This window comes from Amblyomma mixtum, chromosome 6 (assembly GCF_055824585.1).
Source record: "Amblyomma mixtum isolate Tamu chromosome 6, ASM5582458v1, whole genome shotgun sequence".
NCBI classification, from domain to species: domain Eukaryota; kingdom Metazoa; phylum Arthropoda; class Arachnida; order Ixodida; family Ixodidae; genus Amblyomma; species Amblyomma mixtum.
Genome location: NC_143017.1, coordinates 19,756,595 through 19,900,773, shown reverse-complemented (window position 1 = coordinate 19,900,773; position 144,179 = coordinate 19,756,595). Strand labels below are relative to the sequence as shown.

Here is a 144,179-nt window from a genome sequence, read left to right as displayed (position 1 = left end):
CCTAGTGGTCTCGCTGAGCGGCCATCAAAGGGGATATGTTCGCGCAGACACGGGCTCGACACCCAGTCATGGATACTGACTCAATTCCTTTTCTCTTTTTCATGGCTTGACCTCGAACTCAGCTGAATGTCAAGTTTACACGATCCGCGATTGAAGCCCGAGGTCCCGTAGTGAAGCTTTCGCTTGAAAAATGCGCTGAAGGACTGAATACATACTGTGACGAAGGGAATGGGTTTATTTACAGAATGAACGGGGATTTGGGAGCAAACGGTGAAACAGTGAACGGCCAGCGTCGAGCCACTTCTAGTCTCTAGTACGAGCCCCTTCATCGACCTCTTCTCCTCCGCTGCGCTCTTCGTCTTCTTTCTTCACTTGCTCCGCAGCGCGGCCCGGCGTAAGTTGCGTAGCGACCCGGAATAAGTTTCATAACACTTCTCCCCGGGCAGACGAAGCTCGGCCCCGAGCGAGTAAAGACCTAGGATGGCAGCGCTTCAGTCGAGCTACGTGAGCGATCTCTGTCTTTCGTAAGCGGCGATTCGCGGAGGTCACTTTCGCGATAACATAGGTGACTTCACGCAGCCCGCTGATAACGACCAACAGCCCGGCGTACTTCCAAAGGAATTTCTGGTACAGGCCTCGACGATGTATTGGTGTCCAAAGCCAAACGAGGCCTCCGGGTGCGTAGGTCGCTGCCATATGCGCATCGTCATACCGAGTCTTGGCGCGGCCTTGAGCTGTGATGGTTCGCAGACGAGCAAGTCGACGGGCTTCCTCAGCGCGGCAGAGGTGCTGCGAGAGGGTGATATCCTCATGTCCGGAGAATGGCAGAATAGTGTCCAAGAAGGTCCGCGGGAGGCGTGCGTAGAGCATGAAGAAAGGGGAGAATCCGGTGACCTCGTGTTTCGCTGTGTTGTAGGCATACGTAACAAATAGTAAGTGTTACGAAACTTATGCCGGGTCTTGCTGCGGAGGAAGTGAGGAAGAAAGACGAAAGGCGCAGCGGAGGGGGAGAGGACGATGAAGGGGCGCGTACTCGAGACTAGAACTGGCTCGACGAGGAATACCAGCACCAGGGTTTGTGGCATTCCGAAGTGACACTTTTTAGAATTTAAAATTAGTCCAGCTTGTTGAATGCAGTCTAGCGCGAGTCCAAGACGTTCGTTATGCTCACGAAATGTCGTCCCATAAATGACGACGTCGTCCAGGTAACACATGCATACCTTCCACTTTAGGCCTCGCAAGATTGTGTCCATAAATCTTTCGAACCTCACTGGGGCATCGCGCAATCCAAAGGGCATCAGATTGAATTCGTAGAGTCCGTCAGGAGTCACAAATGCTGTCTTTTCCCAGTTCCTCGGATGCATCGGTATCTGCCAATAGCCAGATCGCAAATCCACCGACGAGAAATAGGATGCGGATTGTAGGCAGTCCACGGCGTCATCGATGCGTGGCAGAGGGTAGACGTCCTTCTTTGTGATAGCATTTAGACGACGATAATCAACACAAAACCTCCATGAATTCTCCTTTTTCTGCACCAAGATGACAGGGGCAGGCCAAGGGCTTGCTGACTCCTGGATAACACCTTTCTCCAGCATGTCTCGGACTTGCTCGTTGATTATCCGCCGCTCCGCTGGGGACAGACGATATGGCTTCTGCCTGATAGGGGCTGCGTCACCGGTGTTTATCTGAAGGTGCATACACGATGCCGGCGGAGCAGGCAAATCGGCTTCAAAAGGATGGAGAATTGGGCGAGTTGGTACGAATTCATACTGCTGTGGCACCACAAGGAGAGGAACGTAGACAGAGTGACGACAACACAAGTGGTCACTAACATCTGACAAAATTTATTAAAATCACAAAATATATAGACAAGATTAACGGTTACGTGCACAGTCAGAACACGGTTACAAAGGTTACAGGCAATAACACGTTACATCACGACGAATCTACCTGTTATCATAGTTCAGTGCTCTTTGAAGATAATCAACCTCGGCGTAAAGCAGCAGCAAGGATGGCGAACTCACGCATACATCTGCCGACTTCCTTATACGGAAGGCCTGCATAGTCTCCCGGGAAGTCTTATCTTTATGTTTCCAGAGAACGCGCGTTTCTTTGAACAACGGGGCACACTTGTGTCTTTTGACATGCTTGGACAGGTGCGTACCCGAACCCCCGTCAAGTGACCTGTCATGCTCCTGGAGGCGTACATTCAGACAGCGTCCCGTCTGCCCAGTGTAGTGTCGACCGCATGTCAGGGGAATGGAATACACTACACCGCATGCACAGTCCACAAACGGATTGGAGTGCTTCACACCACAAGCGTTTCTTCTCTCACGCGGTGCGCCACACCTCTCAATGGCGGCACATATCCGCCCTACCTTATTCTTGGCGGAAAATACCAAGTCCACCTCATAACGGCGAGCCACCTTTTTAAGGCTGTGAGACACTCCATGTATGTAAGGGATGCACGCGAGCTTTTTCCTTCCCTGTGCGCTCTCTTTATGTGACTTAGTCCACATTACAGTTTGTTTCTGTACCATAACGATCCGTTGCGACACCGAAGCCAGCACAGAGGCCGGGAACCCCGCATTTTTCGGTCTGGCCACCTGATCGGCGAACGCTTTGTCCATCCGATGAAAACAGGACTTAGTGAAAGCCGAATTTAACGGCTTCAACAGAATGCCATTCTTAATCAACTTTGAATGGCCGGAAGAAAAATTTATTAAGGGTTTCTTTGAACTTGGTGAAAACGACCAGCACACATGGTTGCCCTCGAAAATGGACGCATTCAGTTTCTGGACCTTCCCTTATTTTTCGAGGGCAACCATGTGTGCTGGTCGTTTTCACCAAGGTCAAAGAAACCCTTGTTGAATTTTTCTTCCGGCCATTCGAAGTTGATTAAGAATGAATGGCATTCCGTTGAATGCGTTAAATTCGGCTTTCACAGAGCCCTGTTTCCATCGGATGGACAAAGTGTTCGCCGATCAGGTGGCCAGACCGAAAAACGCGGGGTTCCCGGCCTCTGCGCTGGCTTCGGTGTCGCAATGGATCCTTACAGTACAGAAACAAACTGTAATGGGGACTAAATCACGTAAAGAGAGCGCACAGGGAAGGAAAAAGCTCGCCTGCATCTCTTACACACATGGAGTGTCTCACAGGCTTTAAAAGGTGGGTCGCCGTTATGAGGTGGACTTGGTATTTTCCGCCAAGAATAAGGTAGGGCGGATTTGTGCCGCCATTGAGAGGTGTGACGCACCGCGGGAGAGAAGAAACGCTTTTGGTGTGAAGCACTCCAATCCGTTTGTGGACTGTGCTTGCGGTGTAGTGTATTCCATTCCCCTGACATGCGGTCGACACTACACTGGGCAGACGGGACGCTGTCTGAATGTACGCTGCCAGGAGCATGCCAGGTCTGTTGACGGAGGTTCGGGGACGCACCTGACCAAGCATGTCAAAAGCCACAAGTGTGCCTCGTTGTTCAAAGAAACGCGCGTTCTCTCGAAACATAAAGATAAGACTTCCCGGGAGATTATGCTGGCCTTCCGTATAAGGAAGTCGGCAGATGCATGCGTGAGTTCGCCATCCTTGCTGCTGCTTGACGCCGATGTTGACTATCTTCAAAGAGCACTAAACTATGATAACAGGTAGATTCGTCGTGATGTAACGTGTGTTATTGCCTGTAACCTTTGTAACCGTGTTCTCACTGTGCATTTAACCGTTGGTTTTGTCTATATATTTTGTGCTTTTAATAAATTTTGTCAGTTGTTAGTGAGAACTTGTGTTGCCGTCACTCTGTCTCCGTCCCTGTCCTCTTGGTGCCACAGCAGTACGAAATCGGCTTTTTGAGGAAAATCGAACACGGATGCGTAGGGCATCACGACTTCATGTAAGGCACACTGCTCGGATGTAGAGAGAGATTTGTTGATCATGCGGTTAATATCGGCGTGATAGTCGGGTTCTGCCCTCTGATGCGGGAGACACGGACCGAATATCCATAGTTTCATAGTCGCCAAACGTCGCCAACTTGAGGCCGGAAGGCATTCAAAAGAGCTCCGACGAAATATTCACCGTCCACACGTGGGCGCAACCATCGACGCCTCAACAATCGCACGGGGCACTAGGAGATGTTTCTTGACGGCGTTGTTAAGGTTGGGTTCAACATGCACATGACGGATGCCTAATCGGTCGGCAGAGCAGCGTACGGGCACAAACATTGCTGCCTGAGCTAGTAACAGTGCAACTTTAGCGACACACAATACGCCGTTAACATGGGCAGCTGAATCTTCAACTAAAGCAGACAGAATATTCCGCCGAAGGATAATTTCGCCAGCGGCGCAGTCGAGCGTCGCTCCACAGTCGCGCAGAAAGTCAGTACCGAGAATAAAATCATGCGTGGCTCGTTCAAAAACCGTGAACCCGACCTTAAACGTTTCCCCAGCTATGGCGACCGGCACACAGGAGAGTCAAACGGGTCGCAGATATTCGTCCCCATCTAAGCGAAAACTGGCGCTGCGCTCCAAAGCAAACATAACCGTTGGCCCCAACCGATTTTTAAAACACAAACTCATTACAGACAATGCGGCACCGGTGTCCTCCAAAGCGAGAGTATTTACGCCATTCACACTAACTGGCACTTTGTTTTTCAACATCACAGCAAAAGGAGGAATTGGCGAAGCTGAACGTTCTGCGACCTCACCCCCATCGGCCGCTCCCGCTAGTTTCCCTGCGGGGCGAAGAAGAGCGCTGGCGTGGAGATGGAGACCGGCCCCGTAGCTGCGGTGGTGGAGTGAAGCTACGGTCAGAAGCGGGAGAGTCACTCCGGAAGGCGCCAGGGCGAAGTGGCGGGGAGGAGGTTGAACCCATGGAGGTTGAACCCATCCCCGATCACCGGGTCGACTGATTCCACTCTGTGTGGTCCCGGAAACTGGCTGGTTGATTCGATGCAGTGTTGTCCCGGAAACTGGTCGAAGATCGGGTCCAGGAGCGTGAAGTCTGTGGTCGCCGGCGTTGGCAAAACCTCGCTATGTGTCCGCGGCGGCCGCAATGATAGCAAGTCGGCGACTCACGAAAACCGTAGGTATCGACGGAAGCGGGCGGTGCTCGGGAGACGGAGGTAGCTGCAGGAGGCACGTTGAGGCAAGTTGAGATCCGGGTGTACGGAGGCTCGGAGACACGATCGTAACTGTGGGAGTACCGCTGGTGATCAGAAGGCCAGGTACACAAGGCTTGCGGATCGGAAGGTGGTGGTTGGACTGCGGATTCGTGGTAGACAGGTGGTGCTGGTGCGCCGATGCCTTGTAACTGCTTGCTCAACTCGTCGGCGACAACCCTGCGGACGAGCGTGGCAAGATCGTCATGGGTAGAATAGTCGACGCTAGCAACAGTGGGAATATTAGCAAGGCGCCAAAACTTCGGTGCAATTCGCCGCATTTTCAACGCCTCGAACGTGCGGTAATGCCGAATAACGTCAGACGTGCTGGTGAGGGTGTCCTTGGTGATCAGAAAATTAAACACGTCTTCTGCAATTCCTTTCAAAATGTGACCAACCTTGTCCTCCTCAGTCATGCATCTGTTCACAATTCGGCAGAGCCGCAAGACTTCCTCTATGTATGTGGTGCAGGTTTCTCCAGGCAACTGTGCTCGTTGAGATAGCGTGTGCTCTACCTTGCGTTTCTTTCCAAGGGAGTCGCCGAAGCACTTTGTGACCTCCTCCACGAACTTAGCCAAGGTGGCGAAGGATTCTTTGTGGTTCTCGAACCACAGTAGTGCGGTACCGGTGAGATAAAAAACCACGTTGACGAGCTGCATGGTTGGGTCCCAGTGGTTGTACTTGCTGACCCGTTGGTAGTGTTTGAGCCAGTCTTGAACGTCCTCGTCCAAGCCACCGGAAAACATTCTAGGATCACGCTGAGGAGGGCAGGAATTGGTCGGTGCTTGGTGTTCACGGCCTGCGTTCGAAGCAGTACAAGCCGTGTACGAAGAAGGACCGTGTCAGTCTTGGCTCGCCATGTCGGGTTGGTCAGGGGGTAGCCCAGCCAAGTGTTTGCTTCGTTGAGGTTCTGCAGGGTCCAGAACGACTTACCCAGCACCTCCATCAAGTTGTGACGAAGGGAATGGGTTTATTTACAGAATGAACGGGGATATGGGGACAAAAAGGTGAAACAGTGAACGGCCAGCGTCGAGCCAGTTCTAGTCTTGACTACGCGCCCCTTCGTCGTCCTGTTGATGATGATGATGATGATAATGTCCTCGGGCTCTCCTCCGCTGCGCCCTTCGTCTTTCTTCCTCACTTGCTTCGCAGCACGGCCCGGCATAAGTTGCGTAACAATACCAAAGCTTGCATGTGCTGCTCATAAGTAAGCATCAAACAAAGAAGCGCTTAAGAGCAGTTTGGTTCGATCGGCTCCACTGTTCTTCGCGCAGGTCATTAGCTGTAAACAAGAGATCTGTGAGCTTGTGCAGTAATTCTTTTTCAAATCCTGGAAAGTGTAAACGACAGATGCGCTTTAGCATTTCTCTATTTAATATCAACTGTGAGAGATATCTGTGAAAAATGCTAATTTTCCGAAACTTCGCATCTCCAGCATCTTCATTGCTGCATTTCCTACTTACTACCTGAACATCACTCAATCTACTAGCAAACTGCTAAAACGCCTGGCTACTCATCATCGTCGTCATCATCATCCCCATCGGCCTCACAACCCGACGCTCCCTGCAAGACAGATGACTCTCACATACGACTGCAATTAACCCTGTCCTAATCTAGGTGCCCTCAGCTTGTCTCCGCAAACTTCTTGATCTCATTCGCCCATTTAATTCTCTTGTTCCCTGCTACGATCCCCTTCCTATGAATTCGAGTCTGTTAACCTCAGGGGTTAAAAACAAAGAGGGTTCAGCTTAAGTTAAGGACAACGCAGCGAGCTATGGAAAGAAAACTTATAGGTGTAACGTTAAGAGATCGGAAGAGCGCGGAGTGGGTGAGGGTACTTACGCGGGTTAATGATATCCTAGTTGAAATCAAGAGGGAAAAAATGGGCTTGGGCAGGGCATGTAATGCGAAGGCAAGATAACCGCAGGTCCTTAAGGGTAACGGAGTGGATTCCAAGAGAAGGCAAACGTAGCAGGGGACGGCAGAAAATTAGGCGGGCGGATAAGATTAAGAAGTTTGCGGGGATACAGTGGCCGCAACTGGCAAAGGACATGGTTAATTCGAGAGACATGGGAGAGGCCTTTGCCCAGCAGTGGGTGTAGTCAGGCTGCTGATGATGATGATGACCCTCAAGGACCATCGGTTATCTTGCGTTCGCTTTACATGCCGTGCACGAGTACATTTCTTCCACTCGATTTCGGCTAGGATATCATTAACCCGTGCTTGATCCCTCACCTACTCTGACCTCTGCCTGTCTCTTGGTGTTACACATATTTTTCTTTCCGTTGCTCGCTGCGTTGTCCTTAACTTAAGCTGAACCCCATTTCGTTGTCCTACCCGTTTCTTCACCATAGGTAGGTATCGGTAGGGTAAACTGTTATGTACTTTTCTTTTGAAGAATATTAAAAAACTGCTTTTTATGACCTGAGAGAAGCTGTCAAAAGCGCTTCACCTGATTCTTATTATTCTAGTTATTTCTCTCTCGAGACACAAATCTCCGGTCACTCCCTGCCCAAATTATATCGGTTCCCATACCACTTTTAGCATCACTTACGCACTCGACAACGCGAAACTTGTGAAAACGGACCATGGAAGCGAAGTTGGCATGTTCGTAGTGCCAAATTCGATGAGGAAAGCAGTTGTGAGGTGTCACGACCTACAGGGGCATTTTTCAACAGTGTGTGTGTTTTTCATGGTATTTTCGTTTCTTATTGCCTCTTTTCCTTTCAATTATAAATACGGCTTCTTTTTGTTTTCATTAATCTGTTTGTTGTCTTGTTCGAACCTGCACGCGATCGCCTTTCCCTTCGGCAGTCTGTCACGCGTCAGCAATTCGCGACACGAGTGACATAACTGCCCCGGTGTTCCTGCAAGGTGTAGACGTGCGATTTACTCCTGCGTACAGCGCTCTCACTGCTTCAGATAAGTGTAGTTGCTGTCGATGTCCTGTCGTAGCTGTCGTCCGGTGTGTCACAGGGTCCGGCTTTTCACGTGGTCCGGCTAAAGATGCTGGATACGGCGATGAGACCAAGTATGCGGTGATGGCGCGCTGATGACAATGATTCCCGCACTTGATTGCAATGCTCAGCCGACCGCCCAGTGACTTAATTGCCCCGATGTTCCTGTAAGGTGCAGACGTGCGATTAGCTCCTGCGTACAAGTGCTGTCACTACTGCGGTGTGTTTATTGTTAAATTATGTATTGTGAAGTTTTGGAATGTAATACTTCCTTTGGCCGTTTGTCGTTGCAGTCGCTAGCGGCTGCTAATATACTTTACGTGTGCGAAGTGAACGCTGCGAAGGTTCCTCTGTGCTCTTTGTTTCACACTAGTTGGCGTTTCAAGCTCCTGTTTACAGTTTCTCCGCGATGTCTTTTACTGCCAGCTGTGCGCTGAGATGCGAAACTCATTTTCCGCAAAATTAAGTCACGTTACATCTATCTTGCGTGCCTAGGCCGCTAATGCGCTTGACTGAACCGTCGACCAGAGTGTTGCTCCTTTGGTTTGCAGATAAGCCAGTTTTGCATACCAGAGTGTAGCGTTGAATGTAGTAAAACATGACGTTTCCATGTGGTTGAGTTTTTTTATGTGGGTGGAGCTAGGGTGCTCTCGCATACGAGCTGCGTTTTTTTTACGAAGCCGATGAAAAAATATTGTAGCAAATGCTATCATTATGTGTGCTGGAAACGTGACAAAGGTTCAAAGCAGCCAGCTTTGTTTAAACATAGGTAGTAAAGGCGCACATATTTCCTACGCATTGGTTGAAGTGCGTGCTAAATTTCGTTGCTAGGATATCCTTCTTTGAAAAGACTCTCGTCTAGCCACCTGAGTGCTTCAGTTCACCTTGCTGAGATTACCGTCATTGACACTTGTGTTAAAAAGGCTTTGGTAATCTTAGAATTGCGGAATAAAATCAGCAGTATTGATTATCATGAAGCAAACAAGCAACGTGTCGCGAAGGCTGCGTGGCATTGGCGTTCGGCTGCTGACTCCAAGGCCACGGTTATTCCGGCATCGGCCATGACGGCCGTATGTCGACAGAGCCTAAATAGAAATAATCGCGTGTGCAGTACGCAGTCAGTACATTTTAAAGAACCACAGGCAATAAAAATTATCCCGCAGGTCTCCATTACGGAGTTTCTCAAAGTAAATGTGTCGCTTTGGCACGTTAAACCCAAAAATTTCAAAGTTATCTTGGAGCGGGAGTTTTATTGGCTTCATGCAGTTCAATGACAGCATGCGTAAACCAACGAAACCACTCAAGAATATACAGTTACTGTCTTGTTTTGTTGCAGGTTATGATGAAAATGTAGAATACGTTGTAGAATAACTGTTATTGCGTAAATTTAGTTCATTTGTGCCGGGCTGCCCAGACCTATTTCTTCTGCTGTGTGGTCTTTTATATGCCTAGATGCAAATACTTGTGCAAGCTTTGTGATTTGCCTGAGGTCTGTGGTTTGTTATTCACCGATAGGATAAAAAAGGAGCTGAAATAACGTTAACAATTCGCGTGTGTTGCTGCATTGACTTGTTGAGCTTTTGATCAATTACGATTGAGAGCCCCGGCGCTAAGATACTCAGTGGTTGTGCTCTCTATGTGCGCAGGCTGTTTCACAGTGTAATGAAGGGGGCTCTTCAAAGGCATGGCAGCTTGTTTTCTGGCAAACCACTGCAATATGCACAGCTGGCGTTGTTCCTGCTTCACTCTGCACATTTATTATTGGGCACAGGATGTTCAGCAGTGGTTTTCAGGGGACCGCCTTGCCTGCCCAATCAACTATCGGTCAGCGCGCTTTAGAGCTGATACTATTTTTCTTTATCCTCACGATTTCTTCTATAGGTTTAGGCTAGTTTCATGCAAATTAATCCCAATACCTTGTACTGTGTTGTTACGACGACTTGTCTTGGAGATCCAGTTCTGAGGTGAGCATCTGGGCTAATGCTTCGTGTGCAGTGGCGTAAGTAATCTGTTGCCTAAAGTGCCATTGTGTGAGCTTCATCGTACAGATTAGAAAGGATGATGCAGTGTCAGGAACCTTACACACACGGAATTGTATGTTATCTTTCAGACGGGCTCCTGTGTGGCATCAAAGTGACGTGCAAGATTTCCACTCTCCCGGGTGTATATTAAAGTGACGTGAGTATTACCAAGACAGGAACATATCTTGTATGTTTTCGTGCAACAGCGCAAGATGCCGACCAAAAGCCACTTTTGATTCAGCCACATCTTGCAGGTAAGAGGAAGGCTGTTTACCTGATGCAGTTCAGGAGGTTCAATGAGTGCAGTCTGTGTCACAGTAAGGTAGTGCGCCTGCTATTGACTGCTTGGCTTTCTGTGTCTATGCAAGGTGTTTGAATATTGCTTCCTTTAACGACTTCCACAGCGAGTGACTTCTTGAATTTGCTACGAGCCATAGCACTGCTCAAATGGGACTGCCAAGGATATTATGCGCATCTGTGCCTTGGGCTCGCTTATTTTCTTCCCTGTGTTGTCACTCCTTACCATCGCCTCCTCTTACTTGCTTCTGACTCCTCGTTGACCTTCCAGGTGCACCTAACTGTGCTTTTGGTTCACCTAATATTCGTCCCTTCTGCAGGATGCTGAACTGAGCTGGATTTGACTTGTTGCCGTCTAGTGGTCACCCTCGTTGCAAGAAAAGTTATCTTGAGATCACTTAGCGAGCTCTTCAGTGCCATCTACATCTGGGCAACTGGAGAATCAAGACATCCATCGTAAAAAAAGCCCGAGGCGGAAACAATTTTTGTTTCAACAGCTGATTGCTGCTCAATACTTTTCCGCCATCGAGCTGCTTAATGTTTTATTGTCAGTCAAGCCAGTGAACTACGTTTCCCATTTCTACTAACATTAGTTTCCTGGTCGTTTTCTTTTTTGAGTGGGTATGTGAAACGGATTCAATAAAGTGTAAGGCAATGACTGAAAAGTGTGTTCCGTTTTCACAGAAACTGCTTTTCAGAAGAAACTGCTTTGGTGAAACTTATTTTATATGTCAAGCTTTTTACACATCTATTCGCTCTACTGTATTTCGTGCTAAGAAAGATCAGAGCTCACGATGAATTCCTATTCCAGGATGCCAAAACTAGCAAAAAGTACGCAGTGCATTTAAATTCGGCCAATTTTATACCCCTGCCAAGCGCACAAGTTAAGTGCATTTACGGGAAGTGCGCTTCGGCATCCCAAGTGACACCTCAGGCTACGCTGTGCTAAACGGGAAAGCAAAGTGCACTCATACTGAAAAAAAATGGTGACACGAAATAAACGAAATTTTTGAAGAGCTGGACGAAAACGAAAGAAACTTAACAGTTTACTGCAAAAAATTTGATGAAAATTTGGTGGAAAAAACTTAGTTTCTAACAATAAAATAAGAATAGAAATACAGTAAAGACAGCAAAAGTCAGGACTAGCCAACAATATCTAGAATTTGACAGCAAACAAGATGGTTGCTTGTAGCGGAGTTCCATCTGATCGCGTTTCTTTGTTGTGTTTTTTTGCTTGTAGCTATAACAAAAAATATTCTTTAAAAACAGTGTTATAGAAACTAAAATCAACTTGTTAGTACTTTTCGCGCACCATACATAGTGTACCTTAGAAATCGCTGCTGTCGAGGTTACGCACTCTGCCCTCAAAGTGTGTTCCGTGAACGCACTCCAACCGGAGTGCACTCTTCTTCGAGTGACACTCCACTTGCTACGTTTGGATTTGACAAAGTGTACTTATAGCGAGTGACATTCTCCGTAAGTGCACTTAACTTGCCTTGCTTGAAAGGGGTGTTATATTATACAGAACTAAGTAGCTTGTGCCGATTTCATTAAATTAAAGAAAAGACTAAAGCATAGGTAAAACAAAACGTAGCAGTGGTTTTACACGGTTATACCCTAAAGTCGAGCGATAGCGTTTTGAAAATGACGCGAGCTAAATTTGGGGTCACCATCATGTTGGCCATAGTCAAATTAGCCTGGACATTGATTTTGGTCCAAATACAAAATCCTAATCCGAATTGGGGCTGCAGTGTGCCACATTTGGAAAGGACCCAGGAAATTTCCGGGTCACAATCGTACTGGTGATAGTCAAATTATCCTGTATGTACGTTTTGGTCCAAATCCGAGGTGACATTTTGGGACTTAGGGTTTCTGTTTGCAAAGCAGCGTATGCATAAATGGGCACCTGAAAGAAACAAACCCCCCCCCCCCCCCCCCCCCAAGAAATGCAGAAAACACTCAGGCTACACAAATACAGCGACCGAAAGAAGAAGTGACCTCAAAATGTTACCCTCTCCGGTAGCGTTCTCTGAGTTTTGAAGCAATGTCGGCTCGGTTATCAAGACATAAAAGCATGGAGCAGTCACGAAATGTTATGGTTTGGTTGGCAGAAAATCTTGGTTAAAGAACTAGTTTTACAGCTAGCTACAACCATGCTCTTAAATTGTGTCAAATTATTGTAAGTCAAGGACTTCAATTCTGCTTGCTCTGGTGTCTGTACACACAACACGTTGGAATACATATGTATACTTGGTGGTGTCAAAGGTCAAAGAGCCTGTTATACGCAGCCATTAATACTAGAGAGAAGTAGACATTTCTTGAATTTGAGCGCATTTACTGCATTGGCCAACTCGTGCCACCCCGAACTCCAGATATTCACCCTTGCCACTTCCAGAGTAGTTAGAACTGCCCTATACCCACGCGGCTAAAAAAATTGACAAGGGCATTGCAGTGCATGAAACTGACAAGGGCATCAGATTACAAAATAGCGACAAGGACATCGGAGCACTTCATCACAGACAGCACTGGCTTCCTCCAAGGAGGTATTTATAGAGAAAACTGTGATAAAACACTAGCTCTGTGGATTCTTAAGCATTTGGAAAGCGTTTACAAATCATAAGGCAGCTACAGACTTAGGAATGTTAGAAAAATCGTTCAATCTTCTCTGCAAAGGATACAAAAAGAAACTTTAATTTTAACTATGGTTTAGATTACGTGGCATACCTAGAATCCTCTAGCCATTCAGTCATGCACTGTATGTAGCTCTTGGGCCTAAAATTTAGGAGAAAAAACCCGACTGCTCTTCGGCTGCCGTGTTGATTGCTCCCAGTGACATTACTTATGGCATTTCAGCCGCATTAGAAAAGTCGTGGGGATGTAAACTGCTGGCAGTGTCATTAGCTAGGCATCCTGGGTAGTTGGAGGTGAGCGCACAGCCTTGCATGGCTGAGCAGCAGTATACTGATCAGTGTGATGATGTAATCCTCACCGCTAGCCACAGTGAATGCAAAAAATACAAATAACTTTACTAAGACCACTTTTATCTTTAAAGTCATCCACCTTAATGTGCGTAAAGAGGGAAAAACGCTTGCCGAGAACACGTTCTGGGCGTGTTTCAGGCTGAGCACGCGATATTTAGCGATAACATTTGGTTAAAAATTTCTCTGGATGTAAGCCTGTGCAGTTAAACTCATAGGATTTCATCGTCATATTTGGCCTTCCTGGTCGCAGCGGCTTTAGGAGCTGCAAAACACAAAGTTCGGTCGTTATAGATATGTGTTTTGCCCTCGGTACATAGTGATAAGCTGCCTATAGACCCACGACTCCACTTTCTGCGCTTAAATGAAAGTCCTTAGTGTACCTCACGTTGCAAACAGTGTCAAACAAAGCAACGATGCTGGAAAAAAAAGACAACACGCATCTACTGCATCCACATAACTGCAGCGTAAAAAAAGACGAGCACAAAGGAAGAAAACACCTACGACACGGACAAACGCTGCTGGAGCAGCATTTGTCCGTGTCGTAGGTGTTTTTTTCCTTTGTGCTCGTCTTTTTTTACGCTGCAGTTATGTGGAAGCAAAGCAACCAACTTGCCCAGAAGCTCGTTTTACTAAAAGCATCTACTGCAGAAGTACGCTTTCAGATGGTAGTTAGCACCCTGCTTAGCATTGGTTATATTCATTTCTTTTATGATGAGTGTAACTTCGCTACAGCTGCAGTGTTTTGTTTTTTGTACTTCTATTCCTGTGCATGTTGTGTTTATATTTGACGCAAGAACAGCGAAGCCGTGGGCAGGGGCTACGATGGAGACCTCCAAGGCTGCTTTTATTTTTTTTCCCTTGGATGGGTACGTCTAATGAACTCCACGTGCAAAGCTGTATACTGCACTTCCTGCTGAATGGTGCTAACGGCAGTGTCTTTGCCCTTATTTTTCTAACAGAGAGAGATCATGCACACGCAAGACGCTTTCAACAGGTTTCTAGCCTACAAATCCCTTGTAGTCCTGCCTTCATTTTTCTTTCGGAAGGTTGCCTTCAAAAAGCCGGTCAAACTTCTGGAGTATAATGAACCTTTCATTAATTTTTTCTGGCAGACCATTTGCTACTGACACAAGTCGCACAAGGCTGTTGTTGTCATCCTTAAATACAAAGGCTGAATGATCCTTATGCGGGCCAGCTGAACGGACAGAAATCTGTAGCGAGACGCGTTCACATTGAACGCCATGAATGATGCGTTCCAGAGACTGTGGCAAGCGAGAAACAACGCTGTTCAGAACGTTGGAGGTTGGTTTATGGGGTTAAACGTCTGAAAGTGACTCAGGCTATGAGAAGCCGTAGTGAAGGGCTCCGGAAAAGAAGAGTCTCTGAAATGAAGAATAAATTATAAATCCCTGCAAGCTACTCTAAAAACTAAGATTAAGTGAACTCACAAAATCAATTTTGATCTGTTAAATAGGGGTGCTTAACGTTTTTGTTCCCACCCAAATTGATCACCCAGAGTGATGCAATGTGCAGTCTTTAATATTGGAGGAAGCCGTGTATTTATATGGGTCAGAGTCGAAGATGCACCTGTATAAAAAACTCGTGACATGTGAAGTGTTTAACCCCTTGTTGTGAATTACCCTCAGAAACTTTTAAAAGGGTGTGTCGGGTTGAATTACCGACTGACAGATGTGGAGTCACTCACTGCGCAAGGCCATCCAGCGATCGTGTGGTCGCCAACGCCGTCACATCTGAAGCTCTTGTGCGCAAGCTGCATCTGCAGAGCGTGCGCGCGTTGGCAGCGAGCGAGAGCGGCGGTTGTGATACTACCATTTCCACGCTTACTTCTAGGCCGTCTCTGCTTGCGACTGCCGCAGAAAAATTTGGAAGTGACGCCACCTCTTCTTAACGTACGCACTCCGGCTAAGACGCTGTCGAACGCATTAAACATCCCCATAGATATGTCGCAGACCCTCCTGTCCCCAGAGAAATGAGGTGGAGAAAGTCGAGGGAAAACAATATGGTGGAGAGAATTCTTACAATGCGATTGCGTCATGATGATCTATCAAAACACTATTTCCTCAAGCATTATTTGTTCCGCTATTCATGCATAAGAAAATCGCTACATCGTTAGCGTTTCTGTTCACTATTCTTAGCTGCCGTGACTTTTGCGTTCTCAGATGAGGTAGAATGCCAGCTAAAGTGTATGTGTTGTGACAGTGCGCTCCGCGCCCCCGGAGGGTCGCCATCTCTGGCGACATCTTCCCTTTGTGGCATCTTTATTCCCGCGGCCAACAAGCATTAAGCTGGTCAAGCACACCCCCGCAATAGTGACAGTGGCTCCTCCCGGGGGAGAAAGGTTCAATCAGGTGGGAAAATGACGAGGAATGCCGCATTCGCCGTCGCTGAGATGAGGGCGAGGAAGACGCGCCAGCATGGAAAGAAGTATTGCCCGAATGGAAGGGATAAGTAAGGAGAAAAAGCGAGTAAGGAGGGGGGGGGGGGGGGGGGGGGGGGGGGGTCCACTCTGCAGCCAATCCGTTCCTTCTGAAGAAGACTCCGGCGATAACGCAGCAGCATGAAGCTTGGGAACCCCAGCTTCTGCATTCATGTACTCGATAAAATTTAATTATTGTATGTATTTGTTTTAAAATAAGGGCAGCAAGCTGGGCAAGTTGGTTGGGATTCATACTTATGCTGTGCGAAAAAACAAGGACAAAGAGAGCGAGAACACACGACACGGATGGAGACTATCATGTGAATTTTTATTGTGCAAAAGGGTGCCTATAAATACTTTAGAACGCGCAGCATAAAAATCAACAAACAAACCAACAGAATCACATTCCTAGCACGTGCATCAAAATCCGCGCACCAAAAAATCTGAAACACAATCAGGGTAACACTCTCATCTAGCCAACGCTACATTTCTTGTTCAGTGGGCTCTTTACCATGTGTGCCCTTTACTCTTAATAACCCAATGTTTTTGACAGCTCTAGTAGTTGTGCGCGTGTTCCAAGCATGGACGGCATCTCGGCATGCAGAACACGAGGTCTGCCCTTCGGACATTCAAGCGTTGTGCGGATGGCTTCAGCCCTCCCCCGGACAATCCAGACGGGTCTGCCGCATTTTAAGGTCGGAATGGTGGAGGTTTTGCAAGCTATGTCTTCGTGTCGGCAGTGCCCTTAGGAGAGGTGAGCGGCCTCAGCACCAGATTTATGAGGATTGGTACAGGACAGCGGGCCCGCTTACTGAGTTCTTGTGGAATACCACCCTCCTAAGGCTGCCTACTAGGAACAAAGCTTCAGCGACCGCAGGGAGGCATAGTGTCCTACACAAAAGAGTGATTGAAGATCAACAACGACGCCCTCCTGAACTGAGGACAACGTTCTTCTTTGAACCTGCATTGACGCTGGTAGAGCTGCTAGTTCTGTCGCACTCGGCGTTCAGGGTAATCCGCGAGGAAGAAAAAGCAAGATGCATAAAGGAATGCTCAGCTGCTGCGACGATAACAGGGGGAAGGCACCAACGCGAATGAAAGGATCGGGGAACTATTTTGCGGCTGAGGGTCTGCGGCCTCACCTTTCGGACACGGAAGGATTCTTTGTTCTTGCATCAGAAGGAGTATTTGGCCAAAGAGCGGAAGCAGCACTGGAATGAACTTCAAGAAAAGAGCTATGAGGCCCGCTGTAATCAGGAAACAAGCAGTGCTTCTGCTGCAAAGAAAGGATCTTGACAGACTAGGTGCTGCTGTCAACAACAGCAAAGGTACCTTTCTGGACCTGTTCTTCACGGCGAAACCCATGAGCCGAGCGTTCCCTTTATAGCAATTGTGTCTGAGCGGAATACTTGCAGCATGTCGTTTCGGAATTTCTACAGTGATGCTTGGGATCGCTTCAGTTTTCGGACCCCTTTTTGGTTAAAATTCCGCAAGTGTCGTCAAGTACCAGCCGGAGCTGAACAACAAGAAGTTCTTTGCCTTCAGCATAGGCGCAGAGGACTTATTTTATCTTCTACCCCACGCACAGCTCATGAAAAACGTGAACGACTGCATTGTCAGTGAAAACGACGAGATGGCGTTTATTGCACGGTGCGGCATATGGCTAGAAAATTTCCTTGAGCTGCTTTCTTTTTACCTGGATTCTACCTTCTTTCCTTGGGGTGGGAAGCTGTACGTCCAGAGGTCAGGTGGTGTAAAGGCTCCCGAGTACTGCTTGTTCTGAGTGATATCTTCTCAAGCAGAATGGATCAAGAACTTCCACCGAACAATAACATCTACAGCAATAGATTGGTGCAGTTTTCAGGAGCCAAGGTTTGGTCCCCCCCCCCCCCCCCAGAAATAAAACAGTCCCACGAAACAAATAGAGCATTACGAACATACTTTATGAGCCTAATTTGACATATGTGACAGTCGTTTTCGGTTTGCGTCTGTGGTACCGTGTTGTTCATGACAGATTTTCATTCATTGTGATGTAAAATGCACATACTTTTATTTTTTCCTCGTTGTAGCATGTATTTTGGACTTTCGGCGTGATTTTGTGCTTTTCATTTTACACAAGTGCTGTTTCATTGCCATCATGTTTTTTTTTTGTTTCTGAACCCCACACTAGCCTCTGGCTATGGGTTCAGTCAGTGTTTTGATAATTTGTATGTTAAGAGTAGAGATAAAATGAATGACTGAATGAATGAATGAATGAATGAATGAATGAATGAATGAATGAATGAATGAATGAATGAATGAATGAACTGGTGGAGGATCTGTTTGGTCTTGTGACGGAAGTGTGCAGGTACGTCGATGACTTCTTGATTTTCCTAAAATAAAACTCTCCCAGGGTGGTTCCGATGTCGTCAGATTATTCAAAGAAAGAGGCTATGGCTAGAGTTTAACCTTTGAATTACCAGGCTTGCCCACCCTCCAGTTTTTACACCTAATGATCGTATGCCTTGAGCGCGGATTGTGTTCGGAGTATCACCCTAGGACAAAAAAAAAACACTCCTGAACTACAGTACACGGCATTCTAAACTATTAAAGGCTGGTATAGCGACTGGCTGCCTAAAAGCGTTCATTTCAAAATCCTGCACACACAAGGTTGAGGCCAACTTCCCAGGACTAATTAAGGTACTGAAAGAAGCCGTGTATCCTGAGCAGGTTTTGGCTGAGACCACTGAAAGGATCCAGGCTGAGTCGGAGTGTGAGGATTGTGTTCAAAAATAGGGCGGGCGAGGAAAAATTGTAGGAATTCTATACGTCCGTGGCGTCTCACCGGGGTTAAAAAAAAGTGGAGGCGAGATAGGGAGCGCCCGTCATTTTCACGACAAAGAACAAGCTGACCAGGGTTTGTTGTGCTATACTCATAAGCTGCAGGCGTACAGGATAGCGCAATAAGGGTGCAGGATAGCGCACAGAAGAGAAAACAGGTTCACCGAATATGGCACCGAGGTAGTTTACGAAAATCCCCTCCGGGGCTGAAAAGAAATACATCCGCAGACTGGTCGGTGCATCAACGAGCGGATGGCTGAGCACCACTGGTCACTGAAGAGCTCGGCTTCCTTTAATCACCCTTTGCACTGGAGGGTATGCAAAGAGTGCTTCCCACGTCTGAATAAGAGCAGTCGTATTGAGAAACTGAAATCAGACATGCAGGGAGTCAGTGGAAGCCTGCCTAATCAAGAAAGAAGCAGATGCATGAGTCGCATCGCCCTCTCTCAGCCTGCTCGATAGGGAGACACCTTTTTTGAGAAATTTCCAGCGCCAGCCGGCAGTACGGAGCGTTGGCTTGATGGGAGTGTTACCCTGATTGTGTTTCTATTTTTTCGGTGCACGATTTTTACTCGGCAGTAAAGAATTTTCAAGCACATGCAAGGGGTGTGATTGTATTGGCTTGTTTGTCTGTTTTACGCCGCGAGTTGTAGAGTATTTACAGGCACCTTTTCCGCAGCATAACTTCAACTGATAGCATGCGCACGTGTCGTGTCTTCTCGCTAGCTTTGTCCATGTCTTTTCCGCAACCTAAGCAGGATATCGGTTTTGTTCTGAGTCTAGCGTTGTCTCTTGGCCTCTCAGTCCATTCTCTATCCGCGCAGTATGTAGGGTCGCCACAGATGGTGTCAGAAGAGAGGTCACAAAACCAAAGGTGCTCTCAATGCTGCGAGATTAATGACCAGGTTTTTTGAATCCAAGGAAAAATCACGGGACTGATTGTGGAACTTTGACACCCATTTCTCAGGCTTCAGACACCGAAGGGTTTGAGGGGACAAATTGTCCATACCTGAGGGGGCTCCCACTTCCCAGCTAGCGTTCGGAGTAAGCATGCCGTTATTTGGACGCGTTCTTCCGGCATTTACGGGTGATAAAACGTGGGTTCCCATCAGCGTTTCTTTTTCCACGCTAGTATAAATTGGAAAATTGGTCGAATCGTACGATGCGCAACTGCGGGGAATCGCAGGGTACAAGATGGCACGAGCTGCTCATGATTTCGCATGGCGAGACGAAAAGGTTAAGTCCACAAAATCGTTTTCGGAATTTAAGAAGCTCGCTCTTGTGTTCTTCGATACTGAACCACGTCATGTCACGTGTACAGAAGGTGTGCGATGCCGGACAGATGGTAGGGAAGATGTGCGAACGTTTGCGTCACGACTTTGGCGCACAGCACGCGATACGGTAAGGATGGATTTGGAAGGAGACCTGATAAAGAAGAATAACTGGAGGACCTACTGGAAGAGGAAATGACCGCGTTGTCAGTGGTCGGTTTGCGAGGCGCCGTGTCCAGGTTCGTGCTCTCGCGCAAACCAAGCGATTTTTACCGAGCTGTGGAGGCCGCATTGGATGAAGAGCGAAATGAGGCGCGAATGGTGAAAACAGAAAGAGTGCGCGTCATCGGGAGAACAGAGCCAAAACCCTAGGTTGCGCTTTTGACAGTGCGGCTAGGCCACTGAGAACAGCTGCTTGCGCAACAGCTCGAACGCAGCGATGTAGCGCGGACTAAGCAGCGCCAATTCGTTGGAAACCGGAGACCGCCACAAAGCTTCACGCGCGGTTTGAGAGATTTTGAAGGAATCTCGTGCTTCGCTTGGCAGAGTCTCGGACACATTGCAAGGCTCTGCCCAAATGTGCGCCGAGAGGAGCCACAAACTGAAGCAGGTGAGACCCGTCCAAAGCAAGAGTATGGAGAGGCTCCACGTGCTGTGACACAAAAACTAGGAATCCCTCGCCAGCGTCTGAGGAGCGTGAGGAGGGAACAGGGGATGATGAAGTGGTAGTGGTTTGCGCTGCCGACAAAGCTTGTCGCGTTGCGAACTTCAACATACGTGGTTGCTGCCTGGAACTGTTGATAGACACAGGGTCAAAAGTGACCTCGCTTAAAGAAAGCGGTTTGAACACGCTTGGAAAGGAAGGAGATCGCGAGGCGTTGGGATCGTCTGGCACTCTTGCAACCAAACTTGTAGGCATAGCGGGGGTTTTTCTTGCATAAGTGGACTCTACCGGTTACACTTCAGTCTCTGCAGAATGGCATTAGATAATCCCTGCTACATATGCCGAAACACAGCGTCTGTACCAAAATGAGTGTCGGGCATCTCAAGAAAGGATTTTTGTAGAAGGGGAAAGGTAGATGTCTCATTCTTGGACGAAGCAGTCCGTGCAGGGTGCACAAAAATTACGTTTGAGAAAAGAAAAATGGCTGAGACTTCCGTTACCGATACTGACACCCAATAACCACGAGATCGGTGGAAACAGTTCCTCGCGAGTTGCTTTAAAGCTGTTCGATGAGGCGATCGTCCTTCCAAGGTCGGAGCACACCTTGTGCGCTTATGCGCTTTCAAGTGTAGAGAGCGCCACCGTGGAAGTGCTTGAGCCGCTGGATTTTCTTAGCAATGGCCTGAAGGAAGCCGCGTGCCGCGCGACTCTTGGTGGTGACCACAGGGTGTCTGCAGGTGGCTAGTTGCAGCCACCATCCACTGAGCCCCTCGAGGACAAAATATTAGCTTTCTTTAAAACTGCGATTGAGAGACCTGAGCCGATCGAAACGGTACTCACAGCTATAGGGCGTGCTGGCCGCACGCTTTTTCTGTCTTTCTTCTTTAAAGTCCGAGGAGAGGGAGGCGCTGACTGCCCTGCTGAACGAATATTTGGAGGTGCTCGCCGCGACCAACTTGGATCTGAGCCGCTGTGGCGTTCTACAACACAGGATAGAAAGCGGCACTTCGGCGCCCGGTTACCAGCGCGCGTACCGCAACCGCTACCTCCGATGTCAGAAGACGGAGCGGCAGGTGGAGGATCTGATTGGTCGCGGCATAGTGACGCCCTGGGGGGTACCGGCCATACTGGTGGAGAAGCCAGATGGTTCTGGGCGACTGGTAGTGGACAATCGCAGACTCAACGCCGTAACTCAGATCGACACTTACCCCATCCACAACATACAGGTGACGCTTTCTCATCTAGGCTGTGCAAGGTAATTAACTGTGGTGCCTCCAGGGGCGGGATTTTGACTTATAGCATTGAACTTGGCAGCTACCGAGAAAACAGCATTCAATACGCCCGCAGGGCACAATGCATGGAGAAGGATGCCGACGGGCCGGGTCAATATGCTTGCTGTCTGGCAGAGGGCCGCTGATGTTATCCTGGCAGGCCTTCTAGGAGGGTTGTGCTTCGTGTATATGGATGGTATAATCGTGTACAGTGACAACTTTGAGCGGCATCTGCGCGACATCGAAAACGTTTTGGCGCGACTGCGAAGAGAGAGCCTCAAGCTGATGCCTTCGAACAGCTGATTCCTGAGAAAAGAAGGTTAAATACCTCGGGCACATTGTTTAGCTAACGGCGTCCGGCCTTACCCGCAGAAACCAAAATATATCTCGGATTTTCGATCCCCGTGTAATGCCCGCCAGGTCCAGCAGTTTCTAGGCCTGATTGACTGCTACGGAACGCACATAGAGTAATCCGCCAAGCTAGCTATACCACAGACGCCTTGGCCACTGATGTGCTCGGGGATCGGGACCAGGGTCTTCACCGCATTAGGGCGAAGCAGGAAGACTACGGAGAGAAGCCTTCGGGAGGAATAGAAAGCTTGAAGGTTTATTTTACATTATGTACATTAGCAAGGAGACCAAAGTCAGAAAATGGGGGAGGATCTGGCACACCGCAGATTGCTGCTTAAATGCAGTTCACATTCCCCAGGAAACCAGCTAGGGAATCTGATCTCTGGTTGAGCGTCCAATGGGCCGCTAGCGTCTTCTTAGGCTCCGCCCTCCCCACGTGGCCGCGCACACCGCACAGACACACACACACACGGGCAAGGAGGAACTTGGCGCCTCTGTCGCGAACTATTTCATCATCATCATCATCATTAGCCTGACTACACCCACTGCAGGGCAAAGGCCTCTCCCATGTCTCTCCAATTAACCCTGTCCTTTGCTAGTTGCCGCCACTGTATCCCCGCAAACTTCTTAATCTCATCCGCCCACCTAACTTTCTGCCGTCCCCTGCTACGTTTGCTTTCTCTTGGAATCCACTCCGTTACCCTTAAGGACCAGCGGTTATCTTGCCTTCGCATTACATGCCCTGCCCAAGCCCACTTCTTCCTCTTGATTTCAACTAGGATGTCATTAACCCGCGTTTTTTCCTTCACCCACTCCGCCCTCTTCCGATCTCTTAACGTTACACCTATCATTTTCATTTCCATAGCTCGCGGCGTTGTTCTTAACTTAAGCTGAACCCTCTTTGTTAGCCTCCACGTTTCTGCCCCATAGGTGAGTACCGGTAGGATACAGCTGTCATGTACTTTTCTCTTCATGGATATTGGTAAGCTACCATTCATGACCTGAGAGAACCTGCCATACGTGCTCCACCCCATTCTTATTCTTCTAGTTATTTCCCTCTCATGATCCGGATCTGCGGTCACTACCTGCCCTAAGTAGACATATTCTCTTACTACTTCTAGCACCTCGCTACCAATTGCGAACTGCTGTTCCCTTGCAAGGCTATTGAACATTACTTTGGTTTTCTGCATGTTAATTCTTAGCCCCACCGTTCTACTCTGCCTGTTTAGCTGATTGTTCATGCTTTGCAGTTTTGTCCTGAATGGCTTAGCAAGGCAATGTCATCAGCGAATCGCAAATTACTCAGGTATTCTCCATTAACTCTTATCCCCAACTCTTCCCATTCCAGTCCCCGGAATACCTCCTGTAAGCAGGCAGTGAAGAGCATTGGCGAGATCGTGTCTCCCTGCCTGACACCTTTCAGTATTGGAATTTTATTGCTGACTTCATGGAGAACTATAGTAGCTGTGCAATCGTTATAACTATCTTCCAATATTTTCACATAGCACTCTTCCACACCCTGATTCCGCAATGCCTGCATGACAGCTGAGGTGTCCACTGAGTCGAATGCTTTCTCGTAATCAATGAAGGCTATATATAGGGGTTGGTTATATTCTGCGCATTTCTCTATCACCTGATTGATAGTGTGAATGTGGTCTATTGTCGAGTATCCTTTACGAAAGCCTGCCTGATCATTTGGTTGACTAAAGTCCAAGGTTGTCCTGATTCTATTAACGATTACCTTAGTAAATACCTTGTAGGCAACGGACAATAAGCTGATCGGTCTGTAATTCTTCAAGTCCTTGACGTCTCCTTTCTTATGAATTAAGATAATGTTAGCGTTCTTCCAAGCTTCTGGTACTCTCGAGGTCACAAGGCATTGCGTATACAGGGTGGCTAGTTTTTGTAGCACAATCTCTCCTCCGTCCTTCAGCAAATCTGCTGTTACCTGATCCCCACCAACTGCTTTCCCTCTTTGCATTGCTCCTAAGGCTTTCTTTACTTCCTCCTTCGTTACTGGCGGGATGTCCCATTGCTGTGCTCGACTGCCTCCGTCAGTAACTTGATGATTACATTCGCTACTGTATATATTTGTGTAGAACTTTTCGGCTAATTCAACTATCTTATCCACATTGCTGATGACATTGCCCTGTTTGTCTTTTAGCGCATACATCTGGTTTTTACCTATGCCCAGTTTTCTCCTCACTGATTTTAGGCTACCTCCGTTCCTTAGAGCATGCTCGATTTTCTCCATGTTAAACTTTCTTATGTCGGCTACCTTGCGCTTATTTATTAACTTAGATAGCTCTGCTAGTTCTATCCTGTCTGTGGAGTTAGACGTCCTCATGCTTTGACGTTTCTTAATCAGATCTTTAGACTCCTGAGATAGCTTGTTGGTATCCTGTCGAACCATCCTACCACCTACTTCTGCGGCGCACTCTGTAACGATAGCTGTAAGATTATCATTCATTGTTTCAACACTACTGTCGTCTTCTTCAGTTAAAGCGGAAAATCTGTTTTGCAGCGACATTCTGAATTCCTCTACCTTCCCTCTTAATGCTAACTCGTTAATAGCCTTTCGATTCACCAGTTTCCTCCGTTCCCTCTTCAAATCTAAGCTAATACGAGACCTTACCATTCTGTGGTCGCTGCAACGGACCTTACCGAGGACATCCACATCCTCTACGATGCCAGGGTGTGCACACAGTATGAAGTCTATTTAATTTTTAGTCTCACCATTGGGGCTCTTCCACGTCCACTTCCTGTTTGCTCGTTTGCGGAAGAAGGTATTCATAATCCGTAAATTATTTCTATCTGCGAACTCTACTAATAACTCTCCCCTAGTGTTCCTAGAACCTATGCCATAGTCACCTACTGCCTTGTCTCCAGCCTGCTTTTTACCTACCTTTGCATTAAAGTCGCCCATCAGTACAGTGTACTGTGATTTTACTTTGGTCATTGCCGATTCTACATCCTCATAGAAGCTTTCAACTATCTGGTCATCATGGCTTGATGTAGGCGCGTAGGCCTGCACCACCTTCAGCTTGTACCTCTTATTAAGCCTAATTACGATAGCTGCCACTCTCTCGTTAATACTGTAAAACTCCTCGACGTTGCCAGCTATATCCTGATTTATGAGAAATCCCACACCTAGTTCTCGCCTATCTGCTAACCCACGATAGCACAGTACATGCCCGCCCTTTAGTACTGTATACGCCTCATCTGTCCTCCTAACCTCACTAAGCCCTATGACATCCCATTTAATACTGGCTAACTCCTCCAGCAGCACTGCTAAGCTAGCCTCACTTGATAAGGTTCTTGCGTTAAACGTTGCCAGGTTCAGTTTCCAATGGCGGCCTGTCCGGAGCCAGAGATTCTTAGCACCCTCCGCTGCGTCACAGATCTGACCGCCGCCTTGGTCAGTTGCTCCGCAGCCGCTGGGGACTGAGGGCCGAGGGTTAATTGGTTTGTTCATAGAAGGTTGTGGCCAAGTACTACACCAGGGTGGCCAAATTCTGTTCTGATGAGGAAGTGCGTTGTCGGCTCTGGTCACCGAAATCAGGCCGCACTCCAAGCCTGGTTATGTAATTCCATCGACACGCGGAGTTTTTTTTTCTTTAATCCGGTGGAGAATTGCGTGGCACCGGGATTCGAACCCCGGTCCTCTTGCACGCGAGGCGGATGCTCTGCCTCTACGCCATCGCTGCGCCCGCTGCGAACTATTTGACCAGGCCCAAATGTCGTTCGCTGCTGAGTGACGATCCTGATCGATGGGGACGCGAACGCTGACCGCTCACACCGGTGACCTCTTCAGTTCGGTGGAAGGGACAAATCAGCCGTGTCGCCCCTCCGCCTTGTCGACTCCTCGGGGCGCACGCGGGCACTGAGTTGGCGGCGCCGTCGCCCCGCTGTCGTCGCCACTGGGTCTCGTCCGTCGGTCCACGGCAGTCCGAGAGAAGCGCCGCACTCAGCCTCCCCGGCGAAGGGGATTAGACGCCTTTGTGTACGCCGACGCCGTCGCCAGTAGCTGCCCCACGCAGTGTCTCTTTTGTCTTCTCCGAGCAGCAGCGCTTCGGCCAAAGTGGCCTGATGGCGCCCGACTGGCTCGCCTGTTTCCGCTGCCAGTCCCCAGGAGCGCAGTCCGGCACCAGAGCCGCATTCAGCATCGCCGGCGAAGGGGATTAGAGCTTTTGTCCACGCCAACGCCGTCGCCAGAAGCCGCCCCCAGGCCAGCTTTTCCTTGCGTCTTCTCCGAGAAACAGCAGCGCTTTCGGCCGCATACCTGACGGCGCCTGACTGGCTCGCCGTTCCCCGCTGGCTGGGCCTCCGATCATTACACCACCAAGAGGGCAGGCTTCTGTCAGGCGCTACTAGGCGCCTTTAGCTTGCTCTCCATTGTTTGCAGTCTCTGTACTGGCCAAACGAAACCAATAAATGAAATGAAATTAATGTCGCTTTTCGCTGGTCAAAGGATGTCGAGGATACTGTTGGGACTCTGAAGAGAAAGTTAATCAGTGCACCGCTTTTGCGCCACCCAGATTTCCATTTGCCCTTCGTTATGGCCAAAGATGCGTCAAAGTTTGCGGTTGGTGCCCTGCTTTCGCAGGTTATCGATGGTAGGGAACATCGTGCAGCTTCTCCTAGCCGAAAGCTGAGTCCCACATTGAGCAGAAGTACGGAGCCACGGAGAGGGAGTGCCTAGCTGTTGTCTGGGCGATAAAGAACTTCAGGGGCTACATTTATGGCCGCCGGTTCGAGCTAGTCAAAGACTGCGAGTGTCAGAGACCCCTGCTAGCGGCTGGCTAGATGGAATTTACAGCTGCAAGAATATTCCTTTGAGGTTGTACATCAGTCAAGCAGAGCACGCATGAACGCTGATGTGCTGAGCCGCGACATCACCGTCTCAGCTGTACGCGATTTTTTCTATGTAGTGACCCAGCGGGGTCGCGCGAGTGGGAGCGCAAAGATCCCGACCTCAAGCGACTCAGAAGCCTAGAGGTGCTGCAGTAGTGGCTCAGTGGTTATGACATTCGGCTGCTGACCCGAAAGACGCAGGTTCGATCTCGGCCACGGCAGCCGAATTTCGGTGGAGGCGAAACTCTAGAGGCCCGTGTACAACCGTTGAATGTCAGTGCACGTTAAAGAACACCAGGCGGTCGAAATTCCCAGAGCCCTTCACTACGACGCCTCTCATAACCCGAGTTGCTTTTGGACGTTAAACAGTCATACACCAAACTAAACCACAAGCCTAGAGGGAAGACGATGTGACTCTGAAGAGTTAGGCTACTTCGTAGGCAAAAACGGAAGCCTGTGCCAGAGGACGTGGTCAACAAGGAAAGGAAGACCAGAGCCAACCACTTGTTGTGAGAGGGTCGTCATATCTAGGTCGTGGACAGAGAGAGGCTTCACGATGCGCCCTGCACCAGCCATTTAGACGTAGCGAAGACGCGTAAGCAGGTGGAACAGTTCTACTTCTGGAGTGGCACTCGACAGGACCTTAGGGAATGCTGCGCAAAGTGTCAACACTGTCTATAGAGAAAAACACACAAGGGTCGCCGGCCAGCGCAAATTCAGACGTTCCCAGATGTTTGGGCCCCTTCGAAAGAACAAGGGTGGACATAGTCCGCCCGTTGCTCACGACCACTTCCGGAAACAAGTGCGTACTTGAATTTGTAGACCAACTTTCGAGATACGCGGAAGCGGCAGCAATCCTAGATCAAAAGGCAGACCCGGTTCAGCGAGCATTTGTCGAACAGATCGTGCTCCGGCACGGACCTCCCCAAGCAGGACAACAGCACTGGACGAACGCCGGGCGATCATTGGCAAAAACTGGCGGTCCTGCACTAGCATTTAGGCAGAGCGCTACCATTTTGACACATTGGCGGACTTTCAGGCCAGGTTTCGGCCAATTTTTGGCCGATCGAGAGGCCAAGCGAGGCCTGGTATTGGTTCCTTCGTTCCGCGGTGTGGGCCAGTAAAAGCCTTGGACTGGCATTCCAGCTTTCGAGCACCGGCATTTAGCTTTCAAACAATTGTATATTCGGATTTCAAACATTGATATCCAGCTTTGAAACATTGGTATCCTGCTTTCGAAAATTGGCACATGCCAGATAACTCACTGGCTAGTGACCCCCACTCTGGATGTACCATTCTACATAGCAAATACTCATTAATGAGGGCGCGAAGGAATTCAGAAAAAAGACCGTTTATTTCATCGAGTAAGAAGGATAAAGCTTCTAGCTCACGCAGGATTGCCTGCGCTACCAGGAGACATCCTGGGGAGTAAGGGAAAGAGGGCCGAAGAGCTTGGTGACAAAGGGTGTGAGATAAATCATTTACTTTCCAGTTTGCTGCGTGTCGATGATTCAGGTTGGACAACGCAGCTCGGAAAGCTGCTGCTGCTGCTTGGCTAAGGCATCCAGAAAGTGCTGACGCAGCTGTCCTCCAGTGAACTAATCTGTGATATCGGAGATAATCGTTTCACTCCTCTGGCAAGAGGACTGTTGCACTACACTCAAATTCCTCGTACAGCTCTTGTACGACGACCTCACGATGCGTCTAGCCTGCAAAGAGATGCATGATGAGCCTAATTAAGGCCATCAGAAGAAAAAAAAAGAACAACAAACCTTAAAGAACACTGAATTTTGTGAACCACAGACTGCGTGAAGACACTCCAAACACATTTTACATGACAACTTGTAATTTATGCTTATCAACGAACACAACATTCATTGCACAAAGTGGAATTTAATTTACACAGTTTACCTTGTACCAGATGGTTGAAGTTTAGTTTAATGCACCGGATCACACCCCTAATAAAAATATAATGATATAAGCAAATTAATGCGATATTGAAAGCAAAGTAATGTTTATTTTGTTGTAATGTCATAAATACGTATGTCTATGTCGCGACCTTACTTTTTATTCAAGTTAATACCCCTGTCAATCGCGCAAAATAAAGTGCACTTACGAAGAGTGTCGCTTGCCAACAGTGCACTCTAGCGCAGCTAAACGGCTTAACATTAGTGCACTTGCCAAAGTGCGCACTCATGACGGAGTGCGTTCACATAACACACTTTGGCGGCTGAGTGCGTAGCCTCGCTAGCAGTGACTTCAAAGGCACAATATGTATAGTGTCTTTAGAAAAAATTCGTTCGTTATAGCTGCAAGCAAAGCAACAAAACAAAGGAACGAGATCAGATCCAACATCGCTGCCCGCCGCCATCTTGTTTAACTAAAGTGGCTGTTTGGGCTTGTTGGTCAGTGATCATGGTTAAAGCATGCAGCGCGAAAAGACACGGACAAACGAAGAAGTGGACAGGACTGGCCCTGAAGTCCAGCGCCAGTCATGTCCACTTCTTCGTTTGTCCGTGTCTTTTCGCGCTGCATTCTTTAGCCATCTTGTTTGTTGCCGCAATTCTGGATAGTCTTAGCTTGTCTCGGCGTTTCTTCAATTTATATATATTTTTATTGTTTAATACTGTGGAACCTCGTTTTATTGCGCTATCACGTTAAGCAATAAATTATTATGAGTCTTTTTTCTTTGTATGGTTCATTTTCTGTCACCATTTTTTTTACTACGACTGCACTTTGCTTTCCCGTATAGCACCACGTAGCCCAGAGTGTCACTCGTGAGGCCGAAGCGCACTCCCCTTAAGCACACGTAACCTCTGCGCTTGACAGGGGTATAAAGAAGCACAAGTTGTAGCATCTCATCCACATGAACATCAAAACATCATTTTTGAACAAAGCTTTTATTTTGGATGGGCTTAACAGCACGGCTTAGGCTTTTTTGCGGAATACGCTGAACACAAGAAATTCAGTGCACCTTTATATTGATTTAATTACAGAGTTTATCGAAGTCCCTTGGAATGCCTGTAATACGGAATTCGAAGCTGTGACTTGAAACCATACAAATAACCGTCTGACATTTCAGAGTAATGTGTTTTTTTTTTACTTAGAGATAGCTTGGAAAAGGCTTTATCCAGAAATTGCGGATTTTCTATTTAGCCTGCAAGTGTGGAAGCCCAAGAGAAACAGTACGGACGTGTTACACATATCCTTACCGAATGGTCACCAGTGTGGAATACTAAGCGCTTACGATTCCTTTCGTGCATAAGCTGTGTATGACAAACGTATTTCCGAATGCATCAGATGTCAGGTAACATGAATTCAAACCCGCTGTTAGAAAAAGTCACCAATGTTTGGTAAATGTATCTTACCACATACCAAAAAAAAAATTTTCCCATTCAAGTAGATCTGCACTGCGCACAACGTCAAGCGAGACATTTCGCAGAGAGTAGGTACACAGAGGTCGTCGTCGTGCTTTGTCTCGCTCTCTTTTCCTGCTGAAAAAAATAAAGCGGCAAGCAGACAAACAGACACGTACAAGCACAAAAAATCACGGACAGAGAAAGAGACTTGGACAACACGAGCGCTTAAAACAGATGTTGTCCAAGTTTCTTTCTCTGTCCGTGTTTTTTTGCGCTTTTACGTGTCTGCTATGAACCAACTAGCCCAAAGGTCTGTGCTCTTAAGTAGACAAAGCCGCATTTACTCCCAAAACCACATTCATTTCCGAAGGTATCTCAGGATGAAAGAATTGTAGTATTTACAAATAAGATCTTGCAGGCCATGGTACTGAGCTGCGTCGGAGCTCTAGTAACGTATCAGATGTGGCTGTTCGCTTGCACAGACAACGAACAGTGCCAGCTCGAATGTGCATGCTTTTTCATCGCGCTGGTTGTGGCGTCGGAAGCCGCTGTGGCAGCCAAGGCCAGACCCTTCCAGTCAAGGATGTGTCATGGTTATGCATCGCGCTGCTCCGAGGCAAGTGGCAGGGGAGGAGACGGCGAGGTGGGGGGGTGGTGCAGAGTCATTATGTTTTACACAGCTTTTGTGGTCGCGAAAAAAAGTTTCTAGCTGAAAGGTGGAGAAACAGAGATCGTGGTAGGGTGCACGATCGGCTAAGCGCGTAGCTGCGTGCAAGGGGGAAACAGCTCGCAGAAATAAGTAAAACCACAAAGAGAAAATAGGGCTTCGGGCTGTGGGGGATTAGCGCGCTAATTGGAAAAGGCGCTGCCGGGAGCTGAGGCGGGGAGATATGGGAGTTGAAAGAGAGAGGGGATGGAGGCCTAAAGATGTGAAAGTGGAGAATATTCTTGGGGAATGAGCCACGGGCAATTCAGAAGGCAATAACTATAAGAAACAAGGCGATGGGAAACGCAGAAGCTTTAAAGTACTGTTGAAAAGCACCAGGAGAACCATCATGCTCGCCGCACGAAAACTTTGACCCGGGAAACACGAAGCTTCACGATGGATTTCACCAAAATGCCATTTGACACACGCATATTTCGTGGGGCCGTGTAATGTAGCTTCTGTTAAATATAAATGGGTTCAGATGTTGCCATAAAACAATAAATAAACATTATGCGAAGAGAATGCGCGCCGTTTCATAGTTTCTTAAACGGTACATGTGGCAAACAAGCTAGGTTAACGTGCGGCTAACTAGCACCACTTGCCAGATTTATTGGCAGATCGTCGAAGAATTCTGCAATTTTTTGTTGGTGTGGAAATTTTACACAAAAAAGTATGAACGAGCAAAAAAGTTTTCAGTTGTGATTCGCAACTCGAAAGCAAATAGAAAAAAAATTGCGAGTAAATGAGGAAAGACGTGAGCAAGAGCTATAGCTCTAAATGCAAATTACGCAACAGCAATAAAATGCGCAATAAACAATCATTTGCAATCATACGATTTGCAGAAAATTAAAGAAAGTGTTAATGAAGTGGCGTAGTATGCCTTACACTGTAACTGTGACAGTGATTAATGATTGGTAATCGATAATTGTGATTGTAATCAACGATCGTGATCGGTTATATGATTGTGGATTTGTAATCGCTAAGAAATAAAAAGGAAAAGGGAAAAAAAGAGGAAAAGGATGAGGAGGCGCTACCGAGAATCTCACGGAGCGGAAGTTGTTGTGAGAAGATAGACTGTAGGTCAAATTTACGGATTGAAATTCATGAGTTAAAGGAAAGAAATAAACGAGGCGGCATTTGCAGGAAAGGAAATTCTAATTGAAGTATTGGAATGAAGCGGAAAAAACACAAGATACAAGAGAACAAAGAGGAAAAAGAAAAGGAAAACAAAACACTCGCGAGAAGACAGTCAAAACGAGTTACACTTAAATTAATTTGTGTCCCAGTGATGAGCCTGGTGCGTCGATCGAGGAGGCGTGGCTGGGCGTCGGGGCAGTCTTTAAGCACGTGTCAGGTTCCCTTCGTTGACACCCGGTTGGCGGCGTTCTCCACGGCGGCCTAAACGCTGCCGTAGAAAATAGTCAGCGTCTGTGTGCTCCGGGCACGGCGCCTAGGTCAGGTAGCACAGGTACGCCACGGAGATGTCAGAGGCGGCCCGTGTTGAGAAGCTGTCGGCTGGACGGGGAGAGAGGCACCTGGACCTGGTGGCTGGGGCTCTCGACGACGGCTGTCCGGGTCTGGTCAACCGGACGTCTGCGGCTGAGGCCCAAGTCTGGGAACTCGGGGAGCCAGCAGAACACGTCCACGTCCGTCGCCGACCGCCCCCTTCGTCCTCTTCTCCGCACGTTGTTGTCGTTGTTGTTGTTCAACTCATGAGATGGCGCATACCCACAGAGGGGGATCGGCCAAGAAGAGAGGTGCATAGAGAGTTTTTGAGATTTTTGCTTTTTTGTTTGGTTTTGTTTTCTGGGGAGAAATAAATAGATAAATTAAGTAATAAATAGAAATAGCATAAATGCTGGGGAAGAGAATCTTTATGAGAAAGCAGAAAGACCAAAAAGAAACAGGACAAGCATAACGCACGCAGAAGCTGGACTCAGCAAGATCTCTAGCGGAGGGAGTTGATTACCAAATAAATGAATGAAAATAATAATAATAATAATAATAATAATAATAATAATAATAATAGTAACGGGGGATAGAAAAAAATGTAATAATGTGTGAAAAATTAAATAAATAAATGAAGAATAAAAGATTAGCAAGGTAACCGTTTAGATTCCAGTAAAAAATTTTGAATGGCGGTAAAAACAGACCTGTGGCTGTAACCGAGGATGGTGGCCCCAAATGACAATATGATCGGGCTGCTCAAACTAAGGCCAAGCTGGTGCAGTGGTTGCTCTAAATATCGACGTCTCATCACGGTGAAGCGTCGACAAAACAACAAAAAATGGTCTATTGATTCTTGTTCACCACAGAATGCGCAGACGGGAGAAAGCGCCAAACCAGACCTGTGCAAATAAAAATTTAAGGGGGGGGGATCCGGCAGCGCAGCCTAGTTAGAGAGACTTCAAGCTGTCGCGAATGGCATGATTTCCTGCTCCACGGATACTGAAGATGCAGGAAATCATCAGATCTTAAAATTGATCCAGATGTCATGCCTAACAAAATGGTTCTCCGAAACCTCGCGGCTGTGACGTACGCTGTAGCCGGGAGAATAGGTAGCACGGGGCCATTGAGGGACGCTTTTGCCAGGCTATCAGCCACTTCATTGACTGTCACACGTCTATGACACGGTACCCATATCATATGTAAAAGGCTCAAATGGGGAGGAAGTAATGATAAGAAGGTGTTGAGGATTGGAGAATCCGTAGCTGAGGCAAAGGACAAGCACAAAGAAAAGGAGTCAGTAATGACAGCCACTGCGGAGAAAGAAGGGTCTAGTTTCCGAAGAGCAAGCACCACCGCCAGAAACTCCGCTTGGAAAATTGGGGTGAAATCCGGAAGACGCACAGATAAAGACCAATCCAGAAGCGGGCAATATATTCCCACCCCTGCCTTTTCATCACATTGGGAGGCGTCAGGAGCAATCATGATGGAAACAGGTAGGCTTTGTAAATGGTCTTCTAATGATCCATTTAAAATGCTTGATGGTAAATGCTTTGCATTTTTCGGGAAAATGTCATCATAGACAATTTCCACGGAAGGCCCACTTTTCTGTGTCGGAAGTATGTCAGACAGGAGTACATTTAACGGGTGAAGTAAAGTATGTACCAGTACTACCTGCGGTGTATGAAATCGAGGCCAGTGGAGTCCAAAAAAGAAGGCCGGCTGGAAACAAAACACAGACGAGGAACGGTGCAAACTTGTGTCATATATCGTGAGGTACGTCTGAAGAGTGAGAAACTTAAATCTAGATACTAAAGGGGGAATTCGAGCTTCAAGGTAAAGCACGTCGTTAGCTACAAATTTAGGGAGGTCAAGGCACAACCGTAGAGCTTCCCGCTCTAAAAGAACAAGCGGGCGAATTTTGTAAGCAGCTGAAACAGAAAACGGCACGTTCTCTCTGCCACGTATTCCTTTCCTTTTCTTCTTCGTCCGCCTCCCGTGCGTCTTCTGTAGCCGCAGTGTGGCGCTGGCTCCTTACAAAAGCCCCCCTTTCAGAGTTTTTTCCATTGGAAAAAATTACAACATGGGGCAGCGGCAACACAAGACTGAAGCCGAAGACGCGACGAGGTGGCGCTGGACACCGTTTTGCACGCACCACATCACCACACACATGCATTATGAACGGAACCACCGGTTCGCACTGGCTCAATTTGCACCAGAAAACACTGAACACACGGCAGTCACTCATACAGAAGGGGACACAATAGAACACAACAAGGGAAACACAGGAACACAATAAAAGAGCATATATACATTGACCACTATGTACAATATTTGCACCCTGAGTAAACTTCAGTAATTCTAGAAATTCAGCCCGGTGCAGCAATGAGCGGTAGACGACCCAGCGGGGCTCTCGCTACCTTCCCTTAGGGTAGAGTCTGCTGGCATACATCGCAAGACTTTACGAATATCCTGATATCCGCCTGAATTCCTGGCCAATAAAACTCGCTGCGGGCCCTCTCAGTGGTCTTGCGGATGCCCTGATGGCCGGAGAAAGCGCTTTCATGTGCAGGTGTAAGCAATCGATGGCGCAGGGTTTTCGGTACCACGGCCTGCTGGACCGTTTGTCCTGGACTGCACTTGAACGAACGGAATAGAACTTCGTCTTCGGAGTGAAACGAATGGGCGGTGTTGTTCGTTCCAGGATAAGTCTCGCCGACTTTGTTCCGGCATACATCCAATGTTGCGTCCTCCTTTTGTTTCCTTCGGAACGTGAGTTTCGACACCTCCAATGCTTTTATGGACACGTCCCTGGACGCCATAGGAACCTTCGCCGTCCCCAGCACGGCAGAGCCTTCAGCCTCTTCTATCCCTTTCTGGACAGTCAGATCTCGTGGTGGTACCGTCCGGTTGATGGAAAAGTGGTCCTGGGCGCCTGGTACATTCTCAATGATGACATCGTACAGTGGAGTTTACAAGCACCGAGCGATGGACTTTCCCGAAAAATATGGCGACGAGAACAGCACCTCCGCCTCTGGGACCTCCAAACTTCTGCCATCCGCCAGGAGCAGAGTAGCTCTAGCACCGGTCAAAGCCGCTTCGGGAACCAGGTCCCTACGCACCAGGATACTGTTGGTACCAGTGCCCCGCAAAACAAACCGGCTGCCCGAACAGCTCGCCTTGCTGCACAGGCATGCTGGCACTGAAAACCGTTGACCGGTAACTTGCATCCACACTGGTGAGATCAGGCCGCACTTCAACCGGACGACTGGCAGGATGTATACAACAGGCTGACGCCTCGCGGTCTCCTGAGTTCTCGCGCCTGCAGGACTGTACCTCATGGCCTTCCTTGCGAGAGAACGCGCAGTACGGTTGTTTCGGCTGCGTACGGCAGTCGGACGCTTTGTGTCCCGCCTTATAGCACAGAAAGCACCGCACTTGAGATTTCGATCCCGCAGTACTGTCCTTCGCATTGGGGATATTTGGTTCCAACTTATCCTTGAAAGTTGAGAAGTTAGATTGCTGCTGGGCCTCCAAAAAATGAGCCGCGGCAACCGCGACCTCGTCGACTGTCTTGCAGTCACGCTCGCGAATGAATATCGCAAGCCGGGCGTGGCAATTGTTCAAACATTCTTCGGCAACAATCATGTCGGGAACCTCTTCGAACGTTTTGCCTCGTCCTCTCATTGCAACCCAACGATCGAAACAACTAAACAGCCTCGTAGCGTACTCCTTACCGGTCTCGCCATCGTGGGGCTTACTATGGCGAAACTTTTCACGGTATCCCTCCGCTGTGAAACGGAATCGCTGCAAAAGCGCTAGCTTAGCCTTGGTGTAATCCAGAGTCTTCCGACGATAACCTTCCGAAAACACGAAGAGCTTCTCCTCCCAAGCTTAGGCTCAACGCCGTGGCCCACTTGTGTTTCGGCCAACCCTGACCAGTGGCCACGTGCTCAAATCGCTTGAGGTATGCATCAAGATCATCACGATCTTCGTCGAAAACGGGAATGAGCCCATGAGGGTTGATGAGCACAGACGATTCGGCCCTGGGAACATTTGGTTCAAGAGCGGCAAGTCGCTCCCCGCCCTCCATAAGCTTCACTCGTAACTAAGTTTTGTGCCTCTTTCTCCAAACGTTCTTTGGAAGCTTCACGCTCAGCGGCTCTCTCATCCCGCGATCTCTTAAGCTCCTCTTCTACCCACGCGCGCAACTCTGCATCTTGGAGCCCCATGCGCTCTCCTATTGCTACAAGCTCGGACGCGCTCACTGTGCCTAAAAAAAAAAACAAGTACCAAAGCGATAACAGCCGACCTCGTCCTGTCGTAACGGACGCCAAAATTTGTGAGGGTAAAGACTGCAGGTCAAATTCACACATTGAAATTCATGAGGCAAAGGAAGGAAATAAACGAGGCGGCATTTGCAGGGAAGGAAAATCTAATTGAAGCATTGGAATGCAACCGAAAAAACAAGAGACAACAAAAAAAAAAGAGGAAAAAGAAAACAAAACACTCGCGAGAAGACAGTCAAAAAACAAAGTCACACTTAAATTTCTTTGTTTACTGGTGCGTCGATCGAGGAGGTGTGGCTGGGTGTCGGGGCAGTCTTTAGGCACGTGTCAGGTTCCCTTCGTTGACACCCGGTTGGCGGCGTTCTCCACGGCGGCCTCAACGCTGCCGTAGAAAATAGTCAGCGTCTGTGCGCTCCGGGCACGGCCCCCAGGTCAGGGAGCCCAGGTACGCCATGGAGATGTCAGAGGCGGCCCGTGTTGAGAAGCTGTGGGGTTGGCCGGGGAGAGAGGCGCCTGGACCTGGTGGCTGGGGCTCTCGACGACGGCTGTCCGGGTCTGGTCAACCGGACGTCTGGGGCTGAGGGCCAAGCCTGGGAACTCGGGGAGCCAGCAGAACACGTCCACGTCCGTCGCCGACCGCCCCCTTCCTTCTTTTCTCCGCACGTTCTCTCTGCCACGTATTCCTTTCCTTTTCTTCTTCGTCCGCCTCCCGTGCGTCTTCTGTAGCCGCAGTGTGGCGCTGGCTCCTTACAGTTGTACGCCATAAGACGAAACAGGATGTCCAGGCATTCACGCAAACATTAGACGCCACCCCCGAGACTCCCGTTGCACACAGTCGCTTAGCGCACCTACTCCAAGCTCAAAACAGTATCCTCACGCGCTGGAAAACCCAGAAGCAAAATCGGAAACTTAAGCTAAAATTAGCGCAACTACAGAAACAAATAGAAGAACACAGTGCCGCACTCAGTAAATCTAACTGGCACCAATTATGTGACGGATTACGAGGTAATCTCTCCTCCACCAGGGCCTGGCATCTTTTGCGACATATGATAGACCCCACTCAAGCTAAAAAGCAAACTCGGCTCACACTGAAAAGACTTACCCATAAAAATCGTCAAAATCATAAGCACTGTTACGCCAACTCCAATCAACTTATACCACTGTGGGCCAAGGTGTATCACATCCCGACTATGTAGGCCCCGATCAACCCTCCCTCGACGCCCCCATTATGGAGGTTGAAGTCAGAGCAGCCCTTATCAAGCTCCGAAACTCAACCCCTGGGGAGGACCAAATCACAAATGTCATGCTCAGAAATCATGATGACCGTTCAATTTCCCTTCTCACCGACTACTTCAATGAGTGCTGGGAAATGGGGGCGCTACCTGCTGAATGGAAGCACGGGAAAATAATTTTCATTCCTAAACCAAACAAGCCCATTAACGCCCAAAACCTCCGTCCCATTTCGCTGACTTCGTGCTTGGGCAAACTGTTTGAGCATGTCATCCTCACCCGTCTCACGCAACACACGGAATCCCATGGACTATATCCACATACTATGGTAGGATTTCGATCCCACCTCTCGGCACAGGACGCCCTACTGCAGATTTCACACGCTATCCTCAATGACATGTTACATCACACCAGAGCAATCCTGGCAGTCGACCTCACCAAAGCATTCGACAAAGTTACGCACAGCGCCATCCTGCAGGGCATCCAAGAGCTGCAGTTGGGGCCTAAGACCTACAACTATATCCGGGCCTTCTTAAACGGTCGCACAGCCTCACTGCATATAGATGATATACAGACCCCCCCCCCCCCCCCTTCACGCTTGGTAACATTGGTACCCCGCAAGGGGCGGTGTTATCTCCCTTCCTCTTCAACCTCACCCTCATCCCCCTGGCCAAGGCTCTCAGCCGCATCCCGCACTTAGGACACACACTTTACGCGGATGATATAACGGTTTGGACCACATACGGCTCGGATGGCGACATAGAATCGACCCTTCAGGAAGCCGCTACAACTATCGCTACTCACGCGGCAAACATTGGGCTTGAATGCTCCCCCACAAAGTCAGCACTCCTCATAATCCGCCCGCGGCGCGTCCCTACCTCCCCCATCACTATCTACCTGCATGACACTCCCATACCGCAAACACCTACCCTCCGCATTCTTGGCCTGCATTTACAGGACACGGGGAAAAACAACCTTACACTGAAAGCACTAAAACAGTCCACCTACTCCGTCATCCATCTTCTTAGAAGGGTTTCACATTCACGAGCCGGTCTAGATGAAGCAGATAATCTCAAGGTGCTGCATGCGTTTGTGCTTAGCCGCATTCTTTACGCCACTCCTTACCTAAACATCTCCTGTTCGGATAAAGACAAGATAAATGCTCTTATCCGCATGGCTACCAAAGCAGCGCTAAACCTACCAAAGAGCACTAGCACGGACAGACTCTTAAAATTAAGAATGCACATCACTATACAAGAACTTATAGATGCACATCGCTACACACAGTACCTTCGTCTGGCTGGCACGGAAACTGGACGATATATACTGGATTCTCTGGGAATTCGCATACCAGCACACACGACAGACTTCATCTCTCTCCCTCGCGCCATACACTCCGCGCTTATCCTGAAACCCCTTCCTAAGAATGTCCACCCTGAATACCATCAATCACGCCGAGTCGCGCAAGCCAAAGCTCTCCATAAAGAATATGGCACTTTAGAGGATGTGCGCTGGGTGGACGCCGCGTGTGGTACAGACCGTTCAGTAGCTGTGGCTTATCATCCAGCAGCCCCCCCATTTACCCATTTCATAGACCCACCTTGTACCCCGGAAGAAGCAGAGGAAGCAGCTATAGCAATAGCCATTGCCCAAACCAATGCGGCTTATATACTAAGCGATTCCAAAACAGCCATTCTTAACTTCGCCCGCGGACGCGTCCATCCCCCTGCGTGGCAGATATTGAGAATGTGCACCCTAAATCCCGATAGGCGTATTGTGCTCGTGTGGGTGCCGGCTCACTCTGGCAATCCCGGAAATGAGGCCGCCGATAACATAGCCCGAGGACTTATTTGCCGGGCAAATGGCGACCCCAGCCGGGATTTCTCGAGGGAGCGGGCACACACGTTCTCAGAACTAACTCAACAAGCACGCCTTGCCCGTCGACTCTATCCCCCTCCCCACCCCGCCTATCCCACTCCCAACAAATCCTCTAGAGGCGGCTCCAGACCCGAACTCTTCCTACCCCTCAGCTTCTATCCCACTTCCGCCATGTTTCCCCCGAGTGCACTTTCTGCGGAGAACCGCACGCCACCCTAGACCACATCCTCTTCGGCTGCCCTGCCGATCCTCCCCCGCAGGGACAGCCCGCCATCGGTACATGCGAGGAATGGGAGGCCCTCCTTGCGTCGCAGGACCCGGACGCGCAACTTCGCTGTGTGAACCGGGGTGCCAGTGCCATGGCCCTACGTGGCCTGGACACATGCGCGTAATGTGAGGGCTGTGCGGTGGCCCTGAGACCTTGTACGGTCCAAACTCACTTGCTCAATAAAGTTTTCCATCTATTAAAAATAGATAATGAGCACAAAAGAAGACAGGAAGAAGGAGAAGACACGGACAAATCAGGCGTCATATTACGCCTGGCCCTGTGCATGGGCAATGCTCCGTAATGTGAAAGTACAGTCTTTGCCAAAAGTAAAAAGTATTTATGCTCTATGGTTTGCTTCTCATTCGTATAACAGAGCCCTCACGGCTTCCCTAAAGATAAAAAAGTTCTTTGAAGGTGACAACAGGGGCTCTTCTTACCATACAGGGATACCATTGATACCATACCATTGAGGGCTGGTATAACAGCTATAATATACGACTGAGAAGAAAGACGTGCAGCCTGGTTACTTTTGACAAAGACTGCCCCTCACACCTTTGGTATTTGAATCAATAATGTTTTGCAAACCTGCATTGTAACGTTGGTCTACCACTGGTGTGTAAAGAGGCTGCTGTTGTAAACTTGAGCGCGGACCGATTGCAATGCTTGCGCGGTCGTCCTCCTTTAATTACGGCACATTCTGCACCATCTTTGCGAGATGTTTTTTTCAGGGCGTTGAGCCGCTCCCCCTCATGACGCTTTTCGCTGATTGCTCTCGCACTATGCACCATATGGTTGGTTGGTTGGCCTCAAGTAGAATGGCACATACCCACTACGGGGGAGTGGCCAAGACACAGGCGGTGAACTGTTGGAATGATTAGGAGTTTTAGAGGAAAAGGAGTATTAATATGGTATAGGCTGACAGATTGGACGACGCAACGAAAGGGGTCCTGTTAGCAGGGAGATCAAAGATGGGACGACGGCTTTATGTGCAAAATTGAATGCAACATATGGAATGGTTCAATGTTGTATTGACTGAAAGAGAGACAGGAAAAAAAAAATAAAAAATAATAATTAATGAACTGTTTGATAATCAGAAAAATGAAAACAAATAGAAAAATAAATAAATAAAATTAATATTAACATGGGAGTCGCTGTGTTTCTAGAAGAAATTTTTGAACTGCGCAGCGCGCACTCCTGTTGCTTCGTCCAAGCGAAATAGAGCCAAAGGAAAGAACAACCTCAGCGGACACAGGCAGACCCAGCTGGTGAAACGGAATTTCTAATAGGCGCCTACTCAAAGAAGAGAATCGGCGGCAGAACAGCAGGTAGTGATCCACTGTCTCAGGCTCGGTACAAAATGGGCACAGTGGAGAAACCGCCAGGCAAAATCTATGAAGGTATAAATTTAGCAGAGGAACTCGGCATCCCAAACGCGTGAAAGAGACCTCCAGTCTGCGCGAACTCCAGTCTTTGCTACTCCAAGGGTGCAGAAGGTGCTGATATTCGGGAGATGAAATAAGCGCCGAGGCTGAAAATTTTTGAAATAATGTGTAACTGCGAAACCTCACCGCAGCTGTATATGCGCAGGTTGGCAGGACAGCAATTATTGGGCCACAGAGAGAGGCCCTTGCTAATGAATCAGCAACCTCACATAACTGAATGCCCACGTGACCCGGCACCCAAAGCAACCTCCCCGAATTTAGATCGAGCGGGATCAGCTGCTTAAACAGGCGTAATGCCCGAGACTCAGAGGGTGATGATAATGAAAAGCAAATAGAGAGTCCGTCATAACCATGACTTGGGAAACGGCAGGATCTAATTTACGTAAGGCTAGAATGGCAGCTAATAATTCGGCCAGATAAATTTAAATGAAGTCAGGGAGACGGAGAGAAAAGGACCATCCCAATGCAGGTGAAAAAATGCCCACACCTGCCTTTTCACGATCCTGCAAGGCATCGGTAGCAATGAGAATATGAAAAGGAAAGGACCTTAGGTGGTCCTGTAACAAACCGTGAAGGAGAGGAAAGGGCTGAAGCTTGGCATTCGATGGGAAAATGTTATCAAATGCAATCTCGACTGGAGATGAGATGTTATGCAGTAGATGGATATCTGTGAGCTTAATGTTTAAGGGATCGAGGAGAGAGTGCACGAAACATATCTGCGAAGTGTGCAAACGAGGCCAGGCGGCATTTAAAAAGACTGCGGGTTGACTAAGCAATATTACATTGGATGTGTGGAGAGGAGAGTCGCACAAATTTGAAAAGGTTTGGACTGTTAAAAGGCGAAATCTGGCTAATAAAGATGAAATTCGCACCTCAAGGTGCAGGACAACATTAGCTACATACTTTGGAAGTCCCAAACAGAGGCGCAACGCCTCACGCTCCAAGAGCACAAGCGGGCGAAGTTTATAGGCAGGAGCTCCTGAGATTAAAACATATCCGAACTCCAAAATTGGGCGGCCATACATTTTATAGATCAGCAGAAGTGTATGCCTTCTCATCCCTGGCCTAGCGCTGCAAAGCCGACGCAGTATGCCAATGGCCCGAACTCCTTTTACAGAAACTTGCTCAGTGTGAGCCCACCAGGAAAGAGAAGAGTCATATATCACTCCAAGATACTTCACTGTTTGAACCTGAGGAATTATATGATTTCTATAAGCAACGCAGATATTTACAGGATGAGAAACCGCGAAGACCAACAAGGCGCATTTGTTCACATTGAGGGACAGGTGAATACTTCCTAACCAGTTGTTAAGAATATTGAGGTAATCCTGCAAAATCTGATACAGAGAGTGAATATCTTTTGCAGAAGCAAAAAATGCGATGTCGTCAGCGTACACGTAAGTTGTCACATTATGGATGCATGGAATGGAGCTTAGAAAGATGTTAAAAAGAACAGGGGAAAGAACTGAGCCTTGCGGTACACCTCTTGTCTGTCGAAATTTCCTTGAAGAAACACCATTTTGGCAGCAATAAAATTCTCTGTTTTCCAGGAAAGCAAAGATCCAGGCTACGAAATAGTTTGGGAAATTAAGGACCTGTAATCTGTGTAACAGCACCGAGTACTCGACGCTGTCGTAGGCTTTACTGCTATCCAGAGTGACAAGCGCAGCAAACTGTTTAGTGCTGCGAGCTAATTTAATACGGCTCTCAAGGTCAGTATGAGCACACCAAATCGAACAGCCCGGCCTGAAACCAATTTGACAAGGATTCAAGATATCATTTGCAGAAATGAAATACATGATACGACGAAGCAGGACCCGTTCCACCAATTTTACTAAATTCGATGTTAATGAAATCGGGCGTATGTTGTCAGAAGTGAAACCCTCCCCTTGTGTTTTAAGTAGTGGAACTATTTCCGCAAGACGCCACTCATGGGGTATCCATGGACCTTTAAGGGAATGGTTAACCACATCCAATAGATCTTCAGGAGATTCGGTAAATAAAATTTTAATCATAGATGTAGTGACCTTATCGGAGCCAGGAGCCGCTGGTGATAGGCGCAGAACAATTTGCGAAAGCTCAGGCATAGTGACCTCAATGAAATCACTTGAGATGCATGAGAATGGAGGTGGAGAATGAAGTGCAGATGTGAATCGACGTTCTAGGCCACCCGCAATTCCCTCTAAGGCCTTAGAGATGTCAGCAGGGGATTGAACGAGGGATTCAATATTGATAGCCGGTGGAATCACTTTCCTTCTCCTCATAAAATTAAACAAGGCCCGTTTATTTCCTGACTGAGAAAGAAAATCATAATGACTTGTAATATACTCCTCCTTCGCGCGGGAGATAGTGCGCTTAAATATTGCTGCGACATACTTATAATCCAACTAATTTTTTGGGCATTGATTTAGGAGGAGTTTCTTCCAGGCTGCTTTCCGCCGTCTATAGGCACGCGTGCACTCTGCATTCCACCAATTATTGGTGACTGCATCCTTGGATCCTGTGATAATGAATTGAGACTTTTGCCTGGCGCGTTCCAACATTGTGCATATATGTCTAGCTTTACATTCGGACCTTGTAGTGGTGTTTCGGTCCGAATCGATTGTGAGAGCTGATTTGAGAGTGTCTTTAAAGCGACCGTAATTTATGAAGGTGCGCTGTTGTCGTTCGGGAAGAGTTAAGTTACACGCAACCCTGAAACAAATCGGTAGATGATCACTGTTTGTCGCGTAGTCAACAGGCGCCCAAGACCTGACAGAGACTCCTGGGGAGGAAAAAGTTAAGTCTAACACAGAGCGGCATAGACCATGTACAAATGTAGGCATTCCTGAATTGTTGCAGACTATGTTGTTGTCGCAAACCTAATCATATAGTGTAGAGCCGAAACAATCTGTTTTAAACCCCCACGTCACGTGGTGCGAATTAAAATCCCCAACTAATAAAACCTGAGATCTGCTGCTAGACATCAACGAGTCAAGGGGCCGAGTGTCATGCACATCTGAAGGGAAATATGCGTTAGCTACAGTAAAGGGCTGTTGACCTGGGATATTGAGATCAACCGCCAGTATTTCGCACTGATTGTCCGCATACTGAAAAGAAATGAAGGCCCTGTGACAAAACTTTAAGGAAATCAGCAACAACAACCCTCCCCCTCATGAAGACCTGTCTAGCCGGAACGAGCGGCATTGTTTGAGATGATAATTAATATCTGTAGTAAGCCATGTTTCCTGTAACGCAATTACATCCGGTTGAAGTTGATTGCATAGACATATTAAATCTGTTGAAGCTGAGAATATAGATCGGCAATTCCACTGGAGAACACTTAATGACTCTATCTTGGCGGGAGTGCTGCAGCGGCAACTGCCGCTTCGGGAACCCTGGTCTTAGGATTTTGATTTGCATGACTTTTCTTGGACTTGGACTGGTGACAAGATGGACCCGGAATACTCAAAGGAGACCCACTTCGTTTTTGGGGCGGGTATCAAATTCCATCTCAACACATTCATCAGAATATGCGTCCTTAACGCTGTTCGGGAGAGATTTTTCAGGAGTCGTTTGTCGCTCATCCTCACTTTGGCTCTGTGGAGAGCTATTGATGTCCACAGATGGTGGAGGAGCAGGCGAAACCATAGAGGACAAGAGCGGAGCGGCGTGCGCTTGCAGCAGATTAGTCATCTTGGTAGCTACTACCAGCGAAATGCACGTGGATACAGTTTCCATAATACGTTCCATTGCATTCGCCACTGCTTTTTCAACCGCAGCGGTAATTGCTTGTGTCCAGGAGGCGTCCATTGCAGGTGGACATTTGGCAGCCGCACTAGAATAACATGAGGCTCTTTCTTTGATTGCGGCAAAGGCCTCTCGTCGCGTGCATCGATGTTTATCTATTATCTCTAGAACTTGCACTTCTTGAGCTCGTGCAGGACAATCAGCACAGTTGGCAGAGTGGGCACCCCCACACAGGCAACATTTTTCTTGCTGTTCAGGGCATTCTTCTCTAGCATGGCTTTCGCCGCATGGACAGCACCGTGAGCCCGATTTGCAGGCTTTGGCGCTGTGGCCAAATCTCCAACAGTTCTGACACTGAAGGGGACGAGAGTTAAATGCGTCAACTCGAAACACTAGTGGCCACACTTTGATCTCTGAAGGGCACACTACTCCTGCGAATGTGGCTATGACGGACTCTGTAGGTATTTTCACCCCCTCTACCATTCTGCTGCAACGATGGACCGCAATGACGCCCGCAGACGATAGGTTCTCCAGCGTTTCCCAAGGGCTCAATCGAGAGTCAACACCTCGGACTAAGCCCTTGGAACGTGCTAGATGAGGCGGAATAAATGCGCTCACCGGGTGGTTGGCGAAGGAGGTACACTTGAAAAGGTCGGCGACACAATCCTTGTCCGGTGACCTGCACAATATCCCACCCCTGCCGAACTGCCGGACATCTGTGATTCGCATGTAGTGAGGCGATGTAGTCTCAAGGGCCACGTGCACTGATTCCGGGTTGTTCAAACGAATCGCGCCTCCATCAGCAGGAACTAAAGCCACAGGAATGCTGGTTACTCCACTGCGAAAAAAGACATCGATTGGGAGCTGGTCCTGTGGAAGAGAGGCCGACCAAGGGGAAAACCCTTGGCCGGGAGAAGAGGTAGACATTAAGCCGTCGTCCCGCGCCCAATCACCCTATAACAGGAGCAGGCACAGAAAACAAGAAGGAGAAATTGGGCGAGCTAGCACAACACAGCCAGGTACTCAGCCGCTACCCTGCAGCGGCCTTGCAAGCTGAACGGAGCTGAAGCAGCCAATCAAGCCAACAAAACCATAAAACTAATTCCAGTCATTTCACTATGAAGGAGAAGAAATTTCGGAATGCAAACTGAATGAAATTTTGCGGTATTTCGTCCCTCTACGCTGTACAATATACAAGTGGTTGGTTAAAGAAAGACATTGAACAGTTCGAAAGTTTCTAATGACGCCGGGTGTATAACCGAGGCAGAGATAGTAGTTAGGCAACAGAGTGAATTCAAGTGCGTACTTGCGTGCCAGCACCCCGACGTCGCCTCATAAAATCCTTCTTCACCATCGTGGCCTTGACCACTCAAACGTCAGTAAATGTTGTTGTTCGCCACTCACGTCTTTCCGAGCGAAGTCCTTCATCACTGAGAAAGGGATGATAGGATTCCACCATCCTTTCACTTGACATACGCATAGGAAGGCGTTGTCATCTTTTATCGTAGATTGATTAAGGAAACACGGGGAAATGCGCAAAACACTGTATGACACGACGTGAACGAGGACGAGCGAGTGTCAGCTCGTGTTTTCGCGGCTCCCTTCGTCGCCTCGCCTCACACTCAGCCGAACCGCACGAAAGAAGAAAAACCTGTCCCAAAGCAATGCGGGAAAGCCGGATATTCTTCTGCAGCAAGTTAACACGCAGTGACCCGACACAATGAACAAGCAGTAAAATCAAAGCATCCTCGCCACTTCATGGTAGCTTCCCCACCTCCGGAGGTGGGCGCGCACCTTCATGGTGCGCGCCCACCTCCGTGCCACGACGGGCGTCGAAAGGGACATGCCTCTCCACGCTCCTCGTGGTGGCACTCTCCCCCTCGTGAGTCGACCGAAAAAATGTCAAGCCGTGAGCAAAAGAGCTGCAAGGATTCCAAGAAAACTGAGGGAACCTGAAAGAGCTTCCAGCCACGAACAAAAGTGTCCCCGAGAGCTCCGGGCTCCTCTAATTGCAAACCGAACACCGCTTCCTACGCGCGCTTGAGCGCCCGTGCGCACGCGCCGGTACCTGACATGCACAGATATCTGTTTTGACGTACCCTGACATGTTTAACGGGCATTCATTAACGTGCACTGACATCGCACAGTACACGAGCCAATAGAATTTAGCCTCCATTGAAATTCGACCGCCGCTGCCGGGATCGAACCTGCGTCTTTCGGGATAGCCGACGAGAGGAATAACCACTGAGCCACCGCGGCGCCTACTTGTGAAGTAAATGCGCCACATGTTGTGTGGAGGCGACGAAAGCGCCTGTAGTGCTGTCGTAAGTGAAGTGCATTGAAACAACCAAGAAACGTTATGCTTGCAGCTTTCTACGCGGCGACCGTTGTGCACCAGAAAAAACGCAATGCAATATGTGCAATACAGCCGCGAAAAAATCCCAGGTAAAGAGGCGAGTTGTTATTATGACGTTCAAACTGCAGCTCTTCATCAGAGTGAAGTATGCAACGTCTTGCTATTTGGGCGCGCTTCACCCTTTTACCTCTGGTGTAGGATATACAGGCAGGCTAAATGTGAGAATGTCAACTCTTCCTGTGTACAACTAATGTACCGTCTTTGTCAAAAGTAACCAGGCTGCATGGTTTGCTTCTAGCTTGTGTAGTGGAGGCCTTGTTGCTTTCCTAAAGAACAAAAGGTGTTGGAAGGTAAGAAGACCCCCAGTCCTTACCTTTAACAACACTTTCAGCTTCTGGGAAGCTTTAAGGACTCCACTGTACGAGCTAGAAGTAAACCATGCAGCCTGGTTGCTTTTGACAAAGACTGTACATGGGACTGTCGATAGGTGTTGCCCGGCAACTCGCTAATGGCGCATGACGTTTCTGCCCTGTGAAGCCCAGAGTAGTCTGCGCAGGACTTACGAAGGCTGCAGACGGATATATACTAGTCGTTTGCCCGCACACAGCCGCCTTGGTTTTGTCTGGGTGCTGCACGGGAAGCCCCGATTGCTGCTGCCCGCACTTCACCGTCGTGTAGCCCGCGTCTTCCTTGCGCACACTGAATGTTTCGCCACTGAGCAGCCCATTCTTAGCCTCTTTCTACCATATATGCAGGATACAGGCAGGGAGAATGTTGCAATGGCAAATGTGCCCATGTCGAGTCCATGTTTTTTCTATGCACGCCCCGTGTAGGCTACAGGCGGGAATACTGGCGTTAGCCCACACACAGCCTAATTTCCTCCATTTGGGTGCTGCACGGTCAGCCTCTATGGGGGTGTTCGCACTTCACCATCATGTAGCTCCATCTTGTATGCACATGAACTGCACAAAGCCCATGGTTACCCCTTTCATACCCGATTTAGGATACAAACGCTGAAGACGTCGGGATGGTAAATGGGCCCATGCTCAGACAATGCGGGACTATGGAAGGGGTTGCACAGGCAGACCAAACTGCATGCCTGCAACATTTCGCCACTGTGAAGCCCGAAGTCTAGCACCTGTATATTCTACGTGGGACCCATGCAGGCTGAAGGCGGGACTAGTAGCACTTTCCCCATACAAAACCACTGCCGCTCCTCAGGGTCATGTGCGGGCGGGCAGCCTGTTTTGGTGTTACCCGCTCTTCACCATAATAGTGCCCCCATTTGTACCTGCAAATATCTACAGTGGGACCTATGTGGGCTGCCCAGTCTGCTTCAGCCCATGCCTAGCCGACGAGGGTCCACTCAGGCATGAAGTGGGCAGCCCAGGCGTTTTGTGCCAGCACTGCACCCACGGGGCACCTATGTAGGTTTACTGCAGGCAGCCACTAGCCCTCACTGCCCTTGTCGGACCCGCATGGACCCGCAACCTTGCGCTACTGAAGCTTGGACTAAACCTTGTTGGGAGAGGACAGCTGTGAAGGCCCTTTTCAAGTTCTTGAAGGACTGAGGCCTGAACGCAAGGTTGTGAACTTTCAGTGTGTGCCTTGTGTACCCTGTAAGTGCCAACGGACACGTGTAAAAGTGAACTCTCCTTCTTCTGTGCCCTAGCTATCGCTGCCTCCGTTCCATTTCCCATGTTTAGTGTAGAATACTGCGCGTCGCCTAGTTAACCTCCCTGCCTTTCCGGTTACCTTTCTCTCTCTCTCTCTCTTTTGCTCAAGGTGGGGTCAAAGGCCCATTTCCCAAGCATTTTATCCTAAGGAACCTGGGCGCCAGGCAGGGGAAAACTTCTACCCATTGTACCACGGGCGGGTACCCGGGGGCACTGGAGCTCAAACCCCATACTTCCCGCATGCGGGGCGGATGCTCGAATGACTGGGTCACTGCTGCTTTTTTTTTTCTTTATTGGCTAGGCCACCGCTGCACTCGAGAAAAAAAATAAAAAAAAGTGCAAAGCTTGGATTCTTTACCCGTTCACTTATTTGAGCACAAGATCTTTCGTGGTCAGCGAAAATAACTATCGATACTGACCGCACCCTCGGCACCCTCTCCTTCCGAAAGAACTCTACTTACAAATCTCTTGTGAGACCAAGGCTAGAATATGCATGCTCAGTCTAGGGCCCTCATCAGACTAACCTAACTCCCATGAATCTATCCAAAACCGCTCAGGCCGATTTATCGTCCATGACTATTTTTCCTATACTACTGTCTGTCACCCAACCTCGCGCACTTTTAAGCGCGAAGTTCCCAGACACCCTAGAGCGTGTGGGGGTAGCGGTCTCGGACTCAAATAGATGCCCTCGACTCAGCGTGGCAAGCTCAGCGGAGACCACCTAACAAGTGACGAGAGGTTTTTGGTCATTTGGTGCCCAGCTTTCGCCGGTCGCAAGCGAGAGAATGGGTCGGAGCCAAAGGTTCACAAACAAAGCATGGTTTATACAGCAATGAGACGATGCAGAGGAATTCACAATCAACAGTACAAACACACACAAACTGATTAACAAAATAATGCAGCTCTTGCAAAGTTGAACTCGAGAGAGAATACAATACAAAGACAATATTGCACTTCAAGAGCACTAAAACAAGAGAGAGAGAGAGGTACACAAACAAAACTCAATTTTTTCACCGAGCACTGCGACAGTGCGACGTCCTGAGGTCCACGAAGAAGCCGGCCCGCAGACTTGCGAACGTTGGCTCGTTGGTCCGGTGCTGGTCGAGTGGTGTGGTCCCGGGAGTCAAGCGGGCGCGCTTCTCCGAAGCATAACGGCGGCATGGACTAATCTGACAGCGGTCAACGCCCTTCTTATATAGGCTTGGTCCGCGTCTGTTTGTTCTACGCGCCAAAGTAGGCCGCACACACACGTAGTGTTGGCCGTGCCGACTCCCTTCCTTGCTCGCGTCTACGGCGCGTCCTAATTGGTCAAAAGCCGGGAGACGCTCTCAAAGGTTCTAGCGTGGCGCCGTCGCCGACGTCCGAGTGCAGAGGAGGGGGACATGTATCAGTGCACGCAAGGCTGCGCCCTTTTCTCCCGGTTAGCAGTAGAAGCGATTCGGACGTTCAAGAAAAATCGGCGGCATGGATAACTCATTCCCTCCCCGCACGCCGTGTCGGTGAGCGGTGGTGGAAGCGGCAGCAACGCAAAGGAGGTTAGTCGCTCGGCGGGGGTTCCCTTCTCCCCCGTTTTACGACTCCGCCGGCGAGATGCGTCCGCGCGGCGCTGTTTTTCTTTCCTTGTTTCAAAAATGCGCCGAATTTTGGGACACTCTAACAGCGCTACAAACAAATGATAATCTTCGCTATCAAGAAACAAGACGCAAAATAGCCAGGCTTATTCTCTAACATAAGTTTAACAATGTTCCCATTCATAACAGCGTTATATTACCCGCTTACCTCCATTGCTCTCTGACCAGAGTCATTCCAAGTAAGTATACCCTCCGCACGCCAGCACATCGTCGCATGTTCACTCGTTTCTTCCGCATACAGCGAGAAATTGGAAAGATCTGCCTGAAAAACCGCAGCATAACTCAAATGCGACGAATTTCATTTGTGGCAGTGAAAACTTTCTTCTCTAAGTCGCACACACCTCAACCCTGCTAGGTGCACTTGAGGGATAAATGTATTGACAAGAGTGGTGTTGTCCCTTTCCAAAATTCGGCTGGCATGTCTGTTGAGAATTTTTTGACTCTTTTAGAATTTTACCTTAAAGGTACATTTATCGCTTTTAGCAATCACCTCTATTTACAGACGAAAGGCATTTGCATTGGATCTTGCGTTGCACCAATTTTAAGCGCCATTTTTTTAGCCAGCATGACCAGGTTTTAAGCATTGTTTTTACCTCGGACGAGGTCATCAAAGTGTACGGATATGTTGATGATTTTTTAATTTTTTTGGACAAGCAGAGCCCTTTACACTACTGCGCTATTGTTAACAAGATTTTAGATGCTTTTAGAAAGCATGTAAAGGGTCTAACATCCACTGTTGAGACACCGAATAACGACGAACTTCAGTTTCTAGATATTCGTGTTAAGTTGGGCAGAGATCATACTTGTTGGATGTACGCCCCTCGTGTTCAGAAGGAACTCCTGCCTTACGACTCTACTCATTCGAAGGTGATAAAAAGAGGCATAGTTAGTTTGTGCCTGGATTCGGCGTTTGAGAAATCGTGCGTCCATGAGATGCAGTCTAGCTTTGAGAACCAATTGGCTAGAATTTTGTCAGCGGGCTACCCCTTGTCGGTCGTGACATCTGTTGGAGAAGCTTGCCTGAAAAAAGTGAAGGCACGCACAGCGGACTCCAAGGCGAAAGAGAGGAACAGGAACCTGCGACCGGAAGTTGTCCCCTACCTACACAAGGTGTCGCATAACATGAAGAAGGTTGCGAACAGGTATGGGGTGCCGCTCGTTTTTTCGGCTCCGGTGAAGCTGTCAAAGCTGTGCCCTCGTATTTCCGGAAGCGAAACAAGGAGAATCAGGTGTGGTAAAAAGCACACCATGCCTTATGTGCAATGAGCTTCTGAGGTGGTATACGAGCTGCCACTTTTATGTGGAAAAGTGTACATCGGTCAAACGGGGCGATGTATTAACGACCGGCTAGGGGAGCACCAAAGAAATTTAAAGAACAAAGAGAATGTGCACTTGGTTAAGCACTGCCAGTCATGCGTGACATGTTCGCCACGTTTCGATAGTGTTCAAATCCTAGGCAGAAGCAAGTATAATAACTGCACGTGAACTTCTGGAGGCCTTCCACATAAAGAAAAGAGCAGATTGCTGCATTAGTGATGCATCCGTTTTTTTTGTACGCTTCGGAATTAAACCTTTTTGCGGCAATATGATGAGATGTCTCTGATGTTCCTTGGCACGTGGTTGTGATGTTTTTTTCTTTCTGTAGTGCGCAGATGCGTGAGCCTTTTTAAGTTCGAAATCTTTTCGCAGTAAACCAGTTGTGAGTGCAGCGTTCGTCCGTGTTTTTTTGCGTGTTCCTTCTCTGTGTGTGCTTCTTCGCTGGAATATGAATCAGGAGGGATAAATAAATAAATGACGTCACACACATATGAAATTAATATTAAAGATTTATATTTAGAAAACACGGCCCCACATGCACAGACTGTATTATTGTTACAAGAGCTATATCTGAATGGAATAGGCAATCCCAGAAGCATATTGTCATACTCTAATGAAACATTTGATTCTTCTTTGCGAGCCTACCGAAGAGTGGGCGAAAATGCCAGATGGAGAAAAATTCATGTATCTGTTTCGTGTATCCAAATTAATTTGATATGAGAATTAAATTACCTCCCGAGTGGAGGATTGGTCTGTTTCAAACGGAGAAATCAGTAAGAGAGGAGCAAATTTATGCAGGGAATTTATTTCAGCACAGTTCAGCACAACCGAAAAAGCGTTTTGGGGAACCTTAAGCACTTGTTTAATTATAATTGACTGTTGATATTTATTTATGAAACGTATGTGAGGGTCTGGCCCAAGCGGTCTTACGGAAAAATTATTTTAGCAGGAGTGTGCTGGCGGACCAAAACGTGACAAGTTGGTGCTTCCTGTGGTCAACAGTAAATTATTCGATGCATCTTAATGCACTAACGATTTTGTTGCTTCCTGAGAAGCTGTTAATTTTCTAGCTGTAGGATATGGTCCCAGCGTACAAGAGAAAACTAGGGGCCGTCCTTTTTTCGAAGAGGAAAGTGCAAAAGTGTACAGTCGACATTTATGTTCTCCACTGATAATCTCCCAGCATAAAGCGCCAGAAAAAATTACCTCATGGCCTCCTCTACCATCATCGCAGTTCATCTGAGTGTTTTCTCGACGGGTCACTGAGACGCCTGCTCGGGAACGCATGCTTCGAAGGAACCGAAGGGAGCCGTTATTGATCGAAGTCATCAAGATATGAATGGGGTTCCTCGGCCCCGTTGCTCCGGCCCCTGCATTCGGGCCAATCATACGACGTAGTACGGCGCTTGTGTGCACAACGTCGATGAGGTATACAACGCCGGCGGCGAAACACGAGCAGTGCACTAGAGAGTCGGGAGTGGAATAAGGGTGCCATGAAAAGGAGAAAAGGCATATGCCTCCGGGTGGCGCTCCGGTGCCCCTCCTGCCCAAAGCTCTCTAAGCGGACAAAAGGCGCGTACGTCCATATGGGGAATTGGATTGACGAGGCGGACAGGGAAGTTGTCGGTGCCGTTGCACGCGGAACCGTCTCTCGGACGCGCGTCTAATGAGACGAGGCCGGGGGAAAAAGCTCATGGATTTTCTCGAGACGGCCTGTTCTTCTCGGGCAAGGAAAAGGAGGACGAAAAAGAGCAAGTAACGAGAAAGTCGACGAAGAATCGCAGAAACGTTGTTAATTTTAGTGGCGGCAGCAGAGCATTCGAGGCACAAAGAACATATACCGACCTCAATAGGGCGTCAAGGAAAGGAAGCAGACACACTCCACGCCAGGATTAGCAAAAAGGTGGTTACAGCTGCTGTTTATAGACAAAGTGGGCTGCTCCACATTTTAGCCCTTTTGTGGACTAACTGCGCGGCTTGGTCCACTCTTGTACAAGACAAACACCTGGTCTGTACCCATGTAACTAGCTTTTTTTGGACAGATGTTTATTCCGTTAACGTACACTTTAAGTTCTGTAACATTTTAAATTTCAGACAGCTATAGTGACAGAATTTATTCTAATAAAATTTGTGTCTGATGACTTCGTAAAAGTGGAAGTCACAAAGCTAAATTGGCACGATGATTCCCCCTTGATAAATGCATATGAAAGTGTGCCAAATTGTTTGGCTAACTATATTTAATTAGCATGCAACAAAATTCCTTGGCGGCGCATCGTACGCAACTTGACGCCTTATCTCTCAGGGTTTGCAGGTTGGTTTACGAAATTTTTCTGCTCTGTTAGTCCAGGGTCCTTGCATGTTCTGTCTGCTGCCAAGATTGCGTTACATTATCTGTGCTTGTGGCTATTGGCTGTGCTAAAGTGGCCATGTCGAAAACGATGAACGGCTTGCGTGATGACCACCGCTTTGAAATTAAAGCTGCGCTAGAAGCAGTGGATAGTGACTTGCGTACAGAAATTAGAACACTTCGAAACAAACTTTCCGACCATGCTTGGAGTTTGGAGTATATGAACGACGTCTGTGAGGAAATATGGAAAAACTATAACTGCCCAGGCTGAGAATTCCGATCTGAGGGAAGATGACAGTGCATTGCGTGCTGCACTACAAGCCACCTAAACCTGCTTTGCTGATGCTGAGTCCCGCCTATTGTGCTCAGAGCGGTACTCGCGCAGCAAAAACATTGAATTCAAAGGAATAGAAGAAAACTCCGATGAAGGCATCACTGACATTGTTTATAAACTTGGAGTGCTCACTGGTGTAGACACTAATGCCGATGCCGTAGATGCGTGTCATCGTGTTCCCTCGAAATCTAAGCCAAACAACGTAATTGTACAGTCCATTAGGCGTCAGAAAAGGGACACACGGGTTGAAAAGGCAAGGAAACTACGACTGTGGAACAAAGAATTTGGAAACACATCACCGGTCTTCGTTAATGATCACCCTTGACCCTTTCTTCGGCGCCGTCTCAGCTTGGGTATATCTAAGAAAAAAGCTACTGGATAGAAATATGTGTGGAGCAGAGGTGGAAAGATATATGCTAGGCAGTCGGACGGCTCGGAATTGATCACCATCAAAAACGACAACGATCTTAACAGGATTCATTTGCGACACACCGATGGCTTGCGTGTCCATCGCGCAGATTAGTCGGTAAAAAACGAAAACTGTCGGTCACCGCTCGTGTTCTGAACTAGGAAACAGCTACAGAAATACGAAAAGCGCTGCTCAGCGCGCATCCTTCAGGTCGAGGCTACTAAACAACGAATACCTTCAAAACGTTCCTTGGCCGATTATCAACGCAACGCAAGTGATAGCGAAAACAGGCGCCCTGTTCCTATGATTCTACAAAAACCGATAAATGTTAACACAGGTGCGGGCTTCCGGGTAGCTCTAAGTGACTGTCTGGATTAACAAACGCCTTACTTCAACACATGATTTAACACCCAAATGCATTCCTTTACTTCTTATTCTCTTCATGATGGCTTCCTCGGGTGGCAGTTATCTAGATATATTGGAACTTTGCAAGTATGCCACCACCAACACGCAGTGACGGTTGAACTGTGTTCTTTTCAGTTTGCTGTCTGGCAGAAATAGATACAGGAATCTAGAATGCTTTTTTCGCGAAGTTGGAGTACTGTTTGATGTACTCATGTTGTCTGAGACTTGGTTCAACAATGAGCGTGATATGTTTGGTATGCCTGAAGACCTATCATATTTTATGAATCACACTCACCAACGAGGTGGTGATGTTTGTGCCCTGACTTCGGTCAATATGAATTGCGAACTGCAGCCAGAATTCTGTGCTGTAACGCCAGACTGCGAAACAATGATGCTGAGGTCCGAGTCAATCATTTTCTTTGTTTGCTATACTCAACCACCTGAAGATACCCGCCAGTTCTTTTTTATTTCTGAATTCTGTTTTGGCGTACGTCAACGAGCCCAAATAGAACTTAATTCTTGTCGGGGACTTTAATGCCGACTGATTTGCTGAAAACAGTGCACAAGAAAACTTCAAATTCCTGTTAAAAAGTCACACGCGCAAGAATATAATAGCGTCACACACAAGAATAAAAGAAACTTCCCAGTCTGTATTAGACCTCTTCATCACAAGTATTGATATATCCGTGTGATATCTGAGATCTTCAGTTACACGCTCAGGGATCATTTTCCAATTTTTATATCTAGTGAGCATATTGTTAACAGCAACAGACACTCAAGACAATCTTTTCAGCACTGTGTAATCTACCCAGAAAACCTGTCATTCTTCGGCGATCACTCAACTGGCTTGAATTGGGTCGATGTACTTCAGTTGGGAAACGCTAAAGAAGCGTACGATAAATGAATGGAAAAAATTACTGATGCCTACTGCGATTCCTTTCCACTTGTTACGTTAAAACGGCCAAAAAGGACTCGCAAGCTATGGGTTACCACCGACATGCTAAAGCTTATCAGAGAACGAGATCAATTGTAGCTAAGATTTTGCAAACCAGGAACCTTGACACTTTAAAAGTATATAAAGAGTACCGAAATTTTGTCAACAAAGAATTATGTGTACCGAAAAGGACTTGTCATGCAAGTCTTTTCAATTCCTCAACAGGCCGAAGAGAGGACCTGAGGAGGATATTGAGTTTTTCTGGCCAGACAGCCACCCGAAACAGCCTAGAAAGTAACGGTAGATATTGTAGAATTACCTGGAGCTATCCTAGCTAATGCTTTTAATGATTATGTCCTTACCGTTGCAGAGGAACGTAATAACATTACTAATTATAGTTACATTGAGCGGAACACCGGCCACAGTATGTTTTTGATGACGTTATTGCAGCGTTTGTATCGCTCAGAAATAGTAATTCAGAAGATGCTCTCGGTCTTAAAATTATACCAGTTAAATATGTTTTCGACGCAGAGTACCCTATCTGATGCACATATTTAACGCCTCGCCCCTTGTCTGATCTGTTTCCGTGTAATATTCAGTCTGCAAGGGTTACCATGATCTATAAAAAGGAAACTGCGCTGAACTATCAAATTACAAACGAATTTGTTTTTCCCGTTATTTCCAAAGGATTCGAAAAATTAATTTTAAAATGCTTGATGGCTCTTTCTCACAAACACTAAATCTTAACTACAGCTCAGTACGGCTTCCAAAAAAAATAAATCAACCGAGTTACCTTTGCTTGTTAAAAAGGAGCTGATACTACAGGATTTAGAAAGTAAAGATATCGTGTGAGGCATCTTTATAGATTTTACGAAAGCTTTCGACCTCATCAGTCCCCACATCCAACTTGAGAAGATAGAATACGGTGGCTTTCGCGCCAAAGTTCTTTCTTTATTATCTTCTTACTTACGCCATCGTACACAGTTTGTCGACATTCAAAGACAACGCTTAGCTATTAAACGACTAGTTTAGGATGTCCCTTGAATAACACCATCTGCCGGGCTAGTTGGTTGCAATCCATAAGTATCAGCAGCGCGAACACAACACAGGAACAAGAAGGAAAAGATAGTGCAGAGCGCTGAACTTCCAACTTTTATTTGAACAAAAACGGAACCCGCACTTATATACCCATACCACGTAAAATCCCACCAGGAGGAGTAATCAAGGCGCGCGATAGAAATGGGACTCACACGATGTCCAGGGCATCATAGTTATCTTTTTGATCCCCTAGACATCGTGTGGGTACCAGTTCGATCGCGCGCCTTGATTAATCCCCCTGGTGAGATTTTACCGGGTATGTGTATATAAGTGCGGGTTCAGTTTTTGTTCAAATAAAAGTTTGAAGTTCAGCGCTATGTACTATCTTCTCCTTCTTCTTCCTGTGTTGTGTTCGCGCTGCTGATACTTATGGTTTAGGATGTCCTTCAGGAAAGTTATTAGGGCCATTCCTGCTTTTAATTTATGTAAATGATATTGTTAATATTGATAAAATCTTCTGACTATATTAAATACGCCGGCGACACCAGTGTGCTTTTTTCCTGGACAATCGAGCAACAGTTTAGCCGATGTAGCCATCAAGACATTTGAACAAACAGGTGCTTGGGCAATGAAGAAAGATTTAAGGATAAACGTTGCGAAGACAAAAGCAGTGACCTTTCATTCACGCCTTTGCGATAAAGCGTACTGCAATTGAAGTGGTTCGCCATTTTAATACATTATGGATCATTTTCTCAGACAATATGTCGTGACGACCATATCACCTACCTCTTCCGTAAGCTCTTGCCTACGACTGGCTATTTGCATCGCTACTGTGCATCGTCTCCCATCCGAGTTAATGTATTATTATACAATTACCTTTTTTCCTCGGTGATGTATTATGCCGCGCTTGTTTGGGGAACGACCACGCTGGAAAGTGTTAATATACTATCGCGTTTACAGAAACCTGTTATCCACATTAGTGCAAAAGTCCTTCATTATTCACACGCAGTCCAATTCTTCAAAAAAATTTTGCATAATTGTTATACAGCATTTCCTTTGTTATAGACTAATCCTTTATTACATGACCGGAACAATTAAACACGACAATATTTTAGCAGCACTACACCCAGACTCGCTACGAGCCATCTTGTGTATTGCAAACGAAATCCGGAAAAGTGGAAGTTTGATATATGCCGCACAAATTGCGGTAAACAAATGTAGAAATATAGTCTGCCATCTATCTTGAATGAACTGTCAGGTGAAGATAACCGAGATGTCTTCAACGAATCGTTCAGAGGTCAACGCAGGATGTTTCTTTAACCTAAAAAAAATGCACATGACAATATAGGGTTTCTTAATTTTATTTGTGAAATAATCCCTTTACAGCAGCCTGTATTATTCTGTTCTTGTTTTTTCTTCACTTCAGTTTTTTGCCGTGCAATTTTTATATTTAGCCATTCATATCTAGTTCTTTACCGACCACCAAATGGGAATGTGCATGTGTTTTTTGCATTCCCTGACCGTTTCTTGCTATTCATTTATGAAATAGGTACGCTGTGGTTTGATGTGGGGATATTTTATATTGATATGTTTTCTGATTCATCCTTAAAGGTACATTTTGAAATTATGCTCTCACCTAATGGCTGTATAAACGTTATTACTGAGCCTACTCGCATTGATAAAAACTCCTCTACTCTCTTAGACTAGTTCATAACAAATATTGAGATATCGCTTGTCAAATCTGATGTCGTTGCCTGTGATTTGAGCGACCAATGGGAATATATATGTGCTTCAAGAAATATGTCCCAAAGCGTGGTTTGCAGCGTCATTACAGTTATCAAATAATTACGGAACATAGACTCGATCGTTTTCGCATGACCTTACTTCAGGAGGACTGGTGTAGTACATACAGCTTAAATGATGCCGATACTGCTTATGGCACTTTTTTGACTAGGTTTTACGGTCTGTATAAACACCATTTGCCGCTTAAGAAAGCCACGCGCAGAAAGAGGATCAGAAAACCGTGAATAAGCAGTTCACTACATTATCGTACACAAGAAAAATATAAATCCTACGGACTGTTTCTGAAAACCCGAGATCCTGAGGTCCTAGCAGAGTACAGAAAACACCGGAATAGACTAAACTGTGATTTTACAGTTGCTAAGACCAGTTATTATTCTAACCTATTTGAGCGTAGAAGCGGCCAAAGTGACTTACTTTGGAAACATTTAACGAGTATAATAAATCCCAAAGAGGCAGTAAGAGATCCTGAGAGCATAAATATCGGTGGTGTTGAAACTCAAGGCTCGGTACTGGCTGACGCGTTTAATAAGTCTTTTCTTGCACTTCCTGATACAGGTTACAGCAGTGAAGATTGTGATTTTATAGATTTCAACAATAGCTCTACTTTCTACTTGGAGCCTTAACCTCTGAATAAACAGTTTGTCTTTCGCACCCTCAAGCATACAACTTCTTGTGATGTTAGTTGCTTTCAAGTAGGACCTATTCAATTTGTCATTGACATGATCATGCCACTTCTAGCCTATATCTTTGACCGCTGTTTGACGTAGGCAACTTTCCCTATTTCAAAGGAAAAAGCAAGAGTTACCCCGGTTTTTAAAAGAGGCGATAAAAATGATATCGGCAACTACAGGCCCATATCTTTGCTACCAATTTTTTCTAAAGGATTTGAAAAAAAATAATTTTAGCGTGACTATCACATTTTGCTGAAAAGCATAACATTATCATACATGTGCAGCATGGTTTCAGGAAACACTTCCACTGAAACGGCTTTGCTTGCCCAAAATAAATTTATTTTAAGTAATTTGGAGGCCAGAAAGTTAGTAATTGCTTTATTTATTGACTTCAAGAAGGCATTTGACTGCATGCATCACGATATTCTGCTTGAAAAAATTTCTAGGTATGATATTAGAGGTTATGCGCAAAAGCTCATAGCATCCTACCTTTATAATCGAACCCAATACGAGGTATTAAATGGCTTGCTTTCAGGTACCCCTTTTGCCAAAACAGGTTTTTTTTTGCTTCTCAAACGTATAACGGAGCATTTACAGCAGCCCTACAGACCGAACGGGACCATAATGTAAGGACAAGGTCTCACCTTTCTTTACACAGAATCAGAGCTAAAGGACTGCGAAGAGTGCTTCGCTATGCGGCTAAGAAACAGACCACCTGTGCCGGGTTACTTTTGGCAAAGACTGTATATCACGTATTTCTCGGGGCGTGCGGCAAGGTAGCATTCTCGACCGTTTTTTTTAATTTATACATTAATGATGTCATCAATGTTAATAAGAACACATTTTTTGTCATGTATGCAGATGACACCAGTTTATTTTTTTTCTGGCAGTGACCCCCACTGAACTTATTAAAGAAGCTAACCGTACACTTTTGAATTTCCTGCACTGATGCAATCATAATGCGTTGTTAATTTCTAAAAAACAAAACCAATGTTTTTCCGTCCTAAAAGTAAAATTGTGAGCCTTGATACCATCATTAGCTGTGCTTCTCACGAAATTGAAGTAGTGCCAGCTTTCAAGACCCTCGGTGTTTACAGAAAAAATTCTCTGGGACAAACATACAAGAACATGCAGTAATTTCTGAAGTTTAAAGGTCGCCCGTATTGTAGCTATTCTCCGGGGCCACAGTCATCTGCTTCCAAGCGGTGTAAAACTCCTACTGTTTAAAACATTATTTATGTCCCAATTATATTACTGTTACTTAGTGTGGGGAAATACTACTGAAAGAAATATTCAAAAGCTGTTTCTATTGCAAAAGAAAGCCTTTAGAATAATTTACAATATGTCCTGGGATCATCCCACTCCCGAGCTCTTTGATGTTGCTAACACTGTAAAGGCGTTCCGTCTGTATAATTTACGACTGGCCCTTCGTTTCAAGCATGAAATAAAAAAGAACTTGATGATTCTATCCAACATGGCTGAGCTTGCGAATCATGAAAGCACGTACCCTTTACGTCACACACAGCGGTTTCTCATTAGAACGCCTACGACTAACTATGGTATACAAATGTTAAGGCATAGTCTTCCCTCCCTTCTCAGTGACATTACAGATGCTGGTCTGAACATTTCCTTTTCCAGTCATTTAAATTTGTGTCATTATTTGTGTTCATAAGTGTGTGGTCGTCTCTGTATGTTAGACATTCAAAGTGATGAATGAATTGCTTAGCTTGGCGATTCCATTTTTTTACCGTGTAATGTATACTGCAAATAGTCATTCATACTTTGCTTTTTAATATTTTTGATACTCTGTTTTGTATTGTCACAATACATTACATTTGTGACTTCATTTCAACTTAGTTTTGGATAAATAGGAAATCGTATGCTCCCACATTTTGTGTATCACCATTTTACTTAAGCGATGTCTTTGTTGTCTTTGGAGTGCTTCCGTCTAGTTTTTTGGGGAGGTCGAGAGCCTGTCAATCTCATTGGAGCTTTTTTCTCTCGATGTTCACTCTCAATGTTGAGTAAATAAAATTAACTTCAACTGTACACTACATTTTTTATGTTCTCAATCCACAAGATTGTTTGCCTTTTCTTATCGGCATCTTTTTTTTGTATGTCTTTCTGCTTTGTGAGCCGCTGCATTTTCCGCTAATTCACTGGCTGTATTTAAAACATTTCACCTTTTCCACTGTATACCTTGTCGGGGGGACGGACCGCGTCAAACCTCTTAACGACTTTTTGTTCATAGCCCTAAGCATATCAGGATGTTTGAATTAGCTGATTTGATACGATTTGATAATTCACTACATTTACGCACTGTTATTACGCCTGCAGTCGAAGAAAGCCAACATAATAGAACCGGAAGAGTCAGTATTCACCAAAATTCTGAAACGAAAAGGTCTCCACGCGATTTGCAGAAAAGTATACGTGATTCAACTCTTTTTCTGAACTTAGATAATGACTTGCGCAATGATATTGTTCGGGGAAAAGCGGTCTGTCTGCTAAATTTAGTTTTGGCGAGTTGTGTTTGCTGTGCGACATTAGGTTATATGTGGTGCATCGTCCTAAGCTCAAAATCGACGGTGAGAGACGCCGTAGTACAGGAGTCACATTAATTTCGACCACCTGGTGTTCTGTGAACTCAAATCGCATTAGCCTAACGGGTATACTCTCGTAATAACTTTATCTGAGAGTGTTGGTATGGGCACGTTTGGAAATTAGTAATCAAGGGACAGTTAGGCGATCGGGTCGCGCAGAATTGGTCACCGGTTTCTATGTGGCTGACATCGAGAGTAACAGGCAGAGGGAGAGAAAGATTGGATAGAAAAAAGGGATGTAGGGGGGTGAGTGCGAAAAGACGAGGTTGTGTCATTATATGCATCTAATATGGTGCAAAATGCCCGGATAAAAAACAGAAGCCGGAAGTGATTGCATAGTTGCACAAGGGCTCCCACAACTTGAAGAATGCGGCTAATGGATTTTTACGTTCCGATTTTTTTTGCAGCCCCCAAGAAGCTTGCTCAGCTGAGTAGGCACATCACTTGCGATGGTGGCAAGAAATGCTTTAAGAGCAAGCATGAAAAGTGTTTTGTCGGCTTTCCCATCAACGTCGCGTACGAGATCCCCCTGGCCTACGGTAAATCGTACATCGCCTAGATGGGACGATGTGAGAATGACTAACTCAACCACAACACTGACGCAATCGAAAATCAAGCCGCTCTAGACAACTACCTAATGGCTATTACTGACTGGTGCCACGTGTGGGAGATGACTTTCAACATCTCTAAATGCGCTCAAATGGCAGTAACACGTTAACAAAAGTCATTTCGTTGCGCGTACAAGGTCAGTGGTGGCCAGATTGCCCGCGTTGACCAGTTCAAATACTCGGATGTAATTATCCACTCCAAATTAAGCTAGATCTAGCATATTAAAAACATCTCTCTACAACATTATAACGTATTTGGTTGCTCAAACATCGCTTGAAACACAGCAACAGCAAAGCAAAACTAGTTGCATACACATCCCTCGCACGTCCGTTACATGAGTACGCAGATGTAGTTTGGGATCCACACACTAAACAAACATTACGCGTTGAACGTGTTCAGGAAAAAATGCTTCGATTTATTTACAATGCTTATGGTAGGCAGGTCTCCGTATTAGATCTTCATAAACGGTCCGGTCTTTACACACTCATATCACGCCGAAGGTTGCACCACCTCAAAATGATGTTCAACATTGTTAACAAACAAATGAAATTAGATTTCCAAACATACATGCAATTTAACACGGCACGTCCTACCCGGATGAAACACCACAAGGCGATCTTGGTAACCCAATGTCGAACAAACGCGCACAGGGTTTCCTTTTTCACATGGACCATTGTTGAGTGGAACGGGTTGCCGAATGAGGTGGTGAACCTGTCAGCGTCCGAATCCTTTTTAGAAGCCGTTGTTCCCTACTTGCGATTGCTGCGCATCGATTGCAACTTTTTTTAAAGTGCAACTTTGCTAATAAGTGTTGAGTGATGATTGTTCATTGCATAATTTTCTTCGTGTTTTGCATTTCATTGTTTTTTGTCGTCATAGTACGACAGTGATTTGTAACAAACAGCATTGTGTTCATTTGTACCTCTAACTACTACTGCCTTGGCGGCCATAAGGTTGATGGCAGTATTGAATAAATAAATAAATAATAAATAATAATAAAAGAGATTGCTAATAATGAACGCAAGCACCTGGTGGACCCTTGCAGTGCTTGGGCCGATTGTAGTACACCGTTTTACCGGTGCGTTAGAATGGTAGGCACGCAAAAAGCGCTCGGGAAACACTGGAGGCTTATTTTATAAGGAACTTGGCACACGCTTGTGACACTTACCTGGCTTTCTACGACAGGGAGTGAAGTTTTCTTCAACACTTCATCGGTTAACTTCCTGCGTGCTCATTTCCAAGGTCGCTTATAAGGTGGCGTTTGAGCAGGTCAGGGAACATATATGTGCTTTGATCTTTCCTTGAAAACGAGATCACTGCGGCGACCCGCATTGGGAGAAGGCGAAAGCATTGACGCCTCCTTAACACTCGTCGGCTTTCGCAGACCGTGAAGATGTCCTGTATAACGACGTAGACGCCCCATTCATGACTGCAAACGCGCTAACGCACGCACACCATTCGGACACTGGAAAGAAGCACGCGCACTCCAGGGCGGCTAGGCGACGACTGACGTAAGAGGTAGCGCGGGAGCAGAAACGGCGCGCACGAGCGTTCTAGAGGTTCTTTTTTCTTTTTCTGGCCACCACCCCTCCAAGATATAAGGGACCCCATTTCAACGAGGCGACATGACCTCACGCGTCACGATGACAAACACGCGCGCGCGGGCACCGCGCACCCTAAAGTCCCTTGGGGCTTTAACGCACTCACCCACCAACGCGCCGCGCTCTCTCCTATGACGTCCGGGTGGCACCGCCCAACGTCATGGCAATGTAGAACGACGTCATGGAGCGACGTCATGAGCCGTCATGGAAATCACGTTGGCTCGACGTCACCACTCCAAAGCATTGCATCTTTTTTCGATATATTTTCATTTTTTACAAAAAGAAACGAATTAGATTAATCCCTAATTATTCACTCCACATCGACCAAATTTTCACATCAACCTCTATCACAAACATTTTTCGCTTAAACAAAGAAATCTCTAGCGACGCGTTTTGCGGGCACGAAAAGAAAACAGCTTGTGCTACCCCCTTGTGCTCTGCTCTGCTCGGTTTTGTGCTAACGGCCTATTTTTGCAATGATCATTAGCTGAATTGAAGGTGGATGATCCTTTTCTTGTTCGTAGCGCGCGTAAGGTCATAGATTTTTCTCAGAAGCAATGCTCTAAAGGAAGTGCCTTTTCAATAGACATTAAGGATATGTATTATTCCTTTCCGCACGACATCTTGTGTGATGTAAGAGAATGCATTGAAGAGCAATGAGCTATTCGTTGCCAGAATGCTCGCGGCGTGAACATAAGAGAGCTTTCTGGAGCTGTTGTCCTTTTACTTTCGCTCCAAGTTCGTTGAATTTGAGGGAGAGTTGTACGTGCAGCGAAAAAGTGTATGTATTGGATCCTGAATTCCGCCCGTGCTGAGTGACCTTGTGTTAGCAAGAGCTTACAGAAGACTGGAACAGGCCCTTCAAGAAAGCAATGTTGTGTTGCTTTATCGCTATGTTGATGACTATTTGATAGATTTCAAGGTGTCAAGAGCTGGCTTCTTACAGGACGTGGACTTTTACTGCCTGCAGTCAGGCGCGTTGGAAGAGTTGGGGGTCACCAGGGAAGAGTCCGACGGAAACGAACTTCAGTTTCTATACACAAAGCTCTTCTACGAAGAGTGACACTTATGCTGGTTATATGCTCCACGATCACGGAATGGCTTTTTGCCATTTTTGTCTGCGCACTCCGAGGTGGTGAAACAAAGAGTAGCCGTTAGTACCTTCTGGAATGCGCTAGATAGGTCGTGCCATTACCGCATTTTTGGAGTTGTTGAGCCACAAGCAAAAAGGCTTAGTGCTGCGGGCTAGCCTACGTACATCAGCAGCGTGTGATACCAGCTTTCAAGAGAGAATCGTCGGCCAGATCCCTCCAAACCTTTTGAATGAAATTCCGCGAAGATAGCTTCCCTTCCATACGTGCATGGTGTTAGCCAACGGCCGAAAAACGTATGTGGGTCGTGGCGGAGCGCATCTGGTCTTCTGAGCTCCCATCAAACTGAGCTCGTTGGGCAAAAAAGTAAGCAGTCGTCAGCAAAAACGCGTTGAATGGATCATAAAGCACGTGACGCAATATGTAGAATGCGAAAGCGAAATGATTGGTCGTTGCATTAACGATAGATTAAGAGAGCATGCAAATTACTTGAGAAATAGCAAAGCTTTTGCTATTGCCAAACACGTTACTACATGTGGTTGCATTTCTCATTTCGGCCAGTGCAAAAAGCTGCGCACGTACAGCAGCCAGATACAAAGGGAGATCTATGAAGCATTTATTATCCACCGCAGAGGAGCTGGATGCTAGAGCGAACCGCCTCTTCACTTATCAATGAAAGCAGCAGCTTTCTTAGATACTAGCAAATGATTTCAGTAGTGTGTTGCTTTTTTCTTGTGCTTGATTTCTGTATTTAATGCTTTCTCGCACGAAATACACCCAATTGTAAGTCAGCGCTGTGTCTGTGTTTTTTCTTTCTGTAGTCCCGTGTTTTCGCACTGTTTCGTTCAATTATCTTGAACCAACCAGCCCAACAACCGTCCCTTTTGCCTGCTATCAAGCGGGCAAGTACAGGTACCATAAATTAGAAAATGATGACACACGAACAGACGAACAATGTTTCGAGGATAGATTGGAGATATATACTCTTAAAAAAGAAAAAGAAACAGAAGTCTGCATGTGTCACACACCAGTGGCACTTCGCGCCCGCTGCACAAGCATCGGGTGCTCCCACTGAATGCAGCGGTGTCAGGGCGCCTCTCTTCCGCGGCTGTCGTAGAGGCGCCAGGCCGTGCAACGGGCACCTACGAAGGGAGGCAGCGTCACACACCATTGAGTCCGTTGTTGAAGACTCTCTTCAGCACCTCCATGAAGACGGTGCGCTCCTGCAGCTCGGAACGGAGCCTCAGCTCACGCTCTTGGCGTTCGATCTCGAAGCGAGCTTTCTCGAGCGCCAGCTTGTCCTCCTGCAGCCGCAGCCGAGCCTTCTCCAGCTGAACTTCCTCGCGGCGAATCCTCAGCTCGCGCTCGCGCACCTTGGGAGGCGAGTAGAACGCAAACTCTTACATTTCCAGCTGGACGAGCTGGTGCATTTCGAAAGAGTTGCGCACACAATACAGAAGAACACAAGAAAACGATGGAGATGAAAAGAATGCAAGCTATCAACTGGTTGTATTCAATTTTGTTTATTGCGGTTTAACGTCCCATAGCAACTCAGACTATGAGGGACGCCGTAGTGAAGGGCTCCCGAAATTTCGACCACCAGGGGTTCTTTAACGTGCACTGACATCGCAGAGTACCCCCTGACATCGCACAGTATTCGAGCCACGGTATGAGAACATTATGATCCTAGCCAACACCAAACACAAAGTATACTGACAGCTTTTAGAAGCGTAATACATTTAAGTGTCACTATATTAAAACAAAAACCTCGTATTCTGTTGATTTTTGTTGGGGTATTGTTGGTCCTCTCTCTGCTACCTTTTTTTAGGCACGTGTGTACACTGCCTATATCAGCAGCACTAAAACGAATAAAACCAGTTGATAGTTTCTGCTCTTTCCGTCACCACCGGCTTCCTTGTGTTCGTATTTTATCTGTGCGCAACTCATTCTTCATAGTTGTTACACATCCTGTACATTTGTTGAGGCACTAGAGAAGAACTTAAGAGAGCTAGTTCACAGCTGCAGGCGGCTGGAGTCCGGAATACCAGTTTAAAGCCCTTCTAATTGTCGAAGGTAGTAAAATTTTTGTTTAAGACACCATGCCAATATTGCACAAAAAATGTTCCTGCCCTCTACGACGATTAATAATGACATTTATCTAAAGTCCTAAAATGTCCACGTGTCACTGAACACTGCTTTCAAGGTCTCCATTATACTTCTTCTGATTCATTCCAATAAAATTGCCGCCGCGGTGGCTCAGTGACTATGGTGCTCGGCTGCTGACCCGAAAGACGCGGGTTCGATCCCGGCCGCGGCGGCTAGAATTTCTTTGGGGGAGAAATTCTAGAGGCCCGTGTACTGTGCGATGTCAGTGCACGTTAAAGAAGCCCAGGTGGACGAAATTTCCGGAGCCCTCCACTACGGCGTCTCTCATAGCCTTAGTTGCTTTGGGACGTTAAACCCCATAAACCAAGCCAAACCATTCCAATAAAATTAAGTCATTATGTGAACAAACTATCACGCATTAGGCACCGTAAAACGCTTATGTTTGCTAAACGCAAGCACACTTCCTGAATCCACACAATAGCTACTCTGTACACCACACATTCCACTTTAAAAATTGTTTTAAGCGTTAATTTTCCATGAACTCTCATACCTGGGCATATTTGTTTCTGCTACGTTTGTTGGTGTTGTGGCTCGTATACGATGGAATGAAAGTGTTCCGGTCGATCCACAGATGTGGATGCTACATCGAAGCGGATACGCATGAAAGATGATTTATAGAGGTTTAACGTCCCAAAGCGACTCAGGCTATGAGCTACGCCGTAGTGAAGGGCTGCGGAAATTTTGACCACCTGGGGCTTTTTAACGCGCACTGACATCGCACAGTACACGGGCCTCTAGAATTTAGCTTCCGTCGAAATTCGACCGCCGCGGCTTGGATCGAAACCGCGTCTTTTGAGTCAGCAGGCCAGTGCCATAACCACTGAGCCACCGCAGCGATTAATACGTATGAAAGGGGCACGAGTAAGAACTGCTACTTCGCAATGACGCCTGTGGTGTTCTGTTGGAAGAAATTTTTTTATGCAGGCAGGTGCACAGGTGGCTGCTGTTTTGAATGGCCCATTCTGAAGCGACATAACACTGCTTATAGATTGGCTTCTATATGCCCGTCAAAAGGACGCGCTCCGAATCTGCCGTTATTCCACGATTAGGCAACTGCCGCACCCTGTGGTGCCCAGACATGAACAAGCAAGGACTGCGAAAAATTACGCATCTCAACTGTGCAAACTCGTGCACTGAGATCGCATTTCGAGCGGTGTTTCTAATATTTACACTCCTCGTTTTTTAGCGTGAACACGCGAGCGTCGACCGCCAAGTGGAAAAAAGCGCCGTTATCACGGAGCACAGCGACGAAATGTCCGAGAATACGCACGCGCGCGCGGAACGAACAGTGGAAGTGTCGTCTACTAGACTGATCTGGGAAACGGACTCAACCCCCCCCCCCCTTTTTTTATAGCCCGTTATCGTCTTTTCTTTTTTTTTATGAACGCCGTCGCCAAGTTATAAATAAAAGACCACCTGCTAGAGCAGATCCCAGGAAACAAATTCACGAACTATACACGCACGGCCAAGAGGCAAAAGTCGCACACAAACGAAGACCGACAACCTAACTACGTGGAAGAAAACAAGGCGTATATATGAGCGATCTCAACAGCACAGTTACAATCTAATGGAAAAGACGGTGGCACATTTCCAATAGACTGTGAGATGCTGGGTTAGCTTATATATACGCATTGAATTCCTTCACATAGTGAGGTTGTTAGCCTGCGTTTGCGGGCGTCTTTTGCCTCTTGGTCGTCCGTGTTTAGTTCGCGCAGTTCTGCCCTCGCTTCTCTAATGAACAACTCGCAAGACAAGCTGTACTGTTATCGCCGTAGTAACGGAATCTGATTTGCATTATTTGGCTTAAAACTTTACATTCTCCTTTGCTACATGAGGGGGGCGATACCATGCTGCCTTTCCTAATCTATTCTCAGCTGCGCGCAGAAAACGGAAACAGAAGGCGATAAAAAAAACTCAGAAGCAAGTGCGGTTGGCTCTGTTCCCCGGAACGGCCTGGCAGAGCACATCTGCACCGGAGACTGTTCATTGCACGCACGCGCACATTCTAGCACATCGCGCCGCTGTGCACCGCGACGGCACGACTCGAAGGTCGACGCTGGTGTGGAGATAATTTACAGTGGCGGCGAATGATTCCAGTAGCCCTAGACAACGTATAAACCATATACTTCACGTATACATCCCATATCATATTTTCACAGAAATATACGCCCAATGATCAAAACGTCTTTACTATAAATATTTTGGCGTTATTTAACACAGTTTGCGGCAACTGAATACTTCTTTGACGGGGGTAAAATTGGACAGCGTTGGTTTCATGAAGGTCAACTTTTAAACAATTCCTTTGAGCCCATGTATTTACTTGGCACAATGTGTTATTGTCCTGATTAATTCTCACGTGAGTTGTCTGAAAAATAAACTATCTTGTGTCATCTGCGTAGATTATGTAAAGGGCAGTTTCATCAAGGGGACTATATAATTTGCATACTGCAAATATAAAAAAAGGACGTCTAAATGCTACCTTGCGGAACGACTGATTTAAATGACTTTACTATAGTATTTTGTCCTCTGACTATATACTAAGATCGATTTTACTAATACGATGCAATTAATTTCTGTTCTGTCTCCCTAATGCCATACTAATCATTTTTTAACACAATCTTGTGGTTAATAAGATCCCATAAGTCAAAAAAATTACTAGCACCCTGTTTTTACTGTCTGCATAATGAATTCTTTTTGAGCTAAGAGCACCAGGTCTGTCGAACTGCTCTTGCGAAAGCCATATTAGGATGAATGTATGAGTTTTTGAAGGTGAGTGAGTGAGGGCCGACATTTTAGAACTATTTTCTCGAAGCCTTTTGAAAAAACTGGTAGAAACTATCTAGGGTGATAATTTGACATAATATTTCTATCGCCTGCCTTGAATATAATTGTAAACTTTGCCGTCTGCCTATTACACAGGAAAATTCCAGTTGACAGAGTAAGAATGAAAATATCGGTAAGGCAAGGTGTGATTTCATTAATTACATTTTGCACAGGTTTTATCTGAATGTCTTCAGCACCGGATGCTTTGCTGTTATTATTCCCACTACTTCACCTTAATTCATTTTCTAGGGAGAGCTGACTTCCAAATATGGGTGGTACCGAGATTTTTCAATTTGGCTGTGCCCGACGATTGGTTTGCTCGGAGTCACGTGGTGTTGACACCACGACCTTCTCGACCAATCAGGGATTCTCAAAATTGGAAACGAAAATGAAATTTTTTTGTCAGTCCATAACCTATGTGCTTTGTACGTAAATGCCGTTTGCATCTAGCACAGAAATGAATCTGAGCGAAGGAGACCCCCATCCAAGCTTAGCTGCACCGCTGTGCGTCAGAAATGAACAGCGCGCAAGCACCACTGGCGTGTTGACAAGCCTTTTCAGGCGTGCTTTTAGATAACCGCTTGCTGACCTTAAATAAATGGCTCAATTTTGGTTTTTTTGGTTTTATCGGAGTTTCACGTCCCAAAGCGACTCAGGTTATGAGGGACGCCGTAGTGAAGGGCTCCGGAAACTTCGACTACCTGGGGTTCTTCAACCTGCACTGACATTGCAAAGTACATGGGCCTCTAGTATTTCACCTCCATAGAAATTCGGCCGCCGCGGCCGGGACCGAACGCGCGTTTTTCGGGACAGGAGCCGAGCGCCGTAATCACGGATACACCGCGGCGGGGTGGCTTAATGTTTTTGGAGTTTATCCAAAGGCACCGTGAGAGGACGAATATTAGGTAGTGCAATTTTGAAAAAAGAGGCCAGTTTTAAATGGGTTTGGTAGCTTCTTTGAACCTGGGAAGGCGCTGACCACGGCGGTGGCGTTACCTGTGCCTCCTTGGCCATTCGGGTGAGCAGGAAGGCGACCACCTGCGTGGAGAAGTCCACCGCCCTCCCGGCGTCGTGCCTCGCCTCGGCCGCAGTGCTCTCCACGATGGCGGCCGCTGCGGCAGTGCTCTCCTCCGGGGTGACGGCCGCCGCCGCGGCTGCTGCAGCCGCCTTGATCTCCTCTATGAGCACCTCGTCCTCGGTCAGCCGCGGGCGCTTGGGGGAGTGCTCCGGGCGGTCGTCCTTGTCCGGCTCACTGCTCGCTGCGCAGTCGGTTGTTTAGTTAGCATTTCGGGACGTACTAGCTTTGATGGAAGATCAACGGGCCAATTCCATGGGCCTAATTATTAACGGGCCACGTTGCGAAATCTGACCGCGAAACTCTCGAAGCCAAAATGTCTGCCGCGAATTGGTACCACCATCCCCCATGTGAGAAAGCAGCGCCGTCCGGCCACGGGCAGTGATACGTAAAGTCGCTGTCATTACCTGCTGTGGCTGCAGGGCTGGAGAGATGCTTAAAGGCATAAGAATAAATATCACACAAAAAGAAAATCGAGAGGAACGTGGAGGACTGCCTATTGTGTCGATAAGCCAAAGCGTACTAACACACTGCAAAAGTGTGCGCAATATTCAAAAATGTCCAGGTAACCAAGAAAGGCTGCAGCGAAAAACAAAATTCACAGGCGATCGATGGGTGAGCATGGCTCGTTGCTACTGCATGCTTTCTTACATTGTTTTGAATTATTTAGAGCTTGTTGCTAATTGTTTTAGTTTAAGCGCAAGGAGCGAGGCAAGTAGCGAGTGGCGCGTGCTGCACGCATGCGCAGTAGCGGTTAGGTTGCCTCGATGGCCAGCGCCGTTCCATTCGGCTACATTGGGAGCAATGCGGCAGCGGGTTGTTTTGAACATATAGATTGCCTCCTACCGCGTGAAACTCCGCAATTTTGGGACGGCTTGGTGTCCTCTGAAGACAGGTTTATACGAAACATTATTTCAAAGTTGAATCATGGTTAGTTAAGCAAAAATATATCTTCTTTTGCAGCTAATCTGCCGAGAAACTAGGCGCCTTGTGAACAGCCGTTCAACTCTCAAGCAAACATTGTCCAGGAATGCAGGCATTTCGCGTGCCTTGCCTCGCATATACTTCGGAGTTCACCTGACCTGTGATTCCCACTTTTTTCTCCGCTGTCCTTTTCTAGCCGCTGCCCTTTTCTAGAGTGAGCACATCACCAGGGAACACAACAGTTCCTCATAGCTTGATCTCCGACAGTGCAACACGCTCAATACACGAGCTCGCTTCAAGCAAAGAAGCGTGGCCCTATGGGCGATGTTGAGTATACATTCGCATCGATTTTGCATGTTTCGGGCGTTCCCCGCTGCTTTTCTTCTCCCGATTGATGATGCATCATTCTGCAGCAGCCTAAATACACATCGAACATTCTGCATCGTGCTCTCAGAATTCGCATGTTTTGTCCACACCACTAGCACATGTGCCGATGACGTAGGCCGGGAAAGCTGTAATCGTCCTGCAGTTGATTGCGCCAAGGGGAGGCGAGGAGTGAAACTCGCCAGGCCACATCCAAATTTGAACAGAGCTGCCTACAAAACCTGACGACAAAGACGTTTCCCAGTAAGGCACTCATATTAAGGCGAAAGCCTTTAATGACCCATACTGTCGTTAGCCGCCGTGTCTGCAGCCGTGTCGCAAGATATGTCCGCGTTATGACGGGTGTCCACGGATACATACGACAAAGTTACTGCGTAATTTCCTTTCCTCAAATACAATTTTCAGTTTCTTCATTACAGCCCCACTTTCTTCTTTCACTCCAACTTCCGCCCTTCCTCTACAAACGGATGACGGGTGTCCACCGAGATGACAGAGGATCACTGCTCCATTTCCTTTCCTCAAAAAGCATTGCGTTCAAAGCGCAAGACATCGCGCCGAACGGGTGATGGCGTTCTGTGGACTGCCTGCAGCGCTACAACACGCTGTCGCGTTCCACTCCTAAAGGCGAAGCTTAAGCGTCATTATCAGTTAATTAGTATTTGGTCATTAATGAGTAATTAGCCACTAATTAGTAATTTGTCATTACTTCGTCATCAATTATCTGTGTCGTCATCCAGTGGTGACATCACTAGTGTCACATAGGCAAAGTGATGCGGAAAACGCTTTCGCCTCAACGCACTTTAGACAGTCAAAGTGCCCCCTGAATTTTTATGCGCGCTCTCGCTGTTAAGCGAGTATATGTAATGTGTGTCCAAGCATTTTAACGCGTCAGCGTTAAGGTCCCCGTGTCGCAGAAAAGCCGGTGTCGTCGCCGGCGTCGGCGGCCGTTAGCGAAAAATCCCAAGAGGATTAAGAAATAAAAGTCTCTCGGGTCGTAGCATGGACTAGTCTACAAGGATTTAACTGATGTAGTGTACTGACTACTAGGACGTCCTGTCGTGTACAAAACTTGTCATGCCGGCTTTCCTCGCTACGGAAATTACGCTACCGCGTTCGCTGGGTGAGCATACTGTAGGGGCGGGGGGATGCAAGTACAGAGCCGTTTAAGAGACTTTATTGTTTACCAAAAAATCGACAATTCAACAGACATGTTCACCAAGTTCACAATATGCACTGCTTTCAAAATCATCACAAGTGGTCGATTTTAACAATTCAACACAAGAAGAGCTGGTTTCATGTAGCTCCATCGCGTGCTTATGTACAGCCTTTGTCAAAAGTTTAGAGCCCAGGGGGTTTGCTTTTGGGACACACTGCTTTGCTCGTAATGCGTCCTGAGCGTCCCAAATCTCCTGAAGGTAAGAGGATTTCTGGTCCTGCTCCCTCCGATGCGTAGGACTTCCATGAGTCCTACAGGAGCGCCACAATAGTGCTCGGAAGCAAACCCTCTGGGCTCAACTTTTTACAAAGGCTGTACTATCAGCAATGAATGAAACGCGAACAAGAAAACCGAGGTGCCAACACAAAAACACCGACGTATTAGCTCCTGTATTGGAAATACAAGCGTGGTTGAATAACACTTCTAAAGAAGAGTCTTCGTGCCTCCGAAATTAAAACAGCAGGAGCTAGTATTGAGCCTCCCCTGGCTAAGAGCTGCTTCTCTTGCAGTGCGTGGTTTTGTTGTCTTGTTCGCGTTTCATTTCTTACTGACAGTACAGACAGGCAAGGAAAAAAAACACACCACTTGCGAATCTTCCTGGTATGGAAGGATAGGCGTGGTCACTCTTTTGTTCACAACAACAATGAATCTGGTGGGCCAGCGTAGGAGGAAGGCTTCCTCCCCCAGCACGACAAATTCCTAATTTAAATGCTTGAGAAGCAACGTTCGGAGGCGATACAACAGAGGAAACATGGCTTTCTGCGGGCGTCCCCGCAAGAGAGCCAGTTCTCTCCGTTTCAAGAGCACATAAGTGCCGATGCACATTATTAGATGAAGAAAGGCGTCACGGTGGCGACTGTGCCATTGTCTGCGAAATTGAAACATGCGTGACACTAGTCTCCAAAAGTTTCGTGCGACTGGGCAGTCATAAGTGGCATGATTTAAGGTTTCTGTTCGACCGCATTGCGGGAATGAGGCGGAGGGCGCCACGCCCCACGCCCCACGTCGCAAGGCGCTCGGCTGTGGGCAACGCTTCCCATTTTCTAAGCCAGGTGAAATTGTGCACATCTGCAGGGAGGTAGGCAGCAACACTCTGTTTCCGCTTTCTTTTCCGTGCTTTTCTGCGCTGGTCTTCATTGAGAGTGAGAAAAGCTACATGTTCACACGTTTCACTCGCGGACATTTCTTTTCATTCACATTCCGGCACGGTGGTTTTTAGAAAATGTAGCGATCTCACCACATATGAATAAAAAGCTGGTGGCTTCTCAGCCGCAGGGCCCTTCCAATCTGATAGGTCAAAGAAACGGCGTGATGTCCCCGTTAGGTACGCAGAGAGCCCTCTGCCTCGGTACGTTGTGTAAGATCTTACATGGCCCTTAAGGCCAACACGCGACACATGATCTCGAGGTCTGGAATGCTGAAACAACCCATGTTTGTAGGAAGACGAACAAAAACCCTTTCCACGCTCTCCGTCTGACCACCCCAAAAGAAAGAGCCACGCGCGGTGGCTATCTTTGAACGACGCGGCGAGGAGGGCGTGCAATCTTGGCAACGTAGAAAAAAGATGCTATGATACTGGTTTTAATGAGATATGCTCGCGGCCTTAACCCGCTGTTCAGCTTTGCACTTTATATCATTCCAGGTGACACGGGCGACTTCACCTGAGGCCAGGAATGTAACGCCCAGAACCTTAACTCCATCTACCCATTGGGTACCATAAGGAAAATCACGTTCAAAAGATCCAAAGCGCAACCCTTGGCTTTTAGTTGGATTAAAGCGCGCACTTCACAGGCGGCTGTAGGTGTGAAAAACCTGCAGGAATGATCTGTAACTGTCGATGTTCTTAATGAAGAGGGAGATATCATCAGCATACGCTGCTATGTTCACCACGCCTAGGCCTGGGAGAGAGAAGCCGCGTATCGACTTGCAACTTTGAATCTGTTGTAACAACGGTTCTCAGCAGAGGACGAAGAGAATTGATGATAGTGAGCAACCCTGGCGTATACCACGGCTTACTGGGATGGGGTTAGTTAGCTGGTCATTGACTACAACGCTGGCGTTTAGGTCTGTGTACAATAGCCTCAGGATTTCTATCTCACGCTTAGGGAAGCCTTAGCAGTCCAATACTGTGAAAAGATAATCTCGTTCAACGCGATCGAAGGCTTTTTCTTGATCTAAAGAAACGAAAGCACCTGCGATCTGTGTACGCATGGCGAAAGTGAATAGATCACGAGTTAAGGCTAGTGAGGAAAAAATTTCGCGTCCAGGCACACAACATGTCTGAACATTGCTTCTTAGATCAGGAAGAACTGATTTTATACGATGCGCTAATATTGCGGCTAGTATTTTGTAGTCGGCATTCAAGAGAGAAATGGGTCTCCATGCTTTCGGGTTGGACGGTGCGCCACCGCTATTCAGGAGGAGTAGGATTTTACTCTCACGAAATGTTTCCGAACTCCATCGGCAAGAAGACCATTAAGCATTGACAAGAGGTGGACATGTATTTCAGCAAAAAAGGTCTTGTAGAAAATAAGTGGGAGCCCGTCAGGACCGGCAGCAGCGGAGGCATTCATCTCCTGGGGTACCAGGTGAACCTCATCTGAGGTTACTGGACTGCATAGGCTGTCGCGGCGCTCTTCAAATATACAGGCAATGCCTGAGCAAAATTCACGCACAGCAACATTCAACTTATCTATGCTTGCACTTTCAGCTCAGAATAGGTGCGTGAAATGCGCACTGAAAACAGCCTTAATGTCGTCAGCGCTATCAGACTGCACTCCACCCGCTAACTCTACAAAGGGGATCGTTGCGTGACCTTTCAGGGAACCACAGCGGACGCTGCGAAGCACAGCGGGGTCCGCAACTGGTCTACCACTGATATATGCCTGTGCTGCTTTTCGGGAGCTGAGGCGGAGCACAAGTTCATAGCGTGCTTGCAGCTGATTCAAGTAGTCCTGCGTGGTGAAGGTCAGAGGCCCACCACGCCGCACAATGCGTGCTCTTCGAAGTGTGTCATTGATTTCTACAGTTAACTGTGACTTTCTAGCCCTGCCAGCTCTAATTAGCTCCACGCGCCAACTCATTTTTACAGCACCCCAATTGCGTGGTGGTGCGGGACAACTGCATGTTTGAGCCAGAACCTCGCGCAAAGTGGTTACAGTTTCAGTGTCATGTACTAGTGTCATATCCATTTTCCATTGTTCCCTGGCCGGGCTAGGCTGATGAAACTGCAGCCTCACAGATACCGGAAAGTGGTGAGAGATGAGCGGAACATCAGGCGGAAATGTGAGGACATCACAACTAGAGACATAAGTGGAAAGTACTTCCGGAAAATAAAAACGGTCAAGCCGGCTCATGTTCGTGCCACGCTGCCACGTGGCAACGAACTCGTCGCCGTGTAAATCGACCCACGCGTCTCTCAGCTTGAAATTGCGCACAAGTTGCTTTAGTGCTCGTGCCCCACTGTACGGTCTGCCTTGTTTGCGACGGCTTGCATCTCTATAGGGATCTTCAACACAGTTCATATCCCCGACAATTAAGGTGGGATAACTGTCCAGTGCAGAGCCGTACAAACATAGCACACTGCTGCTTCAACCAGTTGCTTGCAAACACAGTCGCGCCCCGGCGCCGTGATGTAAAGCACACGCGAGTGCCCCGACCATGTTTTGATTTCTACTTCCACTGCTAATCTGCATCCTTGCGACTGAGGCAAGCAATCCACGAGCGCGTGTGATGTCTCACAACCCGCATATCTCTTACTCTGGGGTTAAAAAAAAATTGCCTGTGATTTGAGCAATGGCCATCCCGAGTAGAATTGCAGAAGCAACGGCGCGGCAATCGCAGCGGCGACGGGATCTCAGGGGGCACTTTGACTGTCTAAAGTGCGTAGAGGCAAAGGCGTTCTTCGCACTACTGACTGCCTGCACTGCTGCGGAAAGGGCTGACGCACTGTCAAGCCGCTGCTAAGAGCTGCGGCCGTTCATTTCGCCACGGACAGCGGGCACGCTCCGTTTGCTCGAAGCGCCGTTGAGAGCGCTGCAATTTGATAGCGCACGAGCGCAGTCACGTGCATTTTTTCATATTTCGCGGGCTTCTTTATATGCCGGAAAGAAGGACCCCGTAGGAGATACGACGCTACAACCAAGAAACTGTATCGGTTGTTTCGTAGTTAACTAATTCAGCGCAATAAAAATATTCTGAGGAGCGCCACATGATGGCGAGCAATATGTCGTTGGCTTCAGCGGACTGCGGTCTACCGCATTTTTTTAAATCCTTGGTTCAGGTTACGTGAAACACCCTGTATGTAGTCAACACCGTTCAGAGGGAAACTCAACCGCCTGCATGATTTTTTTTTTTTGCGGCACAAGCAGTTTAGAAAGTATGACCAATATGCTTCATAAGTGTCAAAGCTGACAACGCCCAAAGATTGGTGATTGCGAGGATTCGAACAACGCAGTAATCCAAGAAACCAGGAGGAGGCATCCTTCGTCCAAACCCGCCGCGGTGACATATAGTTGTTAGTGCACTCGGCTACTAAGCCGGAGCTCCCGGCTTCGAGAGAGAGAGAGAAACAACTTTATTGCCATAGATTGGAGGGATTTAGGGCAGGTGGGCTTGGTGTGGCCCCCAGGTGGGGGCGACTTCCTGGGCCCACGAAATGAGTGCCAGTTGGATGCTCTTGTCTGGCCTTTTGAGGAGTTGGTTCCATCCTTCTTCGGAGGGAGCTGGCAGTAAGGTTCGAGGGGGCGGATTTCCCGCGCAACCCCAGAGGATGTGTGCCTGGGTGGCAATTTCTCCCTGGTAACAATTTTGGCAGACGGGGTCATATTCCCCGTCTGTGATGAGTGAAAGTCTAGAATGGCTAAGGATGAAGTGCGTCTGCAACCTGCGGAGCAAGCTGGCTTGCGCTCGATTCAAGTCGGGGTGTGGAGGCGGGAACTGGCGTCTCATCTCTCTGTAGAGGTTGGTAATTTCGGCAAAGGTCTGGGGAGCCTCGGCAAGAACGTCTGGATCCGTGGGGCCGGCCGCCCGGTTGGTTAGTCCTCGGGCTAGTCGGTCGACCCCTTCGTTTCCAGAGTTTCCCGCGTGGGCGGGTACCCAGACCAGGTTGATCTTATGGTCGAGAGTGCAGCCGCGAAGGATGCGTGCAGCGGGGTGGCAGATAAAACCTGCCGAGTAATTTTGTATCGCTCTTTTGGAGTCGCTTAGGACTGTGCGCGTACGTGGGTCAGCGATGGCCAGCGCGATGGCGCTGTCGGAGAGTGAGCTACTACTGTGGCGGCGGTGACGAGAGTAGATTGTGGCGTGGTTGCACAAGCCACGTATGTGTTTGCACTTTGCCGTGCAGCATCTACGTATATTGCGTGTTCGTCGGCAAGGTATGTGGCATCTAGTGCTTGGGCTTTCAGCTGATGGTGCGTATCATGGCGGCCAGGTAGCATGTTTTTGGGGATTGGTTTTATAATTCAGTAGCGTGGCTTTTTGGGCTTGTTGGTACATACTTCAAAGACACTGTAGCGCAGCAAAAGACGAGGACACAAGAAACGAGAGACGAACACCACGAGCGCTAACTTCCAACAAACTTTATTCTCCTGAAGCATCACACTTTTATACACCAGAAAACAGTAATCACACGTGCGAACAGTATCAATTTCTTAGAAAAACGAGCTCTTTATCTGAGAGGAGAATGGAAGGTGTGCTTACACACGAGCCTCCTGACCTATTTATCTTTTCGGCTTCAATGATTTCGCGCGTTAACCTTTCTCTACTTTTTCCTATTACCAGACTTTTATCAAAGTAAGGCTTACAGGTTTTTGACTTGCATGCGAGAATGTGGTCAACCAGCGATCCGCCTTGCCCGTTTCTGACGTTGCGAGCGTGTTCCATTAGGCGCTCGTTCAGACATCTCCCCGTCTGGCCGATATAGTGTTTCCCGCATGACAAGGAAATTTGATATACAACACCTTCATTGCACGTGACGTAGGGCTTCTGGTGCCTAGTTGCGCAACCGCGCGCTTTGTTGGTGTTGGTTTTTCCCAGTTTGCACAACGTTGCAAGTTTTTTCGGCGCCGAGAACACGACGGTCGCATTCGCTCGTTGACCAATTCTTTTTAAATTGTGGGAAATCTTGTGTAGATAAGGTACTACAACAAGGTTTTTTCGTTCACGAGGAACCGGGTTTAGGTTACATTGATTTTCTGGTTTCATTCTCTTAACAAGTTTTTCGGCAACAGAAACTTGAACATGAGAGGGGTACCCGGCATTAGTCAGCCTCTTGGACTGCTCTTGAAAACTATCGGTCATCATGTGCGGACAAGATTTCTGGAGAGCATTTTGAAAACATAAATTGACAATACCTCTTTTTACCAGTTTTGAATGAGCGGAGTGATATGGCAGCATCGGCTTGTTACTACGCGGCTGGTAGGCCCAGCATATGTGATGAGCGTGAAAGATGAAGTTAATATCTAAAACTCTAATGGAGGCTCAGAGCATTTTAACTACCATGAGAGAACATTTTAAACCGCTTGTTTTAACATGCGAATTGCCCATCGATAACTCCATTAGATTTTTAGATATTAACTTCATCTTTCACGCTCATCACATATGCTGGGCCTACCAGCCGCGTAGTAACAAGCCGATGCTGCCATATCACTCCGCTCATTCAAAACTGGTAAAAAGAGGTATTGTCAATTTATGTTTTCAAAATGCTCTCCAGAAATCTTGTCCGCACATGATGACCGATAGTTTTCAAGAGCAGTCCAAGAGGCTGACTAATGCCGGGTACCCCTCTCATGTTCAAGTTTCTGTTGCCGAAAAACTTGTTAAGAGAATGAAACCAGAAAATCAATGTAACCTAAACCCGGTTCCTCGTGAACGAAAAAACCTTGTTGTAGTACCTTATCTACACAAGATTTCCCACAATTTAAAAAGAATTGGTCAACGAGCGAATGCGACCGTCGTGTTCTCGGCGCCGAAAAAACTTGCAACGTTGTGCAAACTGGGAAAAACCAACACCAACAAAGCGCGCGGTTGCGCAACTAGGCACCAGAAGCCCTACGTCACGTGCAATGAAGGTGTTGTATATCAAATTTCCTTGTCATGCGGGAAACACTATATCGGCCAGACGGGGAGATGTCTGAACGAGCGCCTAATGGAACACGCTCGCAACGTCAGAAACGGGCAAGGCGGATCGCTGGTTGACCACATTCTCGCATGCAAGTCAAAAACCTGTAAGCCTTACTTTGATAAAAGTCTGGTAATAGGAAAAACTAGAGAAAGGTTAACGCGCGAAATCATTGAAGCCGAAAAGATAAATAGGTCAGGAGGCTCGTGTGTAAGCACACCTTCCATTCTCCTCTCAGATAAAGAGCTCGTTTTTCTAAGAAATTGATACTGTTCGCACGTGTGATTACTGTTTTCTGGTGTATAAAAGTGTGATGCTTCAGGAGAATAAAGTTTGTTGGAAGTTAGCGCTCGTGGTGTTCGTCTCTCGTTTCTTGTGTCCTCGTCTTTTGCTGCGCTACAGTGTCTTTGGTTTTATAACTAGGCGGCTATAGACCCCTATCGGAATGGGCGTCGTGGGGTGGACGTCGCCTATGGGGTTGATGTTGAGACGGTCAAGTATGAGCCGCCCGTGTTTAGTGCGGGAGAGGCGGTGGATTTGGGCGGTCTTGTGTGCCTCTATGAGTTCTGTGAGCGTGTTGTAGATGCCGAGTTGGAGGAGGTGCTGTGTGCTGGCGTACTGAGGTAGCCCCAGTGCCGCTTTGTACGCTGAACGTATAATGCTGTTCACAGCTTCCTCGTCCTTCCGGCGGAGGTGATAGTAGGGGTAGGAGTAGACTATCCTGCTAATGAGGAAAGCTTGCGTGAGCCGACAGAGGTCATCCTCCTTCATACCTCTGCGGCGGGTGCTGATGCGGCGGATAAGGCCGTTGATCTGATTGGCTGTGGTGCGGAGGCGCTGAATGGCCTCCGAGTTTTGCGTGTTGTTCTGTATTAACATACCCAGAACGCGGATAGTGCGGACCGGCGGTATGGGATGTGTGTCGACTTGAAGCACAATAGGTTCTTGCGGGTCGGGGACTGGCAAGCGAACTCGTCTGTCCTTGATGGCTAGTAATTCTGACTTCGTGGAGGAGCATGTGAGCCCGTTCGCCTGTACAAAGGAGTGTACTTTATTGATTGCTGTTTGGAGGGAGTTTTGGATTTCCCCGTCAGAGCCAGAGTTGGTCCACAGGGTAATGTCGTCGGCATATATTGAGTGTTTAATGTGAGGTATCTCTTCCAGGAGCGGAGGGAGGCCTCTCATTGTAGTGTTGAAAAGGAACGGAGATAGGACTGCTCCTTGTGGTGTTCCTCGGGTGCCTAGTGTGATCTTCTCGCTGTGGAGGTCTGCAATGTGAAGTTCTGCTGTACGGTTATGAAGAAAGTCGGCGATGTAGTTGTAAGTGCGAGTGCCTACATTCATTTGTGAGAGGTTTGCCAGGATGGAAGCATGTGACACGTTGTCGAAAGCCTTGCTGACATCTAGGCTTAGGATAGTTCGTGTAGCTCGGATGGGTCTCGGATCGAGGATGTCGTGTTGGATTTGCCACATAATGTCTTGAGTGGAGAGGCCGGTCCTGAAACCGATCATAGTGGGGGGAAAAAGGTCCTCTTGGTCTACGTGAGTGTGTAGTCTATTGAGTATGACGTGTTCCATGACCTTTCCCAGGCAGGACGTGAGCGAGATGGGCCTAAGGTTGCCCAGCTCGAGTCGTTTGCCTGGCTTAGGTATGAAAATCACTTTGGCATGCTTCCAAGTGTCTGGAAGGCGACCCTCACGCCAGTGTTGGTTGAAGAGGTCCGTGAGTGCCTCGACGGACCGATCTTCGAGGTTACGAAGCATCTTGTTAGTTATGTGGTCGTCGCCAGCGGCTGCGGTGGTTTTAATCTGGTTGAGGGCGGCGCGGACTTCTCCTGCCGTGATGTCGGCGTCCATGTTGGTGTTCTGAGCACCCGTGTACCCTGAAGGGATGGGAATTTCAGTGGAAGTATTGATGTATTTGTCTTTCAGGGTAGCGAGGAGTTCCTCATTTGTGCCCTGAAAAGCGTGTATGACACGGGTGAGGTTCTTGTGAGATGTGGATTTGGTGTGAGTTGGGTCCAGTAGATGTCTGAGCAAGAACCACGAGTTTTTGCATCCTAACTGGCCGTTAAGACGGTCGCAGGTTTGATGCCATTGCTCCTGACTCAGTTTGATGGAGTAAGCTTCGATCTCTCGCTCGAGGCGAACGAGACGGAGCTTGAGGGATCGATTGTGTTTTTGGCGCAGCCAGCGAGCGCTAAGACTGCGCTGGGCCTCCCACATGTGTATGAGTTTGGCGTCGGGTGAGGGGCCATCCTCGTCCTGGGTAGTCGTGGAGGTGGCATTGGCGGTGTCTTCGAGCAGCGAGTTTGTCCATGCGTTCAGGTCGTCTATGGGGGCCGAAGTGCGTTTGGCGCGCACGTATCGGAAGGCGTCCCAGTTAGTGTGCCTGATTGTTCGGTTGGGGGCTTTGCTGTGTGTAGCCGTGAAGGTTTTGCTGAGAACATAGTGGTCGCTACCTATGTTCATGCCGAGGTTTTCCCAGCGTGCGTCTGGGATGTTGCGGGCGAAAGTGAGATCGGGGCAGCTGTCCTGTGTGACACTGTTTCCAATGCGAGTAGGCCTGTCGGGGTCTAGGAGTAGTGTCAGGCCCAGTGTTTGGGCTGTCTCCCACACTTTGGCTCCCTTACGACCGCATGCTTTGCGGGGGTAGCCCCACTCGGTATGCGGCGCGTTGATGTCACCTAAAATGAGTAGCATCCGTGTTTGTGCAGCCGCGCAGGCCTTACGAACGAGGGTTGCCACTCGTGTACCTTTGTCGCTCGGGGGACTGTAGACGTTGAGGATGTGGAGTGGGGCTTGTGAGCGGCTGTTCGGTAGGACCTGTACGAAAGTGTGCGGAACCTCGGGGTAACTAAGGTCTATATGATTAGCTGCTAAATTTCGGTGGACCAGGATGGCGGTGTTGGGCCGTTGGTGTGGTGTTGTTTGTTGGTTATATGCGGCGTAGCTGGTAAGTTTCGTGTCCATGTAGGTTTCCTGAAGTGCGATGATGTGCGGGGTGTGCGGCTGGGCCTGCAGGGTGTGCTCCAAGGCTCGCCGCTTCGCCTTGAAGCCCCTGCAGTTCCATTGCCAAACTGTGAAGGGGGAGCTAGCCATCGCGTTTCCCGTAGGGTTCGGGGCGCAGTGATAGCGCGACGGGTGATTTAAGAATGCCCCCTGCACGTGAGCGCGCGGTTGCACTCTCCGATGTGGCGACAATAATGGGTGCTGGGTAGTTAGGAGGGGTTGTCGTCTTCAAAGGGGTTGCGGATATCTGGGGATTCGTGAGAGTATCGAGCCTGGCATGAAGGGTTTGGATGTTGGCTGCCATTGTGGCGCAGCTTTCTACTAGACGGTCAATGGTGGGGGCTAGTCGAAGGAGGGCGCCCTCGAATTGGGCCATTCGCGTATCAGCTGCCTCGAATTTGGCATCTATGTCTGCTTGTGAGGAGGGGGGAGGTGCTTTGCGCTTGTTGCGTTTAGACTGTTCAGTGTCCATGCGTGGATCACCTACGGGGTCGGATGTGGGAGCGTGAGCCACCTGCTGCGGTTGCAATTTGGGGTTTGCCTGTGCTGATTCTAGGCTAAGAATTTTGGCATTTGCTTTGGCCAATTGTAGCTGTAGTTCCTTGACCATGTCTGCCAGCTCCCTTACCTGTGAATCTGGTGGAGAAGCGGTGACTTGTGCAGGAGTCTTCCATCCAACTTGTTTGACTGCTTTGGTCTCCGGCCGGCCTTGAGAGCTGGCCCGAGAGCTGCGTGAGGCGGATGTGGAACGGCTGCGAGTGCGGCTGGAAGGGCTGTCGCTGCCGAGCGGGGGGAAGGAGTCGTCCCGCAGTAGGTTGTGGTCGCCGCGGTTGCGGTCTCGGGACCGGGACTGCCGTCCGGGGTTTGTCGAGTTGGAGCCGGTATCGGCGTCAGTGGCCGATGGGGAAGACTTGGGCCGAGTGGAGGACGTGAACCGGTATTTGCAGCTTCTGCTGCCTGTCGGGTAGCCACCTTTGCAGACAATACATGAGTCTTGACACGTGGGCGGTTGGCCAGCTGGAGGAGCGTCATGTGCTGTGCCACAGCGTCGGCAGGTTGGTTTTCGTGGGTGGGGGCACACATCCGCCCTGTGCCCTAGCTTCCGGCAGTTGAAGCATGCCTCCGGCCGGCTTTTGTAGGGGAACACCTCAAAAGTGAAGCCGAGATACCTCACGTAGCGGGGTAGCTTGGCATTAGCGATAGTCACCACGAAATGTCGTGTGCGGCCCATGCGGCGTGCAGCGACTATGGGGAGTTCGGGGTTTCGAGCTTGGAGCTCAGCGAGGATCTCAGCGTCGGTCTCGTGACTGTAGGCTCTGTAGATTATTCCTCGCACGGAGTCATCGGGGGCTGGAGCATACGTGGCTACCAGGATGGCGTTGGAGTCAATGGTTAAACTTTGTATTTTAACATACAGGAACGCCCGTTTTTTGTCCGGTGTGCTGATGGTGACAGTGTTGTTTGTAGGATGGACGCGGACTTGGTCGGCGGTTATTGCAAGGCGGCCGTCGATCATGGCGGCGTTGTAGATGGCCATCGCCAATGTGGCCAGGCCGACTGCGTTGAGGTCGACGGTACCTTGAGGTCGGAAAACGATTTTGTAGTCCTCTGAAGGCAGGCGAGGACGTGGTCGTCGTTTAGTCGGCGGAGGTGGACGGCCTCGGGGTCGTTGGTCTGACAGGACAGTGGTGGCTGCGGGCGTTTGGGTGGTGGCCGGCGGTGTTGCCGGTGGTGGCGGGCGTCTGTAGCGGCGTTGCATTTCGAGCGCTGTCCAAGTGCCATCGGCCAGCTCCGCGGCGGTAACATCCGTGCCGGTGACTGTGTACTGCATGTTGAAATGCAGGGAAGCGCCGTCGAGGCGAAGCGGGCGTCGCCGCCGCAGCTGGGAGCAGAGCACGCACTAGGCGTGCTGAGCCGTTAGGCCTAGCTCCCGCGGTCGGGCGTGGCCGCAAATCGGCCGTAAAGTTGAAGGCACTCGCCTGAAAGTGGTTAAAAATCCCACAGGTGACGCCGGATGGGTGGCGGGCCGTCCTGTGAAAAATTGGTGGCTGTAAATAGCCGGAAACTGATGAAATCGTCGGAAAATCGCGGACCGCATATAAGATGCGTCCGCTCGCTCGGAGCGCAGTCGGCGTTCCTCCCGGCTTCGAACCTGGCCGTGTCGGCCACGTTTCAATGGAGTCGAAACGCAAAGGCTCCGTTGAGCTTTGCGATGTTAGGTCTTGTTAAAGATTCCCAGGTGGTCGAAATTATTCCGGAGCCCTCCACCCGGCACCTCTCTCTCTCTTTCATCTTTCACTCCCACCTTCCTTTCTTCCCTTACGGCACGGTCCGAGTGTACATAGAGCGGGTGTACAGTATTTGTCAAAAGTTTAGAGCCCAGGGGGTTTGCATCCAAGCCTCGCAGTGGGACTCCTGTAACATTCGTGGTAGTCCTACCCATCGAAGGAGGCAGGACCAGAAATCTTACCTTCAGCATATTTGGAGCGCTGGAGAAGCATTAAGAACCAGACAGTGTGCTTCAGAAGCAAACCCCCTGGGCTCCAAACTTTTGGCAAAGGCTGTACAATTACAGCGCCAATTCCTGTCTTGAAAACTAATTTTTTGTCTTCCTCAGTGTCCCTACTGTAAGCGCTGCCTTACGCGGGAAGGAACATTTCGTCCGCCTTAACCCTTTTGTCCCTTCATGAAGGCGCCGCTTCCGGATACGCATGTTGTGTTTTGCGTCATCCTGGGATGACGATAGGACGACAGCTTTGCAGGTGGCAATGACCGCTCGCTGGCACACGCCATTCTGAAGTGAGACGCACAGTTAGAGGAGACACGTTTTGTCGGACGGGCTGCGTTCGCCCGCTGACTGTGAACGCGAGAGTAACTGAGGTTTGTTAGTGATGACAAAGTGATGACGTAGTCTGCTTTGGAGACATGTTTTCACTGAAACTGTATTTACTATGGTTGTTTTTTCGGTCTTCAATTATGCCGCAGCGTGAGAAAGCGAGGATATTTTGCTAGGCTTGTGAAGGTTCAAATTACTTCTGTAGTATTGGATGGGGAAGACTTTCCTTTCCCATCTCTTCGATTTGCTATTTCGTCCTTTCGCCAAACACTGATTGATCGAGTGTTTGAGAATTCACCCAAATGATTGTTTTCCTCACTGTGGGCAGAAACACATAGGTAGAAAGAGGCTGTCTTGGTGGAAGCGCAAGCTATTTTCGTCAAATCGATCTGCGCGGCAGTCATCTGCATAAAGTTTTGTTTTGTGGTTCTTGCGTTTGTCTTATTTGTTTTTAAGTTTAAATAAACAGTTAACCCTCCCGAACTTCACTTCGAGCAATGTGATTCAGCAAGTTCGGACCTGGAAGACGTTCTGCAGTATTTATCATCGTCAATATTGTGACGTTCCGTGCGTGCGCTACGAGGGCCAATATCTTCGGCGGAATCTTCTCTGTGCTCAACCCCGGAGGCACCCCGGCAAAGGACGCCGGCGGTCGGCGGTTTGAAGCCGACTTGCCCATTCAGAGAGCTCGCGGAAAAGAAAAAACACGCAGCTCGCTCTGTCCTACTCCATTGTCTCCCCTTAAACGGTCCGCGTTCGACGGCGCCGCGTAGACGGAGCCCCCAGAGGCAGCAAAACCACTGAAGGGGTACAATGGTACAAAGACGCCGGCGGGAGAGAACCCCCTCCCCCCCCCCCCCCCCCAGCACCACGTGCGCCTCCGTCGCATAGGTAAAGCCAGCACAATTAGGCTGCCTGGCCGTACAATGACGCAGGAGAGGCTGACAACCCGACAAGAGAAGAAAGCTGTCGACGGGAGAAGAACGACATCCCAACGCGGGAGGTCGGAGGTGCCGCGGGCGCCACCGTGGAAAGGAGGATGGGGGAAACAATTCAGCCTAGATCGGGCGTGGGCGGCGGAGCAAGGATAGCTGGGCTAGTGCGGACAAAAAGGACGCTCAGGACGACATCGGGGGCGAACGGGTCCATCAGCGCCGAAGCAACGGACGGCGCGCAGCTTCCGCCAGCAACAGACGGCGCGCAGCTTCTGCCAGCAACCGACGGAGCGCAACTCCGGAGCCCCTCCATCGCCCCCATGAAGGCATCGCCACGTAAGCTCGGACACTCCAGCCTCTGATGTACAATGTGTAATTATTGAATACATCATTTTGTTTAAACTGAGCCATACGGTGTCTTTTTGCCTCTCCGTCCCGTGCGGACCTGCGCATTATGTGGGGTCGTCACACTGGTGTCAGAAGTGGGGTCTCAAAAGCAAATGTCCTCTGAATGCTGCAACATTCATGACTTCAAAATTGTAATCAAAGGGGAATCACGGGACTGATTGTGGGACTTTGACCCCCATTTGAGAGGCTTGAGGCACCGGAGGGCTGGAGCGGAAAAAATGTCTAACTGAGGGAGCTCCCACTCCACAGCCGTCGCTCGGAGCAAGCATGCTGGCATTAGGAAGCGTCATTCCGACGTTTACGGGAGATAAGACAGGGGTTCCAATCAGCGATTTCTTTTCCATGCTAGAAGAGATTGGGAAAATGGGGGGATGGTCCGATGCTCAAATGCTGGGAATGGCGAGGTGTAAGATGGCAGGAGCTGCTCATGATTTTGCATGGCGAGACGAAAAAGTAAAATCCACAAAATCATTTGCGGAATTTAAGACGCTCGCGTTCGAGCCTTTCGACACTGAACCACGTCATGTGCGGGTACAGAGGTTCCGTGACGCCGGACAGATGGTAGGGGAGGACGTGCGAGCGTTTGCGTCGCGGCTTCAGCGCCTAGCGCGCGATTCGTTGAGTAGGGAGGAGGAAGGAGACCAGCTAAAGAAGAAATACGCGGAGGATCTACTTAAAGAGGAAATGACCGCTTTGTTTGTGGCTGGTCTGCAAGACCCCGTGCGCCGGTTCGTGCTCTCGCGCAAGCCGAGCAATTTCGACCAAGCCGTGGCGGCCGCATTGGATGAGGAACGAAATGAGGCGCTAACGGCGGCCGCAGCGAGAGTACGCGTCATAGAGAGAGCGGTGCCCAACCCTGAGGTTGCTCTCTTGACAGAGCGGTTAGATCGCTTAGAGCAGCTGCTATCTCAGCAGGTGGAACGCCAGGTTGAAGCGGGCGCTCAACGGCGCCCATTCGCTGGAAACCGGAGACCGCCACAAAGCTACAGGCGCGGTATGCGAGATTTTGAAGAAATCGTGTGCTTCGCGTGCCAGGGTCGCGGACACATCGCAAGGTTCTGCCCAAACGTGTCCTGCAATAGTAAAACATTTCGACCCCAAAATTGATGGGCGCTGCCCTCACTGTGGCCCGTTTCCGATACCTTCCACATGGTTTGGGCCTGTCAAAAGAATCCTTCCCTTCCCCCCAATCCTTCCCCTTCCCGAGAGGCATGGGAGGCAGCCCTGCTCAACTGCTCGGGGCTGGAGTCTCAAAGGGCTCTAGTCCAACGGGCGCGAGTAGCGGCCTCGTCCAGCGGGGTCCCGGACTAAGGACTCCACCTATGTAAAGGGCCATTTTTGGTCTGCAAACTCTCCTGTTGTTTATTAAAAAGTTTTCACCACCACCACAAAGAGAAGCAGGCGAGACACGCCCGAAGCAAGCCTACAGCGAGGCTCCAGAGACAGAGACAAAAAACAAGGTTGTCCTCCCCATCCTGAGAAGCGTGGGGAGGGAGCAGTGGGTAATGAGGTGGTGGTGGTTTGTGTGGCTGACGAGGCATGCCCTGTTGTGCGTTGCAAGTTAAATGGTTGTTGCATGGAATTGTTGATAGACACGGGGTCAAAGGTGACCTTGCTTAAGGAAAGCAGCTTCAACACGCTTCGAAGGAAAGGGGACCGCGAGGTGTTGGAAGCGTCTGGTGGTATGGCAACCAAATTTGTAGGCATAACGGGGGATCCTCTTGGCATAAGTGGGCTCTTCCGGTTACACTTCACTCTGGGCGGAATTGCATTGGAGCACCCCTGCTACGTATGCCCGGACACGGTGTCTCTGCCAAACGGAGTGTCAGGTATATTAGGGCAGGATTTTGTGAGAAAAGGGAAGGTAGTAGTCTCATTCTCTGAGGAAGAAGTTAATGCGGGGGGGCTCAAAAGTTCCGTTTTTGAACAGGAGCAGGGCTGAGATTCGCAGTACCGATATTGACACCCGTCAAACAGTGGGATCATTAGAGAAGGTATATTCGCGGGTTGCCGTAAAGCTGGTCGATGAGGCGGTCGTCCTTCCGTGGTCGGAGCACATTTTGTACGCTTATGTGCGTGTAGATGTAGAGAGCGGCGCCGTGGGAGTGCTTGAACCGGTCGACTCTCTTAGTAATGGCCTGAAGGCAGCCGCGTGCCTCGTGACTGTTAATGACGCCCACAGAGTGCCCCTACGGGTGGTTAACAGTAGCCAGCAGCCACTGAGCCTTCCCAAGAACAAAACATTGGCTTTCTTCAACTCTGCGATAGAGAAACGTGAGCCGACCGATACGGTACTCGCAACTGTGGAGCATGCTAGTCCTTCGGCTCCTCTAAATGCGTTGTTCGATCTTTCCCACGTAAAATCCAGGGAGAGGGAGGCTCTGGCTGGTTTGCTGAACGACTACTCAGAGGTATTCGCCGCGTCCAACCTGGATTTGGGCTGCTGTGGCGTTATAAAGCACAGGATAGAAACCGGCACTTCATCGCCCGTTTACCAACGTGCGTACAGGATTCCTTTCTCCCGCGTGAGGAGATGGAGCGGCAGGTGCAGGACCTTATTGATCGCGGCATTGTCGAACACTCAAAGTCACCATGGGGAGCACCGGCACTATTGGTGGAAAAGCCAGATGGCTCGTATCGATTGGTGGTGGACTACCGCAAACTAAATGCCGTAACTCGCATCGATCCATACCCCATCCCCAATATACAGGAGACGCTTTCTCAGCTGGGCTCTGCCAGGTACCTCACGGTAGTGGACATGGCGGCGGGATTCTGGCAGATAGCAATGGATCCGGCAGTTGCTGAGAAAACGGCATTCAACACACCCTCAGGGCACTATGAATGGAAAAGAATGCCGATGGGTCTGGCCAACAGCCCTGCTGTCTGGCAGAGAACCGCTGATGTTGTCCTGGCGGGTCTTCTTGGGAAGCTGTGCTTCGTGTATATGGATGACATAATCATATACAGTGACAGTTTTGAGAACCACTTGCGCGATATTGAGCAAGTTTTGGTGCGACTGAGAGGAGCTGGTCTCAAGCTGAAGCCTTCTAAGTGCCAATTCCTCAAAAACGAGGTGAAATACCTCGGGCACGTTGTTTCAGCTGACGGCGTGCGACCGGACCCTGAGAAACTAAGGTGTGTCTCGGATTTTCCATCCCCGACTAGTGTCCGCCAGGTCCGGCAGTTTCTCGGCCTGATCGGTTACTACCGAAGGCTATAGAGGAGTTCGCCAAGCTCGCTAAGCCGCTCACCGCCTTAACAGCCAAAAATGTCGCCTTTCGCTGGTGCCAAAACGCGGAGGATGCTTTTGGGGCCCTGAAGAGGAAGCTAATGAGTGCATCGCTGTTGCGCCACCCGGATTTTAATTTGCCCTTCGTTTTGGCTACAGATGCGTCAAAGTTAGCAGTTGGTGCCGTGTTATCTCAGGTTATCGAGGGCAAAGAACATTCCGTGGCTTTTGCTAGCCGACAGCTGAGCCCCACAGAGCAGAAGTACGGAGCTACAGAAAGGGAGTGCCTCGCCGTTGTCTGGGCAGTAAAGCACTTCAGATGCTACCTTTACGGCCGCCAATTCAAGCTAGTCACAGACTGCCATCCTCTGAAATGGGTGATGAGTGTCAGGGACCCTAGCTCGCGACTCGCTAGATGGAATCTACAGCTGCAGGAATACTGCTTTGAGGTGGAGCACAAGTCAGGAAAGACACATCTGAATGCTGATGCGCTCAGCCGCACAGATGCCGTGTCAGCTATAGATGAGTTTGTCCCCGTAGTCGACCCCACCGAATTACGCACAGAGCAGTGCAAAGATCCTGACCTGAAGCGAATAATCGAAAGCTTAGAGGGCGTACCATCTCACCCCGAACAGCTAGGTTATTTCATTGGCAGAGACGGCACCCTGTGTCGGCGCACGAGGCCAACCAGGAAAGGGAGACCAGAGAAAACCGGTTGGGAAAGAGTCGTCATTCCTCGGTCGTGGACAGAAAGGGTTCTTCGCGCGTTCCACGATGCACCATGCGCCGGTCATTTTGGCGTAGCGAAGACACGCAGGCGTGTGGAGCGTTTGTACTTTTGGAGTGGCATGCGACAGGATGTTAGAGACTACTGTGCGAAGTGTCATTCCTGTCTCGAAAGAAAGACACCCAAGGGACGCAGGCCAGCACCAATTCAGCCGTTCCCTGAGGTTTCGGCTCCCTTCGAGCGGACAGGTATGGACATAATGGGCCCATTGCCCACGACCACTTCTGGAAACAGGTACATTTTAGTATTTGTCGATCACCTTTCAAAATACGCGGAAGCGGTAGCACTCCCAGATCAGAAAGCAGACACGGTTGCAAGAACATTTGTCGAACAGATCGTGCTCCGACATGGATCTCCGAGGCAACTCTTGACAGATCGGGGAACGAACTTCGTGTCGCAGCTAATGAGGAGAGTTTGCGAGCTGCTTAAGATCACTAAGAAGCAGACAACACCGTACCAACCGGCTTGTAACGGCGCGGTGGAGCGACTGAACCAAACCGTGGCCGGGTTCCTGTCGCATTTTGTTTCGCGCGACCAGCGGGACCAGGACTTGTGGTTCCCGTATGCAATGTTTGCCTACAATTCCGCAGCACACGAGAGCACGGGCGAATCGCCATTCTTTCTTCTCTACGGCCGAGACCCGGACCAGCCTAGTGAAGTGCCAGAGGGCCCCCGTCGTGTCCCATACGCTTCACTGGACGACTATAAGGTTGAACTAGAATCGCGCTTGCAAGTGGCGAGGGACATCACAAAGGAGGCCTTAAAGAAAGCAGCGAAGCGCAGGAAGGAGGTGCACGATCGCGGTGCTAGAGACGCGCCGTTTGATGTGGCGGACAGCGTGTACATCGAAAACTGCCAAAGACAGATTGGGTTGGCTCGTAAGTTCCAGACGAGGTGGAGAGGACCGTGCGAAGTTGTCGAGAAGCTTTCTCCGGTAAACTTCAGAATCCGAGGCGTGAACCGCCGCTTGATAAGGATACACGCAAATCGTCTCAAGTCGGCACGGGTTCAGTATTCACGAAATGAGGAGGGAGAAAGCGCGGATTTTGATGGGGACCGAAGTGAAGCGGAGCGCGGAGATAGTTCGCAAGAAACGCCGTCTCCTGCATTTGTTCGGCAAGCGCCAGAGGTTACGGCAGGAATGGCACCGGATTTACTTCATGCATTGCTAGAGGAAGAAGCGCGCCAGGTTGCCGCGCAGATAACGCCCAGAGAGGCTTCTGCCACGAGCCCTCGCCAGTCTCAAAGCCGACAAGGGGTCACAGAATTACTTGGTACGACTCATGAACGCCGATATCCGCTTCTAAATCGGAAAGCTAAGTCGGACTAATGGCGTAAACAGAGCGGAGTTGGGGACTGGTTAAGACTGTGTAATGCTGCAGCTCATAACATTGCTATGTGCTTATGTTTTAAGATATCGGAGTTGCTAGTTAAGCCTTTCTGTCATTAAGTAACACCTTTACAGGATGCAGAACATGCCCGACTTCCTTTCGTTATCTATATTTTTTTGTCTGTGCCGTGATTATGCTGGAAGTGGGAGCTCCTTTGTAACTGTGGTAAATTTATTTCGTCCAGTTTGGACTAGCAAGGAGAGGCTTGGGTGCTGAGTTTCGTGTTTATCTGTGAAAGAAGATCAGTGCTGCCCCTGGAGACGCCAGTTATGACAGCTGAGGCATATGGTGCTGTGCAGTGGTGTTGTGTGCAGCGAACAGTGTTTTGTCGGACGCACTGTGCGAGGCGATTCAGAAAAAGCATGGACTCAAATGTTCGGAGAACATTCTTCTGGAGGGTGAGCGAGTGTGACGTTCCGTGCGTGCGCTACGAGGGCCCATATCTTCGGCGGAATCTTCTCTGTGCTCAACCCCGGAGGCACCCCGGCAAAGGACGCCGGCGGTCGGCGGTTTGAAGCCGACTTGCCCATTCAGAGAGCTCGCGGAAAAGAAAAAACACGCAGCTCGTTCTGTCCTACTCCCTTGTCTCCCCTTAAACGGTCCGCGTTCGACGGCGCCGCGTAGACGGAGACCCCAGAGGCAGCAAAACCACTGAAGGGGTACAATGGTACAAAGACGCCGACGGGAGAGAACCCCCCTCCCTCCCCCCCCCCCCCCCCCCCCCCGCAGCACCACGTGCGCCTCCGTCGCATAGGTAAAGCCAGCACAATTAGGCTGCCTGGCCGTACAAGGACGCAGGAGAGGCTGACAACCCGACAAGAGAAGAAAGCTGCCGACGGGAGAAGAACGACATTCCAACGCGGGAGTTCGGGGTGCCGCGGGCGCCACCGTGGAAAGGAGGATGGGGGAAACAATTCAGCCTAGATCGGGCGTGGGCGGCGGAGCAAGGATAGCTGGGCCAGTGCGGACAAAAAGGACGCTGAAGACGAGATCGGGGGCGAACGGGTCCATCAGCGCCGAAGCAACGGACGGCGCGCAGCTTCTGCCAGCAACCGACGGAGCGCAACTCCGGAGCCCCTCCATCGCCCCCATGAAGGCATCGCCACGTAAGCTCGGACACTCCAGCCTCTGATGTACAATGTGTAATTATTGAATACATCATTTTGTTTAAACTGAGCCATACGGTGTCTTTTTGCCTCTCCGTCCCGTGTGGACCTGCGCATTATGTGGGGTCGTCACAATATTTATTTCCCTCAATAACACCAAGGAGGAGGGAAAGTTCACAACTACTATGTTTTGAGAAGGCCCAAGTTCACCGAACTTAAGCGCCTAGACCCATCAGCGATTGGTAATTGAAAAAATTATTTCTCGTCTCCGGCAAATGTTTACTTCGGAGATTGCTTCGTGTAACTACTGCTTTAAAAATCCTGACCAGAGCGAGCAATGCGCAGCCACCAAAATCCTGCCAACCTCGAAATGGAAGGGCATATGCTGTCATGGAGGTTATTTCAGACCTCAGCACCGAATTCTGGTTCTAAAGGCCGTGACAAAAGCTACTGCAGAACACTACCGAGCGCACGTTGACGCTGATGAGCGCAGGCAACTGCCCACACACGAGCGCCTTGTTTTCACGGAAGTATGGAAATTTTTCAACATCATTGTATCATCACTGAATTATATCATGAACGTATTGTGGGCGCTAGACGCGACCCCGCACCTATTGCAGATGGCTTGGGACGCAATGAGCGGTGACCGCCCACGAACAACACGTCCGCTCTGCCCGAGTGCCTTCAATGTTCCACCTGCTCGTGTCCGCCCCTCTTCTGTTCAGCGCCTCTCCATGCAGTAGCGCTACAGAGCCCCCCGGCCAGACAACATGTACAAAAAAAAGAAAGAAAAGAAAGGAACACTCACTCCAAGCAAAAGGCAGTGAATTAGAAGGCCAGGAACGAGAAGCGATGCACCTATGTAGATTTGAAGTCCCATCTCGTAACCCGATGGGCAAGTAGTGTGGCATGAAAAGAGCTGTTAGAGAGGGTAAAACGCATCGGTCGGCGACGCGGAACGCCGGAAGAGCAAGCCTCGGAGCCGTGAGCACTGGCTATGCCGCAGCCGACGTCGGAAGTGGAGCTGTCATGACGCTGCACAAACGCCAAGGATCTGAGGTCCTTGTGCCGGCTGTATCGTCGGCAGGTATTTGGTGTGACTAGACTGCATTGCATGCTGCGTAGGTCATCGGCCAATGACTGGTGCGAACGGTGCAGACGGTAGTATTGTAGAGATACGCGGATGTCGCCGGCCCGTATGACGAAGATGAAACATAGCTGTAGGCAGTCTTCATGCTGTGAACTTCACTGAAGGAGATCGAATGGCGCGGCGACGAGCCTGTGGGGTGGAGGTACCGACGAGGTGGGCAGTTCGCGGTGCTGTACTGTGATAAGGAAACTGGTTTTACAGGATAGCGTAAGCAGTCGTTCCACTGGAAAATCCCGTCGTCCGTCGTGAATCGAGAAAATTCGAGAATTCAAACTCAAATTAAAAAATACATTAGCCAGCATTCGAGTTGCAACCCGAGTCCTCTTGCTGCCACCCAGATACGCAACGCATAAGCCATTAAGGGCATTTGGTTAAGGCGTGTTAGAGGGGCACCTAGTAAATACGTTATGTTATATGACTTAGTAACGAGTGTTTGGCATGTGTATCAAATTTATAGTATTTATAAATACATATAAACATGCAAAATAGGCGTCAGAAAGTGCGCGGAATGAAACGGCGGAGTTACGGTGATTCACTGAACTGAAACAACTGGAGTGTAAGTGCAAGAGTACGCAGTAGCGTAGTATGTCGTGCAATGTAACCAAGATAGGGTAATCGACTATCGATTTCTGACTCGTAATAGGTAATGTGATCGGTAGCTGTGATTGTAATCAATGACCCTGATCGGCAGTGTGTTTGTAGATTGCTAATCGGTGAGAACTGAGAAAGAAAGGAAATAAAAGTGAAAAAAAGGTGGAGAAAGCTCTATCGCGCTTGATCTGAAGCGAGGCTTAAGCGTCTTCCTTTTTGAGAAAATGAGGCGGAGGAGAGAGGAAAATACCATTTATAACCTCCAGTCGAAACCGCACTGGAGAAGTTTTCTGCTCAGCGTGCCTATCCTTCGGTCGGTATCCGGATGGTCACGGCAGCAGAGTTTAAAAGATTATTTCAATCTGCACTTTACTGTCGGGGCTGGGTTGTCAGGCCTTCCAGGTTTCTATCGTGTATGTGCCGCCATACAATGCTTCGCAAGTTCACGCCATGTGTACCATTTGGGCTATCTAATTGCAGAAGCACCCTTTTAGCTTGAAAGCCTCAGGGTGTAGCCTATTAAAGACCGACGGGTTATGAAAAACCCCTGCTTGCAATTTCCTTAACGGAACTTCTTCTTTTTAACTGTGGAAGAAATTTGGTTATAAAGCTATAGTGTGCTTGTTTGCTTGAGTGGAGCTCTCAGTCCAGGGTTCCATGTGCTGTCAGGATCCTGTAGGACCCCCAAGAGCAGATGCCGATGGTCTTGTGGGATCGTGCGGGTCAGAGCGGGCTTACAAAGAAGGAGTGCCGGTCCTTTAGACCTTCTGTGGAGCCCTAAGCCCAGGGCTCCATGTGCCGCCGCGATCCTGCAGGCTCGCCAGAGCAGCTGTCGATGGTCATACGTGTTCGTGCTGGTCTGAGCGGGCTCAGAAAGAAGGGGTCTCGGTCCTTGAGACCTTCTTGAGTGAAGCCCTAAGTCCCGGGCTTCATGTGCGCCGCGATCCTGTAGGCCCCCAAGAGCAGCTGTCGATGGTCTTGCGGGTTCGTGCCAGTCAGAGCGGGCTCACAAAGTAGGGGTTTCGGGCCTTGAGACCTTCAGTGGAGCCCTAAGTCCAGAGCTCCATGTGCCGCCGCGATTCTGCAGGCCCGCCAGAGCACCTGTCGATGGTCTTGCGGAGTCGTGCTGGTCAAGCGGCTCACAAAGAAGGGCTCATGAAGAAGTTCATGAGCGTTCTTGAATGGAGCTTAACTCCAGGGCTGCATGTGCCGCCGCGATCCTGCAGGCCAGCCAGAGGAGCTGTCGATGGTCTTGCGGAGTCGTGCTGGTCAAGCGGGCTCACAAAGAAGGACTCTCAGTCCATGAGAGTTCTTGAATGGAGCCTAACTCCAGGGCTCCATGTGGCGCCGCGATCCTGCAGGCCCGCCAGAGCAGCTGTAGATGGTCATATGTGTTCGTGCTGGTCTGAGCGGTATCAGAAAGAAGGGGTCTCGGTCCTTGAGACCTTCTTGAGTGAAGCCCTAAGTCCTGGGCTCCATGTGCGCCGCGATCCTGTAGGCCCCCAAGAGCAGCTGTCGATGGTCTTGCGGGTTCGTGCCAGTCAGAGCGGGCTCACAAAGAAGGGGTTTTGGTCCTTGAGACCTTCTTCAGTGGAGCCCTAAGTCCAGAGCTCCATGTGCCGCCGCGATTCGGCAGGCCCGCCAGAGCACCTGTCGATGATCTTGCGTCTTCGTGCTGGTCAGAGTGGGCTCACAAAAAAGGGCTCTTGGTCCATGAGAGTTCTTGAATGGAGCCTAACTACAGGGCTCCATGTGCCGCCGCGATCCTGCAGACCCGCCAGAGGAGCTGTCGATGGTCTTGCGGAGTCGTGCTGGTCAAGCGGGCTCACGAAGAAGGGCTCTCAGTTCATGAGAGTTCTTGAATAGAGCCTAACTCCAGGGCTCCTTGTGCCGCCGCGATCCTGCAGGCCCGCCAGACGAGCTGTCGATGGTCTTGCGGAGTCGTGCTGGTCAAGCGGGCTCACAAAGAAGGGCTCTCTGTCCATGAGAGTTCTTGAATGGAGCCTAACTCCAGGGCTGCATGTGCCGCCGCGATCCTGCAGGCCAGCCAGAGGAGTTGTCGATGGTCTTGCGGAGTCGTGCTGGTCAAGCGGGCTCACAAAGAAGGGCTGTAAGTTCATGAGCGTTCTTGAATGGAGCTTAACTCCAGGGCTGCATGTGCCGCCGCAATCCTGCAGGCCAGCCAGAGCAGTTGTCGATGGTCTTGCAGAGTCGTGCTGGTCAAGCGGGCTCACAAAGAAGGGCTCTCAGTCCATGAGAGTTCTTGAATGGAGCCTAACTCCCGGGCTCCATGTGCCGCCGCGATCCTGCAGGCCCGCCAGAGCAGCTGTCGATGGTCATATGTGTTCGTGCTGGTCTGAGCGATCTCAGAAAGAAGGGGTCTCGGTCCTTGAGACCTTCTTGAGTGAAGCCCTAAGTCCCGGGCTCCATGTGCGCCGCGATCCTGTAGGCCCCCAAGAGCAGCTGTCGATGGTCTTGCGGGTTCGTGCCAGTCAGAGCGGGCTCACAAAGAAGGGGTCTCGGTCCTTGAGACCTTCTTCAGTGGAGCCCTAAGTCCAGAGCTCCATGTGCCACCGCGATCCTGCAGGCCCGCCAGAGCAGCTGTCGATGGTTTTGCGGGTTCGTGCTGGTCAGGCGGGCCCACGAAGAAGGGCTCTTGGTCCATGAGACCACGCTTGCGACTGCTATCTTCTCGACATGTTCGATGCGCCGGAGCTGGTCAGTCAGCTTCGTGCATGACAGGTCATCATCCGACGAGAAAGGGGTGGGATGCCGTCGGATGGTATCGTGCAGGCCCAAACGGAATGATACAATGTAGGTCGCTGTTCTCGGCAGCTCGGGCATTTGACAAGTTAGAGGGTAGGGAAGAACAAATGCTTGCGATATAGGCTAGGATATGTGTGAGTCTGAAGTTGACGGTATGCTACGGATTTCACCTCGGTGAGTGTTGGGCGTAGTGGTGGCATTGTTGTTTGCTTTGTAGGAAACGACGCAGTAACTGTCTCACATGAGCCTGGAAAGACTTACATATCTTTAAATAAATAAACATATCGGCGGACACCTCAATCGCGCCTTAAAGGGAAGGGGTAGAGAGTCTCGGATGGCGTACATTTGAAGGTGCACATGTCGTCTGGTGAAATTCCTTTTGCAAGCTAACTTCCGGCTTGACTAGCGCATGTAAGCTATACGTAACGAGAAATCGTATGAGACCACCAAGAACGCTGTATTATAAATGGTTGCGTCCCAATTGTGGTATGAGTGTTGTCGGGAAAACCAGCGCGACGTGGAGTTACACCAGTGGCAGGTATGTATAGACGTTCGAAATGCATATGATTTTCTTAAATGGCAGTGTTCAGTTTGCTCTTGTATCATAAGCCGGTTAATGATGTCACCCTATTTTTCTTGCCTTCGCTGGGATTTTCTGCACCATCTTCGAGTAGAGCGAATTACGCAACCACGCCGCCAGCTTTACTCGTAATGGGGCTATAATGCTTACGAATTTATATCCCTGGTGAAAACTGCCCCAAATGCAATGTAATTTTTCTCCAGTGGGATACTCACGCTCGAGGCTGTCGGCAGCCGAGTGTTCGGGCGTGGAGTCTTCGTGGAGGATGACGCGTGGCTTGTACAGGTCGAAGTCGTCGTCATCCTCGTCGGGCGCACCAGTCGCCGCAGCCGCCGGCACGTTGCTCACCAGACCGCCGCCTATGCGCGAGCTGTAGCCGCCGGCGCCGCTCTCGTACTGCTGCAGAACCTGCGTGCGCAGCAGCAAAACACACACGTTGGGGATCTTTCATCGACCAGTGATACCTTAATCTTTCAGTAGCGATTTCATGAAAAAGCCAAACGATGCGTCAAATAATAATTTTCCCCACCGATCATCGAAGAAAAGACTTCCCCGTACCAGCAACGTGGAGGACACGCGCGCGTTGGTCGAAGTACCAGTTTTCTTGCAGCCAAATGTATCCAAGTGTGTATGGTACAATGGTTTTGCTGCAATATAGCGCACCAGAACTCTGGCTTGAAGATCACGCAAGGTGACCCCGAACACTTTCTTTCTGAGATGGCTCTCTTTATATTACTGCTTTTTACGTTGTAGCGCTGCAGTACTTTCACTTGGCTGCCAGCATACTACAAAAAAATCTCAGTACTTGCTATTTAGGGAACACTGTTATACTATGCACCGGTGTGAATTCTGTCTAAAGGAATAAAAAATTAAAGATGCTAGCTACAAAGCAGCAGTGTCAGAACAATGGGTTGCGAGAAACACCCAATTTTAATTAAATATACGCTTACAGTTGGCTGCTATCGCCTTCCCAAGGTATGAACAGGAAAGTTTAAAACGTTTAGTTTATTGTTTATCGGGGTTTAACGTACCAAAGCGACTCAGGCTATGAGGGACGCCGTAGTGAAGGGCTCCGGAAATTTCGATCACCTGGGGTTCTTTAACGGGCACTGCCATCGCACAGTATGCGGGAAACTTTAAAACGTATGCGGTATCTCTCTACAGCAGATCGACCTAACATTGAACGATGTAATCCACCAGTAAAAGGCGAAAGGGCCGCCGCGGTGGCTCAGTGGTCATGGTGCTCGGCTGCTGACCCGAAAGACGCGGGTTCGATCCCAGCCGCGGCGGTTGAATTTCTTTGGAGGAAAAAATCTAGAGGCCCGTGTACTGTGCGGTGTCATTGCACGTTAAAGAACCCCAGGTGGTCGAAATTTCCGGAGCCCTCCACTACGGCGTCTCTCATAGCCTTAGTCGCTTTGGGACGTTAAACCCCATAAACCAAACCAAACCAGTAAAAGGCGAAAGTGGAGACTCGCCATTTATACCTTTCGCAAAAACCTGTTTCTGGAAAATTGAAATTCTGGTCATGAAAACTGTGCAGTGCTTAGTGTCTCGCATGTATCTGTGCCATGAAAAGGCGCAAGTGTAACATATTTTTCATGTTAACTGGCACCTGCGACCAGGCTCGCATAATGAACGTATTCCTCCTGCCTGCTTTAGATGCCAAAAGATGTACTTTTTTGGCCCTCGCGTAATGAGCACCCCCATTCTTTTGACGAGCACTCTTTTGCTGGCGATAATGAATGCTAGCAGGGATCCTTTCTGAACATCTCGACAACAATACAGCGCTTCTAGTGTGGAATGCCAACATTGAGCGATATTCTGGAATGATCCAGTTACTTTTTGTTTTCTTTTTGTGCGCATGGTGGACAGGAAAGCCGGAAGAGAAACTTATACATTTTTTTAGTGCTTTTGATTCAGTTAGAGAATACTGCTTTTTTGTCTCGGAATTTTTAACATTCCGAGATCATGTCGCTGAATGTTACGTAGTTCTCTGGTTGCGTTTCCTTGTTTTTGTGTTTGTGTTTTTCTTGCGTATGTGCATAGCTGAACGCGGAAGCCAGACTACTGCTATAGTTTGGAGCTATCAATATTGAACGTAACGGTGTTTGGTGTATGAGAGTTTAACTTCTCAAACCTGCTCACATTATGAGGGACGCCGTATCGAAGGGCTCCGGAAATTTTGACCACCTGGGGTTCTTCAATGTGCTCTGAAATTACATAGTACACGGGCCTCTAGAATTTCGCCTCCATCGAAATTCGACTGCAGCGGTCGCGATCGAACCCACGTCTTTCGAGTCAGCAGCCAGGCGCCGTAACCACTGAGCCACCGCGGCGGCGACGAATGTAATGGGTACAGAGACACTTGTCAGGCAGGAATGCTGGCTTAAGCTTCTGTACCCTTCATTGTTTGAGCAATAATAAATATGCAACCATGTCAATCAATTAATACTCGATATCTTACGAACAGCCCATCAAAATGCTCGGCAAGGAATCTGGAACCGAATATGAGCCCGGCCCGACCTGGTCACAAATGATTTTTCTCTTTAATCTGCCACGTTGAGCACTACAGACATTTTCTGCTACTGTGGGGCTGGGCGAGGAATGCGGAATTGAGGTAGAGCAAACTACAGTTGTTCTCTTTTAAAATGACATTATGGTCCGTTACGTGAGTCATACGAACCGGTTAACAAGTCCAGTTTTTCACTGTTATCTCTAGCGCACAAGCCGTGCTGACTGTGTCTTACATTTAGTTTGAAGTCGCAGTATTTACGGTATTTATCCAATCAGCCCATTTTTGTCTTTTTTCTTCAGATCATTTCAGGTATATTTTGGAAAAAGGGCGCTCATTATGGCAAGTAAAGACGGTGTTCAAATCTTAACCTTCTAATTTACGTCGTCCTCTGCAGTAGTAGAGCAGACGTTTAGCAGTAGAACAGACGTTCTGGCAAGTTAGTGTTGATTCATCACAAAAACAGCGCACACTTTGGGAATGGCGGGAAGAGCAAAAAGGAATACACCACCAGCGCTGACTCACAATAGAAAACACGAACAAGTATCCATGCAGTAACCAACTGAAACTGCACACGTCAAAACCACGGGGGAAAAAGTTAGCGCTCGGGTCGAGAAAAAGGTAACTAAAATCGATCAGTGAGCACCCGATTGTCCGAACAGCACAATTTTCTATCTGAAAGGGCCACGGAAGGTTCACTGACAGACCGGATAGCATTTTCCCTGATTGAAAATGCTTCAAGAACCTCACAGTCACCTTGTGTTGATGGTGGAAAAGAACAGTATTACTCGAAAAGTAGAGCGTGCATTTACAAACACAGCAATGTGCGAGTAAGTTATCCTGCGAATCACTGACGAACGAATTGCGGTGCTCGAACAGCCTCACAATTACACAGCGCCCTGTTTGGCCGGTACCTGCAATCATTGGCGGCAGTGGCAGCGATGAGCGAACATCGCCTCAAGCCACGTTCGTTGTATCTTTCAGATTACCGCAACACAGGTTCCCCGGAAACGTGCACATAGCTGGATTTCAAGATCAACGGCTCTCACCCTGGATGCTGCCTTTCAACGCCGCCAACACGGAGGCCAGGATATACGTAGCGAAAGCAGTTCCGTCTACTGACATTTCTGTAGCGACACGCCGCCGTTGTCGGTCAGGAGCTTGGCGGCGTCTCTTCGCGGGAAGTTCCTCTCGTTCTTCAGCGCCCGCTTAGCCTTTCTCGCCTTGTTTTCACGCTGTAGGCCGGCCTTGTACCATGCGACGATATCTGTATCGGAAGACTCAATTTCACGCAGCCTGTACTGTTGCCGTGACGAGAACGGCCGTTCTTTTTCCATGGTGCGCGTGTGAGAAGCGAGCGCATCGGTTCCGGCTTATATCCCAGCTGCGCGGCGCGACTTAGCGCATGCGTAGTGCGGCGCCATGGTGGCCATGGTACTGGATGCCATGGTAACGGCTCATGCGCAGTAGTGGCCTTTTCCCGGCCCCGCGAAGTGCGCTTCTGCTAGCCTAGTGTAGCTTTCGCTGAAAAACCTCTCAGATCCTTCTCCGGACTTCGAAGTAGTGTCCATGTAGATGATAGAAGAATCTGAGGAATCAGAAAAATCGTCCTGACCTAAAGGTAGTGGCAGATCAGGGCTTGAGTTGAAGCTTTAGGTGTGCGATGTTCATGAGGATCTGGAAGTGCTAGTCCTGATGCAGCTGGAGCAGAATAGTGACGGCAAAGCACCAGGTTTAAGGCAGTATGTAGGGCTTGCAAAGCAGGGATGGCCTGTTGAGTTAGGTCTGAAGGAATGCCAGAACATTCAGGTGTTGAGCCAGGGTGCGGTCCCGGCGGAGCCGCTCCCACCGCAAGAATCATGCCAGGACACTGCAGTGCAGGTTATCTCAATAAAAATGTTTAATACCGATGAGAAATCCTCCACAAAGAGTGGCAGAGACGAGCGGGGAAAGCCCGAGACTTCGTCTTCCTTCCCTGGCGCAGTAGCGCAGTGGTTAAGCGATGCGCCACTGCCATGCGATGGCAGCTGCTGCCATTGGTGGGGCTTGTGAGACCCACGTTGCTCTTCCCGAGTAGCCTATGGGCTGAAACATGAAGGCTAACGAAACTGATTGAACTCAAATCGAACCCTGCGAGTTGTGGAAAGGAAAAATATATTTGTAACGTTAAGGGACAGAAAGACGGCAAAGTGAGTCAGAGAATGCTGTTTAATGACATCCTAGTAAAAATCAAGAAGAAGAACTGGGTTTGAGCAGGGCATGTAACGCGAAGGGACGATAAACAATGGTTGTTAAGGATAACAGACTAGAGAGCAACCAAAGATAAGCCCAGCAGGGGGCGGCAGAAAGACGGGTGAGCGGATGAGATTAAGTACTTTGCGGTGATAAGGGGGCCTCAGCCGGGAGAGGACAGGGTAATTGGAGGGGCTTTTGTCCTTCAGTGGGCGTAGTCAGGCTGACCATGATGATGGTGATAGATGGTCAGGACTTATGCATACATATAAAGCAATGGAACCAGTTCCAATGAGAGTTTTGGCAAAAAAGAAACACAAGAACGTTACACCCTCACTGTACACCCCATCTTTTTTCCGCGGTACAGTTCTTTAGTTACGATGTAGACCCCACAGCAGGCAATATAAGTGCTGACGCATTTACTTCATTTATAATGTCGCTAAGAATAACCCAAGCTTTGTTGACTATTGATTTAAGCAATAAGATTCCATACCCGTTTGTGGTTGCACACAGCCTCTGAGCTGGGGTGTCTGGCTGACTGAAATATTTACTCTGTGTTCAAACAGCTAACGGACGCCGTTAATAGGGAGGTAACGAACGCTTGCCCATCTGCAGCGGCATCAATGGAAACACCACGATGAAGGTTCCGCCAGAAGCGCTTCGGGAAGCATCTGTCGCCGTTTGCGTACAAAGGAAAAAAGGGTGTCTACGCAATCTGCTGGCAGCGGAAGCACTTCGCTTTCAGTGTATCACTGTAACGTATGCTGCCGAGAGAGCTTCCTTTGGAGCCGTTCGTATATTGCTTGAATGAAATTGTGAGTTGACAAGGCGCATTCACAGTATAAACCATGAAACCACAGAACAAAAAGAGATGCCATAAATGATGCGTATTAGAATCGACGATCCGGTCCAGCTCTTCAGATCTGCAAGAAGACAAGATATCCTCCGCGTTCGAATCAAAACTCAGGATCGGAACCCAAATGAAAAAATCGAAACATGTGTTCCGTTTCTAGAATTACATAAAAACTTGATTCCAATCCCCAATTGGAATACGGCACGAGTCACTTGCGCTTTCGCGCTGTCTTTTGCCAGAACCAGGAGTGCGTGTCAAGGAACTGTTTTCCTGCCTCACCTGTCTATCTTTCTTTGACTGCTATCCTGCGCTCAGAATTCAAGAAATTAAGGTTAATTTCTCATTCTCTCATCGTTGCCGTTGTAACACACAACAAAATATATGGGCCCCTCGGCAGTGGGCGCAGTTTCTCCTTGTCCATCATCATGACACTGTCGGGTACCCTCTTGATTTTTTAAGGCGAAAGCCTTTAATGCTTCATACTGCCGTGACCAAGGAATCTTAGCAATTGTGTGCGCGTTTCGGCGACACTACTGAAAAATAAACTATGTACACGCTGGGAATCAAACCGGGGCATGGAATTGAGTGCAGACGTTACCACTCTGCCACGAAGGCTCAGAGTTTGAGCGTGAATAAAGGCGTATCTAGTGAATGCATGGGTTTCATAAATAAAAGAAATAAAAATAAAAAGGTAAAGAAACAAAAATACAAAATAAAAAATTAAAAATGGGTATAGAAACTAAAATAAAAATACAAAATGTGAAAACTAATAAAAATAAATAAAACGCAAACAAAATGCTTCCCATGGCCTGTCGCTCGGCTTTCTGTGAGGTTACAAGCTTAGAAAAATGGCTTTCGGCTAAACCTTCAGGCGGATTTCAGTTGCTCACGGAAGAACGAATCACGTACCGATCACAGGAGTGATTAGTCTGGCGGTGGCCTCGCGTCCTTGCACAAGCTACCACACTGCGGTGCTGCTATGTACATGTGCGCTGTTATGCGTAATAAGCGGTCTGCGTGACACCGACGGACCTGCTGCAGCAGCTGCTCCTTGACGGCGAACTCGTCCTTAGTGCAGAAGCGCTGCAGGCTGGCCAGGTCCCCCTTGATGAACTGGTCCAACATGAGGATGGTGCGCTCCCGGCAACGCCTCGAGCTGATGGACAGCACATTCTCCAGGTTGCGCGATATTGAGGCCCACGCGGTCGTCGGAGGAGCGTCCTTGAAAGGGTTCAGGCTCACCACCTGCGTGGGTGCAACTACGCATTAATTCAGCTTGCAGCGCGCATTACAATGAAGTAGAACTTTTTGCTGGGATAGTTGGTCCATTCTGACATAAGTGAAGCAACACGAAAGAAAAAGCCCGAAGGTGAAACGAAGAAGGGGCACGAAGGAGAGCTCTTTCCTGTCCCTTCTTCGTTCCGCCTTCGGGCTTGTTTCGCGCTGCTTCACATACGTGACATTGACAAGTTGCAGCGAGTGCTGTCGCGATGTCTGCATGCATGTACACAATACGACAGCGACCTGCGCAGCCACATAAGCTTTAAACCTAGCTGTTATAGACAATTACAATAAAAAATATTCAGCAAAACCTTCAGGGGAACAATGACATGGCTTCAAGCGATCCATTCGATGGCTCGAAGAGGCGGAGAGCTGAGCGGCTCTTGGCGATATGAAGCCTGATTACGTTTTTACGGCTCAAGTGATCAAATTAGGGTTCTCCATACACTTTAATTTTTCGCCAAACGATAGTGTCTTTTTCCCATTTCTTTACAACCGTATCGCCGAAACACTGGCTATCGGAGCTGAATTACCAAACGCAGCAGCCGACACGACGAGGCAGCCGCCGAGCAGTGAGGAGGCGTGTAATGGCGGTGTGGTCACGTGACCAACGATAGCACACCCATCAAGATAGAGCGCTGCAAATCATCTATAGGCTGATCTCGCGACGATAGCAACGTTCCTCATTCCCATATGCCTCAAGTACCTATTGGACTGCTTTCATTATTCCTCATTCGAGTGCTACATCACCACCATCTACCTTAAGTACCGATTGGACTGCATTCATTATTTGCCATTCGACTGCTACATGAACTCAAGGTTCTAATTAGAACTATTTGACATTATTCTTAGCACCACCTGCGGGTGGGAACTCGGCCCAATTTTGGCATGCTTATCTATGCGATGTAAATCTTCCTTTTAGTTTTGTAACTGTTGTTGATTTTCCAGTAAGCCTTGTTTTGGCAGCCGTACACCCCTCTGGTTTCTTACTCACGTCCCAGACAGCTAGTGACAGCAACCCAGAGTGTTATTTACCACTTTTCTACCCCGCAGTAAATTCTGCGATACAGGTTTTATTGTCTGCACGATACAAGCGACAAATCAGTTAAGCATAGCGGAGATTGCTTATATGCAGACGTCTTGGAATGGGGTGCCGAGGTACAATACAATACGATACATGTTTACATCTTTATTTTCCAGAAAACAGCTGAATCAGATGGTCTCTTATACTAAAAGCTACCACACCCATCCCAGATAAGGAGGGACGCGTCTTTGAATTCCCCCAAAATCGCCAAAAACTTGATTTTTTAAAAACATTTTTATCGGCTTGCATACTTCATTTTTTCGGCTGTCCCAAGTTTTACTGCGAAACTCGACAGGGAAATACTCGAAAAAATTTGTTTCGTGGACCGCGGTCGCTCTGCACTGCGGGAAAACGCTCGATTAATGGGCATTTTTCTCAGTTACGGTTTTCGGCCAATACACTCACCTGGCGGAACTCATCTCTTCACGACTTATTTATCTACTCTGATCGCGTCAGCTTTGTTCCACTCTACGACCATTTTGAAGCTTAAGACATTATTTGTGTTTGAAAATGTTACATTTTAAATAATTGTACGACATTTTCTTCTTCCTCTAGACATCTCAACGGACACTGCATCACAACAGTTCAGAACAGAAATTTGTGCTTTGCGAAAAAGAAACTAATCTTGTCTAGATCTCAAGCACGCCAATAGGAACGTTAGCCTTCTTCCAAATTTTTCTAACTCTGAAGCCTTTTCCCAAGATTCTGAGGCAAAATATGTATTAGAACAGCATTTTCTAGACATGTAACTTTGAAATTCTGCTCGTACTCAAAACGTTATTCTTTATATGCTGCAAAATTTCGTGTAATACATCAGTAAATAAAAATTGCTGAAAGGCGCGTCTCCATTCATGGCTTTGAGCCAGAGCAACTTTCGGGACAATGGGAAATGACGTAATGGGGAGGGCCTGCAATGTCGTTCTGCCTTTTGCGCGCAGTTAAATCGGCGTAAAAGAAGGTCACTGTTTTCACCTCCGTAGAAAGGCGACCGCCGCGGATACAACTCAAGGACCAAGCGGCCTTACACCGTCAAAGGACCTTCGTCGGCTGTTTCGCACGACCCTGCTAGCGTGACAGTTAAGGCAGGAGCAGATGAAAGGGGATAGTCCCCTCCCTACATGGTCAAGGGTAGTCTCCTTCCTGCATTGTCACGCCAGCAGGCTCATGAGAATCGGCAGACGCCGTTGGCTGGAAGGGGAAGTAATTTGGCGGGAAAAAGCCGCTCCGTTCTTGAGTTGCATCCGAAGGGTCAAGCGAATGAGTTATGAAGAAGCGTTTTGACTTAGATTTAAAAACAAAACTGCATTCTTCTCTGCGTAAGATTGCGCGGACACTCACCTCCCGCAGTAGCTGGATGTCCTGCTGGCCCGAGAAACGCAGCGGACGCTTCCGCTTGTCCGCCGACTCGTCGTTACTGCGCACAGAGAGAGGCAGGAGGAGGAGGCGCATCAGGCTGCGTGCACAGTCTACGCAGCGGGAGTGCAACAATTTCTTCTATTTTATTTATTTATTTACTCGTGAGGCCATTTTGGGCTTCACACGGAAGGAAGACGGATACAGAGGAAAGGGTATTCAAAACTAGTAAAATAACTCATATTGAACAATATATACAATATTACACAGTGTCCACAAATTGGAATTGAAAAAAATTCACAGAATATCCGGTCGTCGACAGCAGGTGTAAGCAGTAGGAAAGGTATAGCTGCACTGCAGGAAAGGTAAGATATAGCTTAATCTAGGACGGCTCATAGATAGCTGCCGCCGCGGTGGCTCAGTGCCCAGGTGCTCGGCTACTCCACCCAAAAAAGCTGGTTCGATCTCGGCAGCGGCGGACGCATTTTGATGGAGGCGAAATGTTAGAAGCCCGTGTACTGCATGTGGTCGACATTATCTGCAGCCCTGCAGTGTGGCGTCCCTTATAACCTATGTCGCTTTGGCACGTTAAATCCCTCAACACCAGACACTGACAGCCGCACGCGAGTCTTGTGGAGCGTCCCTCATCAGCCGCTTTTCTTTTCTTTAGCTTTTTTGTGAGTGGCAGCAGTGCGCCCGGCTTTCTTTGCCGCTTTTATATATGGCGACGCGCCCCACCAGCGCACGCCATGTGCCGAGGGAGAGCGGATGGTTCCAGCACGTTTTACACAGAAAAAAGGGACACTCAGCGCGGCTGGACGCCGCTGTCAACGCCTCGGTGGACCACCACGTAAGAGAACACAAAATTAGCTGGTTACTGGCCCTGATCATGGAAGGTGCCACGGAACCTGTGTTCTTGGCATGTTTACTTTATGTAACGACAGCAACTGACGCGTCGCTGTCGCCTAGCTTAAGAAGTGCTACCAAGACTGGGCTTGCGCCTCTCGGGCTTCAAGGCAAAACTTCGACGCCTTCGCGCAGGAGCCGGAGCTTAAGCAGGAGCTTAAGTGTCCTGACCAGTTTTGGTGGCTAGATATGCCGCACTTTGCTCTGCTGTAGAGCACCGCGCACTTTGTGCCTCCGTGTGCGCCTCTCACAGCCCAGGTACGCGGACGCACTGCGTCCTCGGTTCTCCTTTCGATCGACAATCGAACGCCTAAACAGCAACCAAGATGGAGGCTGCTGCAGAGATAAATGCCGCACAGCGTTATTTCTTAAGCTGTCCTAACAGCCATGCCGATTGACAGTAGGGCAGTACCATTCCTGTGGCGTGGTGTTTATGCAGAGAATGGAGCCAGATGATCCCGGTGGACCACATGGTTAGAAGGTATGGTGCTACGAAGTTCGAGAGCTGTATTCATAATTAGCAACGCCGCCTTTGTTGTTTCGTGGACGTGTTGACCTTCGTTTTTTCCTGCTGCTAAATATGAATTCGTACCAACTCGCCCAGTTTTTCGTTTTCCTTAACTATATGCCTGTACCAGCACATGGGCTGTGTATTTTAGTCCACGTGACTACTTGCTCAATACATCCTTGAGTGAACCGTTTCAAATTGCCCGGAAAATCCGCAAACAATTCCTATACGTGGTTCCATCGGTACTACCCACAACAAGCGCACAACACTCCCCACTTCAGCGCGAAAACAGCAGTTCTGCGAGAATTCCAACTCTTTCGGGGAATGCAACAATGCCCTCAAGTAAAATAACAGACGTCAACGCCGAGACTTTGATTATGCGACTTATCGGCTAAGTTTCCTCTGCTATGTATTCGTATCAGAAATAACATTTCCACAGTGGGCGCTTTGATAGAAATATGCTTGAATTAAGTCTGTGGTCGCCAAAGGGCACAGTGAGTAGGCGAAGCTGGCAAGTATAACACGTTCCTGGCCAAACCTGCTCAGCCGACTTATCAGTGAAATGAGGTGGCGTCAGTAAGCTTAGTGTGCGCCGGGTTACTTGTTATCACTGCTACAAATTAAGACGGCATCTTGTATCGGTAACCAAAAGCTGATGTCAGCTTCTAAACGTTGCTTTCGCGCACTTTGCGTTCATTGCGATCATGCTTCGCAGAAGCCAGATGAAAACACGTGAGGCTAGCTAAAGTTGCATAGAACCCCACGCTAGTAAGCACACCGCACGGCACGTTCGTTACGCAAACGGCCCAAGACGCTGGGCTGCATAGCTAGTGCTATGAGTACTATGATCAGAGTATTTAAAAACACTGTAGGTAACAGAATCTACTCATAAGCCGCGATAGTGGCTCGGTGACGCCCCAACTTCGATTGCTGCCGACACAGCCAACTCGTCTGCGTTTTGATATTCGTGGTACCCAGCTAGTTCAGCTAGATCAGGTCTACAAAGCACCGCTTCTTTCATTCCTACCTTCCTCCCTTCCCTTACGGCGCGGTTCATGCCTCCGCCGAGATGTAGCTGTCGCTACCTTTCATTTGGGTAGAGTCCGCTGGCATACGTCGCAAGACTTTACGAATCTCTTGGTATCGGCCTGCATTCCTGGCCAATAAAACTCGCTGAGCACTCTATGTGAGACAGATACTGCGATTTCCTTTCCTCAAAAACCAATTTACCAACTTACTACTTGGCGGCAGTGACAGATGTGCGTTGCATGCGTTGGAATTCACAACGTTGTGTCATTTTAAGGAAAGCAAGAGCGCATAACGGGCTCCCTGGTTCCGCGAACGCCTGAATCGCACTCACAGGTACGTAGTGGAATGAGAGAGAAATGTGGGCTGCAGGCGTTAACAACGTTGTGCCAGAAACGCGTCTCTGAAGCCATAGGCCGTCGGCGGTCATAGTGTTCATTACCGTTGGTGTTGGCGTTTTAAGTCCAAAGCCTTTAATGCATCATCGTTGTCGACGGAAGGTTCATTGGTTTATTGGTTTATTGGGGTTTAATGTCCCAAAGCTGCTCAGGCTATGAGGGACGCCATAGTGAAGGGCTGCGGAAATTTCGACCATCTGGGGTTCTTTAACATGCACTGACATCGCACAGCACACCGGCCTCTAGAATTTCGCCTCCATCGAAATTCGGCCGCCGCGGCCGGGATCTAACCCGCGTCTTTCGGGCCAGCCGCCGAGCGCCGTAACCACTGAGCCACCGCCACCAGCGCTTACGAGGTAATGAGGCCGCTGATGCGGCTGCTCAAGCGCATACTCACCGGGCTCCTCATCCCAGTTCTGCTGGCTCGGAGACTAACCAGACGCTGCTGCAGTTCAGGGAAATAATAACGCATTATAGCGACTACAAACGCCTTTTCCCGGCCCCTCCAAAGGGGCTTAGTAAGACGGAGGAGCAAACTTTAAGGCGCCTGCCGACACGTACTCTACTCTGTCCTGCAATCGTAAAATATTACGATCCTAACACGGATGGGCGATGCCCGCACTGTGGGGAGACCTGTGATATCTTCCACATGGTGTGGGCATGTACTCAAAATCCCCACCTCCCCCCTTCCCGAGAGGCATGGGAGACTGCCCTCCTCAACTGCTCCTCACCTGAGTCCCAAAGGGCTCTTGGTGAAACGGGCGAGAGACGATGCTTCGTCCGGGCTAGGGACGCCGACCATGTAGCGGGGCCACTCTGTGGCTCCCAAACTCTATTTCATCAAATAAAAGTTTTCACCACCACTACCACGGCGGGCAGAAGGCTGTCAGCAAAGGGGTCACGCTTTTGCATGCGTGACAAGCGGGGTGGATTACGAAGCAAGGATGCACTGCGGCTTGCCCATGCTTTCGTAACGAGTAGAATCCTCTACTCAACCCCTTACTTGCACCTGCGCAAACATGATGATGACCAACTGGAGGTCATCCACCGGAAAGTCATCAAGCGGGCTCTCGACCTCCCGGTCACCACGTCCAACCAGCGACTTCTGGCCTTGGGCGTGGTGAACATATTTCGGGAGCTTCGAGAGGCCCACTTAGTCAACCAATACACGCGTCTTGCATAGACCACGTCCGGTCGCCGCCTCTTGGACCGGCTACACATCAAACATGACTACCATATTGAGGAAAGGGAGAGAGTGCCAGAACCCTGGAGACGCGCCCTCCGGGTCCGATCCCTTCCCCGCAACATGTCTAGGGAAGACCATAGCGGTCGTCGCCAGGCGCGCGCGGAAGCGTTGGCGCGATACTATGGTAACCAAGAACATGTGTATTACGTAGACGTTGCCGGCCCACACCACGGGGTGTGGTACACGGCCGCAGTCGTACACAACACAAACACAGTCAACGGGCTCACTTTCAAAGCCTACAGCGCAACACACGCGGAGGAGATTGCCATTGCTCTTGCTCTCACTACTCCCAAGTCGAAACACATCATCACCGACTCGCGAGGGGCCTGTCGGAACTACGAGTTGGGCTGGGCTCCCCCGCTTGCCTGGCGCATACTGGAATATAGCTGTCGATCTGAAGATCCAACTCCACGCAACCTGATTTGGGCCCCCGGTCACCAGGGGCTCCAGGGAAACGAACAGGCCGATCAGGCCGCCCGCGCACTCTCTCCCCGGGCAATCTCCCTGTCCTTGGAAGGGTACTCCCAATCAGACAATCTGGCCATTACATTCAAACAAATCACCGATTACTACAAGGAGGAGCACCGGAGCTACCCGGCCCCTTGTAAGGGTCTGGATCGCGCTGACGAGCGCCTCCTCATCAAAATTCTTACTAACACTGTACTGTGCCCGGCGGTGCTTAAACATTTCAATACATCCTTTGATGGCGCGTGCCAGTTCTGTGGGGAGGTGGCTGACACCTTCCACATGGTTTGGGCGTGTCAGTCAAACCCATCTATCCCCCCCAACCCCAACCCCACCAGAGAGGACTGGGAGGCGGCCCTGCTCGGCTGTCAGGACCTAAAGACCCAAATGGGTGCCAATGGGGCCCCGGAATAGGGGCTCCACCTAGTATTGTTAGGGGAAAGGGCCAATAGGGCCTACCCCAATCACCTCTCTGTAAATATTTATTGTATTATAAATGTTTTTCACCACCACCACGCTTTTGTCCACCGAGATATGTGTTACTGCGTAATTTCCTTTCTTCAAATACAATTTTCATATTTTCTTTCTTCTTGCACTCCCACTTCCTCCCTTCCTCTACAAATGGATGACGGGTGTCCGCCGAGATATGCGAGACAGTTACTGCGTAAATTCCTTTCCTGAAATACAATTATCATTTTCTTCATTGCGGCCCCTCTTCCTCTTCCTTCTTTCACTCCCACTTTCTCGCGGTGCGGTTCAGGTGTCCACCGATATGACAGAGAATTACTGCACTAGCCCCTTTCCTCTGTCCTCGCTTCGGCGAGCGCGGCTTCGGCCTTTCGCTCCGCGGCTTTCGCTCCGGCGGACGCAGTTGTTGCTGCGACGCGCGTCTTTTCTTTACTTTTTCTCTTTCCTCTGATCGTTTAACTCCCCTCTATCTGCACGTGGCAGCGGTGGTGGCTTGGCTCGAGCGAGTAGGCAGGCCCATGCAATTTCCTTTTCATCCTTCTCTCAGTCACAACAACAACAACCTCAAGAAGCGTTGTGTTCAAAGGGCAAGGAATCATGCCGAACGGGTGGTGGCGTTCCGCGGACTCCCTAAATTGGCCATCAAGATAGTTGGAGACACGGGTGTGGACTGCCTTTTCCATGAGTTTGCCTGCGCGCGACGTGAGGGATATGGGGCGCAGGTTTTCGATGCTGATTTTCTTGCCGGGCTTCGGAATAAAGTGTACATTGGCTGTTTTCCATGCTTGTGGAATGGTGCCGGTGCGCCAGCATTTGTTTATGTAATCCGTGAGTTGCTGCAGAGCCTCTGTGCCGAGGTTAGCCAGAACCCGACCGTAATTTTGTCTCGTCCCGGAGCTGTGCCTCGGCGAATATCTGCTAGTTCTGCAATGATTTCCTCCAAATTGAAGTCTATCTAGGTGTTCGTTTGGTGGCCCCGGTACTCCTTATGGTAGGGTTGTGGGTCTCTCGCGGTGCAGATATATAGACGCGGAGTTCATCCACGAGTTCGTGATCCGTGCCTTGAAAGCTGTGTAGGGACAACGAGCTACTGCCACACACGATGTTTGGGTTTAGGGAACACTTGTCCACCCATGACGTGCTTCTGCGAATCAAACGCGAAGTCACTGATCCCGCATGCACAAACAGTAACCGACCGCTTCTAGCACTCGACCTCAAGGAAGCGTTTGACCATGTCACTCTCCACAATCCTCAACAACCTACACAGCACGAACTGTGGCCAGCGAGTCCACTCGTACATCTGCGATTTCGTTACGCACAGAACCGTCAACATCAGCGCCGGCACGAAACACACAACGCAAGTGAAGATGGGCACGGGAGGCACTCCGCAAGGGGCAGTACTATCCTTATTTCTCTTCAACATTGTACTCCTAAATCTCCCATCCCTTCAAATCAGGTACAGGGCATACGCCACGCCCTGTACGCTGATGATATAACCATCTGGACAACCACGGGTAGTATGGGAATGATTGAAGAACAACTACAAACAGCGACGACAACAGTTCAAAATTATGCACGGGCGTGTGGACTAACGTGCTCACCCGAAAAATCTGAACTCGTAGTCGTCCGTCAACGCAAGAATCAGGACACCATCATTATCCGTGTAGACAACTCACCCATAAAGGAAGTTCAGACCCTCAAGATACTGGGTCTGTACATAAATAACAACAGCAACTAACTTCTCACCCTCCAGAAACTACGGCTCGTGAGCGAGCAAGTCACCAGGATGATCGCCAGGATAACGACGCGCAAATCAGGGATGCGAGAAGATACTCTGTGACTGGTGCAGGCTTTCGTTGTAAGCCGCGTCATCTACGTAGCGCCCTACCACCGCCTCAAGAAGCGTGACATCAAAAACCTTGACATCATAATCAGAACAGCCTACAAGAAGGCCCTGGGACTCCCTCTTGCGACATCGACGGACCGGCTCTTGTGACTGGGTGTGCACAACACGATCGATGAGGTGATAGAGGCACACCTTACGGCGCAGGCGGTACGGCTCTCCACAACTCGGACTGGCCGACAAGTCCTGAGGGATTTAAACATCAATTTCCCCCGACAGCTAGACACCAAAACCGACATCCCAGCCTCATGGAGAGGACAACTCAAGGCAGCTCCACTACCCAGGAATATGCATCACGATTTTACACGAGTCAAGACGACAAGCACGAGTCGAAGCCATGAAAAGACACTACGGCGGGCGCGAGGGCGTGTTCTAAGTTGATGCTGAGGGTCCCAAGCAGGAAATGACGGCCGTCGCGGTAGTGCACCAAAATAAAACAGTCAACGGACTAGTACTGGCTAGCCAGGACATACTGGCTGCGGAAGAAGTGGCGACTGCTCTAGCTGCAACACACACTAGCTCCGAATACATTCTCACAGATTCACAGAAAGCGTATCGTAATTACCTCAGGGGCAGGGTCGCAGCGCTAGCAGCGCTAGCAGCTAAAATCTTGCAAGATAGCTACACCCGTGGCTACCAACCCACACACAAACACTTAATATGGGTACCAGGTCACGAGGGCATCCCAGGGAACGATAGCGCACATGTCTCAGCACGAGCATTTCTCCCCCGGGCACCCAGTGCGGATGCCGTGGACCCTCCTACCCACTACTAACTTACAATGACATACATGGTCTGTTCTGAAAGTAGTAGGACTCATTTTTTTAAACACAATTTATTCAAGAGAATAGTACACAAGATTACAATTTTTCAAGGCAGCGCACCCTTCCGCACATGCATGCTGCTGCCAATGAGCTTCCCAGTTTTCGTACGCCTCCAGCAACGCCTGGACCGGAATGCTGTTTAGCTCCCTCGTCACGGCCTGTTTAACCACCTCTTCAATCTGGCTATGATGCACCTGCCGGCCCAGATGGGTGGTGTCGCCGGCGTGCAGCACGCCCTGTACGCCGATGACATCACTCTGTGGGCCACGCAGGGCAGCACAGGAGACATTGAAACCAGTCTGCAAACAGCGGCGACGATAGTAGACCGCTACGCCCGCCGCTGCGGTCTTCAATGTTCCCCTCAAAAATCGGAATTTGTGCACCTCCGCCCCTCACAGAAGTGCACAACTAAAATATATCTCTCTCTTGAGAGTGGTCCCATACGCGAAAGTGATGAGATACGGGTACTCGGACTCTACATCCACAAACACAGGCGGCCAGACACTACATTGGCCAAACTCCGTAAGGTGGGGGACCAGGTGGGCCGCATGGTCCGCCGGGTTTCCAACAAACGCGGAGGGTTACGAAGTAAGGATGCCTTGCGGCTGGCAAACGCCTTTGTAACCAGTCGAATTCTCTATTCGACTCCTTATCTCCAAATACGGAAAAAAGAGGAGGACGCCCTTGAGGTCATCCTTCGCAAAATTGTTAAACGTGCCCTTGACCTCCCCATCACTACTTCAAACAGCCGGCTTATGGCTCTTGGGGTGGTGAATACTTTCCGGGAACTCCGGGAGGCGCACCTTACAAACCAGTACACGCGCTTGTCGCTAACGGAGTCGGGTCGCCGCCTTCTTGCTCGACTCCATATCCAACACACCCCTCCAATGGAAGACAGGATTCGCATCCCGGAACTGTGGAGACGTGCCCTCCACGTGCGGCCTCTTCCAGCAAACATGTCACATGAAGACCATAATGGTCGGCGCCTGGCACGAGCGGAAGCGCTAGCCCAATATTATGGCAACAAAACAGGTGTATACTACGTGGACGCCTCCGGCCCTCACCACGGGGGATGGTACACGGCCGCGGTAATTCACAACAGCAACACAGTTAACGGCCTAACTTTCAGAGCCCGCAGTGCAACACAAGCAGAAGAGGTCGCGATTGCTCTCGCGGCCTCACATTCCAATTCAAAATACATAATCACCGACTCGCGAGGGGCCTGTCGGAACGTCGAACAAGGCTGCACTCCCTTCCTAGCCTATCGAAAATTGCATACGGGATACGGACCCCGCACACCGTTACCTCATATGGGCCCCTGCTCATCAGTGGTTGGCAGGAAACGAGGCAGCAGACGCAGCCGCCCGCGCGCTCTCTCACCGGGCTGTTTTCTCCTCCCCGTCCGATCAGGAACCCGATTTTAATCCGGTCTATACATTCAAAGATATTACAACATATCAAAATTGTCATCGCCTTTACCCTAGCCCATGTAAAGGCCTTAAGAAGGCGGATGAGCGGCTCCTTCTCCGCCTTCTCACCAATACATTGCTGTGCCCGGCAGCGCTAAAACATTTTGACCCCTCCTTTAGCGGCAGCTGCCCACACTGTAGTGCAGTGTCTTCTGACACTTATCACATGGTGTGGGCCTGCCCCTCCAACCCCGCTATTCCCCCCATCCCCAACCCAACCCGGGAGGACTGGGAGGCGACCCTGCTCGGCTGCCACGACTTACAGGCCCAACAAGCCTTAGTCGGGCGCGCCCGGGCGGCGGCAACCACCACTGGGGTCCCATACTAGGGACCTCCACCTAGTGTTTGTAAGGATCGGTCCCTTACGGGCTGATCCAAACATACCTCCTACTCATTCGTAATAAATGTTTTCACCACCACCACCACCAATCCGTGATGTTTCCCCTCGAGCGTCGATTTTATTCTCAGGAATAGAAAAAAGTCTGGCGGGGCCAAGTCGAGGCTGTAGGGGGGCTGAGGCAGCGTTGCCGCCTTGTGCTGGGCAAAAAATTGGGGTCCTCATTCACATGATGAAGAAGATACTACCGGTTGGCCTTTTCCTCCTCTTACAACACTCCCGGCATCAACTTCGCGCACGCTTTCCTCATGGATAAGTTTTTTGTCACGATCTCAAAACGTTGTGTTTGAGGAATGCTCAAGTCATCAGCAATCATTCTGATACTCATTCTACGATCACTGTTAAGTAAATGTTTCGCTCGCTACAGATTTTCATTGGTCTTGCTGGTCGAAGGGCGTCTGGAGCGGTCGTCTTCCTCCACTCTTTGCTTACCTTCTCGAAAAAGCTTGTGCCACTCAAAAAACACCTTATCTACCCATGGAAGCGTCACCGTAGGCCTCCTTAATCATGTTGTGAGAGAGAGAGAGAGAGAAAACTTTATTTACAAAGGAATTCGGGGCACGCCCCAGGGTCCCCGCACGACCCCACTGCACTCAAGTGTTTATGTTCCTGAGGTCCATAACACTGGCAGCACGGCCGGTGGCGATGGTCTGCACGGCCGGGTCCTCCGAATGCAGCAGGGTCTCCCAGTCCTCCCAGGTCTTGAGGTTCTCTAGGTCCCGCGGGGGAGGGTCCGCCGGGCAGAGGGAAAGGATGTGGAGGGAAGAAGCGAAGGGTTCTGGGCATAGGGCGCAAGCAGGAGTGGGGAAGGAGGGATGATAGTGGGTTAGGGTAAGGGGCGACGGGAGAGTATGTGTTTGTAATCTGCGCCAGAGTGTTGCGTGTCTGTTATCTAGGGAGGGGTGGGGCGGGGGGTAGAGCTGGCGAGAGCCTCTGTATGCCTGGGTCAGCTCACTGAATGAGTGCATGCGATCCTTCGTGAATCCCCGATCCGAGGCCACCTGAGCCCGGTTTAAAGAACCTCGGGCTAAAAGGTTGGCGGCCTCGTTTCCGGGATTCCCGGAGTGTGCAGGCACCCATATCAGCTCCACTTGGCGGGGCGGGGGTGCATCGGGCGAGTCCAGTATGCCAAAAGCAGGGACATGAACTCGGCCTCGAGCAAAATTTAGAATCGCAGTTTTAGAGTCAGTTAAAATATACCGGGCTTCCATGCGGGTTATAGCAAGTGCAATGGCGGCTTCCTCTGCAGCCTCTGGGGACGTATCTGGAGGGAGAGGTAGTGTGAGGAGGGTGGATGAAGAGGAGTCCACCGCAACTGCTGTCGCTTCATCACCCGTGCAGGCAGCGTCCACCCATACGGCGTCCGGCTGGGGGCCGTACGCTCGATGGAGTGCCTTCGCACGGGCTCTGCGGCGCTGCTCATGGTGGGACGGGTGCATATTCCTCGGGAGCGGCCTGATGAGAAGCTCTCGGTGAAGGGATCGTGGGATGGCGAGAAGGGTTGGGTCGTTGGCCGGTATTTTGATTCCCAGGGAGTCCAGGATATACCGACCTGTGGAAGTTTTTGTGAGCCTGATGTATTGGGCCGGTCGGTGGGCCTCCACGAGTTCCCCGATCGTGTTGTGGAGGCCCAGGCCTAGTAATCTGTCTGTGGGTGTGTTGAGGGGAAGATGAAGTGCTACCTTGAATGCCTTGCGAATCAAAGCATCCAAAGCGTTTATGTCATGTTTGGATAGTTGTAAGTATGGGGTAGTGTACAGTACACGGCTGAGGACAAAGGCATGAATGAGGCGACATAGGTCGCGCTCCTTCATGCCTCTATGATGTCCCGAAACCCTGCGGATGAGGTGCGATATCGCGCCTGCAACCTGCTTGAGTTTCTTGAGGGTAGTGGTGTTTTTGCCATCGTTCTGGATGTGCAAGCCCAATACACGGAGGGTGCCAACCTCAGGTACCGGGTAACCATTCAATTCAATGGCAATGGGGGAGCGGGGACAGCGGTGGTTCTTAGGCCGGATGAGGAGCAGTTCGGACTTCTCTGGGGAGCAAGACAGTCCGATGGTCCGTGCGTAATTTTGGGTGAGGGTGGCTGCTTCCTGTAAGGTGTTCTCTATGTCGCCGTCACTGCCGTGGGTGGTCCACAGGGTGATATCGTCGGCATAAAGAGTGTGCTTGAGGTGGGGAATAGTTGCCAATTTCCGGGCGAGGGATATGAGGGTTATGTTAAAGAGAAAGGGGGAAAGGACGGACCCTTGAGGGGTGCCGATACTCTGAAGTGTGTAGGAGGTGGAAGACAGAGGCCCGAAGTGTATCTCAGCCGTGCGGTCAGTCAGGAATGCTTGAATGTAGGCATACGTGCGCACACCCACATTCAATGGGGATAGAGCAGTCATGATCGCCTGATGTTCAATGCGATCAAAAGCTTTGGAGAGATCCAAAGCTAAGACTGCCTTGGTGTGACCTGGAAGAAGCGGGTCAAAAAGGTCGTGTGTGAGTTGCAGCATGGCATCCTGAGCGGATAGATGAGGGCGGAATCCCACCATGCTATGCGGGTAGAGATTGTTGTCCGCCATGTGACTTGTGAGTCTCGCTAACACAACATGCTCGAGGAGCTTCCCGAGGCATGAGGTTAGCGAAATCGGGCGAAGGTTTTGAGTGGTGAGTGGTTTGTTGGGTTTTGGTATAAATATTACCTTCGCGTGGCGCCAGGACTGCGGGAGGTTACCCTCCCTCCAGCACTCGTTGAAGTATTTCGTAATGTGGGTGATCGATTGGTCATCCAGATTACGGAGCATGGAGTTTGTGATTTGGTCTGCACCAGGTGCGGAGTTGGCACGGAAAGTCAGGAGGGCCGCTCTGACTTCCGTCTCCGTGATGTCGGTGTCGAGTGTTGGATTTGCTTGCCCTGTGTAGTGCGGTAGAGGTATGGGGCCGCCTGGAGATGTGTACATGGTTTGAAGTGTGTCTAGAAGGGTGTCGGGATCGTCAATGTGTTCATGTGTGAGGCGTGTCACGTGGTGCTGTGCTGCTGATTTGGTGCGTGTGGGGTCAATGAGGTGTCGGAGGAGTTGCCATGCTCGTTTGCTGGACAGGTTTCCGGCGATGCCGTCACATATCTGTCCCCAGTTGGATCGACAGAGCTCCTCAGAGTGCTGTTGGATTTGTGTCTGCAGCGCGGCCAGCCGCTTTTTAAGCGTTCTGTTGTGTTTGTTGCCTTTCCAGCGTTCCAGGATGCTGTGATAAGCCTCCCAGAGGTGGGCTAGGCGTGTGTCAAGGGTCGGTGTTTCGGTTGTAGTTTGAATGTGTCGTGTGTTGTGGTGAACGTCATGCTTGAGTGATTGCACCCATGCATCGATGTCTGCGATGGGAGTGTCTGGGAGGGCGGTGCGTGCAGCGCGAAAGGCATCCCAGTTAATGAGTTCGTGTGTCATATTTGCGTGACGGGGTGGTTTGTATGGGACAGTGATTTGTATAATGTAATGATCACTGCCCAGTGTATGTTGTGTTCTGTTCCAGGTAACGCCGCGGATACAGCGGCTCAGCGTCAGGTCCGGACTGGTGTCCATGCTGACACTGTTGCCGATCCGCGTAGGCGTCTGAAACGTGTTGTGCACAGTGAGTTGGAGGTTCTGCAGGAGCAGCCAGAGCCTGCGACCTCGATGTGTCGTGGTTGTGTATCCCCAGTCAGTATGCTGACTGTTTAAGTCCCCACCGATGAGTAGGGGATGTTTCCCTGCTAGATGGTGTAGCTTTCGCAGAAGTGATTCTAGCGGGGCCATCGGCAGGGACGGGGGTGGTATATGTTTGCTATAAATATAGAAGGAAGTGAATGTGTGTGATGTATAATTTCCGTGATCACGCAGGGCGTCTCAGACGTAATGTGATGAGTTTTGTAGGTGAGGCTGCGGTGGATGAGTGTGGACGCCCTGGGTGTGTTAGTGGTATCCGAGTGTGTAGATGTGTAGCTGGGGAGGGTTGCTCGGTGTGCAGTCTCCTGGAGAAGAAGTATGTGGGGCGTGGGTGTGATGGTGAGAAGGAGAAGTTGCAGAGTTGCGCGCTTTGCCCGGAAGCCGCGGCAGTTCCAAGTTATAATGGGGAGATAATTAGTGTTCCCCCCCGCCATATTGGATGGTGGGGGGATTGAGGAGGGTATTAAGACGGGTGTCAATTGGTATGTGTGGCTCAGGGAAGGTGTTTTGTGCTTGTGGAGGTAGGATGGGGGGAGTGGAGGGGGTTTGAAGTTGGGTGAAGCGATGGGTAAGATTATGCTCCAAGAGCTCCATCATCTTGGTAAGCATAGCGTCCATGCGCTGCTCAAGTTTTTCGGTGAGGGCGGCGGCAAGGTGATTGAATCTGGCCTCGAGGCGGGCGTCTAGCTCCTTTAGTTTATGGTCAAATTTTGCTTCGAGTGCTGCTAATTTAGCGTCTATTTCTGGGGGCACGGGAGGGGGTGTGGCGTCTGTGGTGCGCTGTTTCTTTGCAGGAGGGGTGCTCGAAGTGTCTGTCGATGATGAGCTCGAATTAATGACAGGGGGTGCGGGTTGAGGGGGCATGGAGGGGGCGGGGGTGCTTAGGAGAGAGGAAAGGCGGCTTACCTCGTCACGCAAGGCCTTGAGTTCCTGGTCTCTCGGGTCTGCCTGGGAGGACTGGGGTGGTGGGGGTTGACGGGTGGTTTTGCCGGAAACGCGGTCTGCCCAGGTGAGACGCGTGGCGTTCTTGCTGCCATTCTGCCGGCTTGTAGAAGGCGACCGGGAAGCCGTCGAGCTGCGTCTGCTGGCTGTGCCTGGTTGATCGCAGCGGGAAAGCCGCGATGTACCCGGAGGAGAGAGAGCGTTCTTCGGGGACGCTAGTTTGCGGCCCCGTCCCTTGCAGTTCCCGGTGCCGGTCATATGAGGGCCTCCGCAGAGAATGCAGCTGGGGGTGCATGAGGGCACATCTTCCTTTGGGTGGGACTGCCCACAGCGGGGGCACTTATGGGATCTTGGGTGGACACACACGTCTGCCCGGTGACCAGGGACGCGGCAGTTAGTGCAGGCGTCTATATGCCCTCGATAGGGTGTGCACCTGTGGAGGGCTCCTCCATAAAGGACGGCGCGTGGGACAGGTCCAGCCCGGAAAGTTATTAAGATGGAACGCGTGGAGCCCATTCGGCGGGCGTCCACGATGAGGGCGTCTGGGTTGCCGGTGAGCAGGTCTTGCAGGAGCTCTGACGGGGTCTCATTCCAATAAGCATTGGAGATGACTCCGCGTACTGCTCCGTCCGGCGGGGTTATATAAGGTGCTACGGCGAATTCCTTGCCTTGGTGTGTGATGGTGTTCACCCGAACCAGAGCGAGCGCGTCATCCTTTAGGGGCGTGCTTACGGTGCAGGTGTTGTTGACCGGGTGTACCCTGATTTGGGTACGCGCTGGCTCCTTAAGCTGGGACGCCGCTTGGAGGATGGCCTCTCGTAGCTGTCGGGGTGGAAGCAGGTCCAGCTGCAGCCCGCCTCGTGATCTAAAAACGATGTTGTGAGTCTCTTTCCCCGTTTTACCAAGATTTACTCAAAATTTGATCGCGTATCGCTGTTCCAGTAAACGCTCGACAATTCTGCGTGACGAGACGTTTCGACAGGGGTTTACAGTACAAGCGACCTCCTCTCCGAGAGCCGACTGCCAATTTTCCCCAGCATTCCCAATATACCCCTTCAACAATCCTGCACGCGCAGACCACCTCTCGTCCGCTCGTTCGCCCAGGAAAAAACCAGTCCTACTACTTTCAGAACAGACCCTGTACTTCAGCACTTAAGATTATCCCGTAGGGTTTAACTTCCGCCGGCTAAGACACTAGATAAAGGGGATGAACAACACCTCCGAAAGCTACAGACCAACACTTACAACAACCCACGAAGACTGCATGCCATAGACCAGGAGACATTTCACTCACAATGCAAATTCTTTGGGGAGAAGGAGGACCTGTACCATATGGTATGGGCCTGCCAACGAAATCAGGCGATCAGTGTTAATAACCAGCCAACGCAGGAGGGGTGGGAGGCAGCTTTGACCAGCTCGGACGAAAAGAGTCAAAAGCAACTCATCGAAAGAGCCCGGACAGCAGCCTACGCCAATGGCTGCTCCAACCGCCGCTACAACCTCCTAAACTGTTTCATTAAAGTATTTTCACCACCACCCCCCTCAATAGGTAAATTGGTTTTTGAGGAAAGGTAATGGCGCAGCATCTGTCTCACATATCTCGGCGGACACCTGAACCGCGCCGTAAGGGGAGGAAGGTAGGAGTGAAAGAAGAGAGAAAGAGGTGTCGTAGTGGAGGTCTCTGGAATATTTTCGACCATCTGGGGATCTTTAACGTGCACTGACACCACACAGCGCACGGGCGCCTCTTCCGTTTTGCCTCCATCGAAACGCGGTGGTGGTGGTGGTGGAAAACATTTATTTACAGATAAACTTCGGGAGGTGAGGTATGAACTGACCCAAAGGGGGCCAGCCCTCACAAGTACTAGGTGGAGGTCCCTAGTTCGGGACCCCAGTGGCGTCGGCCGCTGCCCGGGCTCGCGCGACCAGGGCCCGTTGGGCCTGCAGGTCAGAGCAGCCGAGCAGGGTCGCCTCCCAGTCCTCCCGGGTTGGGTTGGGGTGAGGGGGGATAGCAGGGTTGGAGGGGCAGGCCCACACCATGTGGTAGATGTCCGAAGACTTCTCCGCACAGTGCGGACAGCTGCCAGAGAAAGAAGGGCCAAAGTGTTTTAGAGCTGCCGCCGTGGTCGGGTTCGAACCCGGGTACTCCGGCTCGGTAGACGAGCGCCTTACCACTCAGCCACCGCGGCGGGTAGGGACCCCCTAGCAGCGCTGCAAGAAACGCGCTGTCGCGTTCCACTCCGAAAAGCGAAGCTTAAGCACCATTAATTAGCAGCTAATTAGTATTTAGTCAATAATCAGTAGTTAGCCATTGATTTGTAATGTTATTGCTTAGTAATTAGTCAATAATCAGTAGTTAGCCATTGATTTGTAATGTCATTGCTTAGTAATTAGTCATTATGTGCGCGTCATCTAGTGGTTGTGTCACCAGTGCTTCGGAGGCAGTCAAAGTGGTTCGGAAAACGCTTTCGTCTCTACGCACTTTAGACAGTCAAAGTACACCCTGAATTTTTTTACGCTTTGATCATTTTAAGGAAAGGAAGGCCGCATAAGTGGCTCCCTTGGTCAGCGGATGCCTGAATCGCGCTTATAGGTACGTGGGGTGATGAGAGAGAGTTGTGGGCGGCATGTGTTAGCGCTGACATCGGTGAGAGAACTCTGGCGATCAATCACTAACTGCCACCTGCCAGGGTGGCAGTGTTGGGCGGGGACTTACGAACAGCATAAATACGAACAGCAATTTATTAACACTTATGCGGGAGAAAATGCCGTTCCTCTCGCTCGTAACGCTTCCCCGGCTGTGACAAGCTCGCGAAATACTTGCGTAGGCCTCGTCTTTAAGAACCAGGCATTGGTGCAGCAAGCTGAGCATATATCGATCTATTGCTCCGACCACAAAGCTTTCTTCATGACAATAAAAAATTCAGGGGGGCACTCTGTTGACGTACAGTGCGATGAGGCGAAAGCCTTAAGCGCGGTGTTGCTGCTTGTGCAACTGATATGAGGTTAAGATGTTGTGTGTGTGTGTCTCTGTGACTGTTCTTTGTGGTTTGTCCGGTGTTTGCGCAACCTTTAAAGATTCACCTCCAAGAGTGGAACGCGACAGCGTCTTGCAACGCTGCCAGGGAGTCCACAGAACGCCATCGCCCGTTCGGCTCTACACTTTGCTCGTCGGTAAATTGGTTTTTGAGGAAAGGAAATGTGTCTGTCTCGCATTTCTCGGTGGACACCTGAACCTCGCCGTAACTGGAATGGAGGAAGATGGGAGTGAACGAAGACACCATATCCACAGGACCAGCCTTTGTTCATTCCAAACATAGCGTTTAGTGTTATGCTGATTTTTTTTTGTTGAATGTTACGTGTCAAATGCAGGCAATAAAGAAAAAAAAGCTGGCATGGCGAAGTGGTTAGCGTGCTTGACTCGCACTCGTGCTTGACTCGCACTCGTGCTTGACTCGCGTGCTTGACTCGAATCGAAGACCCAGGTTCGATTCCCCAACTCGACCAATTTCTTACTCGGTTTTATTTATCTGGTCTGTCTAGAAAGGTTAATTATGCTAATTGGTTAATTAAGCAAAACTAAACTCAGTCCCACTTACTTGGAGCATCACTATACGATCCGTTTAATCGGTTGCATGATAACTAGCCAAAGTACAATTGGCCCCGTTTGAAATTCGCGCACTGTGACGCCACGACCATTTCGACCAATTGAAACAAGGTCAGCGTAGCTACGGCGTGACGGCGGGCACCTGAGGTCTCGCTTTGGCAGTCGTAGTGTTGCTTGGTCAACAAAAACTGTTAGTGGTGTGTTTCTTGAAGAAAAGGTGTGAAAAATAAGTAGACGTCTGTAATTCTAACGTAATCGTCTTCAAGAAGTCATGTATGTGAAATTGGTTTGGTTTGGTTTATGGGGTTTAACGTCCCAAGCGACTGAGGCTATGAGAGATGCCGTAGTGGAGGGCTCCGGAAATTTCGACCACCTGGGGTTCTTTAACGTGCACTCACATCGCACAGTAGAGGCCCGTGCACTGTGCGATGTCAGTGCACGCTAAGGAACCCCATGCGGTCGAAATTTCCGGAGCCCTTCACTACGGCGTCGCTCATAGCCTGAGTCGCTTTGGGACGTTAAACCCCATAAACCAAACTAGACCAAACCAAATCAATTGTGCATACATGTCTTGCTCGAATTTTTTGCCATAGTCGATCGAAAAGCTGGAACAGCTGATGAGCTGCGCTCACATTTCGTATTGGGAGGTAACGTAATCGTCTTCAATATTTATTTCTTTGCCCCTCCCGGTTTCAAACCCGGAAACTCCTGCGCAGTAGCCAAGCGCACCAACCAGTGAGCCACCGCGGCGGGTCCAGTCAAGTGGGGAATGCATGATCTCGATGCCTTCGATTTATTAGCTGCGCTGAGGGAAAGGCAGCTAACGACACGCCACTGGAAACAGCACGGATGCTTTTTACACGAAACGCGTGCCTCCACACACGTCTAGTAAGATGCTCTCAGGATTCGAAGCCAGGATTCCTGCATGATCAGCCCTCATTCGTTGCATTAGTTTCGAGGCGCGGTTTCGCTTTCAGAAAACTCATTCATTGCATGACCTTGCTAACAGCTGGACAGAAGGGGGGGGGGGGGGGTGCTTGCAAGTACACGCTTTGAGAGTCGCGTTGGTGCGCGACCCTCTCTAGAATATCCCGAGGTTCTACTCGTGCCGGGCATACTCACTTCTTTCGGCTCGTCGGCGTTTCTGGTGCGCTGCTGGTCTTGTCCGCAGAAGCCATGGGAGCGAGTCAAAGGGTAGTCCTCAGAAGCCTCAGCCGGGCGATGGCAGCTGTGTCTTGGACCGAGGCTGTGTTCCGCGTGACGCCGAATCGAATGCGTGCTCTGAGACACGAGCGAGCCGCGGAACGAGACGTCGTCGTCACGTGGACAGCGACGCACCCGCTCGCAGGCAAGATGCTTGCGCGCCCGAAGCCTCGAGGCCCGCTTAGCACGCGGGATGCGCCATCATTCGTCTCTGCGTCCTCGACTTCTCTCTTGCACTCTTTCGTTAAAAAAAAGAGTGAGTGGGCAAAACCCCGGCGCGGTTATCACCTTCTGGGTTGAATCGCGAGCGATGACTTGCAAACGTCGGCGACGGTCTGCCAAAATAGGCGACCGACTGATGTGGCGAAGAGGATGACGTTGCCGACTGCGCGCTTGCTCGTCGTCTTCATTAGCTTGCACGCCCTTCAAGTTGCGCGGCGGAGCCGGGATTAACAGTGCAAAGCTTGTGTCTGTAGGTCTTGTCTTGACCAGTAGCATTATCGGGAAAAATTTTGCGTGAGGAAGATTTCAGTCTACTCTAGAGCATCGGTCGGATACGAGCACCTAAAGGCGTCTTTCAAACGACTACCCGGAGCACGCTTTTGCTCTCTGTGAAGCGAAAAGCGGGCTGTAGTGGGATTCAAACCACGGGTCCTTATTAGCAGAGAAAGATTCTGGGGTCCATCGCGGGTCAAGGACTCTGCTCGGGATCACTGATTCATTTTCCATTCATCTTCACTGAATTATTTTGTATTTCTGGTCTCGATGACGCCACCATATGGACCTGCGCTAGTTCAAAGCGCGGTCCAGTGGAACCTTTGGAACGTCTCTAAACATGAAGCGGTAATCTGAGTTCTTGATATTGGCTGCTCTTACGCAACTGCATGACAAACTGACACAGAAAAATTGTATAATCCTTTGACCTTTCTTCAGCGTTTCGCAGAACATAATGTTCCACTAAATGAGCCAGACTTACCGGCTGAATTAATTTTTAAGTCACGAGTTTGACAGCGAGGTACCGTCTGTCCAAAAATTAATATGCACAAAACCAAAGTAATGCACAACAGTCACAGAAGGGAACAGCAGTTTACAATCTGTAGCGAGGTCCTGGAAATGTTAAGGGATTACGTCTGGTTAGGGCAGGCTGTGACCGCATGTCAGGATCACAAGAGTGAAATAACTAGAAGAATAATATTTACCTGGAGTGCATTTGGGAGGTTCTTTCAGATCATGAATGCTAATTAATTCTTCATCTTCAGCAGCAGGCTAAAAACGCCTTCTGGGCGACAAAAGCCTCTCCCGCCGAAAGAGAGAGAGAAATTCGTTTAATGCATGGAGTGGTTGGGTGGACCCTCACTGCAGGAGCGCATTTGGTTTGCCGCCTATTTTCACCTGTTCACCACCGAAAGCTTGTCGGTCTTCCCAATGCGAGCTCGACAGCGCCGCCTCCCATACCTCAGTTCTTCTGTTATTGATTCTTACTCTAGCTGGTTTTTTCTGGCATGCCCATAGCATATGGTATAGGTCAGCCACTCCACAGTAGAAGGCGCATTGCGGATCGACGAATTTGGAAACATACAGCTGAATTTGAATGGATTTCTATACGCAAGTATTCGATATGAATAAGAATGGGGTGGAACGCATGTTCTCTCAGATAATGAATGGCAGTTTACCAATAGCCCTCAAGAGAAAAGTATACAACAGCTGTATGTTACCGGTACTCACCTAGGGGGCAGAAACGTGGAGGCTAACGAAATGGGTTCAGCTTAAGTTAAGGACAACGCAGTGAGCTATGGAAAGAAAAATGATAGTTGTAACGTTAAGAGATCTGAAACGGGCGGAGGGGGTGAGGGAACAAACGCGGGTTAATGACATCCTAGTCGAAATCAAGAGGAAGAAATGGGCTTAGGCAGGGCATGTAATGCGAAGGCAAGATAACGGCTGGTCCATAAGGGTAATGGAGTGGATTCGAAGAGAAGGCAAGAGTAGCAGGGGGCGGCAGAAATTAGGGTGGGCGGATGAGATTAAGAAATTTGCGGGAATACGGTGGCCGCAACTGGCGAAGGACAGGGTTAATTGGAGAGACATAGGAGAGAGAGGCCTTTGCCCTGCAGTGGGCGTACTCAGGCTGGTGATGATGATGATGTGTTTGATTGCAATTTCCTTAGAATGATCCCTTGCTCAATGCTTATATTTTTGTGCGGTTCGGCGTACACTTTTCTCGTTAATCTCAAATGTTGAAGCTCAATAGTGGTTCTGAATATTTATGTTCCTGCGAAATGTTTGGGTAAACCAGATGTAACGACTTGAGCGCCTTCGTTTCCAACATCCCCAGGGTTTCCTGGAGTACATATGACAATGGATTTGAAGTCTGTGTTTTCTTTAGTTCTGAGTAGTCTGTATACGTGTTTGCCAATCCTTCCTCTGCTATAGTTACGACATGCAGTCTGTTAGTCCGTAGGTGCACACGACATCTTCCGGAAAGCCATCAATCAGCCGAAGCAATCGCCGAAGCAATCGGCGCCTGCTCCGCCTCGGCGACTCCCTGGCATCGAATTGATGCCACATTAACTAATTTCCCTTCCGCTTCCGTGCATGCTATGCTTCATATCGCGTGGACCGGTCCTGTCGAGTCCATGTAAACGTCCTCTTCTATCCCATCCCATGTTCTCCTGATGGCGTTCACCCTATCCATTCTTCTTTTCTTGCGAATTTCGGGGCGCATATTTCTCGAAATGGGCTGCACCTCGGTCTTGCTCCTAAGCTGGCCGGTCCTCCAAATCCTGTCTGTCCTCCGTAGACCAAATGCATGGAAGCCCTAGTCTATCGGGAACGTCCCTTCCTGTCCCGCTTCCTGGTAGTCTCATCCTTAGCGAGATCAAATAGTCTTCAATAATTTCGTCTACAGTATTGTGAATGGCCATGTGTAGTAGACTTTCTCTTAATGCATTTACAGGGATAAAAAGTGCTTTTTTGCATATTTTGCGTATTATGACGTCGAACTTGCTCTACTCACTTATCTTTCATTTCAAATATGGTGCTGTGTAAGCGGTCCTCCTCACGATTAAAGCCTGTATTAAATTAATGGTGTCTTTTCCTCTAAGTCCAAGCTTCTGGTTTGATACGCTGCTTATCATTCTTGCCACTTGCTCAATTGTTGCCTGCAATCACCAAATCATTTCCACGTTGTTGCCCTTGTCGTCGATTAAGAGACCTAAGATTTTCGCAAGTAGTACCTCTTGAATTTGCGCTCCCCCGTAACCAGATCGGAGTCTTCTTTCTTGCTAAATATTAGTTACTCCGATGTGCTAGGTGCGCATTGGAGTAAACAAATATTAGTGTATTTTTGCACGGTATCCGCCGCGCATTGTAGTCCTTCCGGCATGCTCCCAACTGACCGCCTCTAACTCCTCTCCCATACCATTCCATTTAACCTCGTCCTGTGCCTGCCCCGGCCAACCTCTCCTTGCAGACTTCCTAATCTCATCCACCCATGTCACTTTCTGCCGCTCCCTACTACGCTTGCCTTTCTCTTCGGGCGCACTCCGTTACCTTTTACGCCCATCGGTTATTTTGCCTTCGCATTACGGGTGTCACTATTCTGCGATTTAGCCATCGCCGGTTTCTGGTCCTACGTAGCAGAGACAGAAATACATCTGCTGTCGCCGCGGCAGTGTGGTGACAGGTCGAAAATCCGGAATTAAAAAATAGAGAATTGTATGTAGTTTGCTTAGGATGAAGCTAATAAATTGGCATTATCTTTCTTAATGTGCGAATTTCGAGAATGTGCACAACGTTTTTATTGATGCGGTATCTCTGGAAGAGATATGCTGGGAATCATTTACTGACATTGCATTCGAGGTTTTTGACGGAGCTTTTGTAGGCACGTCACACACGGAAGTGGCGTAATTTTTTAAAGGCTGAAAACAATAAAAACAATAAAACCCACTCAACCTGTTCCAAATGAAAAACAAATCGTTTCCAAGCAGACAAGAACGAGTTTTTGCGCTGTACTGGCGAGGGGGGTTCTGCATTTGCGATCCCGCTAAACACGCACACCGCATTCATTCCGAAGGATATTTTTGGTTACCCATTTTTGAGCCAATATTCTCTACTGCGTCATAAATTCTTGCGAACAATTTTTTCAAACACAGCACTGAAACTGATTTCACTTTCGAGTTGCTCACGCTGTTGTTGTAGAAACGGGGTGGTGAAGCAGTTTGTCTTTTTCTGTGGCAGCTCTTTCACAAATACACACCTATTATTCATCTCGAATAACAGGCGTAGTCATGAAACTGGGCCGACCTATTTTAATGCGACAAAGTCCGTGCGCCATTGTCACGAATAAGCAGGTGACCACCATGGCAGGGGCGATGAAAATAATTTAAATAAATTCAAGACAACTGCGACCTGTCGACCTTGGCGCTGCGCAGAAGCTTATTAGTCTAGAGATCGTCAACATTCCGAAGCACAGTCTTTGCAAAAATTAGCCTTACGGGAACTCGAAAAAAGCAACGATGATCTCACAGTCCCAACGGTTGGCAGCCCCTGCCATCGCAGGGCATTGGAGCATCGCATAACCGCGGCACCATTGCGCCAGAAGTAGTATAAGGACTCCCAGCGATATGTGAATGTCGAATAGCTAATGACGGGAGCCGCATAATGGGAATTAAGCCATTAAAGAAATTGTCTCATGTCCTTAATGAGGAACTGCAGTATCCCCTCTAGTTTTAGTGTACCAAGGTGCCTATTCACTGATTTCGCCGATATTTGTCTGAAGCCTGCTTGTCCTTTAAAACCGAACCTCGAGCTGAAATCGAAATGAAATTCAAAGTGCTCGTGCAACTAATTTGCATTTTGCCTAATCACGTTAATTTTTCTGCCATTTTGTTTCTTCTACGATGAGAGCATTCCCTTCATCGCCGCTAAAGCCGAATCCGCAGCACGATGTGCCGCTTTGGCTATTTGCTTAGGCAAATTTATCGTGAATCTTTAATCTTATAGCTAAATGTAAATATAAGTTCAAATTATTTCAGTAATATTGTAAGCTTTTGGATTCCCGATTTTTAAGATTCAATTTAAGACTTAGAACCTTTTAAAAACTGAATGTCAATGTCTTTAAAGGCCAGAATTTTACAACCCGCATATTGAAAAAGGCGGCGCTCTCTGGAGAGCGTCGCAAATTCGTCTGCTACCGATTGAAGGCAGACATAGAAAGGAGACGCAGGCGCGATCCGGTTCTACGTCTGGCAAGTGGGAAGTGCGTGCATGGCAGCTGCCATCATCTGGAGCCTGTAGCCAACATCATTCGCAGTGGGAACTGGTGGTTCATTTTCAACCAGTGGAGCTGGAGGAGGAGAGACGCGCATGCGCAGAGTGGCCGTGTGATACAGTAATATTTGTATTTGGTGGAGACGTTAGACTTTGCTCCGTTTGGACGAGGAGTACAATGGGAAGCACTGGCACATCTCGCCTCGTGCTGGCCCCTTTGTTTGGATTGAGGATTGGGGGAATAGCCGGGCTGGAGGGGCAGGCCCACACCATGTGATAGGTGTCAGAAGACACCGCACTAAGGTACGGGCAGCTGCCGTTAAAGGAGGGGTCAAAATGTTTTAGTTCTGCCGGGCACAGAAATGTATTGGTAAGAAGGCGGAGATGGAGCCGCTCATTCGCCTTCTTCAGGCCTTCACATGGCCGAGGGTAACCCGGGAGGACTGGGAGGCTACCCTGCTCGGCTGCCACGACTTACAGGCCCAACAAGCCTTAGTCGGGCGCGCCCGGGCGGCGGCCACCGCCACTGGGGTCGCATACTAGGGACCTCCACCTGGATAATTCAGGGAGACCAGAATTTTAGCCTGAATCGTTGTCCGTATCGCTAATTAAACTAGCTGTCTTCTCTATCGCCTTTGCACGGCACCCTAATTTTGTTAAAATCCTCCGGGTACATGAGAGACAAAAAGAATGTGCCTGTTAGCTAAACAATAACCCCATGTTTTGATGCTGCGAGAGAGTTCCAGTAGCAAGAAAATGCTTCTAAACGAGTCCTTAACGGTACATACTGTTACCAAGCTTATTGCGTCACCAAAGTTAGAATAAACCCATTCATTTTTTTTTTTTTCAAAATACAGAGGCGCTGTCTGAAGCAAACCCACTGAGATTATTTTTTTTTTCACAAATCATTATCTAACCGCTTTTCTCCGATGGCGATGAAAATGAACGACGATGAGCGACGCTCATGCAGCGTTTCGTTTGGGTAAGAGGTTAGGTACCTGGAGAACTTCGTGTGAGCTTGCTTTGAGTTATTATGTGGCTGCCGGTCACCAATAAAAAATTGCAGTCGTGAGGCAATAAGCTCCACCTTAAGGGCATGACGCGATATCGCAATGTACTAATTGCCATACATTACCAAGGTCCTTCTCTAATTACACATATAGATGCCTGGTAGTCCTCACACCCTTCTGGCACAGTGGTCCAGCGGATAAGCGATGGCCCACTGCCCTGCGATGGCTGGATCTCCCAGTGGTGGGCCTTGTGCGGGCCAGATTAATTCTCTTCCCGAGTGACCAATCATTAGTTTAACTGCCGCCTTCCAAGGTCGGGAGTTTGCTCACTATCGGGCTGACACATTGTGATGATGCCGCAAGGTCACGTGACCTAGGTGGCGCACCTCCCCCCTAGGTTGCTCTCTGGGGACCACCTGCCAGAGCCATGCCCGTGATTTTTTAGCGAAAGCTACATTGGCCGTTTTCTCGCCGTTTCGCTTTGGCCGGTGGCCACAGCGAGAGCTGAGCTGTTGCGTCGCAACAGCCGCTCGTCGAGCCATCTGGCATGATGTCAGAGGGGGAGGCGGTGAAACCACGTTGCAACAACCGAGGAGCAGCCGGCGTTGCACCGTATACAGGGTGTCCACGCTAACTTCAGCCAAGGGTGCAAAAATAAAATATTTGAGGTAGGCCTCAAATATTTGCGCATCATAGGCAATTTTTTGTTTTGCAATTAATTAATTAGTAATTAAGATCATTTCTGTAAACGTGTAAATATCGACTTTAGACAGCAAATGTGAATAGCAAAGTTGGAGAGTACCTTAAGAAACCTCCATTACATTTATTTGCGATAAAGAAAACCTGCCGTGTATCGTTTTTCCGAGCTCCAAAGAAAGCCCGCGAAATGCAAAAAAATAAAATCACGTGGCTAGCGCATTCGTGCGCCACGATTTTGCTGCTTTCAACCGTGGCTTCAGTGAGCTGCTGGCAAGGCGCGATGACCTCATTGCACCGCCAGGCCGATATGTTAACGGTGGTTGCGGCGCCCGCTTGAGACAGTCTGCAAGCGTGACGGTGCAAGTTGCAGAAGAACGAGCCGTACCCTTTCTTCTGCCTCTCAGTGGCGAATAAAACTCGTTGAATTTGTGTTAGTCACATTTCGCCATTTCATAGCTCACAATGCACGGCGCGTTTGCTGCAACTTGCACCATCATGCTTGCAGACTGGCTCGCGCGGGCGCCCCACCCACCGTTGACAAATCGGCCTGACGGAGCATTGGGGTCGTCGCGCCTTGCCAGCAGCTCATTTCGTTCACTCAAGCTACGGTTGAGAGCAGCACAATCGTGGCGCCCGAATGCGCTAGTCACGTGATTTTTCTTGTATTTCGCGGGCTTTGTTTGGAGCTCGGAAAAAAGATACACGTGAGGCTTTCTTTATCGCGAATCAATGGAAGGGGGGTTTCTGAAGGTGCTCTCCAACTTCGCTATTCACATTTGCTGTCTAAAGTCAATATTTACGCGTTTAGAAAAATTATCTTAATTGCTAATTAATTAACCGCAAAACGAAAAATTGCCTATGATGCGCAAGCCGGTTGGTGGATGTATGTAAGTGGTTCCCTGGCCTACCTCAAATATTTTATTTTTTACCCTTGGCTAAAGTTACTGTGGACACCCTGTATATAGAACGGCTGGGTGGGATTTGTCGGCAGATATGGAAAGTGAGTCGGAGAGACTGAAAAAAAGCCAGGCTTCTTCGTCGGAATGAGACCAAGAGGAGGCAGGGAGCCGAGGAGGCGGAGGAAGAACGAGCGAACGAACAAGAACAAGAACAAGAACAAACAAAAAACCAAAACCAAACAAGAACAAAGTTTGGCCTCAAAGTACTGTGTCGGAGCCATTGAGACGGGTGCTTGCTACTTCACCGACCATTGGGCCGTCTTTGTAGCAATGGAGAAACAACAAGAGAAAGACTCTGGAAATAAATGTGTTGCACTTTAAAAATGTGTAGTCTGTAATGTAACCATAACTTAACGATAGGTAACAAGAAAACCTATGCAGTGAGAGCTACCAAGCTAATCGATAAAGATGTCGCTGTAGAGATAACTAAGCTAAACAATTAGATTGACCGTACCTCTCGCTGCGCACATCGAAGAATAACTGAGTTAAGCCAAAGCCACTTTTTTGCTCAGAACGTCGATGCCGGATTTCGTGCGTAACGGAGTCTTTAACGCCATCCAGGAATAATGTCCGAATCCAGTACACTGTTGTTTGTGCAATGCAGCCTAATGAAGGAGCTCACAGATGATATCCCTATACTTCAATTAATTAGTTCTTAGAAAAAGCTGCCAGTTTGTCTTTTTTTTTACAAAAATATCATTTAGCTGCTTTCCCAGTGCTCATGTTCCTTAAAATAGACGTTCAAATATTACCACATTGCATGGCAACGGGTTGTTTTTAAACAGTGAAAGTAAAAATATAAACCGCGCTCTTTCCCTCGCCAGACTTAGGCAGGATTTAAACACGGCTCTATCCAGAGGTCGAGGGATATAGCTCTGGCACGGCTAGACAGACTCTTCTTCTATGGCATATGATGAAAGAGCGACTACGCAGGTTTATATACGCGCCATACGTTGACCTCACGTCACGTGGCCGGACAGTAGCGCCACCTCGACGAAACTGATTTAAGGTGAAATGTCAAAGGTCAACGAACAAACCATCATGGCGGACATGAGGCATGAGAGTGGGCTCGGCAGCAGCACATCGAGCACAATGCTCAGGAATCCATTTTGCTTCATTGCGCAGGTTTTGGCCGTCTTGCTGCCCGTACAACCATCATGCCTCGGTTATGATTTCTTCGAAGTGCCTTCATATCAAGCAAGTGACGTTTGCTTCGAGACTCCAGCACGTGCCACCCTTTGCTTGATTAACCACCCCAGCGTGCCTATCACCACCGTTTCTGCGACTGCGCCATCACTGGGAACGTCACATCACGAGGGTATCGACGCCTATATAAGAAGCTCCTCATCGCCGCCGGCATCCAGTGGGCTCGGCAGCAGCACATCGAGCACAATGCTCAGGAATCCATTTTGCTTCATTGCGCAGGTTTTGGCCGTCTTGCTGCCCGTACAACCATCATGCCTCGGTTATGATTTCTTCGAAGTGCCTTCATATCAAGCAAGTGACGTTTGCTTCGAGACTCCAGCACGTGCCACCCTTTGCTTGATTAACCACCCCAGCGTGCCTATCACCACCGTTTCTGCGACTGCGCCATCACTGGGAACGTCACATCACGAGGGTATCGACGCCTATATAAGAAGCTCCTCATCGCCGCCGGCATCCAGTGGGCTCGGCAGCAGCACATCGAGCACAATGCTCAGGAATCCATTTTGCTTCATTGCGCAGGTTTTGGCCGTCTTGCTGCCCGTACAACCATCATGCCTCGGTTATGATTTCTTCGAAGTGCCTTCATATCAAGCAAGTGACGTTTGCTTCGAGACTCCAGCACGTGCCACCCTTTGCTTGATTAACCACCCCAGCGTGCCTATCACCACCGTTTCTGCGACTGCGCCATCACTGGGAACGTCACATCACGAGGGTATCGACGCCTATATAAGAAGCTCCTCATCGCCGCCGGCATCCAGTGGGCTCGGCAGCAGCACATCGAGCACAATGCTCAGGAATCCATTTTGCTTCATTGCGCAGGTTGGTAACTATTTATCTGCCAGTTGCTATCGTAGCGATAACCGCTTTCTGTTGCTGCTGCCCTGCCCACTGTGTATAAAAAATGCTTTGTCGTACGTTTATTCTTTCCAAGACGATCTGTTAAAATGTGGTGACATAGAATCAAATCCAGGCCCAGATATGACAGAAAAGGAAATGCTGCAGCAGCTACTCTTGGGCCAAAGCACCCTGGCGTCGTCTGTGAACGACATTCTGGCAAAACAGGGTTCTTTTGAAGAAAAGATAGATGGCTTGACAGATAGGATTAAACATCTTGAAAATGAGGTAGCAACGATCAATACTTTAAAAGCGGAATTGCAGGACCTGAAGTCGACTGTAACTAAAATGGAAGGCACCATTACATACCTGTTAAATAAAACAGACGACCTGGAAAACAGGAGCCGTAGGAACAACCTACTTATTTTCGGAATAAAAGAAGAGAATGAAGAATCAGAAGCAGAGCTTAGGGAGAAAATAACAAGGGAAATTTTTGACGAGAAGTTAGGAGTGGCAATAAACAGTATAGAAAGGTGCCACAGAATAGGTATGAAATCAACAAAGAATCGCCCTGTCATCATAAAATTGAGTGACTACCGAGAAAAGGCTTCAATAATGAAGGCATGCCCGAAGTTGAAAGGCACAGATTTTTCGGTTAGTGAAGACTTCTCAAAAAGAATTCGTGACGTCAGAAAAAAGTTATGGGAAAGCGCATCTCGGGAAAAGAGCAATGGTGCCAAGGTTAAGCTGGTGTTTGACAAGCTTAGCATCGACGGTAACATGTTCGGATGGGATAATGCAAGAAACACTCGGTATAAAATCCCGAGGAACCAAAAGTGACACCAACAAGGGAACAGTCTGGTTTTCAAAATTCTTAACATAAACTGTCGCAGCGTCGTAAACAAAGCTGCAGAACTCGAAGGCATGCTGTTCTCACATGACGCGGACGTTGCCATGCTTACCGAGACCTGGCTAAGCAATGAAATATTTGACAGTGAATTTGTACCTAAAGATTATAAGGTTTTTCGTAGTGACCGTGACAGAAGAGGTGGAGGAGTGGCAATTTTAATGAAATCATCATTGCAACTTTTCAGGATGCCTGATGCTCAAGGCATTGAAGCCATATTTTGCAAAACATACATCAACAGGGTTCGCTTTGTTCTTGGTGTTTTTTACAGGCCTCCCAACTCTTCTGTTGCGGTCTTGGAAAACTTAAGAGCATATTTACAATGCCATGTAAAAAGAGATGATAGACTAATACTGGCTGGTGATTTCAACTTGCCTAATATTGACTGGCACACCTTTTCATCATTCTCTACCCATAATGCTGATACTGTAATGCTCGACATTGTGTTCACATTTGACCTGCTGCAAGTAGTAAATAATTTTACGAGAATGCAAGGAGCCGCGGGATCAATTCTAGATCTATTTTTTGTCAGTGGTGCCATCCGCAATTTGGTAGCCTGTGAAGTCACAAACGGAATATCCGATCACAAAGCTGTGCTGCTGAGCTTGTCAAATGTGTACCCAGATCGTCAAACTAGCGTGCAATTTTTTCCCAATTTTTCGCGTGCGGAAGACGAATCTATTCTGGACATGCTTGATTCATGTTATGAGAATTTTAGGAATAGCACTGATAGTGTGAATGACCTATGGCTTACTTTTAAAATGATCGTCTCCCATTGTATTGCCCGTTTCGTTCCCAAAATTGCAAAAAAGTCTGTGTACCGCAATCCTTGGATTTCTCGGGAGACGTTACGCTTGCAGCGAAGGCTTAAAAGGTTAAAAAAGAAATCAAGCAGGAATTCATCATTAAAACCAATTGTGGAAGCAATTTCAGAAGAACTTAAGCAGAAAATAATTTGCGACAAAGAAAAGTATTACGGAACGCTCCTGCCCTCGTTCATTAAAACGTCTCCCGAGAGATTCTGGCGCCAAATCACGCCCAAATCTTCTTCCACGAACGAATTCATAGTAGACGGCAAATGTGTGCGTGATGAGGCTGTTGTTTGTTCTGCTTTCAACAAATTTTTTCAGTCAGTATTCACAGAGGATAATGGATGCCTGCCCAACTTTTCTGCAGCACTCCCTGCCATATCTGATGTTGTAATTTCAGAGACTGGTGTTTGTAACTTGCTTTTGAACCTTGATGTCAAAAAATCAGCAGGTCCCGATAACATACCAAACACTTTTTTGAAGCGCTATGCGGAGTGGTGCGCAAAGTACTTGACAGTAATATTCAACAGATCTTTACATGACGGATCTTTACCGGATGACTGGAGGACAGCCGCGATTAAACCTCTGCACAAAACCGGAAAAAAAGCACACATCGAGAATTACCGACCCATATCTCTAACTTCCACATCATGTAAAATTTTAGAACATATAATTCATAAACATATATTAGGTTTCTTGGAACAGCACAAAGTACTTACCGATTTTCAGCATGGTTTCAGGCGTGGGTTTTCCACAAGTACACAGTTAGTTGAAACTGTGCATGACTTTGCTCAGTCGATTAACCAGGGAAAACAAACAGACGCAATATTCATGGATTTCCGTAAAGCATTCGATAAGGTGTCACATAACAAACTAATTCATAAATTAAGTTATTACATTAAAAATGACAGGATACTTGCATGGATTAAAGCTTATCTCTCGAACAGATGTCAGTTCGTCACTCTGAACAATATTTCTTCTAGCAGTGTCCGGGTTATGTCTGGCGTCCCCCAGGGATCTGTTTTGGGACCACTCTTATTTCTTTTGTTTATTAATGACATTGTGGCAGACCTTTCAGTTCGCGTGAGGCTGTACGCGGATGACTGTATCCTTTATCAAGTAGTGTCTTCAGTTGACGACCAGGTGCGTCTAAATAATGACCTAGCGAAAGTGGTTGCGTGGTGCAACAAATGGCAGATGTGCATTAATTTTGAGAAAACCGTGTTCATGAAAATTACAAACAAGAAAATGCCTCTTCATTATGTGTACGGTACTAACAGCATATCATTATTAGAAGTGACAGAGTATAAATATTTGGGCCTATGGATTACTAACAACCTTTCGTGGTCAAAACACATAGACGCTGTAGTAGCAAACTCAATGCGGAAGCTATTTTTCTTGAGGCGCTCCCTAAAGTCATCCCCATCTAGTGTTCGTCTATTGGCCTACAATTCTCTCATCCGTCCATTACTAGAATATGCCGTAATCATTTGGGACCCTTTCACGTTAACAAACATTCAGAAATTAGAGCGAATACAGCATAAAGTGGTTAGATTTGTTTTCAACTCATATGGCCGTGCATCTGTAAGTGAGCTCGTGAGGCGAAGTGGGTTACCCCCCGTCACTGAGCGCAATCGTGTTTGTCGACTAAAGTTTTTTTTCCAGCTTATAAAAGGACATTATAAAGTTGATACCTCTAATTATTTTTCTTACTCCTCAGGTTATAACACGAGACAAAGGCATGCACTAACAATCACCCCTTTGAACGCGCGAAATAACTGCTTTAAATATTCTTTTTTTCCGAGGACAATTACTGATTGGAATAAACTTAATAGCGAGACTGTTAATCAAAATTCTTTAATTCTGTTTGAAAAGTGCCTGTAAATGTTGTGAATTTGTGTGTGTTTATATGCTTGTATTTTGTTTTGTCCCACCCTGCTATGATCTGTACAAGATCGCAGTATCTATAAATAAATAAATAAAAAAAAAAATCATGTTGTACCTTTGACAGACATAGAACACCACGGGGTTGCAATCTATTATAGTGCAAAAGCATTCCCAAATCACAAGGAATAAATTTCGCCAATCACCCGGGACAAATATGGAGTACGCCATCGTTTCGGGCATGCTCAATAATGCTTGGACATTGAATTTGGTTCGAAGCGGCCGAGGTCAAATTTTAGAAATCATCTGGGCTAAATTCGAAGGTGCCATCGTGTCCGGCTCGCCCAATTATGGTTGCATATCGAGTTTGGTCCCAATCAGCCGAACTGAAATTCTTGGTCAAATGTGTAGGGGAATCCCCCAAGGTGGAGTTTTTAATAAGGCAGTAACTGCTCATTCACATCCACTGAAGCGCAACCATACAGCTACCAACATATACCGCTTTCTAAAAACTTCCCAGTTAAATAGAAATTCGTCCTCTTACAGGGTTTGAACCCGGAACCAGCACTTCACCGGAGCAGTCGCTGTACCAACTCAGTTATCCGGGTCGGCAAGCTTATGATAGGGCGAGAGCCAATTGATGAATAACTCGAAGTGGCAACAGTGTTGGTCGAATGTTTAGGGGAATTCCCCAAGGTGGAGTAGATTTTAAATGAGGAAGAAATTGCTCATCTACATCCACCCAAGCGCACCCGTACGGCTACAATCATGGTTCGGTTGGGTGCATGTCAATGAAAAATTACTCTTATTATAAGACTAAATGTAGAGGTTGCCCGAGTTAAATTCTCGGAAATGACCCGGGCGAGATTTGGATCTCGGCATTGTGTCGGGCATGGCTGGACACCAATTTTGGTCCAAGTCGACCAAGTTCTAATTTTGGAGTGGTCCAGGACAAATTTTGGAAATGACCCTGTCCAAATTTGAAAGTCGCTATTGCGTTGGGCACGCTCAATTTCGGTTTGCATTGATTTTGGCGCAACTCGGCCAAGTTTAAGGTGCTGTTTTAATTCGGCTTTGGAAGGTCTCATCAAGGTCGAAATTATGCACATCTGGTGGACCGAGTTTTGCGCCTAGCAGACGCTCTAAAAGAGGTCTGCATCACTTCGCACACTGGTAACTGGACTGTACGCGCTTTGTAGGCTTCCTAATATAGCGCAACTAGGGAGCGCGACAGAATGACACACCTTGTTCTGGCCATCGGTGGACTGGGGCGCGGCCACCGCCATCCGAAAATTGGTTGTTTTTTGAGGAAGCAAAACGGCATAGCAATTGTCTCATCTCGGTGAACATCTGAACCGTGCCGGAAGGGAACGGATCATGGCTCACTTTTTTGCGCTTACCCGCCGCGGGGGCTCAGTGCTTGCGGCGCTCGGCTCCTGGCCCGAAAGATGCGGGTTCGATCCCGGCCGCGGCGGCCGAATTTCGAT

At 48.8% G+C, this 144,179-nt stretch overlaps 1 protein-coding gene across 1 annotated transcript; it reads right to left on the bottom strand.

Annotated features, from left to right (window-relative positions):
• Positions 1-67,199: 67,199 nt before the first annotated feature.
• Positions 67,200-129,307, bottom strand: LOC149338350 (uncharacterized). Its single transcript, XM_089547623.1, has 6 exons — positions 129,033-129,307; positions 110,048-110,123; positions 107,377-107,589; positions 100,960-101,152; positions 72,228-72,490; positions 67,200-67,615 (listed from the first exon to the last, which is right to left on the bottom strand). The coding sequence occupies exons 1-6, from the start codon at positions 129,086-129,088 to the stop codon at positions 67,403-67,405; spliced, it is 1,014 nt and encodes a 337-aa protein (XP_089403749.1). The 5' UTR covers positions 129,089-129,307; the 3' UTR covers positions 67,200-67,402.
• Positions 129,308-144,179: the final 14,872 nt, after the last annotated feature.

What these genes read in the sequence shown, in the direction of transcription:
- LOC149338350 (XM_089547623.1), bottom strand. Translation starts at nt 129,088, where the DNA reads ATGGCTTCTGCGGACAAGACCAGCAGCGCACCAGAAACGCCGACGAGC. An exon ending in ACGCCGACGAGCCGAAAGAA is followed by an intron (nt 110,124 to 129,032) that starts GTGAGTATGCCC and finishes CTCTGTGCGCAG; the next exon opens with TAACGACGAGTCGGCGGACA. An exon ending in GAATGGCCAAGGAGGCACAG is followed by an intron (nt 67,616 to 72,227) that starts GTAACGCCACCG and finishes TCGCCTCCCAAG; the next exon opens with GTGCGCGAGCGCGAGCTGAG.